Source organism: Melospiza melodia, chromosome 2 (genome assembly GCF_035770615.1).
Source record: "Melospiza melodia melodia isolate bMelMel2 chromosome 2, bMelMel2.pri, whole genome shotgun sequence".
In the NCBI taxonomy this organism is placed as follows: domain Eukaryota; kingdom Metazoa; phylum Chordata; class Aves; order Passeriformes; family Passerellidae; genus Melospiza; species Melospiza melodia.
This window is the reverse complement of record NC_086195.1, coordinates 70,266,397-70,409,409: the sequence shown is the minus strand read 5'-3', so window position 1 is coordinate 70,409,409 and position 143,013 is coordinate 70,266,397. Positions and strand designations below refer to the sequence as shown.

Here is a 143,013-nt window from a genome sequence, read left to right as displayed (position 1 = left end):
AAAAGACAGATTTGTAGTCATCATCTTCGTAAGACCAAGGCTTTGGTTTAAAAACACACAGAGAGGTTAGATTATTTTAAAAAAAAACCCAAAACCTAGAGGATACAGTATAAACATCCAGTCAGATGCCAGTTACAGCGTAACAATGATGCTCTGAATCAACAGGGAGAGCTAAAAATGGAGGCTTGGAGTATACAATCCCATTAATTCTTTCATCCCGTGTTTAGTGGCTTCATAGTGTCCTCCTGACTGCCAGAAAGGCACAATGATTCCACCATTAGTCCTGCAAGGAGCTGAAATATCCAAGAGTCTCTGTGCTGTCTTTAACCTACGTAAAGCTCTTTAGGTCACTCATTATTCCTTAGAGATTCAATTCACAACAGCTAAATACCCCATTTAAGAGCAGAGGTAGAAAAAGAAATCCCTTTATTTAAAGCATAATGACTTTTTTTGCAACATCCTTGGTGGGCAGACAACATGGGCGACAAAACTTCTCACTTTTCCTGTGATTTAGAATCCATGCTCCAGGAGGGAGTTTCCTTTCTATACACTCTTTGGATGATGAAATATTTGATCATCTTCAAAATTAAAATTATTGTAGAAAAAAAATGAGTTGCAGAACTTATTTAGCTCCTTCCCAAGAGTCTGCAGCCTTAGCTCTGCCCTGTTAACTATTTGGTTAAAATCTTCCCTTGCCAGGTCAGGGGAGGTTACAGATCTGTCCTCACAACCTTCCTCAGTATGGACATGTGGGAAGTGTGTGTTTGCCTGGGAAAACTTTCAAAAGGAAAATGGACTTTTCCCATTATAGGTAGCTTGACTGCATTCAGTGTGGTCACCTACAGAGAACAGCCAGCTCATACACCTCATACACCTGCTCCTCAGCACAGCCAAAGCTCTCAAGTGAGAAACTTCCAAAGGAGTGCAGACTCACCATCTGCCATCCTGACTGCCATGTGTGTGACTCCAGGATTCCTGTGACCAGCTCTCCCCCCACTCCTCAACAGACAAGTACAAAACAGACAATGTCACTTTCAGAACTTGGAATCTGCCAAAGGATACAAAATTTATGTCCCTGTAAACAAAGTCCAGTTTCAGAAACTCATTATCTTAATGCATTTTTACTGATACAAACTGCAGGCTCACCAGTAAGATCCATGCTTTGGGGAAAACATTAACTCTTTTTCCATCTGCATTTTTCCAAGTGAGTAGGAAATTTAAAATTTTAAGTCTTAAATCCCAGTAATTTCTGACACAAGCCAAGAACTTACATAAGCCTGAGATGAAGTATGGCCCATCATCATATGCCTGGAAAGATGCATCAACCATTTGTTATGGCCCAACTTGTTCTCACCTGTATGAAACACACAGGAGAGCTAACATTTAGAAAAGGTAGCCAAACCACAAGGCAGTCCCTTGGTAGCATTCAGAGATGTGTACATGGGTTTTAAGATGAGGTCTGAAGATTTGAGATAAATAAGACCTCTTTGAGATGTTTGAGATAAATAAGACATACTCAGCTTGATGGGAAAAAATCAAATCAATTAAAAATACATAAAAACAAGTCACATAATTCATAAACTGGTCCAACCAATAAGAACCTGATCCAAAGTGCACTTGAATCAGTCTCAGAGACAGAAACCATATGGAACATTAAAGACTATTAACATCCTCCCCCAAACAAACAAAAAACACAAAACCCCTCTGAAAAAAAATTTTTTAAGTGTCATTTCACAAAACTTAAAACTGAAAAATTGCATGTTGTCCTAAATGTTGTTGAAGGTAACATTTTGCTTATGAAAGGAGTGAAAAGCAAATGAAAAGCAATGAAATTTTAAATTACTTATGCTGCTTGACACTAAAAAGTGTTTTCCATACAACAAAGCAGCAGCTGTTTCCTGAGACAGTAAGCTCACGAGCAGGGGAGAGAGAGGAGACACAAGCTGACTAACAATATACAGTAGCTGTCAATTTGGGCTGTTCACATCTTTATCCACACAACATGGAAATGCTTATCCCAACATTTTCACTTGGAGTAGCACCCTGAGCAATCAGTGGATTAGTGGGAGCCTAATTAATTAGAGCCTCCCTAATTAGTGGGGAGTGATTGGACCAAGGATCTTGTTTGCTCAAGTAAATAATTTCTGATCCCCAAATTTATACTAAGTCATACAGGTTTCATTTCTTACCCCACAGTGAACCAGGGCATTACCACACACCAATTAATGTGTAAGAAGATACTACAGTATTTCTAAAAACTTTGCTGTAACATAATTGATTAAAAAGCAATACATTTTGTTTCAAAAGAATCAAGGATATGTTGTTCTAAAGTCCATGAGTAAGAGTCTGGAGTATATTTACAGCAAAACTGGAACTACTGGAAAAGGGGAACACCAACAGCTTTCAGGCAACAGGTTTCAGGCAAATCCTCCACAGCTCATCCTTCAGCCCTGGCCTTGTTCTCTGGAGTCTCTAAATTACCTTGCTCAAAAGCACAGGAATGTTCAGACTGCAGAGTCTGAACATAAATGCCATGTTTAACACTAGATGAGGTGAAAGATAATCTATTATCTTAGATAATCTGCTATCTAGGGAGTGTTTGAAAAGATAAAAATTCAGTGTTGGGTTCTCTTTGTTCCCAGAGGACAGGAGGAAACTGGAAACAGAAAAGGCCACCTGGGATCTTAGGAATATACTCCACTGTCAGGCATACCACCAAAGCTGAGAAAACTTTTCAATAGAGATGGAATTTTAAAAGTCTGGGGACATGAAGACTTGCCTGAGTCATTCTAAAACGGAGTTGTCCTTTAAACTGCAAAGAATCCTTTCTGAAGAAGGGCTGCAGTGTGAATGAAGCCAAAGCTGGAAAACAAGGGGACTGCCCCAGCCATTTATTAATGTCAAATATGCTGTCTCATGAATCAGGGCAGTTTGTCTGGTTTGGAAGCCTTACAGAAAGCCAGTGCACCTGGCTTGGTGAGCTCAGCATCAGGCTTTGGGCTGATCCAAGGGAATAGCTGCATTCTGTGTTTTCAATAGTTTGTCCAGCAAACAATTTTTTTAAAAGGCTTTTATTGAAGAGCCATCAGCAAACAGATCATGCAGAATTTGAACAATACACAGAATGGAGGGGAGGGAAGAATCCACACAAGGCACAGCCCCAATTATTTGTCACTTCATAAGATGTAGCCAGCACAAGTGTCCCATTTGCTCTTCAAGAGAATAGCTTCAAAAGCTTCCTGATTTTAAAAAGCTAAGTATTTGAGAGGGATACACACACATACATACACAAAATACACTCATTTTTCTTTGGTAATCATCAGCACAGATAGTGACATATCTCAGAATTAGGACTCATAGCAAAAGAAGTAGTAAAATCGTGGTGCAGATTCTGCATGCTCAGCCAGTTATCAGCAGAGTGAGTCTGGGCCCAGCCCTGACCATTCAGTATGGCACAGAATACAAAAATCCACTGATTAATAAGCTGCTGGAAAACTAGGTAGGAAAAAAGTCGTATATTTATTTCTTTTCCAACACTGATTCCAAAGGGTAAGAGCTGGGTAAGGGTTTAATTTCCTTACAAACAGCACAGCCACTTTCCCCAGGCCTTCCCTACATCTCCACCAAACATCACAGTAAGATGTGATTTCTGTTCCCTCATTATCTCCACCAGCAGAGGATGTCTGAAATTCAATCACACTGGAGGCAGCAAGAGTTTCACTACCAACAGCACTCCCATGTAATCCACTGCTGGATACACCAGCAGTTGGAACAATCACTCAGTGCAGTGAGGAGAAGAGCAACAAGCCTAGAACAGAAACCCACTACTGTGCAGTAAAGCACAGCATTTGAGAAGAGCAGAAGAGGAAAGCAAACCAAAGCAGGCAGCTCAATCCATGCACTTTGACTGGAATTTATCATCTGAGCATGCTCTCCATCCATCTGCTGCCTGCCTCTCTCATGGACACAAGCCACGGTGACCACTGTGCTGCAGGTGAGGAGGGAGATGCTCCAATATCCGTATCACAAGGCCTGGCCCTACTCCCAGCAAAGCCAAGAGAGGGGCAATGGCCACAGATGTTGCAGTAGCACTTCAGTGGCTGTGCCTGGCCTTTTCAATCCACTCCTTCATGAGGCGGATCTCCATGGCTCGAGCTTGCTGCACAGACTTGGGGTCCAAAGGGTGGCGGCTGCGCAGGTCCAGGTGATGGGCTCCATCCGGGATCACAACTGCCACGAGGGAATCGGTGATGTTCTGGGTCACCCCACCTGCAGACCATGGATCCAGGCCACCATTGCTGGAAGGAAAGACCATTTCATTAGGGGACATGTGCACAGCAGTCAGCAGCAAGGCTGCAGCTCACATCAACATTTCTATTAGTTTTGCACGTGCAGCGACAGAAACAGAGCTCAGCCCTGTCTGAATGTCTTGTGCCCACCTCTCTGCTAAGAAACAACTTTTTGACAGAGGTATGGAGCTATCAGCAGCTTAAGCAAGGCTAGACTTCTCATTAATTATATGCTAATTCAGATAATAACGTATAAAAGTTCAAAAACCTGTGAAGAGAAATATGCTGCTACCTGTAATTGTCATTAAAGTCTCAGGTTGCTCTCTACCAAAACATGCCCAAACTCCCAAACCAAAGCACTTTCCTTCTTCACAGTCTGCCATAAACAAATTACCCACTGGACCCTTTAGAGCTCAATTTTTAGGAAGTTCTACCTTTTGCTGTTTCAGATGAGGGCCAACCTGGTTTTGCAAAGAAATGCTTGGATGGTTTGTTAGTGCATTGACTTTAATAACAACCCTATAAAAATGAAGATTATATCCCTCAACAACTGTCTAAACTGACTCTTCCTCTGTAACAGGACAATTTAATAGCATTTACTTCCCCTCCTTCCTCATCCTTGATCAATTTTAACAATTCCTTACACTATAGATCTGGCTCCAAAGAATAGTCCATTGAACAGGCCAATGGCTCAGCTGGGAGAGAGCTTTCCATCTCATTCCTAGCTTTGGACTTGACCCAATAACCCCAACTACATCTCATTTTCCTTTACTGCAATGACCTTCCCACACATGGCCCATCTTTCTGCACAAAGCAAGCAATATCCATATACTTGTAGAACTACACAAACCTAGATCTGTTTCTCACTTTAAACACTGGGCCTGCCCACAAGGAAATGTCAGAGATGGGCTGAGGTATGAGAGGGTAGATTTCTAGAAGAAGCTAAGACATTAAAACATCCTTGACACAGAGATATGCAGCTAGAAAAATACCACAATGGTAGCACCAGAAAATAACAGTAAAATAATGAATTTTTTTAAAAGCCTTTTTAGAAAAAACTAGAAGTAAAAACCTGGAGTCTAAACTAATATTTTACTTGTTTCACCACTGCAAAAAAACCAAAACAACCAAGTATCTTGAGTCTCTGTAGTTCTTTACTTTCAGTGATTCTAAATATGACTTAGGAAAAGAGAAACATTTTGTATCTGCAAAACAAAAAGCATTGAGAGCTGCCCAATAAGCCAAAAGCATTGGATTTAAAAGGTCACCTGAATCAGCAGAGCACCTTGGTAACACAGGGGAATGAGTTGCTGAGAGACCCATGATGCACATGAACTTGGATCTTTTGGTCCCAGACATGTGGAAGCTAAGCATGCCACAGGCTTTTCTGTGAGCTTCTGGCTGCATCCTCTGCAGCTCCTTCCAAAGGATGGCACCAGAGGCACTGACGCAGTTTGGGAAGTGAAACTTGAAGGGAGGGGGGGATGGAGGGATCACCACAAAATCATAAATCTCTACAGTTTTTGCAGATTAAGATAATTCCAACTGGAATCAATCATTTATGTGTTAAAACTAAGCAAGCATGTAAGTACTCAGTTGCCCATCTCACAGGGCAGGAATTTCCCAGTATAAACCAAAGAAGAAAAAGAATAAGTCAGACATTTCTTTCTAGCAGTGGCCAGGCAAGCAGGACTTAGAAAAAAATCAGTGCAAAAATCAGCATGCTAGTCCTGTTTTCAATTCATATACTTCCTTGACAGCATCCACAGGGTTCTGCCTATCCCACACCACACAGTTCCTTTTCCTATTTTCTCTTCAGTCTCCTCAGCCCTCCTGTCCTGCCCAGAAGTTTTACACAATTGTAGCAGCACTGTCTGTGCATCCTTTTTTAACATGACCACCCTCCACAATTGTCATGTTTCCTGTTAACTTTTTTCTCGAACCTTTTCTCTTCAGCAACACATTGTTCTGTCTTCTCTTCTCTGCCTCCATTCCCTTCTTTAGTGCTAACAATTCTCCCTTCTGCACAGAGCACCAGAATCTCTTATCACAGAGCCTTCTCCTTCTGTCTCTCCCGTGCCAGTGCAGGACTGGATATGTGGGTGCCCTGACTCAGAAGCCTACAACTTAGGTGTGATTCACTGAGATTGAAAACCCCCATTTTTAGACTGTGCAGACCAAATTTCATACTGTCTGATATAACCTGGGCTGATTCTGACTACACAGTACACTGATGATGAGACACCACAACTGCTACAAGCTCTCTGCCACCATGTGTATGAACAATGTCAAAATGTCACTTCCCACCACTGTGCAACACTTCCTCAAGAAGTACACAGCATGTTCCCATAAGAAGAGGGGAAATTGCTGGAAGAGAAAGGGGAAACAGTGTTCTGAAACCACCAATTTCCTCAGGCTAGCTTTAATAAAGGTGTACTGCCTAGAACAGGCAACTACCACCTGCCCACAGCCTAAATAACCACTTGCACACTACATTACTCCAGGAAGGTACCAGAATGGCAATGGAATTCCCTGCACTAATCCCGCACAGTACAAACAACAGTGTGACTGTGCAGAGTGATGTACTGCTCACAGAGGGAGAAGCAGCAGCACCAGTTTGAATATCCTGGCCAAATCCCACTGTGTCTGGATAAATCCACCCTACAGTGGTTCTCTTTAGATGGAGTACTTTTCCCTTCCTGCTCTACACTGTTGTGCAAGTTGCCTGTCACTTGAAACACAGTCCTTTTCAGCCCACAGGGAGCCACATCCCCTGGTAAACACTGGGATGTTTTTTGTAAAGCACTCAGCAGTGTTTGAGGATAAAAGGCTCTTATATAAAATGTACAGTGTTGACAATGTATTTGTTTGAAGAGAAACATCCCAGCTTGAGATCCAAAAGCTTTGTGTGTACAGCACTACTTTAACATTCATTTGGTTGCTTTCAGGCTTTTCTCATTTCCAGCTCCTTCAGCTGGCATAAATTCTTAAACACTTATTTAGATTTGTTTGTTTGTCTATCGCTTACAAAGCAGATTTCTACTGTACAGAGCTGTGCAGCCTTGGAAATAAGCAACACTCTGCAGAAACCAACAATGTTTTTTTATTAAAAAGTTTTCCAAAAAAGGGTGGGATTTCTCCCTCCAGAGTAGATATCCTGCTGGGACAGAAACAGCAAGAGGCAAACAAGAGGAAAGCAAAAGGCCTTTGCAGCGAAACAGACCGACACTAACAGCTGTGATCCAGAAAATAATCCCCAATTCAAGTGAGAACTTTCCACTTTTAAAATGCATACCTATCTACCACATCCAAAAGACTAATTCTAACCTTGGTTTGTAAAAGTGGCAAGGTGTTTTATGAAAAGGCCTTGCAAAATTTTAACCAGAGCACAGAGGACTACATATCCAGGAGCTTCCCACAGTGGGCAATGGGTACAGCAAGTCATGACTCCTGAGGTCTCAAATGGGTTTGTGGAACACCTCCCACCCACAGTAAATGGATAGACAATACTCACCTGAATCACCTCACAGCATAAGTAAAACCACATGAACCTCCCTTCAAAGACAGCAGAGTTTAATCTTAAAAGTCAGGGAAGTGAAGGCTGAATAGAGAGCAAGCTGCATGGACTAGTTTTTTGTGCTAGACTGAAACATTTCTTTCACTTTTTGTCCACATACAAATGTGTTTCAGACAAACTTTTGTTGTATTACCAGTATTCCTTACAAAAATAGAAACATCTCTGTAGCTAGATCTTACACAAGTTTGTTGAAACTTGACTAAATGCCACCAAAAGAAAAAGCTGTTGGCAGTAACAGAAAAACTCCCAATGTTACTTCCCTCTCCTTTCTGTATGAAAGGGAAAAAGGAATGCAATGCCAGCCCCTTCACAAGGCTATCGCTCAGAGCAGCAATTGTGGTGACCAAGGTTCTGTGTTACAGTCAGAACTCATTTAGACTTTCCTTTCGTGTGTAAAGCAACAGAGCTTTGGGTTCATAAACGTAGGAATTCACCAGCATGGGAAACCTGGAATTTGGCCACAAGGTAAGAAGGAATCCACATGGAAAGAAGATGTTTGGCAGAATCCCAGCTCAGATGCTTGTTTTAGAGTCACACAGGCAGTAACAGAACAGTTGGCTTCTCTGGCCACTGCAGACTGACCATTTTACTCTCAACAGCAACACAAAGCATGCCCATCATTTATTCAGCTGCAGCGCTGGAGACAGATCCCTTTGCTATCATGCCTTTGCTATTTAGAGCAGATTCTCCACACTGGAAACACAAACAGGTGGAAGACACTACACCATCAGTCCAAACAAGGCTTACCTGAAGATGATGTTGCTGTGTGAACTGATGTTTTTTCCTCCATACATAGAAAGAATCCAAGAGAGGCGAGGCATCACTCCCCACATCCTGTAACACTCTTCTGAAAGTGCATCAAAGTCCCACTTCTGAGGCTCAAACATGTCATGGACACCATCTGTGCACAAGGGCATCACCATCTCAGTGCAAGTCTGAAAGAAAGGGCAGGTCAATAGAGTATATTCTGAGGACAACATCCAATAGCTGTTACTGCAGTATTTAAAAAGGCAGGCTCAAACAGCATTTGATCAGTAATTACTACCTAACTACTACAGAATCATTTAGGTTGGAAAAGACCTTGTAAGACTGAGCTCAACCATAAACCAAAATGTGCCAAGTCCACCTCTAAACCGTGTACCTAAGCGCATAGTATCTTTTAAAAAACTCCAGGATGGTGACTCCACCATTTCCCTATGTAGCCTGTTTCAGTGCTTGACATTTTTCCTAATATTCAATCTACATCTCCCCTGGTACAGCCTGAGTCCATTTCTTCTCTTTCTATTGCTTGTTACTTAAGAGACAGAAACCCACCTCCCTACAATCTCCTTTCACAAAGTTGTAGAGAATATTAAGGTCTTTCTTCAGCATCCTCCTTTTCTCCAGGCTAAACACCTCAGTTCCCTCAGCCACTCCTCATCAGAATTGTGCTCCTGACCCTTCCCCAGCTCCATTTCCCTTCTCTGGACTCTCCAGCCCCTCAATGTCCTTCTTGCAGTGAGGGGCTCTGAGCACAGGATGGAGCTGTGGCCTCACCAGTGCTGAGTGCATGGGGACAATCCCTGCCCTGCTCCTGCTGGCCACACCAGTGCTGATCCAGGCCAGGGTGCCATTGCCCTTCTTGGCCACCTGAGCACTGCTGGCTCAGGTTCAGCTGCTGTCACCAGTACCCCCAGGCCCTTTTACCCTGGGCAGCTTTCCAGACACTCTGCCCTCAGCCCCTAGCCCTGCCTGGGGTTGCTGTGACCCAAGTGCAGGACCCACCACCTGGCCTTGTTAGACCTCCTACAATGACTGCCCTACACAACTTACAACTGTCTGCTGTACATCGTTTTCCAGTCAGTGAACAGCTGAAACTCGGCAAGTAGCTAGATAATGAAGATACAATCTAAACCTCCTGGGAAAGCTGCTTCTCTGCCTTGCCTTCCCCACTATAATCACACTTGGTTTGTGACTATGTTTGTCATCAGTACACATCAATACTTCTGGCACAATATATTGACGGCTAAATGACAATTCTCATCAGGTCTAGATTAAAAAACCACCACTGACTTACAATTTATAAAGATTAGTGAGCATACCTGGTAGTACCAACCCATTTCACCCAGACTCTTCGTTGCAGTCTGTGACACATCTAAGCATGAGGTCTCTCCTGTATAATTGTAATATAAATTTACTGCCTGGAAAACATTCTGCAGCAACAATTTGTCAGAGAGACTGGGATCCTTCAAGAACTTGCAGACTTCCTGCAATGAAGAGATAAGAAGTCAACTCAATCTATAGTAATTAAATATTAATACCTGACACCTGGTAGGATATTCATTTATTTTCCACAATCAGACCACTTCCAGAAAGTGTCTATGAAGTCATATACCCTGATTATCACAAAATGCAGTATCATATATGTGTAGTGCATGCTACTATGAGGAACCTGAAACTTTGCATTTCCTGACTAAAACTTTTTTTAAAAAACCCAACAGTTCCACCTTAATGTTTCATTCACCAAATTTTCAATCCATTTTCCATACTTTAAAATTGATTATATTTAACAAATAATATTTAGTACCTCTGTAATTAAAGACAGCACATACAGATATCTAACATAGAAGCTCCAGGTATCAACTGGGGTTCCCTGCAGTTTGATGTAGGTAGATCACAAGAGAGAACAGATTAAACAACATACATACATACATATATATATATATATATATACACATATATGCATACATATATATGTATAAAAATACAAATCCAGCCACTCATTAACATTGGAAAAGACCTCCAAGATCATCAAGTCCACATTTCCCTCTCCCTTTCTTGCCCTCAGAGTCCTAACAGAGCTACTGTTGCAGAAAATAAAGTATCTTAACAACTTATATAAATCAAATTTCATACATTAGTATTGTCCAATGGGTAGTGGCCTTTTCTGGGTTAGGTTTATAAGCAGAAATAATTTGCAAGGTGTTTATTCTGCTCTTTGAGACAGCCACAGAGGACAGATTCATTTCCCTCCCTCCTCCATCAGGCAGCTCTACACAAGGGAAAGATTTTATTTTATAATTAACTACTGCCTAAAATACTTACATCTGACCTACCTCACACAGTAACCCAAGTCCTGCAGGGAAATTCAGCCAGAGTCTTAAAAGAATAAGAACACTCCAAAGATAAAGAGAACTGCACAAGCAAAGGCTTGCAAGTGTAAAAAGAGGTTCTGCTTTGAGAAGGGACCCTGCAAGGAGTGTGTTTGTGGAGATCCACATTTTCTCTCACTGGTTTTCCCACATCAAAAAGGATATAGGTTCAAAACTTGTTTGTTGCAAGCTCTGTCAGCTGATTCTGACATAAGAAACTCTAATAGTGTTTGCTTTTAGTGCAGCATTTCTGCTACTCAAGAACAGCTCTGCAGGACAGCTGAGGTTTCTCAGTCATCCCTGGCACTTTTTTTCTCCTGGGCTGTTGATATATATGTTGCCCTGTTACACCTACAAGGGGCAGTTAGACAACAAACCAAGATATGCACAAGATATTATCTTGGTTGTCTTTTCTCAGCACATTGCTTCTATGGAGCCAAGAAAACAAAGGAAAAGGTGCAAGCTAGGAGAGGAGGAGAGAATTAATTGAACCAAATAGTCAATTCCACAAAATACTGATTCTAAATTACCTGTATAGGCCAAGCTGGCAGAGGCTGCAAGAAGTCAGCTTTATAGGGATAATCCACCATAGCCAAGTTTACCCATGTCTCACTCAGCCAATTTTTCAAGACAGCAGCATCCTGAGGAGTTTTTAAGGGGCTGCACAAATGAAACATGTTGGAAAGCCACTGCAAACCTGCATCTTTAATAAAAATAAACGAATAAAACAATATTTAGTGTATTGTACTGTTAACACATACATCAGTTGTGCTGCTACTAAAAAAACATTTTCACTTAGCCTAACAAATTTAGTGAAACTATTCCACACACATACAAGCACAGCAGATCAAATTTTAGTCAAAAACCCAATACATACAAAGGTGAAAGTCATAACACACTCCTGATCTTTACTATTCTTTGAAAAAGCACTGGTGAGGTCTTACCTGTTGAGGAAAGGTGGTTAATAGCATTCCAGGAGTTCCGGATGCTCTCTGAGCAGCCCTTGCCACTCTTTTTGAAATCATTGGTCACTATGCTGAAAAATGTGCCACATGGAACCAGATCACCAAACTGCCAGACTGGGGCAGAGGCTGCCAGAGCTCTGCAAAAGGACATAAAAAGATCCTGAGTCCCTGCAAAATGGACTTCCATACCCTCCCAATAGCAACTATCTAGACACCATTTATAATTCAGCTTGGACACTGGGCTCTAGATGAACCAACCATAATGCTGCAAAATTACTCCACAGGTCTGTATGCAAAAGGCTGCTGGAGGATATAAGTCTTGGACACTGGTACAACAATATCAGCAAACAAAAGGTAGGAATTTAGACTTGATTACTTTATTGCTTTTTATTCTCACCTATCAATTAGGTCTTTCTCACTAGGCATTGTGTGAACTCAAATGAAAATATACACTCCAGCTTGTTTCCAAGAGGGTAACTAGGGTATTGAAGAGATTAAAGGCCTGCCTAAAGTCTCTGGAGACCCTAAAAAGTTAGGTACCAAGTCAGTGTTCACGTGTTGTTTTCACAAATCTGACAAAATACACCATCCAGTACCTGCTGACCAACAGTTGCCTTTGTCAGGCAAACAGTGCCTCTTCCCAAAGTAACTTGAATCCTTCTCCCAGTGCTGAAAAATTCACGCCAGCTTGAATTATGGTACTTCTCCCAGAGCAGTAACATTTACAGCACAGCAGTAACAAATGCCTGCTGTGTTTAAGCAGGAGGAGCACACTCACCCAACCACCACATGGGGATACTTCATCCTAAACCAGGCTGCAAGCATTCCTCCATAAGACCCTCCAATAGCTATGACTGGACTGTGCTTGGCTCCTGCAATGGTTGTCTTTAAGTACTCAACAAGTACTGCAAAGTCTGCCAGAGCCTGTTCTGATGTCAGGTAATTGAGGTGCTTGGAATCCTGAGAGAAAGAAGACAGGTTATGGACAGCACAAGTGATTTCCAGCAACAGGCTTTCTATTCCCCACAGCAGCTACAGCTAAAATCAGGTGTACAGCTGAAATCACAAGTCTAAATCTGTGCCTGAGAACAAATGAAATATTCTTTGCAGGTGTCCCTTGAAGCACTAAAAAGAACCTTCTAGTTTGGTTTTATTTTTTTACCCTAGAATTGATAGCTACAGAAGAGTTATATATCACTCAAGTTAACACTCAATGCCCTGGCAAGAATTAAAATATGCAGAATTATGTTTGTAGGAAATACATTTATTAGGAAGACAAAAGATGACACTTACACTGAAAGATTCATTCCCAAAGGGCAAAGATTCTCCATAATATCTATGTTCAGCAAATACCAACATGGCATTAAGTTCTTCAGCCACATCCCACATAAAACCCTGGGTAGAGGAAAACAGACACTAAAAATAATTGACTCAACTTGTTTAAAAGTCTCTAGTTCCAATCTAGTGTATTCCAATTCTTTGATTAGAAAGCTATCACTATCAAAATGCCACTAGAAAGACAGAGTGCAATTTGGTTTTAAGGTATCATTTAAGTAAGGAAACACACAAAACAGGTATCAACCCAGGGCAGCTGATATATACAAAGACAGTATGTATAGTTCAATGCTGCAAAATATTAAATATCCTTGTTTTGTGACTACACATAGGAAATTTAACAGAACTCCTATGACACAAGCTTAACACACAGGAAATAAAACAGGCTACAGGAGAAAACCATGCATTTGACCTAGGACTACATTACAGAAAACACAAAATTTGTTTGGCAATAACCAGTAATCTGGAGCACTGCAATACACTTATTTTCAACTAATAAAAAAGTACAACTTGTCATTACTTGTTGATAAGAGTTTGTTACCACCAGCTATGAGAAGAAGCAGACAGAGATCATCAGCTGGCAGCACAAAGCCTGCAAGCAGTCCTTGGTGGCTTTGAGCTCAGCACATGCCACCTCCTATCATGTTACTTGACTTTGTATTGAAATGTCTGAAAAATACCCACACACTCCATTCTGCATTTGTATCAGTCAGGAAAGTAAAAACTTCCACAGGTACTGTAGAGAACAAGAATTATCTGGCTCTGATTTCTAGTTTCTTCACATTTTTCTTAATACAGAAACAAAAATCCAAACATGAAAACCTTCCATTTTACTTGGGGACTCTAAAGTACTAGGATAAGTTTCATTTGGTCCAAAATTCTGAATTAGCTCAGGGCAACTATGGTGTTTCCTCTGGAAATTTTCTTCACTGCCCCAGGAATTTAACAGAAGTGTATCCCCTTATTTGTTTGGGCTTCAAACAGACCCTGAACCCCCTTAAACTTTTTCTATGCTTTTGTTCAGCTCCTCTTCCTCCTATAACAACCACAGCAATCATTACAAACTTATCCTTCAATGACCTCCTGTGACTGTCTTCTTGCTCCCCCTCCCTTTTTCAGGATGCCATGGCTGGCAGGCAGGATTGCAATCCCACTGTTTCCCACCTACCGTGTTGTTGCAGAACCACTCGATGTCTCCTTCATTGCCTGTATAAAACAGAATTGGTCCATTGTCCTTCTTCCAGTGCTGATCTGCTACCAGGTACCTCTGCTGGAATGTGCCATTTTCATCAAATCCAAAGTGATCAATCTGTAGGAACAAGCGTCAGCAACATGGTCAGAAAGCTAGAACTGATCCTGGAGCCCACTGGGAGTGCTGACCGTTACTTAACAGGTTAAAAAAAATGTCATTAAATTAATTTATATTCCTAATTCATCAAATTATTTCTGCTTTGTGAAAAAAAAATAGTCAAATTACAGGTGCTTATACTGAAGGAAAAATGCTATCTTCAGGCATTAAGAAAAAAAATCCATGCCCCTTTTATAACATCCTACTTAACAGATATTCTAAATATATTTAGGAATTTGGACAAATCTGCTGAGAGGTCACAAAGTACCTCATGCAATAAAACTGTATCAACAAGTAAAAAGAGTCATCACAGGATGTTTTGAGTCTCAGGAAAACCTTACTAGCATAGTTACTAAGAAAAACCCAGCAAACTAAACAAAAAAGAACTGAAACTAAAACCAACAAAAATCCCACCTCTTCTTTCTCTCCTCTTTCTGGCATAAGAATTAAATTTAAACAGATTCTTGTTAGAAAGCAAGTTTTTATTGTTTACCACTGCTCTACAAATATTACCAGCCTATATTCATCATAGCCCTTAACCCAAACCCCACAGTGTTAGATTTATTCTCTCATTAGAAATTCAATTCCTAAAATCATTTTTTTCCAGCTTTTACTCACACTGCTTTGTATTTACTATCCACTTCAACTCTTTCCCTAGAATTCATCCACACTGGAAAGTGGTGCTTTTACAAGTAAATTGCTTTTGCAAGTCACTCCCTGCATAGGCATAATCTTATTCTGGAATACCCACACACGCTTTTACCATGAAATTTAAAAAAAATAAATCAAACCAAACCACAGAGTTACTCCAGAAGATCTATCTTACTTAACTACCATGTATTCACAGTTCTTCACTATTTTTATTCATCAGCTGAAGATGACCTGTAGCTTCCCAATTTTGACTTTTATCAGTGCATCAATCCACCTTTTCCTGTCATAGTTCCTGCTGGTGGTAACAGCCTGACATCTGCTGGCTTGAGGATCTCTGCTCACCCATCCATCTCCTTCACACCCAAACTGCGCCACACCTCCCAGCTGCTACACGAAACAAACTTTCACATTCCCTGTTTTGGGGACATCTGCAAGTTAAAGCTGAAGAGCAGCAGACTGCACCCAAACCCAAGCACTTGCTGATATCACAGTGACATACCTGCTGGGTGGATTCCTTTGGGCAGCTCAAAAAAGCCTAATGCTTGAGCTGCAGGATCCAGCTACTCCACACTAGGTACTTATCTTTGCTTTGGGTCAAAGAGAGCACAGGAACTTATTTCAGATGCACAGTCTGCTGCAAAATGTCTTTTCTGAACTCCCTCAGGGGTTACTCACTCTTGGACTCAGGTGGGAGGGTGTGCGTGCTGCAGCTCACTGCTGCAACAGCAGGAGCACACGGAGGTCTGGGCATGGTGTGGACAGACAAGAGACAAAGTCTTTGCCTTCAGCAAGTAACTCCAGTGACTGCTTCCAGGCCCAAATAAAGCTATTTTATGTACTCTCACAGTTTCCCTCTAGGAGGCCATTTGCTCCTTACTCTTAAGCACATGGTAATACTATATCATGTCATGTTTCAGTGCTCTTTCACTGAGCTTCAGTACTGCCAGCACACACTGGGCTTGTTTCACACTGACAACTCACCTGCACAGCTATTAATTTTAGTTTCACCTATTAAGAGTGATTAAATTCAAAAAGGCAGAACAAGGTCAGCAACTGAAAAAGTCTCTGGTCATAAGACCTTGGGACAATTAAAGAGAACAATCTGTTAAGGCACATCTAAAAAGTCACCGTATAGTTTGATAAACTCCAACACTGTTAGAAAGTACAACTAACACATCTTTTGTCCATGTTTGTTTGCAAATGGGAGAAATTCTTTTTCTATTTCAAATTTCTTGTTAGGCTGCTTGCCAGAGATAGGAAAAACAGCCCCACGTGTCCTGCTTGCCTTTTATGGAATCATCTAAATGAAATAAAATTAAATATTTAGATTTAGAACTTGATTCTGCATCCTTCCTGCCTGAAGCCAGAGTGCCAGCTAGAGGACTACACCCCAAAAAGTATTCAACTTTCCTAACTGCAAAAATATATACCAGTGCAAGCAACCTAATATGCAACAGACAAAAAAGAGTGCAAAGGGAAAACCAAAGCAAACACCAAAAAAAAACCCAAGCAAACAAACAAAAAAAAAAAAAAAACCAAAACAAAAAAAACACACATAGAGAAAATTTTTGATACCAGGCTGAGCTTATCCAATAGGGTATTGTGCAGAACAGATTCTAAAGCCCATCTTACTCTTCCTATTTCACAGGAGCTAGAAAATTAAGAGAGTGATAATCCAATATGCACATCTTTTCCCAAATTATGGCTAGTTTTCTTTAGAGATGTGATTTACTGGAGTTTTCCTCTGATGTGATCTGCAAATCTACTTCCCCAAAACAAACCACAAAATCACAATGCTCTAGTGAGTCTGTCTTCCAAAACCAAGAGGGAGAAAAACACAGGAGTTTAAGTTCTCTTTTGGTGGTTTTAGTAACCATGTTGATCAAAGAGTCACGATCCTCTGTCTTGACTCTGACATGCTGTACACTCCCTCACTGCCATCAGCCATGTTATTCTTTGCTATTCCTCCCTCAATCTGCAGAAATCTGATACTCCCAAAACAGCTAGATTGCCTCTGCTCCTCACACTCACAGCACATCCAACTGTGGATACATGTAAGATCCCAGGCAGAACACACACAAATCCAGACTTCTCCAGAAGAAAAGAAAAAAAATCACAAGTAGCCATTACTTGGCTGAAGAGCAGAAACTCTTTCAATTCTAGATGATGGGGCTTCATACCTTGTACTAGCTTGTCTTTGCAAGGGTAAGACATACAACATAAGTTTAAAGAAAGTCCAAACCATAACAAAACCTAACGTTTCTAAGGCAGCCAGAAACGAAAGTGTCACAAATGCTGGTTATTGCCCAGAAATTTAAAGAAATTCTAAATCCAGAACATCAAAACACGGTGTGGAGGTATTCCAAGGAGTATCTTCTCAAAAGAGTAAAAATTGTGTTAAAACTTTTCCAGCCAGAGGGAAGAAGCGCAAGAATCAATGTAAAATTGTGAGGTGAAGGGTTTGGACACACAGGAACGCTGCAGTTGAGGAGCAGCAGATGGAGCTGTTGTGCAGCCCAAGGGCGCAGCAGGCGCGGGCAGGGCTGGGCACACGGGCTGCTGGGTCTCAAACTATTGCTGCATCTCACCATTCTTTACGGAACGGGCATGCAAACAGGTAATAAACCCCAGCGACTGTAGTGATGCCTGCTGTAGTACTCAAATTAACCAGGTATTTTTATAGCTTTTTTTTTCCTTAAGCAGATGTCATTAAAAAGTTGAACCAGAAAGGTTTTTTCTGCACTCTAACACAAATGAAGTAAGATAAAAGCAATTACTTTCACAACCAGACCACAACAGCAAAAAGGAAAAAAATACCTGTTCAGAACACACTTAAAATACCTTAAGTGCTGGTTAAAACAATGGTTATGGTATTCCAGCAGATATGTGCTTTTTCCAATTAAAATTTTCATAATTACAACCATGTCCAGGATGTCAGCAGTAAGTACAAGGTCCTGAGCAATCCTAAACAATTTTAAAAATTGGCCCTGCTTTGTGTGGGAGGTTTGAAGAGATGATGGCTCAGTTCTAAAGCAAATTGTTTACTTCTAAAAGTAAACAATTCTAGAATTAATGCAAACCAGTTACTCAGCCTAAAATTCTAAGCTTCTGTAAACAGGACTATGTGGCAAGTTTGATAAAAAATAACACCACAATCATCATCAGTGATGCAACAGAAATGTTTTACAGATGAAACTATCATCTACTGACACAAGAACAGTCATTCTGATACTAATAAGAGGAAGGATAAAATTAGAAAAAGCAGCACTGAAACTCATAAGTTATGAATAAGTTTTTAAGAGAAATTCTTGTCAGCTGAGGCAGGCAGGATGGGAGAGTGACCACTTAAATTTTAGTTCCACATACAAAAACCTTTGTGAACACTGCTCAATTAAGAAAGCCTTGTATTTTCCTGCACACCTTCGAGTGCAAAGACTCACAAAGCATTTGGGGAAAATAAAAGCAAACCTACAGCAGATGGCTTGTGAGGCAAGGCAGCTCTGATGGAAGACTGTGGGTGCTACCCAAGGCAGGGCTGCTGGGAACTGCACTCCCTGAGCTGAGGACAAATGTCAGTGGGCAGCACAAGGCACTGAGCCCATGAGGATGATGAGAGCACCTGATTGAAGGCTCAAGTCAGCAGCTTAAATCCTTGAGCTCAGAAAAACTTTCTACAGAGAAGTGCAGCTGACCAGCTCAGGGTGAGGCACCTTCCCCAGACTGGTTTACTGAACAAACTCACACTGGGAGGACTGGCCAAACTCCACCTCGGTGCCCTCTGTTTGAACTACACAGCACCTTTCTGTATCTTTATCTTGTAAGTGCACATGTACCATGTGCTTTTGTTAACCTCTCAAAGATTACTTATCTCAAGGTGGTTTTTGCAATGTGCTTTTTTGCTATTTTAAAAGTCCATTTAAAATAAAACAAGCTACTCTGCCACACATCTCCCCTGGGGAGGAGACAAAAAAGGCTCACCAGATGTTAGTTATTGTACAGATGTTAGTCTGCTTAATGTACTTCTGGAAGTACTCAGGAACTCAGGCAATGAGTAGAGTACAAAGACAAAACAGGACATGTGGGCTAAAACCCACTTCCTTCCCAGCAGCACCTTAAGGTCATCAGTGACTACACAGACAGGGCAGCAAAGCCAAGCCTTTACCAGAAAAGACTATAATTTACAGGGCAGTTTTTAACCAAAGGCACCTAATACCATTTGAGGTGGTAAATCAGCACCTGATGGCTTTATGCTTTTGGGTTTCTGGCAAGATTGTGAGCATTTGAAAGCCTTTCTGTGATGCCTTGAATTTCAATCCCCTATGCGATAGCTTTGTTTCCCCAAACTGGATATTCCATGTGAAATCAAGCCAGTTGTTTTACTGGTGAGAAGCCAGGGGATTTTAAGTTGTGCCTTACTCTCCACATGTACATGGAGCTGTTTCGAGGGCTCATCCTGTCTGAATTATTTCCTGAGGACAGGAAGATACAGGATAGCCTGAGGATATCCTCCTGTGTGAACAGCAGTGTAGACCTTAGCCTCTATGGGATTTCACTGATGTGTTTCTATTCCTGCTTTTACTCCTGATGGGCTGTGGGGGACTCCAGTTCAGTCAGCTGGCCCTATTAGTTTTGTTTCCTCTTACAACCTTTGCTTCCTCTACTCAAATTTGAAGTTCCTGAGGGCAGGGACTTTCTTGTCATGTCTGTATAAAAAGGAGGAAGGGGTGGGGGGCAGATTTTATTGAGCCTGCCAGGACTGAAGTTTCATCCCACCGGTACCTGCTAAGATTCTCTATTTGTCCCTGCTCTGCACAGGAAAGGGAGGGGGGAAAAAAGACAAGAAAATCAAGCTTAGCTTTGTTTCATATTTTTCATTTTAAATGCAAGGAATGGGATGATTCCTAGCTTTCAAGGCTGATAGTTGTGCAAGGAACAGCAGAGATTGAAGATTTGCACCCCTCTGTTGAAATGCATAATCATTTGGTGTTCAGTGGAAGAGCAGGGAGATATAAACTGCACCTTTTTGCATCAGGCTGTGTAACTCGCTAACTGGAAAGTCTTCAATGTAAATAATACCAGAAATTTAAGAGATAGGATCATAGGTTAGAATAACAGAACTGCTTAGGCTGGAACAACACCTTAAGACTGAGTCCAACCGTTAAACCAGCACTGAGAAGCCCAGCCTAAAACCACATCCCCAAGAACCACATCCACACATCTTTTGAACAGGTCTAGAGATGGCAATTCCACCACTTCCCTGGACATCCTGCTGCAGTGCCTGACAAGCCTTTCAGTGAAGATTTCTACTATCCAATCTAAACCTCCCCTGCTGTAACTCGAGGCCATTTCCTCTCATTCTATTGCTTGTTACTTAAGAGACAGAAACCCAGCTCCCTACAGTCTCCTCTCACAAGTTGTATAGAGCATTAAGGTCTCTCCTCAGCCTCCCTCTCGCCAGGCTAAACACCCCCAGCTCCCTCAGCTGTGCCTCACCAGACTTGTGCTCCAGACCCTTCCCCAGCTCCATTTCCCTTCTCTGGACTCTCCTGCCCCTCAATGTCCTTCCTGCAGTGAGGGTCCAGAACTGGACACAGGATTGGAGCTGTGGCCTCACCAGTGCCCAGTACAGGGGACAATCCCTGCCCTGCTCCTGCTGGCCACACCAGTGCTGATCCAGGCCAGGGTGCCATCGGCCTTCTTGGCACCTGGGCACACCCTGGCTCACATTCAGCTGCTGTCAGCCAGCACAGCACCCCCAGGTCCTTTTACCCTGGGCAGCTTTCCAGCCATTCTTCCCCCAGCCGGCAGCACTGCCTGGGGTTGTTGTGACCCAAGGGCAGGACTGAGCACTTGGCCTTGCTGAGCCTCATACAACTGGCTTTGGACAATGGATTCAGCCTGTCCAGATCCCTCTGCTGGGCCTTCCTGCCCTCCAGAAGACCAGCAGCTGGATTTAACCCAATTCACCACCACTCTCTGGGCTTAGCTATCCAGCCAGTTTTCCACCCAGCAAAGAGTATGCTCATCCAAGCCAGGACTGCCTCTGTCATTGTTATTTTCCACAAGATCCATAATTCAGAGGTTTTGCTCACCAGATTTAATTTTAATTGTTAAGCCATCACATTTACCAAACCATATGGATAACAATAGACATGCTTTTTGACTATTTATAGTTTTCAATTTCTATTCAACTATTGCAAAAGCCTAGGGCAACTGTTACCAAGATTTCCTTGACTATAATGAGCTTCCAGCCAGCCATGCCCCCAGAGCAAATGCAGGGTTAGGATCAAATCCTTGTAATAGAAAGAATCTATCGCTGCAACTGTGTCCATGAGAATGAACTGGCCTTTGATAATTCACACGGGTTAGTGATAAACCTGGCAGTGCTACATTACAGATGGACTCGATGATCTTAAAGGTCTCTTCCAGCCTAAATGTGTTTATAATTCTACACTTCATGTATCTTTCTGAAGCTTCTCTTATGATGCAGAAATCGCAGCACCTGCTCTTGATGTTTAAGGAAGTCTGATTTTTAGCATTGATTTATCTCTTCAGTGATTAAAAGACACGAACAAGGAAAACTTCAGACAGGAACCCTACCCCTGCCCTGAGTCACACAGTTTGGACAGGCACTGGAAAAGACCAAAGAAAATTTAAACAGCGACAGGATATGCTGTAGGAAAGCACCAGGGTACTCAGGTCAGCCCTTGTTAGAAACAAACAGTACATGATGAAAGGTTATTTTTATGTCGGAAGCCCAACCAGCTAATGAGAACACAAACAAATTGATTTCAACTTCCCCAAACCATTAATAGGTTTGTGCTGCAACTGAACCTCCAGATTCTGCTTACCATGTAAAAATGAAGTCCATAAACACATTTAGGCTTTAAAATCCTCCAGCAGACAGTGAAGATGCTATTCTCTGTTAAAGCTCCTCCATTTGGAAGGAGAAGTACCACAGGCACTCTCACCATTTCCTGCCCCAGACTTGAGAGCCACAAAACTCCAGCACAAGGGGGAGAATGGGGTGACCAAGGCAGGAATCTCTTCCTTCAGCTGTCACTCCTTAACCAGTCTCCATCCCCCTGCCACCTGGTTCTTTTCAGAGCAATGAATAGGCTTGTGCTGCTCAGACTCCACCAGCTACATAACTCTGCAACGAACCACTATGGCAGTAAACACCCCAAATGTGATGCTTCCATTCAAGGGATTATTTTCCTGGGGAAATTCTTCCACAGGACAAGGGATGGGGCAAGGCATGGGGAACAACCAGCTCAGAGCCCTACTTCACAACGTGTGATTTCTCAAGGCTGAAAAAAGCAGAGTTGCAATACACCAGCAAGAACAAAGTGACCCTTGTGCAAGGCCACTCAAATCCCTAACAGGCAAAGGCCACTAATTTTTCCATGTGCCTTCCAGACTGAATTACAAATCCATCACATTCAGAGGATTAACTTCAGAGGAGAGGAAAAAATTGGATGTGAAATGTCAATATGTCACAGATTAAGCAGCATAAAAGCATTCCAGGTTTTTTAAAGAGTGACCTAAAGCTCTGTGTAGGACTAATTGTTTAAGCAAAATAATTTGCAAAGTTTCATCATTTCTGATGAACATGGTTTTCATTTGAAAGACTTCCTCAATAGTTCTTTTTTTGTGTGTGTAAAGACACAGGGGAAAAAGCATTTCAGATCCAAGATAATATTTTTATTTAGTCAAATATTTAAACCAGATCTACCTCTACCACAAAAAGGTCTAGAACTGTCTAATTTGCTAAACATTTTTAAAAGGTTTAATCCAGGTTACAACTGTTTTATTTCCCAGGTTTTCACAACTATAAACAAATTTGCTTTATCATTCTCCCAGACGTAGTTCAACCGCTATTATTTGTATTTTCTATTGCTAATCCAAGAAACGAGGATCCAAGGAAGTAGAGATCAACAATGACAACAAACAGGAAAACTGTGTTGTCATCTATCCAGATAATCTTCTAATTAGGCAGGGCAGAGACTAAATGACAAGAGCTCAATGCAGGGATGGCAATTTATCAGCACTAAAAGGCTAAGTGTTTTACACGTGCCACTGTGGATCATGCATTCAGTGGCCACCAATTCTGATCAGCACTGAGGTGGGGGGAGAGAAAATTTCACAAAACAAAGCAGGAAAGCAGCAATTACTTCTGCAGCCCTGATGCAATAGCAAAAATACCATGTAGCAACTGCTGCTTGTCAAGCTTGCAACACCAAGGAACAACTTCTGCTTGAAGAGCTGCAAGATGTTGGTAGACAGGATGATGGGGAAACCAGCAGCATTCAGGGAAATATCATCTGTGGCTCCCTGCACCACCGAGCGTGACCATACTGGTAATCAGAGGGAAAGGACATCACACAGTATCATGGCTCCACGGTATCCCATGCAGGCAGGCTTTTCAGTGAGCCATCTCCTCTGCAGGAGAGAGACACATCTCAAATTTCCCTCCACAAGCACCTTTTCCAGCTCATCTTCACATATCCACTTTGGCTTCAAGCCTGACACAAGGGTCAACTTGTACATAAGCTCTGTATCTTGGCGGCAGATGTGAAAAATGGAAAAAGCTGTTACATCAATTTAAAGTTAGAAACAACAGCCCACAAGGATCAGAAGTTTTGTTCTTTGCTCACTGTGTGTGTTTAGAGAACAACAACCACGCACAGCACACCTGACAGCAGCACTATAACAGCACCAAATATCAGAATATACTACATGCATGCTAGAGCTGAACAAAAGCACAAGACAAACTAGAAATTTAAAATAAAAAAAATTATCCCATTACACCACAGGCAAAGGGTATCTACTGACTGTGCTTTAAAGAAATGCAATCCCCATTCTTCTTTGTATGTTTAATTCTCTGAATTGACATACCTGGAAAACAAAGAAATTAACCATTTTGTGAATATTAGTAAGATGGCCCAGTACAACCTGGTTTACCCCCACTAAATTTCTTAAAAACCTCACAGCTTTAGATATAAAATCCAAATATGACAGGATGTATGAAATAAATTAAGGTATTTGATTTTTGAAAGCTTAAAATTAAATAATCAAGTTTGACTTCTGGTCTCTCTCTTGGCAAAATGCTACAAATTAGCTGTGTCATCTACAACAACTTATGCTGATGGCTGGTTTTGATCAAAGTCAGATGAAGAAATAGATACAGAACTCATTAGCATAAAATTTCATTTTGAACTTCATTTTCCTCCTTATCTCCCCACCAAAAAAAAAAAAAAATCGGCTCTAAGACTCTACTTCAACTTGTAGAATCTCATGGTACAAGTCAAATTTAATGGAGGCAACAGGAGTTCTCATGCACATCTGGCTTGGGAACAGCTTGCTACTTCAGCCATAGGCAGTTCTGCTTACTGTTTTGTTCTTTAGACTTTCTTTAATCAAGACAGTCTATCAGAAATCTTTCAGTAGCCTATTACAGCTTTGAACGATTAAAGCTAGTGAGATATGCTCATTTTCAGTGAGGCAGTAGTGATTATTGATGTTTTTTGAGTCACTAGTATTAACTGCTCACTTGAAGGAAGAGGTTGCAAGTTGTAAGGAAATTGTTTCCTGATTAATTTGAGAAGCTGATGTCTGCATTGTGACCCCACAGATAAGTAGTGCATAAAAATAAAATTTCACTGACAAGCTTTAACAAGTACTTCCCCGTTTTCCTGTTCACTGAGTAAGAGCTATTGTTCCTGGTTTATAGCTTACAGTTCCCATTTTAAATCATGCTATGAAATCACAGAGAAAGAGCTGCCAAGAACCCCTGTACTACTTGATGAGTAAAACACATATTCCAAGTAATTCACCTCAGAGACAAACATCAACATCACTTCTTCTCTAAACACCGGCATAACTTTTAATTGGTACCAAGGGGCTCTGTAAAAAGCACTTTGTTTTTTCCTTCACCAGAAGCCAAAAGTGCTATTGTATTATGGTGCCAGGCATGAAAAACAAACCCATCTTAACTATTCCCGACATCTGTTACTATTCCGAGTCACAATAATATGCTAAATAAGATGCTAACCACAATTAAAAATTATAACCTCAACCCATCTCAGTGTCTTCCTAAGCAAGTTTCAGACCTGTGATAGAAAACTACTTCATTAGGTTTAAAAAACATTTAGATCCATTCTAATGTTCACATTTTCAATCAGGGCTTTTATTTTCTATACCTCAGAATTTCAGTCTGTAATAAAAAATAGAGTGTTAAAAACCCCTAATAAAGCCAGAAAGGATCCAATTGCATTACTTTTTAAACTTCATCACTTTGAAGCTCCAACATATCTTCCTTTTATGTACACACAATATGAAGTGTGCATGCATTTCAGAGCACAAAGACTTCATGTGAATTTATTACAAGATACTGACATAGGTCTGAAACCTAGGAAGTTATGAAATGTAATCGGAATCCTTCTTTTGGAAGGGGTGACACAACTGACATGTATTAGTTCAAAAGACAATCTGATTGAAGGACCAGGCTCAGGAAGTTGCTGAACAAAAATTAATTTGTACTTGTTACATTGGTTCTTAGACAAATTCACGGCAATTCACAAACCGTGATTGAGGTGAAGGGCTCCTCAGCACAGAGCCTCACACAGCCATCAATTATCAAACTGAGTGAAGAGACACCAGGTCCACTCTCCTCTCTAAGATGAGTTTATCACTGAGAAGCCTTCAAATATCAGCAATTTTAAGGCATCATGCTCTCAGCAGTGCTGCATATAAAGCACTACAACTCCTCAGGCTGTGGGTTTTGTAACACTGGTATGTCAGTCAAAGACAGACACAAATGTACAAGATAAGGCTCCCCAAAAGCCAGAACTGACTGACTCCAGACCCTCCTCAGTATGCTGTAATGTTATTTCTGCTTGGGTAAAGAGAACTAGATGGATCTTGGATGCCTCACCAAGTCATTCCAATGAATTTGAACTGTGGTCACAGACCCAGCTGCTTACAAAGAAGCCATCCCAGCAGCGGTGATCCTGATACAGCTCTATGCATTCTACACACCATTCTCTCTGTAAAGTTCCATTTTGGATGGATTAATTTAACACACAAATCACAACCAACTGCGTAGCAGGCAAACAAATTACCACAGACTTGCCTACAAAGTCACATTATTACTTCAGAAAAGCTATAAAGGAGATAATCATCCCCTAAACACACAAAATTTGTTAAAGATGTGGCTGAATGGCAGTTTCCCCTTCAAGGACCATCTCCTCTTCTAGGTCTGCATGAGGTACCTTTTTACTGGAGTTAAAACTTTGTATTTCACTCATACATAGGAGGAGGAGAGGGCTGAAAGACATCAGTTACTTTTGAAGGGAGAGGGAAAGAAAAAATAATCACACTTCCAAGACAGAATAATAAAAGTTATTAAATGCATACACAAGTTAGCAAACAAGCTAAGATGCTAGTCACAGTGACACAGGCACTGCTTGATTGATTTCTCAATATTCTAGACTTTAGCCCCATCATCACAGATGTCTGACACTTAAAGTGGTAAACAGGAGGAAGTTTAATGCAATGAGCATTAAGCTTAACTCTGACCCTGTTATTTCCCCATTTTTATGAAAACAGACTCTTTTGTCACTGATTCACAGAAAAAGTTCACATTAGACACTCAAACAATGTTACATGTCTATAGACTGTCATGCCCAGAGGTTCCATAAATTATTCACAGTTACCATGAACTAACTTCTTAGGCAACAAATCATGTAAGGAATCTATTTACCCTTTCAAAGTTTTCTTCTGTAGAAGTATTAAGTATTTGAAGACTCTATTTAAAGGTATGTTTAATATTAATAGGTATAAAAACATTTCCTCTGTGACAGCATAGTATTTTGCCATATTATGAAGTATTTTTTTTATATTGAATGCTTTTAGATAAATTATTTCAACTTGTGATGAAAATCACCAAAGAGAGAAACAAGAATCAAATCAGGAACCTTAGCTAAGAAGAAAGACTTGGCAGGAAGGAACACAAGCAGATAATTCATATCATAAGAAATATAATGTAAGTAATTAAACTTCAACAATCCTGAGAGGTGGCAAAGTATCACCCCACCTTATTTACCGTGTTAATCACAAACATAATTTTATGTTGCACTACAGAACAATAATGCAATTACAAATTTGCAGACAACAGCACTGAGTGCATGCTTTATCAGGGCTGAATGCCATCAGTTCTACACACTGTGCTACTGACAGTGTGTCCTATGCTCTCTGTGTGATTGGACCTCTCATGCTACCCCTGTATCTTTCAAGTGCCATGCAGCAGAATTCAGATCTTTGATGAACAAACCTCTCACACTCTGTTCAACAACATTAGCAAGTCTTTGGACAAGGAAAGCAAGGATTTCCAGGCTGGTGAATGGGCTCCCTCCTTCCTGCAGCAGCCGCTCTCAGCCAACATGGCTGTGCTTGAGGCATGAGAGGAAGAGACAGAAGGGCGAACAAGATGTGGCATCAATATTTACAATAGGTTGTTACTGTGACTCTTCCCTCCCATCTGTCAATACCTATCTATGTCCCAAAATCCACAGGTCTCAACCACATCACAGCTCTGCTGCTTTGCTGGCAGCTGGATGGCAGCTGGGCTGTCAGAGCCAGAGCTGAGCAAACAGCCAGGTGACAGCACGGCCCCGGGAGGAGGTGAGGACACAAGTGTGACAAGGGGTGGCTGAGCTCACAGCACAGAATTAGTATCACTGATACTATGACAGCAATGTGCAACAGCCAGTGTGCCACAACAATGAGGGTTAATTACAGCACTGCTGCAGGAGTGGTGTCCTGGCCAGCGCTGGCCACACACCGCCCAAGTATCTGCACTATGCTCACAATACAAGCCCAGGGCTCTTACAGGAGTTAATGCAGGACACAAACCTCAAATAATTACCTGAGTGGGCATGGCAGAGATGTTGGCAAGACACAGGAATTCTGTGATTTATGCAGGGAGATCCCTGGAACAGGAGCATTCCCAAACCATTAACACTATCTGCAGAAGACTAATCTCAGTGGATGTATTTCTCACTAAAATCATTCCAAATCTATCTTCCACCTCAAATGACAGGGACCTTGACCCTAAAATTATCCATAGGTATTTAGCATAATCTTACAAAGATTATCTGTTTTCTTTACATGTGTTCTCTCTGTGAGTGTAATCTTCCCATTTTGCTCACTCCACCATAACTTCACCTTGTACAAAGCTGAAACAGGAGATATCCAATCCACATATCATCCAAGATGCCCAGCCATAAGTTGCACCAAGAGACATTTAGATAAGATATTAAAAAAAAAATTTACTGACATGGGTATCAAGCAATGGAACAGGCTTCCCAGAGAAGTGGTTGAATCAATAACCCTGGAGATTTTTAAGAGGTGTAGACATGGCACTTGCTTAGTGGTGCATTTGGCAGTACTGGGTTAATAATAGATTATCTGAAAGGTCTTCTCCAACCTAAATAATTATATTCTATACTTCTATTCAACCTAAATTATTCTGTCTTTATTATTCTATCCTAAATTAAACATCTCCTTTGCACCGCTCTCTGCGCAGACCAGGGCATGAAATTCAGACACATGCTCCAAGCCTGATTCTGAACAGAGTCCTAGGACTAGGAAAACATCCACCTCCTCCCTTACTGTGCCTCCCAGCAAAACCCACCATTGCTCCCCCCAGGAAACCCAGGTACAGAACAGGGGACGCTGCAGACACTGCTCCACGCACCCAAGGACCTGCTGACTGTTTTTATGAAAATCTATGAACAAGGTGGATTTAAAGTCTGATTCAATAAAACCACACCAACACTTAAAGACACTGCAGAGCCCTCTCTTCTATCCACATGCCATAGATTTCACCAAGGAATTGCTGGAGGAGACAGGATGACAAAGTCCAAGTTAGCAATAGAAATCTGTTTCATGTTCTGTTTTTGCCTTTTTTTTTCTAATGAAACTCGAGATAATTTTACTAAGGAGGTAACATAAAAGTGGATCTTTATTGAAGGCTTTCAGAGGCAGTTATGAAAACATGTCCACAGAAGCCCAGCCCCACAGGGCTGAGTATATTTTTAGAGGTTTTAGAAATCAGAATAAAAGCAGCAGTTAGGAGGACAAGTGGTGATGCAATTTCTCCCCAGGTCAAGCCCCTTCTCTGGAGTCCCCTCTTTGGCACCAGCTGTACTACTTTGTCCATGAAATGTATCTCCAAGAGCTGTTCTCAACCTTGGCTTCCTGAAAGAGCCAAGATAGGAGAGGGGCCTTGTGCCCCCTGGGGCTGGAGCTCTGGAATTTGCTTTGTCTAGGGAAAGGCCATAGAAAATAACTGGAAAAACCAGCCACTAGTACAACGGGCTACAGAGCTACAGATACATGCGTGAAGAACACAGAGAACGTATAAAAGGAAAAAAAAAAAAAAAAAGGTAAAAACGAAATGGATTTCATCATCCAGGGAAAAGCTATTTTCCTATTGTGTTCATCCAGGGAAAAGCTATTTCTCCCTGCCCATAGCTGGGGGGAAGGTGGAATCAGACGGACCTTTACGGTGCCTCCCAACCCAAACCATTCTGTGATTAAACAAACAAAAATCCCCACGCTGCGCTGTCCGCAGGTACGAAGTGTGTGCAGCCCCTCGCCGTGTGCGCCAATACGGGCACAGAAGAGCGCAGACCGCCGACACTTTCAATACCTGCGCTTAACCGGAACACTCACGGCTTGGAATATTCTACCGAAGAGAAGCGGCACTCAGCACTATTTTAAAAGCCTGCAGCGAGCACTCGTGTCCCGCCCGCGGCTCGAGTGAGGCTGATGACAGAGGAAAGCGCCCCCGCTCCCGAAGGAATCTCCCTCCCCGCAGCCGGCTCCCACCTGCTGCCTCAGGTAGCGCGTCTGGTAGGGCCCGGCGGGCAGCGAGGCGCTCCGGCGGCGGCGGAGCAGCGGGGCGGGCGGGGCGCCGGCCGCGCCGAGGAGCGGCAGGAGCAGGAGGAGCCGCAGCATGGCCGCGGGCGGCAGGAGCGGCAGCAGGAGGAGCGGGAAGGGGAGAAGCGGGAGCGGGCTCGGCGCCGCCGCTTTATCCGCGCCCGGCTCCCCCGCCCGGGGCTGCCCCGCTGGGAGCGCCGGGGCCCTGGGGGCGGGGCCAGCCTACACGTGCAGGGGCGGGCCCGAACCAGCGGCGCCTTCCCATTGGCTGTCGGTCGGCCGTTGGCCGGGGAGGCTTCCATAGGTGTTTCGGCCGCGCGGCTAGCCGCAGGGAGGCAGCGATTGGTTGCCCCGAAGCACGTGACCCACCCGTCTCGCCGCTCCGCGCCGTGCGGGGACGCGTCCGACATTCTCGCTCTGTGATTGGGCGACACGAGCTACTGTCCCCTAGGAGTGCATCGCGATTGGCTGAGCGCCGCCTTGTCCCGCCCCCTGAGCTGCAGCACTTCCGCCCTTCCGCTCTGCCCTCAGCTCCCGGCGCCGCCCGCCGGCCCAGACCCCGCTGCCGGCCCGAACCGGCCCGGGTGAGTCGGAGCGGAGCGGCCGCTCGCTCGCTGTCGGCTTTGGGAAGGCCCAGGGCTGCAAACGGGAGCGGGATGTGTTAGCCACCCCTGCTTTGGTTTTCCTTAGGGAGAGAGCGAGGCAGCGGGATCGCCAGAGGGCAGCAGGGACCGCGCTGAACGGCAGCGAGGGCAGCAGCGCTCTGAGATCCCTCGGCCGGGCACCGAGGTTTGCGTTGTTTGGTTTGTTACAAAAAGTTCAAATAAAACAGATCTGTTCGTGCCGGCCTCTGTCAGTCTGCGTCCAGGTAGTGAGTGCTGTATTTGTGCCGAAGGGAAATAGGGCTGGAGAACTCGAGTCCGTTTGTTATTGGCAGAACTTGTGTGAGCACTTCCACGCTGTGCTTTGTCTCCCCTATTTCAGTTTAGCATTTACACGCTGTGCTTTGTCTCCCCTATTCCAGTTTAATACTTGCAGTGTTCTCTGTTTGTTCTCTGTTTTCTGGGGTGTGCGTTTGTGGTTTTGTTGTGTTTTTTTTTAATGTCTCGAAAAAGTGCACTAACAAAAACTATGTAATAAACTTCGTTTCTGGAGTTCTGAGTTGAACACAGGTGGGGATGAAGCACCTGCTAGTTTCTCCAAGCCCACCTTTTTGGGCAATAAAAAAATCAGACTCGACTTTATTTCTCCTCTTCTACATATTGATGTATTTTCCATGTACTTTTTACTGTTGTCTTGTACTAAAACAGTCTTTGTTACTAAAACAAAATAGTTGCCTTTTGGTAAGAGTTTGAAGGCATTTACCATTCAATATACTGAGTCAAATTAGTTTCTGTTAATATGTATGTTGTGAAGAGATGGATTTTTTTCTTATTTTGTTTGGCTCCCTATTACAGCTTTTCCCTTTTCCTACCTCAATTTTCCAGATGTAAGAAATAAGGGAATACTGGGATTTTATTTTTTTTTTCTGAACTACTCAGAGGCAATGAGTTTAGTCACTCACATTTTTCTAGTACTCAGTGTTACAGAACTTGTTTTGACCAGGATGCTGAGAAAGGTGTTCCAAGCAAAGGAATAGCCCATAAGTTTAACTTTCTAGTGGCAAAACATGACCAAACATCACTATTGATTATAGAATGTGGGATTTTTTTTTTACCTGTAAAAACCATAGTTGAGTCTCTTCCATCTCTTTGGTCTTTTGCCTCTCAAGAGAGTTTTGGAATGAAGATGTGGAATTCCCTTCCTATTCTGCAGTTTATATCAAAGAGAGATTTATCTTTAGCTGTGGCTGTGATAAAAGACCTTTTGCACGTACAGACTTCTAAGGAGGTGTTTGATTCAGCTGTAGAGAACATTTTGGCCGTTTCAGTGGGAACTCTGTGGTTTGAGGTGTTGGGATGAGGCTCCAAGTGGCTTGGTCTAGTGGAAGGTGTCCCTGCCCGTGGCCTTGGGGCTGGAATAGGTGATGTTTAAGGTCCCTTCCAACCCAAACCATTCCAGGATTCTGTGATTGTTGCCTACATTTTCCTGACATTTACTGAGAAAAAAAGTTCTCTGTCGAAAATACTGGAAGTTTCCTAAAACTTGACGTTTTTGGGCAGAGTACTGTAATAAAGCCCAAATAAATCTACAGGAAAGTAATACTGAATAAAAATAAATTCGCTCCTATTTATTTCTTTAGTTTATCATTTATTTGTCAAATCTGTGCAGCCTCTGTTGACCAGGAGCTGCCCTTTTAGCACAAAGAGCATGATATAGGAGCAAATATAGTTTCTGTTGTGAGCCTTTTTCAGGATTTTCTGAGTAACCTCTCCAAGTCATTGGTCTTGAAACATTTGTAGCATTACAAGTGCAGAATCATTTCAGTTTTTAACCCCATGTTGTGACTTCAATCTAAATTAAGAGAAAGAATTAAAAAGCTGTTTCCTGCAGTGCTGTGCCCAAGGATAATTCTGATAAAGATCCCTAAATTCAAGTGTGTGCAGTGGTGTGCAAATGGTGTACAAATGCCATGAACAGTTCCTTCATGTTGCATAACTTTATCCTTTTTTTAATTTTATTTTTTAAGAGGTAATTAATAGAATTTCTGTTTTCGAAGAGAGATCATAATTTCCTGAAGGCTGCTGTTGAAAAATGTTCAAATAACCCAACTGAAAGCAGTTAATGTTGACATCTCATGAGAACTCTTCAAACCATTTCAACTTTCTCGTTTCAGGTGATGCTGTGAGCACATGAATAGTGTGCAGGGACTCTTGGCTGCCTCAGTGATTTCCATCCAGAATTCCTGCTTCATCTATCCTGCCTGTCAAAACTGCTTTTCTAGGCTGATACTGCATGCCAGGAGGTATGCCCTGTTTTGGGGATCACGTGCTGATTTCCATTAACTTACTGATTTCCATTAACTCTGTTAAACAAAGTGATGAAAATCCAGCCCCTCCAGATCAAATCCTGATTTTATTTTTTCATCTCCTTCTACAAGTGCAGTGCACCTGGTAGTCCTGTATGACTCTTCACTGAGTGCATGTCCAGAAAGGGATGAGCTTTCTTTTTTAAGTGAAGCAGTGGGTGAAATGTCTGACATACAGAAGAAGAGTAAATCAATGAATGCCAGCACTAAATAGAAGGAGCTGACTTTGTAAAACGAAGGTATCTGTTGTTTCAAATGCTGAAGTACAAAATAACAGTGCTGTTTCCTGGTTATTTTTTAAACCTAGGTATTTATACTCAAGCTGCAGGAGGAAAAATCCCAAACCAAAATGAAATGTGAGAAAAGTGAGCACAGGAAATTCAAAAATTCAACATTGCACCCCAACAGTCTCTGAAAACCCACTGTCCCTTCAATTTCACAACAGGCTAGCATTTAATAAATCAGTGATAGAAACCAGAGACATTCTGTCAGAATACACACATCTTGCTCTGAGCCTTTGGTAAGATTAATGCTTCACCTCAAGGAGTAAAGAATAAGCAAAAAATCTTACAGTTTTTGATGAATATTTGATACATTACAGTAGTAATATTTACAGCTGCAGATAAATTCTTACCTCAGCAGTGATTAACAGAACTTCATCTATTCAATCTTTTTTATCCTTTTACTGTCTTTTGTCAGGTTCAGCTGTCTAAAATGTGGCTGCACAGGTGAAGCTAAAGATGCAAGCTACAGATATAGATTGTCCCTAAAGGTTGCTGACACCAATGATTTGTTTGACATCACTGTTTTTGGAAGTTGCTTAGATCCATTCTTTGGGGTCACCGCAGAGAATCTGCAGAGGTAAGGAATAGATTGTCTGACCATGTAGCTGCTGCTGTTTGTTCAGCCTAAAATAACTGCAACGAGCCTAGATGGTGGGAACATGAGTGGGAAGTAACTGCTAAAGTGCTCCCTTCCAGCATTTCCTTGGTACCCATCACCTTGAGAAAGTGGGGAAGTTTGTTTCTTCCTGAAATCTTGATGTTTTGAGATGGATTACTTCCAGGTAGTAAAAGAAATCCTCCACTTGTCTATTGAAGGCTGCTTCTCCCTGTTAAGTGAGCCTCACTGCTTGGTTGGTCTGGCTTCTTCCTTGTGTCCTTTCTCCTTTTTTTGAGATGATTGAATTTCCTTTGTTTAAGTAAGTTGGCTCTTACAGATAGAGCCTCTGGCTTTTATCTGGTTTTAAAGGTTTGAATGCACCTTGTGACTAATTGGCAGTATAACCAAATTTTCCTGAAGAAAGAAGGGATTTCTAAGAAAGTCTATTAGTCCTCAGACCCTGACCACCCACATTATAGGCTTCAGATTTTCTGAAATGTGAAACTGCCAGGATGGGATACTCAGATAGATTCCCTGCTTCTTTCTCTAGTCTGTTATTTTCCCAGTGCCTTGGCTCATAGATGAGTTATTTGTAATGGCATATTAGCAGCATTAATAACATGCCCATGACAGGCATTCTGCCCTACACTGCTGTACTGCTGTCAGCTGTGGAAAGCAGTTATTTCCATGTCTTGCATGGATACTGTCATGCTGTAAAGGCTGGGCAGGAGGGATGTGTAAGGAACAGCAGCATCTGACCAGCACTGTACAGTCACTGTGGTGGCAGGAAAATCACAACCACATGGGGAACACCTGAAAATTGTGTGTATATTGACCTCGTTCAGAGTGGTTGTTTTGTTTACTGTATCTCACTAACAAGTTAGGTGAACTAAAGAATTGAATTTATAGCTTCATGGTTTTCCTGTTTTCATTCTGAGTTTAGTTGAAGCTAGCACAAAATCTTTTCCTTAACATGTGTCCTCATTAACACTATAGTACAGCTAAAATGCTGTGTAAGTCTTCTTCCTCTGTTGGTCCAATACCTCTGTGTGTTTTTATTCTAGGTATATTCAAGACTTCAATCAGCTGTCAGGAGAAACAAGCACAGAGTCAACTGCAAGAGCATTAGTTCAAGCAGTGGAAACCTGTTTCGTTGGAAAAAGGTTTATATTTGGAGTGAAGGTAACTTTTAATCCACATTATGGCCTTTTAGTGAGTTTCTGTAGCCAGTTAGGGGTATAGACTGACTTATCAAAGCTTCATGTATAATTTCTTTTTGAGAAAATGTAAGGCTAGGACATGAGAAGGACTCTGCTTCTTTTGCCCAAAACTCCTGTGGTTTGGTTTTTTTTTTTTTTTTTTGAATGAGTCACATCCAAAAATCATCTTGAATGGCAGTAGTCAGCTTAACAGCTTGTCAGGGTGCTTTTTGGAGAGCCTGAGCAATGCCAGCTCCTGTGCATATCAGTAACAGCTTGCAGCCTGTAAAAAAACCATGTACGGTTGCAGCAAGAAACAGACTCTCCTTCCAAGCACTGCCCTACCTTTCCCATGCTGTTTATTCTCCTTTCCAGTCTGAAATGTAAGGAGAAGCACATCCCCTTGTAGCATTTTAATATTTCTGGATTTAAGAGCATTTTCAAAATGTTGTTAAAGTACAGCTGTTCAGCATCTGCATTGGTGGCTCTTTAGTGTGTTTAACACCCTTTGAAATATTAGTTCTTAGCAATATTTCTATAGAAACAGTGTTGAAGGTTCTCTTCGAGTGGTGCTTATGTGAGTCATTCATATTATGAAATCTCTGAACTAAATCCTACCTGGCAGGTGTTTTGCCTCTCCCACAGCTTGTATCTGAACTGAGATTTTTCCTGGTGGACAGCATCTTAAGTAATGGAAGTTGGAGGACTTAATGGATTAACTTTACTTACCTGGAACCCTTGACCTGGTCTCTGGGCCTGATGCCTTGACAAATATAACTAATCCTAGATATCAGCACCTTTGTGGCTGCTCCTGCACACACAAGAGCTGAACACACATTCAAAGACTTTGTTCAGCCCTTGGCTGTAGACATTTCTGTGCAGTTGTGTCAGCTGTGTGTATGTCCCAGATAGTTCTCAGAATCAGCATAACATACTTTTTAAAGACTTACCTAGGAGGGTGTTGTCCTTGGCTAACAGCCTTCAGCCTCAAACTGTGCACAGACTCAGGAAGGAGGAGGGTTGTTGGAGATAACTGTATCTGCTTTTTGGCCTCTCTGGCTTTGCCAGACCTTGAGGGGTAGATGAGAAAGGGTTTATCCACTTCTCGAAATATGAGCTGATTCCCTCTCCGTTTAATGTCATTTTTCACCTGTAATTTCAGTGTAGAGAGAAGCAGGTTTTATACAGGATTGCAGTTGGAGCTCCTTTGAAACGCTGCTCTCTAAAAAACTCTGAGCAGATGAAGGTCGCAGCTTATTTCCCCTTCACGGATGCAGTGCACAGAAAGTACCACGCTGGCTTTGGCAGCTGAGCTGCCAAGTCAAGTGCCTGCTCACCAGAGTGCTTTGTTTCAAGTGCTGCCCAGTGCCTCCTGCATGAAAGCAAAGCACTGGCCTTAGGCTGCCAGCCATTCACTCTGAACTGCACTAGAGGAGGCCCGGAAGCATTCAGTGCCCTAAAGGGAGGAAGAAATTTTCTGTGAAGTCCTTTCTCAGAGTTGTTGGTTGTTTTTCCAGCTCCAAAACTCTGTAATTGCAACAAGCAAAGAACTTCTCACTGCGATGCCCTTTACAGCCCTTGCCAGGGTTTATTTCCCAGGGAGGGCCTTGTGTGACAGACTGTTTTGTATTCTCTCCCCTGCAGATCCTGACAAAAAGGGAGATCTAAATTTATGCCTGACTTAGGAGAACATGTGTTGATATTTTTTTCTCTAAGTTGATTGTTTTTTTGTTTTCTTTCCCCTCGCCCAGGTTTGTGCAAGGGAAGATGGAGGGCATTCTGCTGCCAGCAGCATCTTGCAGAAGTGTTCCAGAATTAATAGAAGTACAAAAAGCCTTGTGGCGTGCCAGATCTTCCCGCCAAGCGCTGCTGTTACTGGCTTCACTGTTATCAGCTGCTTAGATCATCTCCTGCAGTCGGCACAGTTCAGGAGCTGCAGGAACAGCTCAGATTTACCTGATGCGTCATCAGCTCCCATAGATGAACCTCTCAGTGAGCTCAGCAGCTTGTCTAGCCTGAGCAGGAGCTCCTGTTCTGTTCAGTCTAGTGGCAGGGAAAGTTTTTTAGGGTGCTGGCAGCAATCCTTAAGTCTGACTTCATCTGTTGCTTGGGTAACAGCGGAAGACTTTCCCACTCTGGAAGTGGGAAAGCTGGTGAGTGAACAGCATGAACAAGAGGAGAAGCCTGTCTCTGCAGAATTGGGCAGTGTAAGCCTCAACAATCAAACTCTTTGGGACTCAGAGTTTCTGATCTCTTCTGTGAAGGAAGGGGATAAAGAGAAGGATAATGAATCAAGTTCACAGCTTAGTCGGACTGATGGTATCTCTGCAACGGATAAATTGGAGAGAGTTTCCTCTTCAAACACCAAATATTCTCATGGAAACAGTTCCAAATTGTTACAACATCCCTTGGAATATGAGGTAAAAAACAATTACCCAAAAACTAATAGTAGAAATTATTCTTATGCAGAAAAATCCCACAACTCCCTTGTTTGCAAGAGAGATGCCTCAGCTCCTAGTCACGTAAATGTAGCTGGAGTGTCTCAAATGGACTCCACACTTTGGGAAGAGCTCCCATTCTCAGAAAGCCTAAATGAATTGTTGGCCAGAATAGAGGATGGCAGGAGTGTTGTAACATCACCCAGCCTTGATGCAGGCAAACTTGTCCATCTTGAGAGCAGCAAGTTGGGTGTAAATGTTAACAAATCGTATTCCAGGCAAGCTGTAGGTGATTTGCCTGCAGCCAGTGTCTCAGGGAGGCTCTTGCCAGCAGTAGGGAATGATAGTTGGGAGACCACAGTGTTTGCTTGTCTTCAGTCAAATGCAAACCCTCCAAGTGATGTCTCACAATATGAGTGTTCCCCTAGTGATTTATCTTCAACCCTCAAGGAAGGTGGAGCGTCCTCACCAGTTACACCAGAGCCTTCTGTTTCTCAGAGCAGATCTGTGCTCTCCAAAGAAGCAAATAATGACCCTACTAATTCATCTTGGTCTTTTATTAGGCTGCATGGAGAAACCTCCTGTTCAAAAAGGAGCAAGACAGCCACCTGTGTGTGTTCTGCATGTGAAAGCTGTTTAGCTTCTTGTGAAAATAAGGAAAACTATTCTACACAGAGCCAAAAAACAGATCTTACACTCACAGAGGCCCAGGTCTCTGATCCACCAGCTCCCAACAATGCAAAAAGTATATATAAAAGAGAATTAAAACCATTGACAGAACTGTCAGATAATACCTTCAAAAGTGTTAGTAGGAAAGAGCTGCAGTGGAACAGCATCTTCCCTGAAGGCAGCTACAATGCTTCTGCTGATCTCTTTGATGCAAGTGTAAGAGATGTAGCAAAACCTGTGGAATTCTTAAATAAATCATGTAGTTCTTCAATACAGGAAGATACTTTGACAGAGAAGGTCACAGCTGAATCAGTGCTTTCTCCTGGAGGTGTTCCTTGTAACAATTCAAAACTGAGCTCATCCCTGCCCAGGTCCCCTCATGCTTTCAGCAAGCACAGCACACCTGTAACTTACTCCTTCTGGGATTCAGAATGCAGTTCAGTTTGTGCTCAGGACTTCGTTCCTCATTCACAGTCAACTCCTATGACAAAACCTCTGCAGAGACTATGGCCTATTGGGGAAAGAAGCTCTTTCACCACCCTCTTCACCCCTAAAGATCCCACTAAAATCCATTCCAAAGGCAAGCGATCCAGGCCTTCCTTTCAGAACACTCTGCTGCAGCAGCTTAATGGCAAGTTAGTGAAACGTGAGAGACCAAGGAGCAGGAAGGACAAAGAAAGTGGTAGCTCTGCTTCCCAGAAGTTCCTGAACAGCCAACTGCCTGCCAGCTTGGAGGAGTGGATCCCTCCATCTTCAGCCAAAGGGCTGAAACCAACTGCATCTTTAAATTTAAAAGCAGATAGCTGGGCTGCTGATTTGCAATCCACCTGTGGGCACACTGGCAGGAACCCTCTTTCTGAAAGCAGAAAGAGCAGTGAAAATGATGAAAATCTCATCCAAAATGAGAGAATAAGCCCTGGGGAAAGAGCAAGGATTCTAACAACTCCTTTATCTACAAGTGTCACCAAGACCTTGTTTTTAAATGATCCTGTCCTGAAAACTTGTTCCCCTTCAGAAGGTGAGAATCACCTCTCAGGTGGAAATTATTCAGGGGTTGTGCTGGAAAGGCCGACTGTCTGGTCCCCTGAGCTGTTCCTCCAAGCACGGACCCCTTTGTCCAAGAAGTCAAAATACTAGGAGAGATACATTTCTATGTTGTGTTCTTTTTAATTTTTTTTTTAACTTTAGGGAATTATCTGGTGGAAGAAAAGAGCTATTTAAAAGTTAAATTGTTTATACACCTGTCAGCATGTATCTTGCAAAGAGGAATTTGCTTTATTTTCAGACCTTTGTACTACAGAGATGAGGGAAATGAGAATTTGTAGTAACTATATTCTCCTGAAAATTAATGAGGATGTGCAATAAACTCACTTTTGTAAATGTGTGAGTATTGAATAGACCTCACTTCATAAAGTACAAGTAGGTGAAGTGTTTTAATGTTCACTGCTGTCTTTTCATCACAAGAGCAGCACTGGAATCCATGTCCACTCCACATTTTTGCCTGATGACTCTCAGGAGAAGGGCCAAATTTTCATTGAAGATTTGATGGTGCCTTGTATCTCAGCCCATTGAGATCCTGTGACAGCCCTGAGCTGGGTGGAGGGGGCCATCCTGAGAGCTTGGCAGCAGCTCCCAGTTTTCCTACAGGCTTTTTCAAGGTAAAGACTGCTAGTGGCAGATTCCTGACAGTGTATTCCCTCCCCTTGCTTTAAGGTCTTCTGTATCCCAAATCCAAACCAGCTGCATTTGGGATCATTGAACAGAGAAATCTTGGATCTGCTGCTTGTGAGCTTGTAGGTCAGGTTCTGCAGAAGGATGTGGGAATCTGGTGTCACAGGATCTGAGCAGCTGACGCTTTGTTGTGAGTGTTTTAAGGTCCTACTGTGGCCCAAGGGGGTGAAGGGGATGCGCCACACTTGTAGAACCAGAAACAGATCTAAAAGGACTTGCTGTGACTTTTTCTTTTGAGGTATAAAATGAATATGAACCATTTACATTGTGACTGGTGACAGGGAGGGGTTACTTGGTTCCTTCTCAGCTGCAAGGCAGATGTTTTTATCTTCCTATATTTGAGGCCTCATAATTTCTACAGCATCTACTTAAGCCTCCCTCTTTGTTCAGAAGAGTTTTTCAGGAATAAGGGCAGTTACTCTCACTACCTTGTTCCTTATCCATGATTTTTTGCATAGATCACCATCACAGAACATACAGGTAAACATTTTCAGTTTCTCAGTCTCTAGCCTAACTTCTGCACCTTCTAATCAAATGCTTTTCCCTTTGAGAGCTGGGAGGGAGGAGGGCATTTGGAATCAAACAAGCTTCTCCTGTGGCTGAGCAGGGTATAAATGAGGTACAGCCTCTCCTGCCAGGGGTGCAGATGTGCTGAGGCTGCAGGCATTCCTTTGGCTGACCCAAGAAAAAGTCACACATGGTTATGCAGCAGGTCTGCACAGGTAAACTCCTTCTACAAAGAAGCTTTTTCAAGCCAGCATTGGTTGGTTTGGTTTTTTTTTTCCTCCTTATTTATAGTTGAAATTTAGGCATAGGCTCAAAGACTTGCCTGGCATTGAAAGGACAGGGGAGCACAGCTCTGGAAATCACCGAAAGACCTTATCTCTTCTTGCTGTCCCCAGCAAGAATCTCAAGCACCCCACAAAAGTTCTGGTATTTAAGGATCCTGCAACAGCAGATGGCAGTGGAAAGAGGCGCAAGATTTCTTCTGACAGGTCCAAGCCTAGAGCTCTACAGTCCCTGAACCCTAGACATAAACAGAAGAAAAAGGAACATCTTGCTATAGCAAAGAGAGAAACAGAAAAAGAGCAGAATTAGGCATCACAATTTTTAACAATGTTTAATTGATAAACTAATGATGTTTTCTAACAGAGGCGAAATTTAGGTTAAATACACAGAAGAAATTCTTCACCATGAGGGTGGTGAGCACTGGCACATGTTGCCCAGAGAAGCTGTGGATGCCCCATCCCTGAAAGCATTCAAGGCCAGGTTGGATGCAGCTCTGAGCAACCTGGTGTAGTGGAAGGTATCCCTGCCCATGGCAGGGGGATTGGAACAAGGTCTTTGAAGTCCCTTCCAACACAAAACCATTCTGTGGTTCTGTGACCAAGGTAGGTAGTTGCTTGCAAAGTGTGGTGCCAGTGACAGCAGAACATGTTGCAGAACATGGCAGGGCCCTGTTGTAAAGGACACAGCTCCCCACACAAGGCCTCCTGGCACAGACAGGAGAAGAAGGTACAAGGGCTTTGCAAGCCACTGCTGAGTTGTCCAGCTGAGCTTTAGCCCAGCAAATCAGCACACCAAAACCACACCAGGCTGCTTCAGTCAGGGTAGGGCAGGGCTCCAGGATGAGGCCAAGTGAAAAGGCCTGGACTCATGCCTGCATTTACCAAGTGCTGTGCCTAGTGAAAAGATTTTATGTATTGCAAATAAAATCCAACTTGATGAACCCTTGGGGCAAGTGGAAAAGGAGTAAGAAATGTTGCCTGCCTGGAGATTATAAATCTGCGTGTATAGCTTATGTAGAAGAAATGAAGTGAAAGGCAACATTACTCATACTCAAATCACTAAGCACAGGGAAGGCAATACAGAAAAGGTTTTAAGACATCATAACACTTGAAACCAGTTGTTTCTACTACAGCGCATAATAGGGTACTGCAGTTATCTTTGGCTCTTTAGGCACTCCCTTGTGATGAACTGGACTGATACCCACTCTATCACCAGGAGTTAGAGCTGATCCAAGTGAGACACCAGAGACTTGACGCAGCTGGCTATGAAACACTGCTAGAGCTTCTACACCATATACCTGACAGCATCTTGACATGAAATGTTGGGTCCAGCATAAATGATTTTTTTTTCAGCAGCCAATTCATTCACATACCAGGGTAAGTGATAGCTTTGGTGCAGGCTGATGTGATTATAATTATAAGCTTGCACGAAAAGACTAAAGCTCAGCATGTTTAATTCTGAGGGTAATAAAACTCCTGAAAATGCACACTGGGTTTGTGATTGATTCCCTATGCATAGAAATCCATAAATCAAGATTAGATTTTAAATTAGGCAGGGCTGTCTGTGCCATACCACTGAAATTAAAGCAGAGCACTCAGATCTCCTGTGCTTTGTGCAAGAGGACTGCACACAGAGTGAGAGCAAAAAGTATTGTTGTGTGACAGGCCCCTGTCAGCAAGATGGCATCTTCTGGGCAGAGCTCCCCTCATGCTCGGTAGGGAGACTTTTCCATGAGAGGATGGAAGAGAGGCACAAGAAGCTCTCTTGCTTTTGCTCCTGTAGTCAGTCAGCCTTGCATGTGCTCCCCTGGGCAGCTTGTTCCCTTTTTGCAGGGAGCCTTTGTGTGCTCCCATTCCTTTCACCCCAGCAAAGCCTGGCACAGGCTGTTCCCTTGCTGCTACACCTGCTGAACAAGAAGAGCTTGCACATCACACTGGTTACATGCTCCTTGTAAGGAAGAGCTGCCACTCTTCACGTGCCCCTTACCTTTCCCCAGGAAGAGTTTGGTCTGTTTTCTCCAGCAAAACACGTAACACAACTCCCAAAAGCAACACACTCCAGCCCTCCTCTCTTCCAGTAAATATTCACTTCCCAAGAGGTCTGAGCATCTGAAGGATGTTTCCTTCCCTCCCTTTGCCTTGTACCTACCTGGAAGCATACAGGGACTTTTCCCTATCCAAATACCTTTCTGTTCTCTCACAGACTCAAATTGCCAGCTTCCTGGGGAACGAAGAGCAGATGGTCCAGCCCTCATGTCAGACATTTACCAAGGAAGGAGCTTCAAGGTCAGCGGAAGAGGCAATAAAAGACACATGGTGTCTTCAAGCTTCACAGCTCGTTTCCCAGTGTTAAGTGTTAGCAGGAATCATCTTTGATGTGGGGCAGAGCACAGGGAAGGAAACCTGAGCCCCAGAAGTCAGAGCATAAACTGAAATGTATTTACCAAAAGACAAAAGGCTTAAAATGGCAGATCTTGTCCAAAAGGATTTTAGGCCTTGAGGAAGGCAGGTCACTGGGGAACTCCAGGGGAGTTCAGTGAGGATGAAAACAGCAAGTTGAAGGCTGAACAGAAGGAATGGCATTAAAAAACAAAAAAAAAATGACTAGGTCAAAGAATAAAAGACAACCAAAGCATCCAACCATCATCTGGCAGTTAACCTACACAAATCCAGCATCTTGCATGAACAAGAGTTTAACCTGCCATAGGTTTGCAAGGTCAGTGGGTGGACGGTGCCCCTGTCAAAGGCCACCCTCTAGTGCCTGATGCTGGCATTTCTTTGGCATTTCAAATCTCTAGTTTCTCCTACTTTGAGTTTGTTGGTTTGTTTTTTTTCTCTTCTACTGCAAAGGGACCTTGCTCCCATGGGCAGCAGCTCTACATCTGCTCTTCTTGTGAGGTCTCAGTGCTGCAAGAGCCTCGGTATGCTCAGCCCAAGCAGAAAATCCTCAGTAGCGGTTCATTTGCTGGTCTCATGTCAAATCATGTCAATTGAATTCTTTGTATTTAAGGCAACTTTGCTCTGCAGTCCAAATCAAAAACCAAATGAATCCAACACTTTAGACACCAAGTGGAAAGGATTAAACATTTATTTACATACAGATACACATGTAAGCAATTTCTAAGTATAAAAAGGACATTACAAATAAATGTGAAGCATCATACATTCATCATCCTGGTCATCCAAAACACATTCCCTTCTCAAGCCCACTGTACCACATGTGACCACAAGAACATAAAGAAGAGACAAGCCAAATGCTTCTGACAGTGAATGATTCACAGTTTGGTGATTTGCTAACACCTATACCCTCCCCAAAGACAACACTACTCCACCAAGGAGATCAATTGTCTGACCAGCTGTAGTGCATTTTCTCCACTGAAATGGTTGTGCTTGATCAACAAAAACCAAATCCTTTCCTCATCCTTCTGGCCAAATGTTTAGGAATGAGGGTTCTTGCTAAAATTCTGTACATTGTGCTAAATTCACAATTGTTGGGGAAAAGACAGCAGACCTTTGTGGGAAAAACTCCAACACAGAAAATTCCTTTAATGCTGTGACTTTCCTGGCATGGAAATCACAAACAAAATGCTGCTGTTAGTGCTTAAGCAGATTTTTTTAAACTACAATTCAAACTATAGTTGATGGTGTAAAATATACTTTGTTCATACTGTAAAAGAAATTACGTGTTTCAATGTTGATTTGATAGTAATCAAAGCTGAGGGTAATTCAGGTTTTCTCCTGAGGAAATGAAGATGCCTTTGTAGCATCTCTGAAAATTATCATAGCTTTCAGGAAAGAGGAAATGTTTTAGATTCAGAAGTCTAAAGGTAATGCAGAGCATGACAAACTTGTCAGTTAGATAACATTACAAAGGGAAACAAGCCAGTAAACATAAAATTAAAATGCCTACTCAAAGTATTAATGAATTCAAATGAGAACGGGGTGAGTCTTTCTGTATAGATCAAAAGCAGTTTGAAAAAAATCTCATGATCTGCAAATTCACAGAACAGCCAAATATGAGCAGCAGAACAGAGTGAAGTGGAAATAAAAGAGCAGAAAGAGCCTTGTCCCATATTGATAGCTGAGTGACTACAGCTGCTCCAATCTCAGGGTTTTGGGGATTTTTTTCCTTTTGTAAACAGCTGTGGAAAATAAAATGAATGTGACATATCTGCAGTGCATCTTATTATGCTAAAAACTATGGCATATTTTAAACTACTTCCCTAATATCCAGAGATATACTTGTCACTCCCAATCAGCATAGTAACAAGCACTGGGCTTGCTCCACTCTCATTAGAAGGCCTTTTCTTTACTAAAATGTTGGCTTCAGAAGTTAGTTTTTCCCCCTTCAGTGCTGGCTCTGTGTGGGGGTGAGTGTTAACCCTTTCTTCCCCAAAGGTCTGTAAGAGCTGAGGCAATGGCAGTAGCTGAAATCATAGCAGCTCTCCCCACCATAGGCCAAATATTTAATCCCCCCTCTATTAAAATGTGAAACTGGCATTTCCTCTCCTCTGCTTGCCCTTCTGTAAAGACTCAGCAGCTGGGACACTGCGAGACACTGCATTTACTAAAGCTCAGTGGCAATGATGCAATCCCAGCCCTCAGAGACATTCCCAGCACTCCCCCTCCCGAGGGACAGCTCCTCCTCCACACCACCCCAGGTCTCACTGGATGGAGAGCAGCACCCACCTACTCACCAGAGAGCAACTCATTTGCACCAAACTCCCATAAATTCTGAATGTCTGAATCTCCTTTATTGGTCCTGTAAGAAGGGAAGTATTCCTTACAGGGTGTCCTGGCTGGAAGGGGCTTATTGAGTTATTAACTTTATGTCCATAGTAAGAAGCTCGAGGTGGCACAGAAAATGAGTCTCTGCTGCTCCTCTTTCTAAGTAAAGCAGGAGTCAGATCTAGTGTTTCATGCCATCAGACCATCCCTCCACAGTGCTTGAGGCATGAGCAGTAATTAGAGAAGAGCAGATTCATTGATGAGGGGTGCTAGAGGAATCAAGATTTGGGAAGTGCCGAGGTTTGCATTCATGTGACACCAGACACTCCAGAGCCCTTGACTGCTGCCCATGAAAGCATAAGAATATTTTAACATCCCCTCTGCCCCAGGGAACTGTGCACAGCTAAAACCATGACTGGCACAGGTTTTGGCCATGTCATTTTTTGCCTGAGGATCAGGGATTCAGGAAATGCTCACCAGGGACACCACCACTGGGTACTCACGAGTGTGCAACTCCTTGAGAATGTTATCCTAAGATAAGTGGAAAAAGCAAAGGTGCAAATGTAAAACTGGCATCTGTTTTTGAGTAATATTGTAGCACTAACCAGAAGTAAAATTATTTTCTGAGCTTACTGGAAAAAGATAACTTGTTCAAAAACTGTGGTCACATCCACCAAGTCCCAATTGCAAGTTACCAGCATGAAAACAGAGACAAATCTCTGGGTCTTGTAAACCCAGCTCCTGTTCATCCAGACAGAGAAGATGAGCTGTTGATCCTGGCTGTGCTCTTAATACTAGTCTAATTTTTCACTGACAACATTTACAGCCTGAATTACACTCATTGCCACCTCATTTTCTGCTCTGAGTTACCTTTCCCCAGTTATCCCATTAACTGTATTTGAAGGAGCAAGCTCTGGAAATGAGGCTTTTTTCTGAATATGTGGCTCCCACTGAGAAAGAAACACACACCTGTAACTCACATGGCACAGCTTTTACTTGTGGTTTAAGTTACAGCTCGTTCACACGAGGGGAAAGGTTGTGATGGCGTCTGTGAGTGACAACAGCTGGTGATCCATCCCAGCTGGGTATGGTGCAGTACAGCAAAGGCAACTTTGGGTCAGGTGAGTGAGGTGGTGATTAGAAGGGTAAGTCAGAGCAAGGCAGCTGCTGTTTGGGAGCCCTGCATCATGGTCAGCATGACTACCCTTCTGTCTGCTTTCCCAGCCAAGACAAATCCTCAGCTGAGGCAGATGTGAGGTCAGTAACATTTATGGTACATTTAGCTACTGCTCAAGTGGATGATTGCATTTCAAAGACATCACCAGTTCCAGTTGAGGCTGCTCTGCTTAGGATGCACTGCATGCTTATAAGAAATCAAGCTATTGTTTCCCCACCATTCATCATCATAAGACAAGACTGTCCTTCCAAATGATGATCCTTGAACAAGAGCTACAACAATTATTACCCACAACAAGAGGATAGAACTGGTGCAAGGAAAAAGGGTGAGGTCAAACCCAAAATTGGTTAAGATGACAAAATTTATAAAAAGAGGAAGAAAAGATGTTGATTTAACAGGATTTTCACTACTAGAATGGATTAGAACATTTCCTTTGGCTCCAGAGGGTATTCTGGTGAGCCCTTATGTACAGAGATATTTAAAAAAGGATGGAAAGTTTCCATACTTGCTCACTGGGAATTCCCAAAATATCCTCTAGAAACACCTTTTTCTAACTGAATTAACTCAAAAAAAGACTTTGTTGGTAGAGTTGGTAGGAGCCAATCACATAAGGATATTTGGTGCTTTGACACTAGAAGTAGAGCAATGCAGAATTTCAGACTAAGTTTCAAAGGAAACCTTTATGAAAGCCCAGAGCTTTCATTGAATCCATAGATATAATTTTAAAAGAGGATGAGATGGAGAAAGGAGCACATGGAGCCATCTCTTTTACTTGCATTTTCTACTCCAGAGAGTCATCTTTCCATTGCAGAAATGGCTGTAGCATTCATTTCTGCTCCACAGCCAGGAGAGGGTTTCTGTGACACCACATCTGACCCCGATGGCACCCCAGGCTCCCAAAGAGCAGCCTATCCTACACGTTTGCTCAGCCTCTTCCAATAGCTGGAGAACTTTACCTATTTTCCAATTGAATTCAGACTCTGACTGCAGGAATCATGCCAGCTCAACATTTCAGACTGATTTACAGACAGTCCTTCATACTGGAGAGAGAAGACAAGTGGAAAAGCAGCTGAACAAACAGCAGCAGTCCTTAGGGATAACAAACAAGGCAGAACTCAGTGGATTTGGCTCTAACTAATTGCATCCCTTGTCAGCAAAAGCTCTGGAAAGCCTCTTGTCCCTCATGTGTGCACCCACCGTGCTTCTGCATCACTAACTTCAACTTTCCCTCTTTTCAAATCACCGTCTCCCGTGTCAGCCCCAGTCTGCTGCTGGCATTACTGATGCTGCAGGAATTCGATAGCCATTAACTGCTCAGCCTAGACTAGCAGGAGCCAACTGTTACCAACACAGCCATCTCCAAAAAAACACAAACAGCACCAGCAGGCTGACAGATTTTAGGGGCTGTTCCATGTGTTCTACAGCAAAGAACAAATTATCTGGCCTGATAATTGGTCATGTGTGGTTTTCATTAAATAATGATCATAGAGCCATCTAGCATTCAGCACAAACACGGTCTCTGACTGCACACTCTTACCTGGAGGTCAAATCAAGACTTCAGGGTTCGAGGTAGGAAGAGGCACCCAACATGCCCTTTCTTTACAGAGCTCATAATTTCACTTTTCCCGTATTATTTCTTTGACCCGAAGGTGGGTTTTTTTATTTGGGTTTTTTGTCCCCTAGCATTTTCATGGGGGAATGCAAATATGGACAGAAGGGAGTCATGGCTTGTCTCAGCAAACTTTGTGTCAACACCCAATGCAAAACTTCACAGCAAGTACTTCACACCCAGCGATCTGAAGCACTGAAAGTTTGGTGGTTTACTCAAGATCAACCTGACTGAATCAGTGGCTCCCACTGGAAATCAGAGTTTAGGCCATCCAGTTTTCAGAGATGCTTCTGTTAATCTCTGCTAACAGGCCTGCTAGATTAAGCAAACAGCTGTTGATCATCCAGTCTTGGCTCCTGCTTGGACGTAATCATTGTGCTAAAAATGTCACGACAGGGTCTCATTACAGGACTACTACAAAAATTAACATTCAGCCAGAAATAAGGAAGTCCATGGCTGTGAATATATCACCCTCAAAACACATTCAAATCCAGGAACCACACTAAAAGTTTGGCTCCTCCTAGTAGAGAACATTCCCAGTCAAATTTGGCCCCATTATATCACTTCTGCATGGGTTTTGGATACTTTATCCAGCAAGCATCACAAGGCTTTTACTGACAGTTCTCTCAAAAATCTAGCAAGGTGCTTAGTTGGAGAGCTGATTATCACGTAATTGGGATTTTTTTATTTTTCAAGATTCTGCAGTTGATAAAGTTCCTCTTCCAGTTGGGAAGCCTTTAGCAGTGGATCAGACTGCAGAAGAGAAGATAAGCGCTCAGTGCTACAAGGAAGGTTTGGCTGTTTGCACTACAGAGATATTCAGAGGTGTACAGAAGTAACTCCAGGAAAGGAGTTACTACAATAAAACACCACTTCTTCAACAAGAGGCGTTTCTGCAAACAGCAGAGAGAGGGGTGAGTCTCAAACTATAGCTTTGGTTTATGACCGCGTAAAAAGCGTTGCACATACCATCATTGCTTCCTTTCAACTTTTTAAGTCAACACAGAATAAACACTGAAAGGAATCAGTTCAAATTTGACTGGAGAAGTCAGGTCATTCACTTGAACATCAGCCCAACCACAGCATTCCACCCCAGCGCAAAAGCACATCGCTGTCTGGAGCTGGGGTCCTTACACAAAGATTCACTAGCAATAAAAAGAACCAGTGCTTTGAAGTTGCTAGTAGGCAGCTAGTATCCAAAATAGTCACTTACTGATTAGGAAAGCACTGGGAGAAGATTTAGGCTTCTAGAAATCACAAAGTAAATATCCAAGAAAATAAAGTTAGCAGTTTCTGCTATTTGACCAGCTCAGTTTGTTCAGTCATGTTCCAGCTCCAGAAGTGATGCAAGGAGCACTTTAAAATGCATTTACAGTGCTATTCAGCAGGGATGAAGAGTACCTGCCCAGCTTTGATCTTTTTAGATACCAGGCTGAGTTACCCATGGGTGTTTTATTGGGCAGTCTCCTTCCTCCTTGATTAAGCTGATCAAAGAGCCCTGCCCTATTTGTTATCAATTATATGCTGACAGGTCCAGCTTCAGGGACTAAGACCTACTACAAATTAAATGCACATGGTATTGATTTTTAACTTGAGTTTTACCAGCCATGGAACACCATGAGTCCAGCTCTAAAGAACTACCTAAGAGCTGGGCAGAATCAGCTCTCTTGGAGTTGGGTGCTCTTCAGAAGCTCAAATGAAGCTGCATTTGGTGATTTGGGGAATGCTCAAGCAAAAAGATACTGCTCTTCAGCACAGATCACATGGTCCAGTACAGCAGAAGCCACCAAGTCCCACACATTTCCAAATCCTCCGGATTACAACATGAGCAGAGGCTGAAATGGACCAGAGCAGAGCAGCAGATGACGTGTCCCCCAGCATCTCACACTTACAGAAGCTCTTTGCTAAATGTTACCTAAATGACAAACAAGCTTCATACCACAACTTCTACATCTTCCTTTTACCACTAGTCATAAAAATGACCTAAAAATAACAAGAAAATATTAAAAATGGCCCTATGACAAACCAATCCCCCTCTCTCTGACACAGAGTCAGCTTCCTGTTACATATCAAAGGCACAACATGATACAGGCCAAAAAAATCTTCCCAGGAAACAAAAAAAGCATTTCAAAATGCCTCCTTTTTTTCAATTGCTACTTTTTCAATAAGTACTTACTGGCAGCTTTTTACATCAATACAAAAGCTCTGTTATAGTCTTCAGTAAAAGCCAAATAATATTAAATTGATTAACTCTAAATTGCAGCATATCACAGCCATGTAATCATCAGGAGAGATTTATCCAGATTAGCTAAACTGAACTCAAACTCCTAAATATAACTGTTTATGTGCATATTCACTATCTCCCGGCCTTGTTTCCATGCCAAAGTGTCAGACTGCAATGCACTGTATGGCACTAGAGGTGGAGTAACATCACAAACTCCAGGCTGCTTCCCCTTCAGAGCTTCTGCAGGAAGAAGCTGCCCAAACAGTTACACGTACCAGAGTTTGGGATTAAGGGTGCAAAGCATCAGGTAAATAAAATGACTCCACAGCCCTGCCCTAAAAGCTACCCCAGCAGAGAGCCCGGATACCAAGCAGAGACCTCCAAGAGCACCTTGGAGAGCACTGCCACAAGGTGAGAGCTGGATGGAGCAGCATGGAAGGAGCACTTGCAACCCCCTGCTACTTCCACTGACCATCAAACCAACCCTCTGCAAATCTGCACACTGCCTTCCAACGAGAGCTGTATCGCCAGGCTTTGTTTTCCAGCTGCACCATTGCAGAGTGCCAGCTCAGACTGTGCTTCCTTGGAACCCCTGTACGCCATCCATGCACCCACAAGACTCTGGCCATGTCTGGTGCACTTCTGCCAAGTCCACCAAACACCTTTCCCAAGGCTACCAACTTTTTACATCAGGACATGACTAATTAGTGGAGGAATGGTTAATTTATTTATTTATTTTTATTTCTGGAAAGTCTTTTCATCCTTTGTTGGATATCAAAGAAGCACACAGTCCTTTCCCACTATGTTCAGGCCTAGAAAAAGAGGTAATGAGATTTTTTTTTTTATTTTTATGAACAGTGCTTATTAGTGTTTTTTCCTAACCAGTCTAAGTTACACATTCAGAAGACAGTAATGTGGTAAGACTACATTTGGCCTATGGAATATTTGCTGAACTGCTAGCACCAAAGGGAGCGACTGAGCCGTATCCATGTCTTCTTCAGTCTTGAAAATGCTGCTATATGTAACTTTTTTGTTTATTCCACATTCATGAAAGTGCCTGTAGATGAGAGACATAACACTATTTCAAACACCAGAGTCCTCCATGGAGACGCAGGGGCAGACGTTATGTACACATCCTACGGGCTCGCTCGCTGACAGCCCAGGAGATTGCCAGGGTAGTCCAAAGTCAGTGCTCATTGTTGCGTTTCTTCTTATTTTGTTTCACTTTAAAAAGGGTCAAACACATTGTTCTGTGAGAGAGATTTTGATCTCTTTAGTATCTTCAAGAAAGGCTGGTCTACTCTCGCACAGAAGGAAACAAAACAGCTCATGTTCTGCGTTACACAAAGCACTTGTGCAACTCTTCCTTTTCTGATCTGCTCCACAGACTGCAAGAAAAATGAAATTTAAACCCTGTTGTATTCTGCTACATTGCCATGCAGCTGGAACCATCAGCCTGCCATGCTTCCAGGACTGTAACCTGACTCTGAGCAAGCCAGATGGGTCTGATTGGCAGGAACTCCTTCAAGTAGATAAATCCCAGCACAGGAAAAAAAAAAAAATCCACTTGGCCCATGGCAGAAGGGGCAATCACATGCCAGCTCTTTAATTAAAATTACAGCAAGTCAAGTAGCTGATGCTTTTCCCCTCTCCTGGTAAGGGGGATGAGACATTGTTCACAAGGGTGTTCTGTCGTGCCTCGCTGATCAGCCGGCAGGCCAAGTCCAGGAAGAGTTTCTCCACATTATCCGATTCTTTTGCTGACGTTTCCAGATAGTACATGTCCTGTGCTTCTGAAAACTCTGCAGCTCTCTGCTGGGAGACTTCCCTCTTATCAGCTAAATCAATCTTATTACCTGCATTGATAAAATATTTTAGAAAAGGAGTTAATTTCAAAACCAAAAGAAACTGAGGACTATGAAGGATAAATAAGAGTTTGGTTTGATGTACGTATGGACAGTAGCTTGGATATGTAACTCCTAGTGCTTGCTCTCCCCTCCAAATAATGGGTTCCCTGAAACACTCAAGTCCATTTAATATCAGCTCATGTAATGAAATATGCCCTGTAAACATCCAAGCCAGTATGCTTTAATTTAGCACCAGTGCATCTGTTTGCTGCTATCAACCAACATTAAAGGATTTCCATGCTAACATCTATTGAAAATTCTCCTGTGCTAGCTCTGAGGAGCACTTAAAATGTCAATTATAGCATAGGGGACACTAAATGTGATATTCATCATGTTGTTAGAAGCTTTTAAAAAGCCTGGCATGGAAGGAAGGTTCCCCATTTCAGTATTCCAGTCTAGGAATCGGCTGTGGAGGCTGGAAGAGGGATGGGCTGTGGGGCACTTGCAGAGTGAGGTGGGGTGAGAAACCAACGCTTCGGTTCAGAGGGATCTGTCTGGCAGAGAGTTGATTAAAGCCTCAAGCAGCATCTGATATGATTATACACTATTTCTGGCCACTTAACTTCAAACATGATGTTTCTGCCATAAACCAATCTTACAACAATGGCAACAGACCAGGACCTTCGATAGCAGACTGCTCCGTCCACAGACTCACCAGGCTCAGGAGGAAACCTCTCCTGGCCCCACTCCTACCAGCAATTTTGTGAGAGATCAAAGGAGGAAGAGGTGGTGTTTCCACCAGCAAGCCTTCTCTCATAGCCTTCCCCTCCGAGATCTCCTTTCCCAATACATCAGTGTCTTGGACCCACTACGTGCACTGAAGTTACCCTTCTGAAGAGATTATTACTCAACACAAGTGATTTATGGGTGTCACCATCTTCAAAGGGTGTGTTATGACTACAATATGATTTATATGCTGTGCTGTAGATGCTATCAATTAACTTAATGTTCACTGAAAAAAAAAAATTAATGTACATTTGTTAGTAATTTATTAGTTATTTCTGCACCATTTGTATCCAGGCCATACTCATGGAGTATGAGTTTCTTGTATGGAAGCTCTATAAACCCCATAGCTCACTTGAAGTAGCACTGGGGCATGTTAAACTCAAAGATTTTTTCCTCCTTTAAAATACATTTTTAGACACCTCTTACAATGACCTAGATTTTTTCATTTAAATAGCAAACTATTAAAGGTGACACTGTAGCATGAAACTTCTTAGCCTTCCCCAAGTTATTTTTCCACTCTTCTTTATATATTCTTGGACCTTTAAAAGCCAAATCCCAGCTATCAGATGCTGCAAGCAGAGCATGGAAAAGCACTGGTAGGCAAAATAACCTTCCCCTTGCCTGTAGCAGACAGATGGCCTGAGGTCTGTTTTGCCTTGAGTTGAAGCTCTACAGATTAATATAACATTCCATTGTTTATTTTTAGTCTCCCTAAAATCCACGCAAGAACATCCAGTTTTGCAGCAGCGCTGCCCCACCTATGAATGCTGTCACCCACACAACCACCATGTCCTGATGCAGTTCCCAGATCCTGACCACTTGAGACAGGACTGGTTGTCTCACACCAGTGGAGTATAGCATCACTGTTGCATTGCACTAAATAGTTTATTTAGCTGTTGTTTTGCACTGGCCATTTGAAATTTGCACTGAGTATGTTATGTCACGTAGATTGTTATTTCCCTTCTCCCATCACATGGTCTCTCCCTCATCCACCCCTGTGCCTTACACCCCCTGGTGGTCTGGCCCCTGGTTACCCCTCCGCAATGGTATTATACCATTAAGGTATCCTGTATTCAATAGGATACCACTGAGGTCCTCTTCCCCTGCCCCCAACAGGACACCTGCGGTCCTCTTCTCCCGCCCCCATTCCCGTGGGTATACAAGTCCCCTGCAAGCAGGGAACACCCTCTTTTCTATGGGATCTTACACATCACCAGCTCGAGCAGGTCCTCACTTCTTTGTGGAGATCTGGGCTTGGAGCCACAAGGGGGACTGCCCCATCCTTAGCTCAGTGGTAGCTGCACCCACCACCTGCATTTCAGTCGCCATGGTGGGAAGCATCCCTCTCCGCACACAACAGCCTTAGACCCAAACCAGGACCACCCTTGGCGGGGTGGCACCCTGAACACCCCTCGGAGCACCCCATTTGCAGCGGGAACGGTGGAGCACAGGCCGCAGAGGCAGCCTGGGGCAGCAGGGGCTTACCCACGAGCACGGTGATGACCTTGTTGCTGGCGTACTGCTCGATCTCGCGCAGCCACTCGGGCAGGCAGCGGAAGGACTCCTCGCAGGTGATGTCGTAGGTCAGGATCAGCGCGTTGGCGCTGCGGTAGTAGCTCTGCGTGATGGACCGGAACCGCTCCTGGCCCGCCGTGTCCCAGATCTGCAGCTTTGGCCACAGCAAGGAAGGGTGGGGAAAAGGAGAAAAAGAAAAAAAAAAGTTATGTAATTTTTTTTATTTGATAGCAGCACCATTTTGACCTGAAAAATCCCCTTCAGGGCAAAACCAATGCTGGAAAAGCACTTTGCTCCTCTCCCTTCAGCTTCCCCTCCCCCAGCATTGTTTGTTTGTGTTCCTGCACTTGTGGATTGAAATGCAAGGCACAAAGTCAGCTGGCACTGCGGCCAGCAGCCCTGGAAGCTGTGGGTCTGTCGGCTTCCATGCAACTTCCAGCATCTCCCTCTGCAGTGGGCAGAGCTGCCGGCCTGGGGGGCCAGAGGGAGACAGTAACTTCTCCCACCCCTGAAGTTTAACAACAGGAGCTTCCATTCCCAAGAAGGAATAAGAACGCCTCTCCTCTAGCTCATGGAGGTGGTTGCAGTTATACAGAGACAATGCAGTGGTGGGTGAAAAGCCCAGGATTGAACAAGAAGCTCAGCTGAAAGTTTATCTAAAGTTTGGAACACATTTCCTCTATACAGCTTCAGCCATCTCATCCAGCTGCTCACTGTTTGCCTTCCCAACATGCAGAACTGGCTACATCACAGAATCCCAAAATGGTTTGAGTTGGAAGGGACCACCCAGCTCCAACCCCCCTGCCATGGGCAGGGACACCTTCCATCAGACCAGGTTGCTCAAAGCCCTGTTCAGCCTGGCCTTGAACACTTCCATGGTTGGGGCATCCACAGCTTCTCTGGACAGCCTGTTCCTGTGTCTCACCACCAAACAACTCACGAATGTTTGCCAAACCCTCTGAATCCACAAAGTCTACATTTCCCAATAGAAACTACACTTACACTGATTTTATATTTTGACCATCTGATAGTTTTTAGTGGGTCATCAAAACCTCAATTCTTCAAAAAGGAAGTCTAAGAAAAACATCCATGATTAATATAATTTCAAGATAAAAGAATATTTCTCTGCTTCAGCTTTTATTTTTTTAAAGATCTCTCCCTGGAATTAAATATGTGGAGGGATGATTTCCAGCCAAAATCCTGTGTATTTTGGGAAGAAAAAGGTAAAGTATTTGAGATTTTTTCCATATATTCAGCAGCCTGTACAGAGAAAACCTTATTCTTGCCCAGTTCCAAAGCTGAGCTATGCCAGCCACTCATCATAAACATGTTAGTTTGAAATGAGAGCTCCCAGTAACAGCTTTTAGACGTGGGGTATAATTTTGGGAAAAAAAAAACCCAAACCAACACTTTTTTGCAGAGAAAGTAATGGTGGCTGGCTGACAGCTCCTGGGCACCTTTGTGCTTTTATCTCTAGGCATAGTCGTACTTAAATGGCCGAACCTGGTATCTGTAAAGTAACACACAAAACCATAAGTGAAATTACTTGCACATGAAAATCAGATAATGAATGAGTCCTTGTTAAAACAAACCAGCCTCCAAACTCTGGCAGATGGAAAGATACAGGTAATTCTGTTGTTATTCAGCTGTTTCCCAGGAAAAACATTTAATCACTGTCTGCTGGCTAACTCCAGCTTATATATATTCTGCCTTTATTGAGAAGATCTCTAAATTGATAAAAATTTCATGTGAATATGTTCTTCCACTGCTTTAATCTAATGAACACTGAAAGCAGAAGAGATTGTGGGATCTGGGGAGAGCAGACACCAGTCTACCTATGAGCTGGGTGCAGAAGGCAGGGAAGAGCCCCCAGTCTTACAGCCACTCTTCCTGCACCCAAAATGCACGTCTCACGCTTTCCCTCATTGGTCATTTCTGTCAAATAAAATATTTCACAGCAACTATTTTATTTGTACAATTTTTCCCCCCAGAATAACCAAAGGACGATGTCTGACTCAGCCTGCAGAAATCATATATGTTTATTTTCTTGGTGTCAGCTGATGCTTCCTGCACTCCCAACATTAGCACACACATTTAGCTTTCCACCAGCACAGCCCTCTGCTCACAGCACTGAGGATGCTTAGCTTTGACCAGCATGGTAAGTGCTTCAATCTGTGGGCCCTCTTGCTACAAGTGCTGCATGTATTTTTGGAGTCTGTTGGAAGAAGCCAGGCAGATCAAAAACCCCCCCACAACTGCACAGTGCTCTCCCAGCTCACTGGGCGGAGAGCTTTGGTAGCTGCTCACATCTGGAAAAGCTTGCACACAGCTTTCATACTAGTGAGTCCCTCTCCACTGACTTTATAATGCTATTTTGAAAGCTGGAAAGTATTTTTCCCCAGAAATCCATAATTTATTTTCAAGTCTCAAAACTGTTTTGGTAAACAGCTCTGCTCCCTCATTCCGGATCCCAGCAGACGTGCAGGGGAGGCTGCCCAGCACAGAGGCAAGACAGTCATGGCTTGGGCACTGCTAAATGGCTAACAGCCAGAGCAGCTCTGTTCTCTGACTCATTCCTGCTTTCCCCTCTCATTAAATGTTCATTCTCACAAGCACTGCTTACTCAAGAAGTTTCAGATACAATACCACTGAAGGAAATCTGCCTTCCAGACGCCAGAGGGCTCATTCCAATGCCCAAATGTGTCATACTGAGCTCCCACCAAGGCTTGGTCACTGAAACAGCTCCAACAACTCCAACTTACTGCACTGGTGGGGGCAGGACAGAGACCTCAGAACCCAGTATTGGCCATGTGAAATACAGCAGATACCCCAGCTAGCACTGGCTAAGGCCCTGTGACACACAGTCCTGCCCAAGGTGATGCAGTAAGGACACTTGTACATTCATCAGGCATTTACAGGGCAGCAGAGACTTTTCATTTAGCTTGTAGAGCTCCCCTGAACCATCCTTGCCCCTGAGACAGCTCATACTGGCACAACTGCCTCCAATATTCTCTTAAGAACTTTGCACCTTCAGTCCAAATTAGTCTTAAAACAGGATTATGTGACAGGAGCAACACTTCAAACACAGACAAATCCTGAGGGTAAGTTCACCAGTACAAATCCAGAGCTCACATACAAGTGGTGTTCTAAAGCTCCAGCAGAATTCGACAGAGAACCAGGTGCTTGAAAAGGAGAGGTATCTGAAGTGGATGGGATTCATGTCCCCCAGGACTGCTTTTCTCCCTCCAATGACCAGGACAGTCTTGAGGCCACTGATTTAAACTATGTATACAAGACAGATCAAATTCCACCTCCAGTACAGTGATCACACCCTCTAGCAGCTAAGAGCCTCTGAGTTGCTTCACTGGAGCTGCTTTTGGCTGAGAGAAACCTCTCTGCTGTCTGAGAAGCCTGGGACAAGCAGCATTCATGTCCTGCTAATGAGCATCACAAGCAGCCAGATGAGCACCAGCACCACCTGGGCTACACGTGATGCTCTCTGCTTCCCTGCTGCTGCTCTGGCCCTCTTGCAAGCCACATGTTAGTATAAATTTGGTCTTAATCAGGTGAAGGATTTTCCACCCCTTGTCCTTAACCTGCTCAGGTGGGAAGGTCTCCTGGAGAAGCGCTACCACTTCCCATAGGTTTGTAAGATCCTCAGGCAGCAGCTGCAGCTTGTTGGCATGACCACAGCTCTCAAAATACATCCTAAACTTAACAACACAGCACCCCATTTTCTTCTTAAACCCCTCTGTGGTGCTGTGGTACAGGTTAAAAAAAACCCAGGGCTGAAAATCTGCCCCCAAGTCCACTGTTTCCATGCCATCACTTACACAAGCTTAAAAACAGGTCTCAGTGTCACACCCAGCCACTGTCACACTGGTGCCACTCTTGGGTTTGCTCACTATTGCATTTGATGAAGACAGCAAGGGGAAAACTACTGGTTTTCACTTTGATGCCCCTGAATTTCCTGCAGGCAGAGTAAATCCAGGAGCAGTTCAGGGACCATGGACACCTTGACCTTAGAAGCTCAAACAATTACTTTTTCCTCAACTCAAATACCATAGCAGCTCAAGTGAAATCTCTACTAGTGAACAATGTGGTAGCAGCCAACATTTCTGGGCTCTGGAACCCAACCATGGACCCCATTAAAGCATGAGATGGGTCTCCAATCCCATGCTTTGTGTGTTTTGGCCCAGGCAAAGTAGCTCTCTGCCAAGTGATGCTCAGGCTCAGTTTGGGAGTCAGCTCAGGACAAGGACAGTTTCCCAGAAGTGGCTTCCATGCTATTTTAGGAGGTGAAAGAGTTAAAAATATGGAGCACTTTGCCCTTTGCAGTCAACCTGTCTGCTGCAACACAAGTACTGTGATTGGCTCAGCTTCTCCCAAATCCATAACTTGGTAGAAGTGGAAGATGAGCCTTTGATGTGCAGAACCACACAAATGCAGATGTCTGTTCTCCCCAGTGGCCATCTTGGGAGCTCACAGGAGAAGACTTTCCTCAAGCACATCCCAGTGGGAATTTCTGCTTGTCAGAAACCCAGTGAGCAGAGGCTGCACTGAAATGCTTCTTTGGGCTTCCTCAAGCTAGGCATGACCTCACTGTCTCCTAAGCAAGGACAGCAGTTTTGCAAGGTCTCCCTGTTCCATTTCTCCCCTCCAGCAGGTTCACTTTTACAATCCTGACAGTAATGGTGGAGAGGGGCACACAGATTGTTAGACCCTGCATTGCCCAAGCCTTGCCAGACAGCCCTGACCTTCCTTGAGTGTCTTCCAGCAGAGGAAGGGTGGCAGCAAGAAAGAAACCTCAGCTATGGTACAGCCACATGAATTTACATCTTAAATCATCAGGCTCCTACCTTTACTTTTTCACCGTTTATCTCCACAGTTTTAATCATAAAGTCAACCCCAATCGTGGCTCCTTGCCCTGGTGGGAAAAGCCCCTGGAAGAAAACAAGAGTTTGATTAAACTTATTTCTACAACAAGATAAAAGTCTCACTAGGTGCCAATCCTCACCTCACCCTTTTCCATCTTCAAAACCCCCATGACATGCCCATCACATTTAGAGCGTGACATTTCCCCAGCATGAAGGTTACCATACATTCAAACTGTTTTCCCTGCCTTATACATCCTCAATTATGCAGCAAGTCATCAGCTTCAGAAGTAGGAGCACAGGAAAAGAAAAGGAGGAAAAAAGAGAGGAGGAAAGCCCTTCTGTACAGTTGGAAGGAGCAGGGGAAGTGTGAGGACCTTCCACCCTACTTCCCAATGCATTGAAAGATGTGTGAACATCTGTGGGGATGAGATGCATTTGCAACCTCATGCCTTCCCTCTTCTTCCACAGCACCCTGTGGCACCAACAGGCATTTCTGGCAGCTCTCAGCAATGGGGTCACATTTCAGGGGCAAAGCACAGCACTGCCAGCCATCACCAGTGCCACAGCAATGGCAAGGGACAGCACAATACTGGTGGTGTTTGATTGCAGCACCATCAGAAAGCAAGCCAAATGAGAGCTTTTTGATTTCTGGTCTACCAAGTCATGTTGGTTTTGGGGCACATCCATCCCCTACAGCAGCTGTGCTGCCAAAGAACAAGCAGCAGAAGTTGCCAGAGATTTTTGCTGTAAACCTTTTGGGTATGACTAGCTTTATTGCCACTGGCTGCCACATGTTTTTGGACAGCATCTAAAATCACTACAGCTTCAGAACTAAAATTAACAGTGAAGGGTAAAATTGCTGACAATTCCTGGTGGAGAGTCCAAAACCCCACAACTTGTGCTTTATTATGCATCATGCAAAGTCTTCCCTTGCCCTGCATCACAGAGGCTATTCTGCCACAAAAAAGGACACTGGACTGCCAGCTCAGGACCCAGATTATTTCTTCAGTAATGATAAATAACAGGGAGCGCTTTGTACAGCAATGGCTGGGGAGGAGACCAGGAAACGTGTTGGTCTTATAACTGGTCCAGAACACCACCAAAACAGGAGGAGCTGTCCCAGTGGCTTTCAGAGGGGACTTTCCACCTTCAGAGAGGAATGAGGTTTCTCCAGCACAAACTCCAGAGCAGGGCCATGTGCAGCATTAGATACAGATGCACTGCTTGTGCCAGTATGCCACTGCACATGATGCATGCACCAAGGGTATGAGCAACAAAATGCTCTGGAGCTGTGACTCTGGCAGAGCCCTCAGTGCAGAGCCCCAGGCTCCATGCTCCCATGCCAGTGCTGTCCCCATCCCAACATTCCACAGTCCGAGAGGCAGCCAGCCTTACCTGAGTGAAGCGACGGACTAAGCAGGTCTTCCCCACGCCGGCGTTGCCGATTAAAACAATTTTGAAGAGGAAATCATAATCTTCCATACTCATTTACGCAGCTGCAAGAGAGACAGAGAGCACAACACTGAGTGAACCAAGCCAGTGGGGACATGCCCTTTTATCCCAGCTGAACTTTATTACTCCAAATATTCAGAACAAAGGTCTCTTGGCACGCACATGGATCCATGATAAGGGAGAAGAGCACATTTCACTCTGAGCCGAGGCATCCACGTAGTCAGAGTCAGCTGCTGTGAAACCTTGGCCCCATTCTGGTTCTCATATGGTCTCACCTGGCTGCCCACAAGTTAGGGATGCTGGTTTCAGCTTTCCAAGCAGTGCTCCACAAACCTGAGACACTGATTCCTAGATGTTCCCAAATGTTTGTTTTGCTTTTAACTACACCAGCCCCAAAGCCCCAAATCCCCTCACATTGTCTGAGGGGATCATGTAACTGACTCCTGTGAGGGAAATATCCGAAACCCCACCATGAGCAACTCCAGCAGCACACTGGGTGCACACAGAGCAGGGCTTGGGCACACGTGAGGGCAGAACAGGTAGGGGACTTCATTTTAAAACAAGAGCAGCACTGCTTGCCTTAGAAACAGAAAGAGCTCATGTCCTAAAAGTGTAGTGAAAAGTGGGGTAACAATTTAGCTGAAGTACGAGAGGTTTTTAGAAGAAAATAAATTATAGATGCTATTAAGAATATTACTACTCTGATAATTTTCTTTAGTTTTGTGAGCAATCTTCAGATTGCTCAAGTGGGAAGCAACTTGAGCAATTTGAACAGAGAGGAGCTGAGGAATTATCCAGCACACTCCATGCCCCAAATCCAAGCTCCTTGGCAGGATGCAGAGACTATTTCAGCAGTGTCACAGGAGATGGGCAGGGTTGCCTGCATGGGGAAGATCCACATGGCTTCCTACACCACTCACAGCATGAGAAGGACCAAAGGGAGAAATGCAGAGCTGAGCTGCTGACAAATGCATTTGCTGCAGCTGAGCAAGTCATGAGGGATGAGCACCCACACCTCCATCTCCAGGGCTCCCAAGGGTGCTGCCAGCACAGGGCCCAGAAAAGGGGTCTGTAACCTCCCAGGACAGAAACAACAGCCAGAAGTGACTCAGGTGGAGATTTTAGGCAGAGAGAAAACCCCAGAGACAAGAAAGCAAAGGACAGTGTCCAATTCCAGCTATGTCCAGGAGGATCTAGATATTACAGCATCAAAGATCTGCCCTCAAGATATCAGAAAATGGACAGATTTACACACCATCAGTTCAGATACCATGTAAGGCAAAACATCAGTACCTAACCCACCAGTACCTATAGATTAGGTAAAGAATGAGGTGATGGAGTCAAGGATGGTAGGTGTAGCAGGAGTATGGGGCAGATGAGTGGGGAATGGGGGGGGAAATGAATTACAAAAGTGCTATCCTCAGTAAATCCCCAGATTGCTTAGGGGATTTTTACAGAGCTGACAAAGGGAGGAAATGCAGGCTGGGAGAAACCCGCTTCTCATGCTCCATCCAAAGTCAGGGTGCTGTCTCCCATTGCCTCCAAAGGTCCCTCCTTTGGAGGGTTCACTGTGACACACACCAGAAGGCTCCAGCTACAGACTCCAGTGCCACCAAACAGCTGTGAGAGGCTTATAGCCAGACAATCAGAGAGCACAAGGTAAAGCTGAGACAGTCTGTTTCTGCCTGGCAGAGAACATTGAAACAGCTCTCCAACCACCACCAAGGGTCTGCTGGACCTGAGGGCAAAAGAGGTAGAAGACTGACTCAGCTGCTTCACATCTATGTGGCCCTTGGCCTTTCCAACAGCCTAAAAAAAGGGTAACCACACCAATTAGTGACTAATGAGCTGCATCACATCAGCAGATGGTTAGTGGGAACACAGCTGAGTCACTGCGCAGACGTGTCACTTCACCCGGGTCAGGGACACAGTGCAGCACAGTGCCACCAAACAGCAGCAGCTGGAGCTGTCCTGAGGATGCTCTGACTTCACCTTGCTCCAACACACAAGTCCTTGCAGATCCTTCCTCTCTCAGTAGAGTGAAAGAGCAGGACCTTAAAAAACAGCCCAAAAAAATGTGCCCCTTTTTATGTTCTGAGGTTCTTACTTTGTTACAATTGTTCTATATCTTCGTGACTGGCTTTCCCAGAGCGGGACTGGATAACAAAAGCAGTATCAAACACACTTTGACAGTGCTCTTAAATGAGGACTAAATGTTAACATAAGGTTTCAAGGTTTCACAGTACCTTCTGCCATGTAGAAAAACGTGATCATCCACCAAAAGTCTATTTCCAGACTAATGATACTCACATAGCACTGCATAATTATTCCTGGGATCCTTCATACCCCAGAGGGCATGCTCCACCCAGAGAGATTTCAGTTCCATTACTTGCACCCTAAACAATCCAAAATTCAAATTTATCTTCTTAGGAAACTTAAAAATAAACTTTCTCTGCAGATCTTTGAGGTCAGAGATGCTAAATGGCACAGACATACCCTAGAGTTATGTCTGATCCCCTTCATTAGGCTCTAGGACTAATCATATGTGATAATGACCCCAAAAGGAACTGAAAGACAAGCCAAGACCATAAAACAAATCACGCAATGATGAGATTACACGCCAGAACTGAAGAGATACGAGAAGTCAGGGCATGGGAAGGGAGAAAGCAAGGGAGGCAGCAAGGAAGAGTGAGCAGTGCTTTGTGAGGCACAGTGGGCAGGTGGAGCTGCCCATGTGCCCCTGTGACCCAGCTGGTGCTCCTCCCTCTGAGGGCACACGCTGCCAGGGCTGGCCACACAAACACGGCCCTGGCCACGTCTGAGATCCTCCCCTCCTGCTGCACACCCAGCCCTCAGCCAAGTGACCTTTGCTGCCGACTCAGGCTCACACACCCTCCCCTCTCCCCAGAGAAGCCGTGCCTCACCCTCTACCCCACTGACCACAGCTGGGGAATGTGCATCTCAGCAAGACAGCACATTGCATTATATGCTTGAAAAAATCCCAAAACAAACGCAGAGCACAACTTCTCTATTTGTTTTTGTTTTCTTGGATTTTTGGTGTGGGTTTGGGTTTTTTCTTCCCCCCTCTTTTCTTGTGTTTGAAGGTACAAGGCTCTGTCTCACATCCCTGCAGTGGTTTCAAGTGTTCAGGGTGCAGCTGCCTGTCCCACCCTCTGAAGGAGACAGGACCCTGCAGTGAGGGCAGGAGATGGGATGCCAGTCCATGCCTCAGCCACCCCTTGCCACACTCATTTAAATCACAAACACTAGAGCCCAGAGACATGTCCCGTCATGAGACAAAGCAGGAGTAGAGTCCAAGGCTGGCAGCAGGGCAGCAAATTTGGTTTCACAGCTGTTTTTCCCCAAGGCAGTTTATGCAGCTGGCATCCCAACCAGCCTCCATGGGCAGTTCCTGCCAGCCCCACACACAGGATCAGTTTTGTGGGGTTTTATTTCATTAGTGTCACTGCTCTGCTTCACTCCATCATGAGATCCCACACATGGTCCCTCTGGACAGAACAAGAGGTCTGGAAGGATAAATTGAAGCAGGGCTTTGATTCCACCTGGAGAGGGGATGCATCAGTGGGAATGCAGCTGAAGGACAGCAGGACTTGTTTTAGACTGCATTTCCCTAACTGACACATCTCCATGTTTTTCAAACACTTCCAGGGGTGGTGACTCCACCACTTCCCTGGGCAGCCTGTTCCAGCACTTCATCACCCTTTCAGTGAAGAAATTTCTCCTCATCCCAACCTAATTCTCCCCTGATGCAACTTGATGCTTCCTCTCATCCTATTGCTTTTCCCATGAGAGAGGAGACTGACCCCTACTTCACTACAGCCTCTTTTCAGGCAGCTGTAGAACGAAAAGGTCCCCCTGAGTCTCCTTTCCTCCAGGCTAAACACCCCCAGCTCCCTCAGCCTATCCTCATCAGACTTGTGCTCCAGACCCCTCATCAGTTCCATTGCCCTTCCCAGGACATGCTCCAGAACCTCAGTGTTTCTCTCTTTGGGCAAGACACTGCAATAAAAGTTTTCAATATTCTTCAGTTATTAATTCCAATTCAGCCAGAAGACTGGCAGGATCCACTCAAACCCAAAGCACAGAAACCAGGCACTTTCACCCCTTTTTCTCTCACCACCCTTGTACAAACCAGTTCCTGCTCCCAGGGAGACACCTGAAAAGGGAAGTGGGCTGCCTTTCCCATGCTGATGTCCAGCTGCTGTAGACCAGCATCCCCAGGTCCTTTTCCACTGGGCAGCTTCCCAGCCACTCTGCCCCCAGCCTGCAATGCTGCCTGGGCTGCTGTCATCCAGTGCAGGACCCAACTCTGCCTTGCTGAGCCTCATACAGAGGATCAGATCCAGCCTGTCCAGATCCCTCTGCAGAGCCTTCCTGGCATCCAGCAGATGAACATTCCCACTCCACTTGATGCGATCCACGTGACTGAGGGTGCCCTTGATCCCCTCTCCAGATCACTGATAGAGACATTAAACAGGAGTGTCCCCAAAACTGAGCCCCTAGGAACACCACGTGGGACCAGCTGCCAGCTGGATGTAACTGCATTCACCACCTCTCTCTGGGCTCAGCCGTCCAGCCAGTTTTCTACCCAGTAACAAGCTGGATGAAAAACAAATCAGAACAAAAAACCAAACTATCCACAGCTGCAAAGGTTTCGCCCCATTTAAGGATTAAGACCAAAACCATATCAAGCCAGGAATGCTGATAATTTACACCTCAGGTCCATCCCCACCTCAAAACCCCATCAGAGCCTAGTGCTGCAATCGGGCACAGAGAAGGATCTGCAGCCTTTTCACCTGCTGGATCTAAGCAGTAGCCCAGGGCAGGTTTTGATGTATTTACACAGTTCTTTATAAACAAGTATTTTCTGTTCTTCATCACCCAACAGCTATAAACAAAAATAAATTTACCCAAACAACTCAAGTTCAAACAGCAGCAGTTATGCATACAGATATTACACTGATTGCATATGCCATATGAGCAACAAAATTCAAAGCTAAGGCTAATATTTCAAGCAGAAAATTATTCCTTGCAGGCCAGAAAATTGCAGGGAATTCAGGTCTGGACATGCTGCTGCATTACGTAACTCAAGATACAAGATTTTTGTTCCCAAAGCACCTGCCAAGCCAAGCAGGCTCCTGCACCCAGCAAGCATGAGCCCAGCTCGTGCCCTCTGCAAATGAGCAGGCTGCATTTCCCTCTGCCTCCTTGCCCACCTTGCTCACTCCTCATCTCCACAGAGTTTGATTTCATTTCCCTTCACACTAGAAAAATTAAGAAGGACTTAATTCCCAAGAAAGTCTGGATCATGCATGGCTCTGCGCTGAGGGTGGCAAAACCACAAAACCACCACCTGGGATGGTGCAACATTGGCTGATGAGCTGCTGATCATTCAAAAGGCCAGACACATTTTAAAAAGTGCATCTGGGAAAAAACTCCAGATTATAAAAACCTCAGCCCTATCCTAAATGGAGAGATTCATGCTCCTCAATGCTTCACTCAGGGTGTTTCTCCTACACCAACCAAGCAGATTGAGAAGGTACAAGCGGTCATGTATCAGATGTATGTTTTGTGCCACAGATATACTTCTATAAATAAAAGGCAACTGATGCTGAAAGGTTTGAGATCAATGACCATACAGAGCACACAGGCCTTCCCCTTACCCCCGCTTTTGCCATCATGGAAAATTCACAGCTCTCTGAACTACTTTGCTCAGGTCATGGCTCACACATGAGTTGGCCTCCAGGAGCTTGTGCAGGTACTACAGAGGAACCCAGTGACCAGCAATTACAGCTGCTTCCCCACAGAACAAGCAGGTAAATCCAGCACCAATATCATCCCAAAGAGGAGCCTGGAGCCAGAGCTCCGTAGAGCAGGATGCTCTGCTGTGGTGCTCCCACCTAACAGAAGACACCCCAGCCTTACCCCAGCCCATGGCTGGACATCAGAGCCTGCAGGCTGCCCTCTGCCTCTGCGGCTTGGCTGAACTCTGGAGGGGACAGATCTCACACCCAGGAACAATCTCTGGATTTTCACACATTCCAGGCATCTCCTGATGGTGAAAAGGCTTTGTGTCCAGGCTTTCTTTCCACTGAGTGAAGTCTTGTGGGGGGACTTTGCATTAGCACACATCATGAATCCTTTTTGGTTGGATGGTGGAAAGATGTGTTTGGGTTGGACACCTCCTGGAGGATCTCAGTGCCACCAAAGCCCCTTGGTGAGAGATCAGGCAACTCAGAGCTTGCCTGCTGCAGTGTCCTCATGTAGCTTCCTCACCTCCTGGAGAGAAAGTTGTCTCACCCAGAAACACTGGTGTGTGTCAGCACTAGGAATGGCCATGGAAGTGCTAAATACCACATGCAGACAGCAGGCTATACTCCATCACACACATCTGAGGATGGAACTGTTATCTCCTCACACAGATAAACTAATCAGATTTCTGTGTTATGCAGGAATAATGAGGTACATGCAGTAGTTACTAAATGATAAATAGAAAAATAACTTCTTTAGGATTAAACAAAAAACCTGCTGACATGCACAGCCACAATGCCTCAATGGCGCCTGACCAGACCACATACCAGCACCCCCAGGGCACACACCATCTTCAGAAGCATAAGAGCAGCCTGACACTCCATTTCCTGACAGAATCTGGGTTTTCACTGCAAAAAAGTTGGTGCAATATTAGCATTTTCTTTTATAAACATCTTTTAAGACTTGCCTGGGGATGGGGACAATACTGCACGCTCAAAGCAACACTCCCTTGGTCTTGGCTACTTTTTAGCACATCCTGTGACCACCAAGCTGTACACCCTGCAGCAACATGTTTTTGTGTGTTGCAGCATTTAGAGCCAGCACAGCAGACAGGCTGACTTCCAAGTGTGGAAAAAACTCTATTGCCAGAAATCCAGCCCAAAAGTGCTGTTTCATCCACTCAAAAACAACAGCCTCTTCCCAAAGGGGGGTGGGGAAAAACCCAACAAAATTATTTTTTAAACTAGAGCCAAGAGGTACACATCTTGCATGGAAAAGGCAGGAAAGCTTACTGTGTCCAGCTCTCTGGGTGAAATAAAGCCCCCACACCAAGACCTGACCCACTAAAATGGGGAAACCCATCAGCAACTTCTGTGAGATTTTGTGTCTTTAGAAGCCGGTGCGGGATCAGGCTGAACCCCAGGTGTCTCCATGAGGTTTCTGGGGACACTGCAGCTCCCAGCAGTGAAGTGCAGGCTGCCCACCTCACAAGGAGGCAGAGCCAGTGGAGAAACAAATCCTTGGTGTACAATAAAGGCTTGTGCATGTCAAGCACATAAAAAGCAAAGCAGTCTCCTGATGCATTAGTTTGCTGGGCTGGCAGGGGTTTGAGCAGCATCACGATCATACGTGGAAAAGTTCTGAAACTGGGTGACAAGGTTCTGCTAAAAACCTGGAAGATTAGACAGCTTGACACCATCAATTTTGGGAATATACGAGAAAAGCTATAATAACCAAAGAATTTCAAGAAAGCATTTACAGGAACATCATGACTCAAATGAGGTTGCAAGTGCAGAATTAGCACAAGTGTAACTATGCCATTTAGCAGTGACATAATCATAAATGTATTGAGAAATATGAATATGTGCCTTAGACACACTTTCATAACCTAGACTATCCAAGAAAATTTTCTTGAGTTTTAACTGCAGTGACATGTCTTACTGCTGTTCACCATCTTGTTTTCATTGTGTCAGAGTCTCTGGTATGAACAAAAAAAAAATGCAATAAGGTTTTGTTTAGCAAGAATGCTTTCTAATTGAAAAAATAAGCCATTATTTCCATCTCTTCACTTCTGCTTAAGTAAGCTTGTGATTTACTGGGATTTATATCACTTCCCCATCAAACCTATTAGAAGTAATAAGTAATTAAACCTCAGCTAATTGCACTTTCAGGTGTCTGAGGTCTGGGCTGTGCTTGGTACCTCATAGCTTGGGCTCTGGGCTCCATGCAGCCCTGTGCATGATGCTCCTCTGCCATGCCACTGGTGAAAGCCAGGCTGTGCCAAATCAACAGTGTCCTGGAGTAGCAATCAAAAGGCTAAAAAAAAAGAAAGCTTTTGGCTGAGGATAGATATATCATACCTGAAGTCTAAATATAGAATATATAAATATATTCTAAAATACATTTTCTACATATAAAGTAATATGTATTTGAATACATAATATATATATTCTATATATATTGTAAATATGTAATTTAAATATTGCAATAGTAATAAATTAGCAATACCAGCAGCAGAGGAAGAGAAAGAGAAGAAAGATAAAAATCATAGATCCATACAATAGTTTGGGTTCTAAGGGACCTGTGAAAATCATCCCTGGAAGTGTCTGAGGCCAGGTTGCACAAGACTCTCAGCAATCTGATCTAGAGCAAAGCTCCCTGCCCATAACAGGAGAGATGGAACCAGGTGATCTTCCAGGTCCCTTCCAACCCAAGCCACTCTAGGATTCTACAATTAGACTTCACTGAGAGGAGCTCAATCCCTAAGCAGCTCCTCTGGTACATTTTGTTACAGCATCACGTGCAGTGAGCAGCCTCCCCAAGACAATTGCTTAGAGGAACTTTATCCAGGAACAAACACAAACTCATCAGGGCATTAATTTGCAAAGTTCAAGCAACCCATCTTCAGTCTTCGGGTTACAGGGACAGCTTCTTCCTGGTGCCTCAAGAAGGTGGCTGCCACTCCCAGGCAAAACTTTCAGGCATGCCCCCTAATTCAAGAGCAACCTAGTACTCCAGAGGTGGATTGTTGAGATAAAATAGTTCTTTGTTGTGGTTATTTTTCATCTTACATGAGGAAATAAAGAAGTGACCCCGTGTTACAGCTGGAGGCTCCCTCTTCATGAGCACACGTATGACATGGTATGTGAGTCACATGTGAGCTGTGCAACACGCCTGGGCCACCACAATAGGACAGGCAGCACTTTGCCACAGCAGGTTGGCATTTCAGAAGGATTTCTGCCTCTGTTACACCTTGTAAGGAAAGGTTTTTTACCTAAAAGTGGCAGCATTTCTGAACATGAAGCTACAGGACAGGAGGAATAAAATACAGTTGAGTGTTACAGGCTTTTGCCTCCAAAGATGAGCTTGGAATCCCAAACCAGGGGGCTCTCTCTGCCACTAAAGTCAAGTTAGGGGTGATAAGTTCTGACCTATTCCTAGGCTGATTATTGCCCCAGTGGTGCTCAGCTTACCACCTCCTATTTCCAAATGGAGGTGGCACATTTTACCTGGACCAGGCATGCTCATGCACACAATGCTTCAGCTTCCTAATGGAACTACACCACCAGCTCAGGCATTGTACATGCCCTCTAAGAAGTTCTCCCCTCTAAAAATGGTCTCATCTGATGGAAACCCCTCAGCTGGGATCAACCATCTCATCTGGCAAGTGACTGATCTGGCAGGGAATATTCTCTGCATTTCTGCAAAGAAACACTGCAGTACAGCTTTAACTGTGGGTATCTGCCAGAGCAGCAGATGTTTCACAAAAACAAATTGTTCAGAGAGGCAAGAAAGTAGAAACAATAGAGATTTGGGTGTAGCTTCAGGACTGGCTTAAGAGGTTTCCAAAGGGAAGGCTTCCAATCCTGCCTGCTCCAGACAGCTGCAGGAGGGACCCAATCCAGATGGGGAAAAAAAACCCATGAGGGTGGGACAACAGAATTAGACTTTATAGCCTGGGTTAAAGAATTTAATTTAGTAAAGAAGTATGTTTACTATCTTGAGTATCTCAATAACAGCAACATCATATGATGGCTCCCAAGTAAGATTTTTACAAGGATATGACAGGTCTCTTCAGAAGGTAAGGAACCGCATTCATGTTTTGGTTACATTTTAGCTCACACACTAACACACAGCCTATTTTCAGCTCCCCTTATAGTTTCAGGTGGTTACAGTACTTTTTATTTACCCTAAACCACTGCAAATGTACAGTTAGTCTTCAAGGGCAGCTATCTGCTGTTAAAACTTCATCTCAGCTTTGGACCAGCTGCAATTCAAGAAATTGCACAGGGTAAATTTGGCACTAAAACAAATCCTTAAACACAAAAAAGCAGCTCTTTAGCAGAAGATTTCTGCTCCAGGCTTCGGCTACTGCAGGGACATTAGTCAAACACCTCACCTAGAAGTACAAAATCTGAAAACATTATTTTAAAAATTGCATCCCAGGGTCGTTGATATTTACGGTTTAGAGCTGATGCAGCAAGCAGTACCTTGAGGACTAAGCAGGCAGACCCCACAAAACCAAGCATTGCCTGTTCATGCACACACGCATTAAAAGATGGCACTGGCCACAGCAGCTCTCCAGCCCAGATAAATCATGTCTCCACCTCTGCACACCTCTGCACCCAGCTCAGCTACTGCCCATCTCCAGCCACATGGGTTAATAAATTATTGCAGAGATCTGCAGAGAGAGATTTGCATTTGGAGAGAAGGTGAAGGCACAGCCGCAGCTCCTGCGGCACCAATATTCACCCTTCCTGATGCCATCAATGGCCAGCAACTCTGGGGCAGCCCAGGATCTCCCAAGGAATGCTGCTTTTGTTCAAAAATATCTTCCCATCTCTTAGGACTCCTCCAGTACAGACATTGCTGTATGACAGAAATTAGCACACAAAAATGTTTTTTTTTTCCTGTACTACTACTATCTCCTGGCAGCAGCCCTCTGAAGTTTTTAGCTCTTTGGGACTAAGATTAGGAAACAAAGTGACTTACTAAAGCAAGCAGCAGCCAGTCCTTCGTAGACACTGATGCTAACTAACATGAGGTGTGCAGCCTGGGCAGTGCTGCCACTGGGACAGGGACCTGGCACATGCAGCTGCACGGTCATGGGGACACAGCTTGGCACGTCAGCACCCTGTTTGTGACCATCTATTTTTATTCCTTAGCAACAGAGCAGCTTTTGGGGTTGAGCTTTGAGCTTGTGGGGCTTTTTTTCTTGTGTTGAATCTATATTTGGCACCCTGAGGAAATTCCTAAATAGAAGACAGCAATTTTTAAAAGAGGATAAATGCTGGCACTCAGCTTTGCTGACAGCAACACCAGCACCAGGCTCTTGGTTAGTGTGAGGTGCTCAGACCTAGAGCCAAGGGAAGCTCTCACATGGACCAAGCATCATATCCCTCACACTTTCTGTCTTTGCAAAACCTTGCCCGGGCATAGGAACAGCTATTGGCTTGTAAAGTCTCTAAGCCATTTGGACCCTGTGTAAACCAACCTCTCCAAGGCTCAGCCTCATCGCTGCTCAGCAGCACTGATGGGTCCCACAATAGTTTTTGTCCTGTGGGAGACAGTGCTGAGTGGTCCTGTCTCAAAGGGGGAGAGGGGCAGAGGGGAGAAAACTTCAGTACAATACAGCGATTCTGAACTAAGATACCATCCTTACCATAAATCATGGAAATATCAATACCTCCCAGCTCTCCACAGCTCTTAAATAAAAACATGCAGATTAAATCCTGACTAATCTACATGAGAAAAGCAAACAACACCTGATGTTTCCCAACTGTTAGCAACATGGCCTTAAAATTTAAAAAAAAGAAAAAGATTTAATCATAGGAAGGATAAAGATATCACATGGCTTGGCAGTTTCATTGGTTGTCATGGCAAATGAAAATCCCTGACTCTCCAACTTGCCTGTTTTAGAGGAAAGGAAACAACAAGAATGCCCTTTTTTATGACTGGAAAGCAATGTTTTCCTAATAATCACTGGTGAACCCACTGCACACTATATATAAACAGCTGCTCCTTCCCAGGGACAATGTTTGCTGTTTCTTACTGAGCAGCTCTTGGGGATGCAGGCAATTCAGCCCCAGCAGACATCCCGGCGCGGGCAATGGAAATCACATGCTCTTGGATGTGGTGACTTCTTGCCTGCCAAGGGGAGCCTGAACTGGCTGCAAGGGGGGGTCTCAGCTCCACGAGGGCTCAGCCACCAGCACAGCAAGGCCAGGAGAAGCTGGCAGCAGCGTGAGCCCCCTCCTCTGCTCCCACACTCAGCATCCCCGTGCCGTTTCTCGCCACATGTCCAACAACGGGTGTGTTTTCCCCTGTTCTCAAAGCAAGCCAGAACCATGGATGTTTGTGTGAGTTTTGATCTGCCAGACAGGTTAACAGCATCAAAGACACCCCAGTGTTAGCTCCCATCCAAGCAATCCAAAGTACCTTGCCTGCATGACCAGCACCACACATCTTTCATTACAGTAGATTTTCTAAATATAGGGAAATAATTTGTCTGTAACTTCAAAAGCAGGTCCCCAGAGAGCCTGTTCCTTCCAGTCACACTGCCTTTTGTCTTTGGCTGCATGCTAAAAATCTGGGAAGCTGAGGATATCCCCACAGCAGATTTATATCACTCATTTCATTAGCAGGTTTTAGTTCATTGGTTTATCTCCAGCCCTTCCCCTCCTGCAAATTGCTCTTCACTTCTAGATTTCAGTGCAATACTCTTGCCTAGAAGGACAAGAGGACCCTAAGGAATAATGTTTATTGCACAGTGTGGCAAGCAGTGCTCCTCTGTGGGTTAGGTTTTTTCTAACACCCCCATCCACTGTGATTGCTGGGGGGGAGCAGAAGCTGCACCACCACAGATGGGTGGCTGGCTGGAAAGCAGCCCCTTCTCTAAGGAAAGCCACAAGTCTTGCCCTTGTCTTCCTGAAAAAGCAGCTGTGTACCAAAGTGCACCACTGCACTCCAACACTGTCCATGTACACTGAGGGCCACGTCCTCCCAAAATCTCCAGCCTCATTGCACTGCAGAGCCTTCATCGCAACAGCAAACCCATGCTCCTGCACAAACCTCATCCTGCATCAGGACGCCCATGCACATTAGCTAAAGATAATGAGATTACACATGGATAACTAATTTGGATCCTTTATCTTTGGGATATGAGGCAGAAGGAAGGCAAGTCATCGTTCTTCCTTCGCGGCCAGCCTGTGCCCGCAGGACCCCGGGTGAGACACCACCTTCATTTCCAGGTGCCAAGTACCAAATGAGGCCACTTTGTATCAAGTACAAGATAAAGAGATTCCCGCAAAAACTTCAGCTGCAACACTGAATTGTTTTGCAAGGCTCACGCATTAACCCTCACCCACAACAAAGGAATGGAACATTCAGGTTACTGAAGTTACCAGGAATGCAATCACAAGCTGAGGGACAGAACTCGGCTCTTTCACCCGTCCAATAAGCCAACTAGAGAGAAAACGGGATTGTTCCATGGAGGATTCCAGCCAGACTACCCCCATCACACTGGTCCTGGGACATGCCCTCTCTGCAAGGGTTGCTGGCTGGCACCCTCAGCTCAGGGTGCAGTGTGTTTCTGGATTGCTGTGCACGTACATGGCTGTGGAAGGAACGGGCATGGGCCAAAGGGGAATCTGAAGGCATGTTGCAAAAGAAAAAGGGAAACTGAGAAACCCAAAACCAAGCAAGAGTAGCTCTCTGGGCACTACAGAAGAACAGGATGCCAGTTTTGGACAACACACAGTTCTACAGCCTTAGGTTGAAAGGATGTGACAGGGAAATATTTTCCATCCTGACTAGGAGACCCAGTAGTAGTCTCAAGGCTACAGCCAGTTACACTCAGGTGTTCAAGATCTTGACACACAATACAGGAAGAAAAGTGTTTCAGTCACAAAAAAGACTGCATTTTCAGCTTCTCAAATACATATTTACTCAAACATTTTCCTTTAGGATAGAGCTTGACAAGTGAGATGGTATGAGGCAGACAGACTGTGCCTATGGGGGTAAGGCACATTTCACATTTGTTCATCCCTTGCATTTTCCCAATTTTGCACAAAACTATTTAGACTAGCACCATTTGTTCTTTAACAAATGGGCAGTCTACCCAAAAATACTGCTTGTAATTCGAAATTCAACATAAGGCATTTTTTATTTAGGGAAATAAAGAATTCCCTCACATTGTGTTTCAGTTTGCCATTTATCCCCTCAAACACAAGCACAGCCTTGCTGCCCTCCAGCACAGCATGCTCCCACCAAGTATAAAGCAATGTACCAACAACAGCTCCTCCTGCACAGCAAATTGTCATGAGTTCTAAAGAGACTGCATGTCTAACAGAGCATGTGTAAAGCAAAGACAAGACTTCTGTAGGAGCACCATATTTATTTCCTTCTGTATGTATTTCTATACTACACATTATGGAAATTAGATATCCAGAGAACAGAATAGGGTTTTTTTCCTATTCTGGTGCAAATTTATCCTTTTAGCAGGTAAAAGAGGTGAAGACCACAACCACAAGTCAGAATATAAGAAGATATTTGGCTGACTGCTTACAGGACAGGTGCTATTTAGCACTTTAGAAATTTTTCTTTCCAAGGCAGCAGTCATCAGCACTGCCCTGAAATGGCACTGCAAGCCCAAATCCACCCATCCTGCAAAGCTCTGTGCAAGGAACTTGAATGACAGCATTATCTTAAGTCTTAATTTTAAAAGCAGATTTCTAAAAAGTCACCCGTTTCCTCTCTGAAAACAGAGGGATTACAATGACTTGCACAATTTTATTGCAGTCAGCAAACTCCAGCAAGACCATAAGAATTTCAACTTTGAACCACCTTTTCAAATTACCCTCTCCTCCAATCTATTTAGCTTCACTCTAAAGGAAAAAAATATCCCTCTTAACATGTGCTGCTGCTCCCTTGTAGCCTAAGCTCCTCAGTGTCTCTGCAATTGTCATGGGCAGAACAACTGAAATTGAGGCTGCTTGAATTACTGGATACATGTATGACAAAAAGCAAAAGGGAAGCTGATGTGGAGGTGAAGAATCCAGGCAGAGTAACAAGGCCTGTAAAACGGGCCTCATCTGGACTGGGATATTTGCTTAGCTGGCAGTACTCTCAATTGCTACAGATGATGGAGAACGGAAACACATTACAGCTGTAAAATTCTAGGTTTAAAGAAGAAATAAAAAAGTGCTTTTAAAGAAACCATGAGGCAATCTTAGGTTATGATTATGAAAGGAAGAAATAAGATTTATAGGTTGGAAAGACAGGGGAAACAGGAAGAACAGGGGATGAATCTGGGCTAAGGATGCCTAGGCAGATGCTGCTGGAGCACCAAGGCACGAGCCCAGCCAGCCGCACTGCGGAGAGGAGCATCCCTGCCCAGCACAGCAAAAAAGGGCAGGAAAAACGCTGCCCAGAGGGAAAGATGGGAAAAACAATGGCAAAAAACTATCCCTAACTCTGGAATGACACCTGCAGAGATAAAAGCCATGAGGTTATCTCTGCCAAAAGTCAGAACACTCTCTGTTTTTAAAATTGCAAAGGAGGTGCATACGTTGGCAAGACTGCATGTTGGATCTGGGAATCTGAATTCAAGCCCTGAGCATAAATCAGGTTCCAGTGCCAGCCTGAAGAACAGCCACTACAGCCCCAGCTAACACATCCACCTGTACCAGAACATGCCTTTGTAAGTCACAAATAGGCTTTTGGTTCAGTGTCAAAAGCACCAAACAGCCCACGACAATCAGAGAATATTGAGCATTAAAGGTCAGGTGTCCCATTTGTGGTGCAATGCAAGGGGACAGGTTTGAGTATGGTTATGGCACAGCAAAGTAGGTGGGCTTGGGGCAAAGCCAAGTGTTCCACATCCAAAAAAGTCTATGTAGCATTTGGAGTGAAGAACTTCACCTCCAGTGGAGAGATATAAGTTTTCATCGTGGGCTTGCTAACTCCATGCTTTGGTTCACAGCCCTATTGATGGTACTCAGCAGAAGCCTCACATACTGCTCAAAGCTACAGCCAGCAGTTCCTAGCACACCCTGCAACTCCTTTGGGTCTCCTTTCTTGGCAACTGACAACCTCCTCTCTCCCTTCCCACAAAACTGGGCAAGCACCAAGTGAGAGCTCCCAGGTACAATACAAGAGTTGCAAATAATGGGGGTCACACAGAAAGCACTGTGCTTTTGTTTTTTTGTTGTTTTTTTTTTTTTTTTGTTTTGTATATTTATTACACTTAAGCAGTCAGTGAATGCTTTTTAAAAAGTCAATGCATGTTTTTTGGAGCAGGTCTGTGTCCACTCACGTCTGCCCCAAAGCAAGCAAAATAGTGTCTCAGCATGGTTACTAATATCATTCCCTTCACCCTCGACACAAATACACTCATGGACAGATCCAGAGCCTGGTAGTAATAAGCACATAGGAATTAGGAAGCCATAATTAAATACGTAATATAGAAGAAAAGTAAATTATTACTTCATTCCAACAGCCAACACTGAACATGAAACAGAGTCACACATTAGCTGAGTTATGTAGGAGCACCAGAGAAGTGTTGCAGACCTTATAGGGGTGGTGTCTCTGCTTTACAGACCACTGAACTCTTCTTCTGTTATTTTCTCCTTGTTGGTACCTCCATGTGCAGGACAAGAGTTTTCTTTATAACAGATTGTACAGAAGGTTGTATGGGCTCCAACAACATATGAGTTGTGCTTTGAGGGAATATAACTCATTTTTTTGGTCTATCACATTGAAAGTAGCCTGTGGCATTTTAAAAATGTTGCACTAAAGTCAAAAGGTTCACTCAACATTTAACTATTGCAAACACACTTTTCACCTCACACCTATGCCCTTATACATCCTTTAAATTTTAAAGGAGAGTAAGATGGTTGTAAACAGTATGCACATATTCCCCTTTCTTCATCATTAACAGTAACTTCAAGCCTGTATCATGATAAAACTTGAATTTGAGGCTGATGGCCTGACTATACTCTGTGGTATAGAAAAATTACTTACTAAGAACTATTGCCCATCTTTGAGCACTCTGTAAACAGAGGCAAAATGAGGAAAAAAACCAGACCAGGTAACTTGTTCAAAGAGAGAAACTCAGAAATAACCCCATGTAAACCAGACCTATGTCTCATATTATCTTTGTTGAACTATTTTACCTCTCCAGCCTCTTTCACTGCTGATGTCCCAAACTCTGTTTTGCTTTTCTTTACTATCCTTGATGAGTATCTTTTCATTCTGCAGTCCCAATACCCACCTTCCTCTGCCCTGGTATCATGCTCTCTATATGCATTTTCGTCTTTGTCTGTCAAGGAAGTTGTAATAGGGCTGGTGTTTTTCTATGGGAACTATTTTTATACCACATTCATGAAATTTTCCCTTTTAACTAAGTTTTGTATAAAAGCTATAGCTACCACAATAGAGAAGATAATACTTTCTTCGACTTTCTCTTCCCACTGACTCCTAGGTGCTGGAAGACAGGCCATCCATGATGGCCCAGCCTTTCCTGGGGTCTTCACTATTTCCCCAGGCAGACAGGCCACATCCCATTGCTCTGCAGCTGCCCAAATTCTCTCCCAGACACTAATGCCTGTGTCCCCAGACTCAAACAGAAATACTGTCTATCCTGATTTGACATTCTGTGTGCAGCAACTGAACTGGCTGATGCAGGTCTCAAGTAGCAGACACTTACCTAAGAAGATTTCAGATTTCCAGCTTAAAACAGACACCACCCAGCTTCCCTTAAACCCTCTCCTCCCTTTTCTCACAGAACAGCCTTACTCTTCCCAACCAAAGCCTCACCAACCTGCACCTTTGCTGCTCACACAGATCATTGACATGAAGAACTGGTTTACTTCCAGCTGGCAAGAGAGTTATTTCCAGCAGAACTACAGCAGAGAAGCCTTAAAAAAAAAAAAAAAAAAAAAAAAAAGAGAGAGAAGTCCCTTCAGGATTAATCCAACCCAGCATCCTCTCACATCTCAGTTATTGCAATTGCACCTCTCTAGCCTCGACAAATCTCATCTTGGATCACTGGCATCTCCACATACACGAAAAAAAGATCCCGTTAAAGCACAATTTGCCCAATTTGTATCTTCAGAGTTTCCGGTTTTTCTTCTTTCTATGGCTCCAACTCCTTGTTATTACTTTTCACATTCATTTTACAGCCTAGCCTACATCCCACTAATTATCCTTAAAGCAAAAGCAGTCCTGTCAACTGTGCTCTCCCTCTCAGCTTGTCAGGTCTCCTAGAAAACACTCACTGAGCTTTCCCCTGCACAAAAATACTGCTGTTATCTGGCCTTTCCCTTCCTCCTACTGATCACAACCTGCAGTCACCCACCAGAAAGCACTGAGCTCTGACAGGTGGAAACTGCATTTTGCTACTGACAGCTACTGTGGATGCAATGATGGACCACGGGATGCTGCAGCAAGATACAGTGGCAGGAGGCAGGAGGAATCTCACTTGAGTGGTCACTCTTAATTTAAAGCAGCAGGTCTTCCCTCTTGAGGCTCATCCAACTGTCTCTAAATGGAAATGTTAAGCTGTTATGCCCATGTTACTCATTTTCCTCCAGGTCTCACCTACAGCAAATGGCAATTTCTCTTGGATCCATCAGGCTGAGAGGTGATGGAGAGAGGAAAGCATGCAGCTTGGGTTTCTCGCAAACAGCAGGAGAGCAGGGAATTATGAAGGATTTGAAATGTGACACAAGATGCATTTTTGATATTTACAGGGATTTCTGTGCCTTCAGAGGGAGCCCTTCCCACACAAAAGCACGAGTGTGATGGAGAGTCTACTTTCCCAGGAACAACCAAAATAGCCTTCATGAGCCTGTTCTTTGCAAGAGGACAAACAACCTCAATCCCACACTGAGGCACTGGGACCCACTTCAGGCTTAGGATAAAAATCACAGATGTTCCTTTTTAAAACTACAAGTTGGAGAGTAAAATGTCAGAGCCTTGGACAAAGCCCTCAAATGCCAAACAAGCTTCACATCTCACACATGAGAAAGCCAGTGAGTTTCAGCACACAGCTTTTCCCAACATATCTCTATGTATCACAACACATATTAAGATTCAATCAATGCAGTCTCCCTTTCAAAAGGGCACACAAGTTATAAGCACTTTCCTCTTTCCTAAGAAGAGACAGATGCTGATTACAGGAAGGAGTTCTCTGTAACAATTCTCTTTCTAAACCATCCCAATTGTCTTGCCCATTTGAAAGATGCATTTGCTGTATCAGAAGAAAAAAGACCCTTATTATTAACAATGTCTGAACCACTAACCATCAAAATTGTTTGCTTACTGGGCACATTACTTTTTCTGCATAGCACTGCTTGAATCCCTGTAGCACCTTCCCAGACAAAGTGCCATTAACATGCAAATGAAAAGTTCACACTCCTCCTTGAGATGGTACACAATTATAGTCATAAGCTAAGGTAATGAAAGGCTCAAAACAAGACAGGTTGGTTACACATGTCACAGCACTGCTTGCAAATCATTCTCTCCTCTAATTACCACAGCATTTCCAGGAGGAATCGATTACACCAATAAGGATGAATGGGATCCTAAAACTGAAAAATGAACTGAATTAAACATTAATGCACTCATTGACTGTTATATTATATACATATATTTAATGGTATGGCCTAGAAAAATACAGAACTAAACATCTAAAAAGACCAGAATCCTGGACACTGAGGCTTTAAAATAGTCCCAGCAACAGAATATACCAAAAATATAAATTCATCCACCAGGTTATAATTACACTTTGTGTTTTGTTTTTGCTGCAAAGATGGCTGTAAGCCTATAGCCAGGCACAAAGCCAAGCCACAAACTCTGCTCTATTGACTGCTGAGGTCTCCATTAGGTGCTCCAAAAGAAATACTTGTTTACCCACAGCAAGCCTAAACATGATACAGTGCAACCTCTACTCCATGCCAGTCAATCTTCAGATAAGCACTGCCAAGCAAGCATCTGAATTCAACAAGTTCCCTGCTCCTCAAAGTATTATACACACTTTAGCCCTGTTTTCTAAGAAAAACAAGCTTTTACAATCATCTAGCCTGGCCAACAGGCTCAAAATTTACTGAAGGAAGACTGTTTGGCAAAATTATAAAGAACAATATCGTTGCTACAATTCTTTTGATTCCCAGGTGGCTGGGATGAGCCCAAAATCAGCATCCACACTGTCACTGTTGGGCTGACCTCTGCTCTTGCCATTTTTTGTCTGGCTACAGCTGGCTGGTTGTTCAGGACACTGAACAAGAGCAGACTTAGCAGCCATGCATTTCTTCTCCAACTGTTCCAACCACAGCTTCCAGCTCTAGCTACTCATTTGTGCTATCTGGTTTCTGGACCTCCATCTAATGCTTCTGAGCTCTTGAAGCTGCAGCACTCAGCTACCAGAGTTAAAAGTGCTCAAAACCTTTCTAAAAGAGATGTTCCTGCATGGGGCAGAAAAGCTGGACCACTCCTTATTAATAAAGTGATCTGACACCTGGAGCCCCGTGCCCAGTTCCATTACAACACTAACAGGTCTGGCAGATCATGTCATACATGGTGGCACTGCTTTATCTCACCCACCTTCAAGGAACTAACCAGAATGACCCACTTCTGACTCTGCTATCTCTCTCCAATCATGGTGTCTGGGACCCAAAATAACAATGTTATTCAGACAATGCAAGTTGGGCACCTATGATTCAGGGGGGAAAGCCAAGGGTACGCCATTCAGTGAACAAACCCAAATGAATGCAATAAATTCTAAGCCAACATCTTTGCAAAGTTATTTACACTTCCTGAAAGGATTTAGAGTTAATGGGACATCAGCTTAATAGTAAAGACGGTATGTGTTCAAGTCTTTTGGATCTTATACAAGGCAAACTCTGTGCCTTTTGCCTCTGCAAGAGGAGGACATCCCAGAGCCAACCACACCAGCCCAAGGAACCACTGCAAACACATTGCTGCACCCCAGTATTTGAATTAAGACATCCAGCAACACACATGCTCTGCATGAAAAGAAAACCCTGGTTGCTCGGAGGGCTTGTTCTGCTCGACTTCAACTGAACCAGGACCACAGCATCACGAGGCTGTGACAAAAATGTCACCTTTCATGTGAGAGTCACTTGATCCAGAAGAATCAATCATGTCAAAGATAAAAATCAGAATTCAGGTAGTAGCTGCTTGTTTTCTTACTTCTCTCCTTGCATCACCTCCAACACTTGCAGAACTCCTTTTTTTCCTTTCTATCCCCTCACATCCAGCTGCACTGCAATATCCATCACACAGCACCTCCCTGATAGCTGGTGGCTGCTAAGGCAATATTTGCACTATGGCTTACATTGCAGTTTATAAAATTCTTTGGAGCTCTTCCAAAGGGAAAGCCCCACATAAATCAAAGTTATTAGTGTCATCTACAGGCTAAGTCCAGTCAAGAATTTGCTAGAGCTCACTGTGGAGACTGCAGATCTTTGAAATACCAATAAATGTGCAGCAGAGGGGCTGAGTAATAAACTTCATTAGCATTGCTGGTAACACTTTTCTTCAGTGGCATACAATAAATCACTGATGAATATTCAGGGCAGCCCTCTGAGGTTATCTCAATTTTATGCATGGAGGCAACCAAGAAACAAAGTTAAACAGGATCTTGCCTATAAACACAAGAGAGCTGCAGAATTCAATTGTCTTGCCTTCAAAGTACAAAAGATGTAATTTCTAGAGGAAACCGTGAATTATACAAATTCATTTGCAATGAAAGCAAGGAGACTGTTTCCCCAAAACTACTAATGACTATTCCCACCCAAGTCACAGCACTGGTTACTCACATTGCAGTAACACCTACAGACTGTAGAAAACTGGACATTTTTCACTGTAGAAAGTGGGAACTGACAGACAGAAGTCCTATCCCAAAGACCCTATAATGGATAATAAAACTCAATCTATACACAAAATACAGGAACAGCCATGAAGAGATTAATGACTCAAAAACTGCATCAGAGGAAGAACAAGAAATGGATCAACCCTCCGGAGTATCAGGCAGACATCAATAAATTCATTAGCTCAGCATCACCCAGCATTGCCCAGGAGATATTTTTAAAACCTTCCTCTGTATCTCCAAGAACTGATGTCATCAAGCAAAACGAGAAATATTGTGAGAGAAGTGCTAAGAAGACGGAAAGAATTTTTCTGTAGTTTCACACATTTTCCAGCAAGAAGCCTGACATTTAAGCAGGATGACCTGGTTACTAATGGCTACTCCACAAACTGCTGCACCACGCTCTCACCCACAATGACTGACAGCTGCAGTAAACAAACAACCATTCACACCAGGTTCTTTCTCCCTGTGGCGACAGTTTTTTGCAAAACTGCAGAACTTAATGAGATACTTTATTTAATATTTATTCCAAAATCAGCCTCGCTTATTCCAACAGAATTAGCTTCAGCCCATAGTGAATGTTCTCCTTGGTTATTTCATTGTGCAAATCAATACTCAATTTATTTTGAATTTCTTCAGTTGCAAATTCTTAACTAGGGGGGATTTGTTTTAAACATGCCTTTATTTATTATTATTATTAAACACCAGCTAACCATCCACATGGCTGCAAAATGAATCAGCCTGAGGATGCTATCCCAAAAAGTTAACCTAGCAAAAGAGATTAATTTTAAGACAGACTTATCCAAGCAGTTTCCCAATCCAGAGACACAATAAATCAGAGACAACATTGATATAAATGTGATGGCCCCTGACAAAAGGCTGCATACTCACAATGAGCAAGGTGAAGTTGCTCGTGATGGAAGCACGCATGAAGGCCAGGCAGCAGCTTGAGAAGGAGCTTTACAAATTCCCCATACCACATCCACATCTGCAGTAGAAAATTCAGGAATGGTCCACAATAACCACATATAATGGCACAGGACAGGGCAATCTCCAGCATCTCCAGCACAGGGATGTGACCCAGCAGACACTTCTCACAAGCCATGCTTTTGAAGACATTTTTGTCAGTGCTTCCTAGTGACACACAGGGATCAGTGACCTGCACAGCTAAGTGCAAGTGCACCAGTACACATCTTTCCTGCAGAACTGTGACAACAGAATTGCTACTTAAAAGAAAAGAAAAAAAATATTTCCTAGTAGAGGGAAACACTCTACAGTAGCAAAAGTCATTTACAAACATAATGGAAATACTGAGAAGTACCTCAGAATCACAGTATGGATCTATTTAAATTTATTCTCCAATTTCAGGTGATAGGCAAAGGGACAGAATTTGGAGTTAACAACTGCTAAAAGACACTGATTGTTTCTGCACTGAGTATACACTACATGCCTGCACAAGGTGTTCAGGGCATGCCCACCACAGGTCACAACACAAGATGGGACTTCATTCCTACAGATCCCACAAAGCAGTTTCCATCCGAGCCCTATGCTCATGCTTCCTTCTCCTAAATAGGTCGAGCAGAAATCCTCCAGCCTGGAGTCAAGAGCTCAACTTCAGACTCCTGTTTGCCTGCTGAAACTAAAGAGTTAACAGAAACCTGTGTTTATCTGGGGGTTTTCTAGGTGTGCACACACACATCAATACAAGCAAAATGCTATTACCACATTTTAGAAATGTTAATACTGCTGACTTGAAGGGAATGGGCACATTTCCCTTTTTAGAAGGAACAAATTGTTCAGAACACGGACAAATGCAATAGAGAAATCAGGCACTGACTCTGCTTCTACAGTTTCAAGCTGCTGGTACATGTAACTCTGACATAGTCTTCACACGTTTGGTTTTTTCAATAGACCCAACATTGTTCAAAAATCCCCTCATAAGTACTTAACACTCTCAAGAGTAAATATTTACAGTAAGGATTCTTATATGTGAGAAATTAGAGGATACCACAATCTTCTGTTGGCTATAGACAGAAGACAGCTACTGCCAACAAGGCTGGAGTAATTGCAATGATGCAGATACTCACTGCACTTGAGTGTATTTTAGACAGAATATATGGAATTAGCTGCAAATTGTGTCAAAACATCCCCTTTAGATAAAAGCACTTTCTGTAATTATGCCACAGAAAAAGGGATTACAGAGAAGAACAGCAGAGCCCAAAGCCACCGTCACACAGGTTGAACTTGCTGCTACATCTCCACTGAACCAGATGCTGACTGTTCTGATGTCCTCAGCAGCCCACAGAAACACAGAAATCCCAAACCTGCCCTTACCTTTTTGTGACAGCTAGAGATTTCACCAGTCTTTGCTGGGGTTTAAATAAACTCATTACCACAGGTTTATCTGAATTTAGACCTTTTCTCCACAGGACATGTTGCACCATGAACTTCAGGGGGGGATGCAAGAATAAAAAGGCTAATGTTATTTCTCTTAATCTTCTTCTCAATATGCAAAAATGAACTGACACTCCCACAGCAATTTCAGGCTACCTGATTCTCACCTCTAAAGATTACTCGTCTCAGGATGGAATAATCTGATGTTTCCAGAAGAGACTGGGATACCAAATGAGCCAGGAAAGCTTTTTCAAGCCTACATTTACTTTTCAGGTGTTTGTGTTAAAAGCTGTAAGGCAAGAACAACAGAAAAATAATTAAAATAATTATTTTTTTCAAGGGGCAGTTGTCCTCTCTCTCAGTTAATCAAGTTCTATAGGTATTATAATAAAGTCTCAACCTCCAGTGTTGGAGAAGAAGGAATTTGCAACTCCCTACTACCATCAGAAAGCAACAGGACAACAAGACCACACAGTATGGAGATGCTGTAGTGGATTTCTTGATGTCAATTCAGGTTACACAAGGTTGTTTTACCATGTTTTTAAGTAAGGATGTTATTTTCAGTAAATATTCCCATGCGGCCCCCAACTGTCATGAAAACACCACTCTTTAGGCCCTAGAAACACCATGAAGAAATTCTCACTAATTAGACACAAAACTGGCTTTCTTTAAAAACTTGTTAGATGAAAAGCCTTGACTGATCTGTTTTCCATTTCTCCAAGTTCAGGCAATGAAATTTAAATCACAGAGAAGTGCTAATGATTATTTTTCAAGTCCGCTTTTCATTACTGAACGCGTTCTTTGCGACACAGCAAGCCCAAAATCTCTTTTCTAATCCTGGCAGTCCTTTAAGTTTCCTTTGATTGGTTGTAAATCTGAATGCTGGCATTCACATCTCAACTAATGGCCTACATCCCAAGCATGGATCTGGGACTTTTCTGGAGCACAGATTTTTCTGGATCTCTCGTCATGCTCATATTTAGGGATAAAAGACTATCTGGAGCGAAAGAATGACCACTGAAAAGGCAGGAAGGTTTGACAAGTTCCTGTGCCTTAAGTTTCATGTCTCATGTAGGGTGATCTACTAACCAGATACAAATTCTTCTATTCAGCACCTCGAATAATCTGTTTCCTACAGGCATCCCATCTTCTTCAGTTACAGTCTCCATTTATACCTACTCCTCAGATCTATTTGTAGTCTGGGGGTACCCAAGCTGCTGAAGGTGCAGCTGGAGTAGCTGCACTGGAGCAAGAGGCTCGGGCAGATGGAAGACAAGGGAGAAAGCAGATGGGAACAAGGGCATTAGCAACTCCCCTGGAGCTGGTGCTGTCTCTTCAGCAGCACCCCACTAAGCAGTGAAACACCCTGGACAACCCCACACAGCTTTGTCAGGGCTGGAAGAGCACTGTGGAGAGCACTGAAGGCTTTGGGCTTCTCTGGTTTGGAGAAAGAGGTGACCTCACTGCTCCCTGGAGCTCCCTGAGGAATGGAGGTGGAGAGAGAGGGGCTGATCTCTCTTCCCCCTCGTATCCAGTGATAGGATGCATAGAAATGGTTCAAAACTGCACCAAAGAAAGTTCAGACTGGGCACAAGGAAGTGTTTCTTTACCAAGAGCATGGCGAAACAGTGCAACAGGCTTCCTAGAGACACAGTTGATGCCCCAGCCTGTCAGTGTTCAAGAGACATTTGGACAATGCCCTTAACATGTTTATGGTCAGCCCTGAACTGTTCAGGCAGCTGGACTAGATGATCCTTGTAGGCTCCTTCCAACTGAAAATACTCTATTCTAACTGCTTGATTACTCTGGAGAGGGGTCCCATCCTTCCAGAGCCAGGTAATGGGGTTATCCCTCCTACCAAAGCAATAAAAGCTCTTTTTTTTTTTTTTTTTTTGGGGGGGTGGGGTGCAAGAATTTTGGTTCAACACACTCAGGAAAGCACATGGAGATGATTGTTCCTGTGGGGGATGCGAGACTCTCACACGCAGTCAGATTCATTTTCTGCACTGTTCCAAAATTATTGGCACCAGGGCTCAGCACCAGCCCACAGGATGGTAGTTCCATGACAATTCTCTTTTACAAACAACAGCCTGGATTTATATCAAGAAATACACCCACTTTAAATGCACACATGCTGCCCTTTGAGAAACTGAGATTTTGCTTAATCAAAAAAAGCAGAGTTGAGGTTTTGGAGCCTTCACTGCAGAGGAGAAGCAGCACAGTGCAGCAGAGGGCTGGGCTGCTGGGGCCCTGCATGAAGTCCCTCTCTCTGTGGAGGGCAGCTTTAGCAGGACACAGTAACCCAAGCACTGCTTGACTTCTGTACTTTGGCATCTCTAACACCTCTTTTTTTTCCTCCCCTTTTAAATTCAGCCTGCAGGATACAGTCTTTTAAGAAACCATGCACAAGCTCATCTTTTTTCATGCCAGCAGAGCCTTTCCTCCCTTTCCTCTTCTCTCTTTCCTTTTCTCATTACTCTTTTCAAGGTCTAAAAGAAAACACTATTCAGATACTTAAAGGTTACAGTTAACTTTTTAGTTCAGCAGTACTCAAAAGACAGTATTTCTGCTAAAAGGAAAGAAAATAAACAGGGTATCCTGTGATGTTTAAAAGGACAGCAGCAGATTTCTGTGAGACCTACTGCTGAAGGTTTTCTCCTCTGTTTGTACAAGTATTCCCAAATTATCTCAGCAAACTAATAGCTAGGTTAAATAGGTTTTAAATAGGTTTAAATTTTGCCTTAAGTCTATTAGGGAACAGTGCACCTCTGCAGTGTAGTGAAAGCAGTAACTCCAGGAGAGGCAAGATGACAAATAGCAAGTGAATCTCAGGCTGTTCACAACCTAAATATCTCTCCTCAGCTCAAAGCAACAAAGCTCTCTAATTATTTTTATCTATTCAAGGTGAAATCAAATGACATTACAACACAAATCTCACTAATACCTTATGCAGGGCCAGTGTTTAATAGCACAGATTAGTTATGAAACTACTGCAACAGCAACAGACCTCAGTGTGGTCCTGACTGTTTAAAAGCTGACAATGATTTCAAGGGACAAGTTTTAGCCTTGTTCTGCCCTAATTATTTCAACATATTAGCACCTGAGGAATACTTGACTCAACCCCTTCCCTCTCCCCACTTTAAATTCATGATTTATGCACAGGCCAACCAGGATTATATGACAAACATGACAGACCACTTCTTTCCCACTGTAAGAGAGCCATTAAAAATAAAATGAGAATTTAGTTAGTTATTGACAGAAGCACTGGGAGGGAGCACGAAGCTAAATGACTTGCTGCAAAATGAAATTGTGGAAACTAGGAAGTCAATCAAAGCACTGCCTCAGGTCATCTCATCTGCCCTCCAGCCAAAGCAGAGCTGCTGCTGAGCATCTCTGCCCCAAGACCTTCCCAACTGCCCCAACACCTCTCCAACTGGCCTGATGTTTTTGGTGTCAGAAACCCATCTGTAATATAGGAAGTTATTTACTGTCTCCTAAATCTCCTGTTCCAAACTTTGCAACATCCACACGAGCATCAGTATCTAAAGAGCTTCATCACTGCAAGGTATGGGTATGCTCATCTTGCGCTACTTTCTGCACTCCTGCCATGCCAGCCACACAGTAGCAACAAATCTCTCTAATTTTCTCAATGCCTGGGTGGTTATTTGACAAATATGTGCCTATTTGTATATGCACAAACTAGCACCTAGCACATTCCCCACTCCTTCTGTACTCACAGAAAGCAAGGCTTGCACTCAAACTGCTGGTCCTGTCCTTACAAAAAGGCAATAAGCCTTAAAATAAGAAATGGAATCTATCTAGATCCCAGCTATTATTATTCCTTGTTTGGCTACATTTTATGTAAAAATAAGAAAATGCCAACAAACCTGTGCCTCTCACAAAAAGCCCAGCTGCAAATACACCTCTCTGGGACACACCACAAAACTCAGAGCAAGTGTCTCAATTTGCCAGCTGATGGATGCCAGCTTGGCTCTCCCAGCAAGGACCAAACCAGGGCAGCTCCAGAGCTGGAACCATGCGCTCTCCAGGGCTTGCATCAGAGAGCCCCCACACCCAGCTCAGGCTCTGAGCAGCACCCACCACCTGCAGCTGGGTCTGGCAAGATGGGGAGCACACAGCCCAGGGCAGCCAACAGAGAAAAGCTCTTTCACAGCAGGGTGACAAATGGCAGGGTTTGCCTGCAGACACCTTTCTGCCCGTGACTGGGAAGCAACTCCGCAGTTCCTCCCCGAAGAGCCACCTCCAGCCATCCACCTCTGGCTCAGGAACTTCAGCTGTCTCACCAGCTTCCAGCTCCAGGCTGCAGAAATCCCTGTCCTCTCACAGCTCATCTCTGGAGCAAAGTTAAGCTGAAGAGTCAGCAAGGCTGGCCCAGCTCTGGCTCCTCCAGTTCCCCTCACTCACCAGTCTTTGGGTATCCCTGTTCACGAGTTTGGGTGACAACCAAGCATCCCAGGGCAGCAACACTTCTGGGACAGGCAAAGTCCAGGGCACACAGGTGATGCTCATAAAACCCATTTGCAAGGATGATTTCTGGCTTCATCACACTCAATTTCCTGAGGAACAGGACTAAAATACAAGAAAACTCTGGAGAGTATGACCATGAGACCACCTAATCCTAAATTTCCCTTCAGAAACTTGACCTGAGTAAGAAATGGGGAGAGGGTAAAGTAAAAGACCTGAGGAAATGTTTAGTGCTGCCCTCCCGAGTTATTTTCTTTGCTTCCAGCAACTGGCAATTTGGAGAATTCTTGATTCAGTGTAAACATATACACTGCATTTAGGTCTTTGTGGGACAATAGGAAGGGTCCCCTAGCTCTGGGGTTTTTTCATAGCAATCAATTGATTTTCAGCTTTTTGTCCCTTTTCATGTGTCTGTATTTCAGTTTCTGAAAGGCAAAATGTAAGCTGATTGATACAATAATGTATATTTCTGAGGTATATTTTTAATCCACCTCCTGATATAGTATAATATAGCTTGAAAATGCTAACACATACCTTGTCACAAATCTTTCTAAATCCTAAAAATTAAATATATTTTGAAAAGCATACAAATATGTATTGCTATTTATGCTTGTTTTGTTCAAGATATATACATGTAGAAATTTGAAAATAGAAATTAAAAATATGCGCATCACAAGAGTTGTATTATTTAAATGCAAAATCCCTGGTCATGGATTCTCTGCTTGTTCTCACCAACTTCTATATCAGTATTTCCCAGAACAATTCCCAGGCTACACTTTCAAATTATCACTTCATATCCAGTGCCTTCTATCCCAAGCTAACAAAATCACTGCTATAAAACTTCTCCTTCTACAGCCAAGATGGGAAACACTCTATTAGATTGTCTGCTCCCTCCCTTGTAGAATAGAGGAAAACGCCATTCCAGGAAACAAAAATGTTAAAAAAAGACCAAGCAAAGGCAACGCCTGCATGCACTGTTGTTCTTCCCCTTTGAGTCAGTAGCAAAGAGGAAGGAAGGAAAAAACCCAGTTAAAATAAAGGCAGGGAGGTGTGGATGCAGCCTGTTTATCCCACTGGAAGAGGGGCAGCTGCGGAGCACCATCCCTTGCACAGGGACACCCCAACACTGCCTGGGTGTTTACAAACACTTTGAGCAAACCAAACAGGGAGTTTCATTGTCCCCACAGCACTCATGTCACCCTCTCCCCAGCACTGCAATTCCAGGGAGAGCCCTGCCAGAGGACACACAGTGCCAGTTACACAAGAGAAGCGCAGAAGCAAATATGCAGCAGAGGGGAGGAAAAAAATTAAAAATATCAGCTCAGCTGCACACTCTCCTGCTGCTCTCAGAACAGCCTCCGAGTGGGGCTTTGGTGAAGATCAACTTTCAAAGGCACTGAAAGAGACTGACAGACTTGAAGGGAGCAGGATCCCTCTGTGTGCACACATTTCATTGCACCAGCACAAAATGAGGCGTTTGGGGTACACTAGCAATTGCAGAAGCAATTTAGTTACAGAAGGGGATAAAACCTTCTGATGTCACATAATAACAAACAAACAAACAAAAAAAATCTTACATTGTACTGATATCTTGGCACTATTCAAGCAAGGATCCAAATTGCATCTCACAAACAGCAAGGAACAGGGAAACAAAAAGGCACACTAAAATGAAACTCTGCTGAAGTTTTTACAAAGTTTAAAATAGAGGCACTACTTGTATTTACGACAAAACTGAAAAAGATCAGAAGAGTAGTATGGAAGTTGAAATAAAACATCAGACTGTCCAGCCGAGAATTTTTAAGATACTAACTCATTATGGGACTTGGAAAAGAAACCCGGACCAACTGCACACAGCCAGGACCGAAAGCCAGCTGGATTCAAATCCCCCATTTCCCTGAAAGAGGGGAGGAATAGCGGTGTCAAAGCCAGGAAGCCGCACGACAGCACACCAACGCCCCCAAAACCACCCTAGAGCACACCTCGGATTTACCCTGTCCTCAGGAGCCCGGCTCTCAGGCTCCGCAGCGCTTAACGACACCAATCCCAAATCCATCTGATTCTCCACTCTCACCCAGCGAGGGAGACAGACGGGCCAGGGCTCCCCGCGGGCAGGGACCGCGCAGCGCCCGGAGCATCCCGGAGTTGCGGGACTTTCCCGGGGGCTGCGGGACGCGCAGCCCGGGCCACAAGAGCAGCGACAGGGCTCATCTCCGCGGGATGACACCATGTAGCGGGTTTTTTCCCCCCCTTCCCCGTCCCTCCGCCCCTCCTTTTTCAGCAGGACCAGGGAACGACGGCGCGGTCCCGCCCGGCAGCGCTGCTCCCGCTGAGGAGCACACGGCGCGGGGAAGGGCATCGGGAGACGGGGGCCTGGGAAGGAGGACGTAGCAGGACAAGGAAAAGCACGCCAAAAGAGAAGAGCAGCGCAGAACTCACCTGGTTTGGGATTTGTCCTCCCTCTCCACGACCATAAAACGAGGCGGGAGCCAGGAGCCGGCCGGCGGCGCTGGGAAGGAGCGGCAGCCCCGGGCCGCCGCCGCACGCCGGGCACAGCGGGGCTGGGCGCTGCAGCCCCCGCACGCCGGCCGAGCTGCGCGCCCCGGAGACGAGCGGGAGGCAGCCCACTTCCAACCGGGATGGGTGCTGGCCACCCTCCCGGCGCAGGGCAGCTCCCCGGGATGGGTGCAGCGGGCTGGGCGCAAGAGGCAATCCCGCTCGGGGATGCGTGTTCGGTCCCCACAGCGCAGCGCAGCGCAGCGCAGCCCTCCGGAACGCTGCCGAGCTACCCTGCGGCCAGGACACCCGGGACAGGAGCCGCAGGGCTGGGCGCAGGGCAGCGGTGTGCGGGATGCGAGCGGGGCCGCCCGCCGCAGGCAGCGCAGCAGCAGCGGGAGCGCGGCCCCCCCGCCGGCCCCGGACGCGGACGCGGCACCGGCCGAGCACAATGAGCGGCAGCGCGCGGCGCGCCCCCGCGGCCCCCGCTGGGCAATGACATCACCCCTCTCGCCCGCCGGGGCGGGGCCACTGCCCGCGCCGCCGCCTGGCCATTGGCTGGCTCCCCTCGGCACCGGGGACTTCTGGGGTTTGTAGTTTTTTACGGCCCTCACAGCGCGGCAGCGTGCTGGGAGTGGACTCCCTTTCCCGGCAGATCCTGCGCCGCGCGGCCGCGTTAGGGAGCGGGGTAGGGAAGGAGGCGGTGGCCGCCGCCATGTTGATGGCGTGGGACGCTTAGCTGTGGAGGAGCGGTCGGGGAGCCGGGTTAAGATGTCGGAAAAAGGGGAAGGGTGGGAGTCCTGTCTTGCTCTAAGGGGCAAGGAAGAGCTCGTGCGAGCGGCTGACAAAGAAGGGGGAGGCTGAGGAATAGCCGGCGGGGCGCGGCGGGGTGGGCAGGGCCGATTGTCACTCGGTGACTGCGGGCTCTGGCTGAGGCAGCGCCTCTCTGTGCTGGGAGCGGGGCCGTGGGGCCGGAGTCTGTGCCGGGGCTCGGAGGGGCTGTGGCAGGAGCGGCGGCGTGGCGGTGGGTGCGTGGCGGTCACGGCTGCCGGGGCGTGCGGGCGCGGACGGGGAGGCCGCGCTGTGGCGCAGGAGCCGCGGCGGGCACGGTGCCGCTTGGGGCTGTGCCCCCGCCGTGCGGGGAGAGGGCCCGGGCGGGGCTGTGCCGGCGCGGTGCTTGGCCTTGGACCGAGCACGGACTGTGGGTTAAAGAGCAGGGCTGGCATTGGTGGGGCGGCTGTCCGCAGGGAGCGGATTAGAACGTGCCCTTGTCGCACGGCAGGTGACAGCCTGCGCTTCCCTGGTTTGAGGGGGTTTGTTAAGGGTTCTGGCTCTGCCCGATGCCTGATAATTGCATTAATGGTGTCTGGTTGTCAGAGACGTACGGCTTGGTGTGACCAGCAGGAGGAGCTTTGCTTCCTTTTAAAGTCCTTAGTAGGTCTGGAAGTGGGTAGATTGAGATAAGATATGCGGGGAAAATTCTTTACTGTGGGGGTGGGGAGGCACCATCACAGGGTGCCCGGAGAAGCTGTGATACCCTGTCCCTTGAAGTGCTCAAGGCCAGGCTGGATGGGGCACTGGGCAGCCTGATCTACTGGAAGGTGTCCCTGCCCATGGCAGGAGAGGGTTGCTACCAGATGGTCTTTGAGGTCACTTCCAACCCAAATGTATAATCCAATATCCATAGAACATAAATCAAGTTTAAAAAAGCTGAGAGGGCAGATGAGATGGTGTAAGACATCTCAGCATGGTATGGGAGCATCCAAGCTGACTTGCTAGTTCATTGTTTGCCTGTGCTTGCTGTCTCACATTGGCATGCCTTTGCCAGCTGACTAGGTGCTGTCTTAGTTTCAGCCCTCTGGCTGGCATGCAGGAGGTAGGCTGGAATTTTGAGCAGTGCTTTTTGACTTTCTTGTAGTGAACATTGTCCCTGCTTGTGCTACTCTTTTGTGCTGGGGAATGGGAAACACGTGTTCACCAAATAAGAGAGTAATCAAAGCTCTGTGAGCCTTAAGGGGACTGGAGTTCTCTGAAACCCTGTGTGGAAGACCTATGCTCAAAACTGGAAGGGAAAATGGTCAAAGTGTTGCATGGCTTGTGAAATAATACCATTTCTAGTTACAGCTGATTCCTGTGAAATAAAGCACTTCATTATTCCAAGAGGATACTTAATTGGAAAGAGTCCTGAAGAGTCCTGCAAGCTTGCTTGAAGTCTTGGCTAAAGTCCAGTGGTGGTGAAGCTCAGGTGAAATGGAGTCACAAGGATTTATTTCATCCTTTGGCCCCTCCTGGAGGCAAGTACAAGGCATTTGCTCAGGGCATTGCTGCCAAGTAACTACACAGGTGGTGTGTTTGCCACAGGGTACACGAGTGCTGGAGGAAGGATGTTGTGAGATGTTCTGTGGTGCAGATACTTCACCTGAACATTGCAGCCTTTCAAGATTTGCTGGTACTACAGCAATGTATGCTATGCTTTTATCACTTCAGGTGCAGCTCCCTCGAGTTCAGGAAGCTGAACCAGTTGCATGCCATTGTGCAAAAAGTCCAGTGTTCCAAGAGTGCTTCTCCTCACAGGCAGGTTCTCCAGTTTTATCATACTCCTCACTGAAGAAAAGGAGTGGTGGGAGTGTAATGCTCTTTTAATAAAATCTGTAGCATCACTAGTTCCACATATGTGGAGAATTCTGAATTACAAGTACAGCCCTTTGTATTTCTTTCCTTATTCTGTTTCTCCTCTATGCAGATACCTTTCGATTAGGTGAGCTGTGGGTGAAATAAAGGGCACTGGCACTTTGATGACTTCTGTCACAGCTGTTGCCCACTGTAGACTTTAGGCCTGTGATTTTATCTCTGCATAAAGATACCTGGTAAGGATGGTAAATATTGCAGTGGAGTGGTTGGGTCAAGCTTGGTTATCTTTTCTATAACTGTCAGAAAAAGTGCATGTGAAATCCTCATCCAGGATGGTCTGCTGGCTGAATTACAGTATGTTTTGTTAAACTGGTTTAGAAACTGTTGGTTTTACCTGCAGTGGTTCCCTTCACTCCCTCCCCATCCGCCTGCAGTCAGTGCTGCTGCTCTGAGGAGGATGCTGTGCACCCCACTTCACGGATAATTGTATTTTGTTATTTATTTCTTATTTCTTTATCTGTAGATGCAGGTGCCACTGATGTCTCAGCTAAGGTAGGAAAAAGGAAATTACTTCAGAAACTACCCAAATGAACAGCTGATGCAAGAGAGAAGTAAAACAAGTTTTCTCTGTGTGTGTTGTTCACTTTGATCTGTTTTGGAGGATTTGATACTTGCCAGTGCATGGATATTACTTGTTGGTCACAGCTTTGTCAGAGATGTTAATGATGGAACCTGTGTTACATGTCTCAGACTTGGATAATGTGTTCACCTGAAAGTGCCAATGTCCAGATCTGTCCTGACCCATCAGGCCTCAATTGCAATGTCTTTAAGAAGCTTGCAGTCCTGTTGCAGAACTAGGTGCTGTGGCTGCATCCCATAGGAAAAGGTAGAAGGTGACAGCAGAACTGAAAACCCGCCTGTGGCATTTCCTAAACATCAGTATGCTCTGCTTTAATGCTGTTAATGAGCACCTGCTGCAGTGTCTGTGTGCTCCTCAGCCTGTGCAGCTGAGAGGTTTATGTGTGCTTTACTGTGCTGACATCCTGCACTGCAGTACCGATGGGTTGTCCTTGTTACTGAAGTGACTGTGGGCACTGTGAACTCTGGTAAGCAACTGCCCTGTTTCCTGACCTGGGGAATCAGTTGGGAGATCCTGAAGGAGAGATGAGGAAGTTAAGTAGAAATGTGCGATGACTTTGCTCAAAGAAGAAAATGCTCAGTCTAAGTCTAATCCACGTTCATACATAGAAACCTGTCTTTGTGTCTCAGTGCTCCTTCTGTCAAGCGTGCTCTTCAAGAAACCAAGCATTTGGATGCTTAAATTGGGTATTTACTGGGTAGTATACAAAGCCAGGCTGCATAAGAAACACAGATTTCAAGATTGAGTGTATTAAATACATCATATCATAATTTTTTTAGGTGTGTGGTGGTCTAGGTCTACTGTCACTGTCACATCCATGTCAGTACAGCACAGAGAACTGTTAGGGTTCATGGAAATGATGGTCAGGCATAATGTCATTCCTGGTATAGAAATTAACTGGACAAAAAGATTTACATGTGCACTGAAACAAAGTGGAATATGGTTTCTAAAAGTGATACCATCTATGCTCATCTTGGCACATAAATTTTGTTTTAAGATCCTCTTTTCTTAATTATCTTGGCTGTAAGTCCCTTTGGGGGAAGGAGTGGAAGTGTTACTGACCAGCTGCTTATTTCAAAGCCTGTGGGAGAAGAGTGTAAACTCTTGCAAATTAAAGTTACTGTTCAGATGATAGTGGATGAAGAAGCTGTGATGAAGGTTGGTTTATTTTAATTGTTTCCTATGGAGCTGTTTGCCAAAAAGTTTCTGGAGCTGCAAGGGGAAAGGTGAGAGGATGAGTTCAGCTGGGAAGAATAGGTAAGTACTTCTATATCGTGTTACTGTTTCCAAGTATCTTAAATGATAATGCCAAGAATACATTGTGAGCTTGGAAAATAGAAAAAGAGTGGAAGGCTTCTGTGCCTTTTTAAAGTGTTCTAAATGAAATTGTGGGGAGGCATCTGTTAAACCAGTATCTGGAAGAACCTAGTGTTTGTGCATAGCCAAATGAGTGTAAAGCAACTCTGGAAATTATTCTAATGACTAATATAAAGTGTTTTCCTTTTTTTTTTTTTTTTTTTTTGTCTTTCAGCACAAAGAAGAGTGCTCTAAGAGCAGTCAAGAGCCAAAATAGGATGGACATGTTCTTCAGCTGAAACATGGCAGCAGTTCAATAGCAGTTACACAATAGGAAAGGGTGTGCAGGCTGCTGCAAGTCCCTGTGTTCTTTAGATCTGGTATCTGCAAGAACTCAGTAGAGGGAAAAAGGTGGTTGCTTACACAGCTTCAAACTCACTCAGTTCACTCAAGCAAACTCATTTGAAAAGAGAGCTCCTCTAATACTGAAACAGGAAATTGATTTTATTTTAGATACTGGGAAAGATAATCACAATATGCAGAATTTAAAAATGCTAGTCAGGACACTGAAAAACTGCAAGTAGCGAAGGACAGGAGGCTCCAAGACTCCAGCTGGGGGAAGCTCCCTTTTGGAAGGCACACTAGCAGTGGGGAGAACTTGCTAAACACAAGGAGACCCAAAAGTTCTGCAGCTGTTAGCTACACATGGATATGTCTCTTAAGGTGGGATGGCCTGACATGACCACTAAAGAGCCTAAGGCTGTCAGCAGACTGCATTTCTCTTAAAAGGATATATGCCACTACCCAGTTCAGAACCACCCGAAGAGCTTCAGTTTTTGTCAGATACTGTTAGTTCCTGGAACAATAGCTTTTCTTGGCCCCCTAACTCCTGCAGAGCCAGCTGGCTGATTGTAGCTGTGCACTGAAGATAAGCCTTCCTCACCCCTGGATTGCTGGATAATGGCTCAGGTGGACTCAGGGCTGAGCATGAATCCTTTGGCTGCCACTGTTCTGCCTTTAATATGTACAATGGATGCCCTGAGCACTTCCATGTGGAACAAGAAACACTTGGAGTGCAGGTTTATATGTACTTTCTGTAAGCACTGCCCTCTTCAGCACAAAGTTTGATAAAATCCTGTATTGCATAAAGCAGGTAGAGGTATCCCAGAGGTTATGGTTGGTGTGGGCCTGACTCAGTTGCCACTAGGAAGGTCTATTTTTGATGTGGTGTGGTAAACCTGAGTTGGTAACTGATTCTGTTTAGCTGATGGGCTTGTCTGTGCTAGGAGAGCAGTCCATGAGCTGACAAACATTCAAGCATGGTACTAGCTTTTACATCTTTCAACATTAAAAAAAAAAAAATAGGTGGGAGGGGAGAGAGCAGAGGATTTTTAAAGGCCAGATAAATTCTACTGAAATGAAAAGCTCACTAAGAATATCTTCATTGAAAGAATGCATTTTGGGAAATTACCTCCTTTGTCAAGGACAATATGAGCCTTTGGTTATGGCAGGTGTCCAGCACTGTTCCTTGGCCCTTTCTTTCATGCGGTTATAGGGGAAGAGTGTTGGATGAAGGAAAAGTGAAAGCCATAACCAGAGGTTAACATTTAATTTTAGCAACTATGTTTATGTGAAGTGATGCACCATTATTAATTTTCAAAGCAAGTCCCGCACCTAAACTGATAGAATCCCTGATCGTGCGTGCAAGTGTCTTTGGGTTCTTCAGCTGTGTGAGTGCAATGGTGCAAAATTACATGTTGCATTCCTGTATGATTCAGCTTAAAATACAAGCTTGGGCAGTGAGTACCTGAACAACAGTGTTGTAGTCAGAGCATTCCTTAATGCACAGAAACATTTCCTTTTGGGTAAGTAATGCTGCACTGTGAAAAAGCATGCAGCTCCTAGGACAGCACCATTTGATTGAGTTCCCTGTGCTAAAATTCCCTGGATTTGCTCTCTTCCTTGCCCTGGACTCTACCCAAACTTCCAGTATTTCTGTATGTTACCACTGGTTTACTCTTCCATTTTTGGGTGGGGTTTTTTTGCTGTTTATTTGCAAATATCTCTTCCTGGAAAACTGGCAGCGACGGTAAGTATCTCAGGTTCCTGGCCAAGTTTCCACTCACATGGTTTCACTTGCTCCATTCTGTCAAGTTATTTACATGTGGTGTCCTAAGGACGTAATTTAGTGGATTACTAGTGAGGAGCTAACCTACATGTATTGGCTGCAGTCCACATAAGTTACACAAACCTGCTTCCTCATGAATTCAATGGCTACTCTGGAAGCCCTTGGTTTCCTGATGCACAACTTTATGAAAAAGATGTTACACTGCTCTTGCAGAGATTTAAAGTTGGTCATATTGGCGTTGCTCGCTTTACCTGCTGAGTTGCAGGACCCAGAATGATTTCTGAACCTTGTTCTGCATGCACAGCACCTAGGGCTCACAAGGTGAGAAGGATATCAGGTCTGGTGTGCCACAATACAGGAAAGATAGCTTAGAGATGTGTAGTTGATCACTTAAGCAACCTTGCTCTAGGTAACCCTTAACCCTCATGTTCTGGTTTCATGTGTATCAGCATTGTTTTGTTTCTAGTAGAGCATCTTTGGGCATGCATTCCCAGGTAGTGTAATTACTTGAATTACCTGCTTTTGAGTTCTTGAAAAATGCAGTTGCATGAAGCAGAGGCAGCAGTGACATTGGTAGTTTGAGGAATTTGGTGTTACCTTCTGCCCTTGCCTTCCCATGGTGCAGTACACCATTCCCTTTCATGCCAATGCAACTACCTGGAGCAGCTTACAGAGCTACCAGTGTCTTAATCAGGGTGGTAACACACACTCCCTGCTCTGGGTATGTTTTTCTGTGGGTCACTGCTGATGTCTGGAGGAAGAGGTTAGTAGTTCTGTGGCTTTCTAGAACTTGAATTAGATTTGTGAACTGGTTTAGAGCGTTTTCACCATGGCACAAAAAACAGGTGATTGGGTGCATGCCAGAAGTCCAAAATTGTTGTCTTGTTGCTGAAGTCTCTGACTCATTAAATTATGCATCTAAGGATGCTGCTAATTTTGTGGGGGAGGAGCAGTAGTGTCCCTTGTGCACATGGCTGCTTTTTTAACCATGTTTTTCTGTGTTAGGTCTCATGACACAGCCTTGTGGTTTTGCTGTGTGTAGCCTTCTGACCAGGCAGCTCAAGTGATCCTGATGTCTGTAAGCAGCACTAGAAATTGTTCAATGTACTCCAGACAAATCCTTGTGCAAACAGAGCTGGAGTAAGATATGGAACACTTTTCTCCTGAGTTTGGGGTTTTTTAAGTCACTGAGACTACCAATATATTTTCCTTTGATTGAACTAATTCTTACATGTAGGGAGTTGTATATTACCCCTGTACACATAGCCGAATACAATTATATATTCAATGGCAGAGTAGATCAGCAAAAGAGAATTGGGTACTAAAATGTTGCACATATGATAGGTAAAAAGCTAATCCCTATTGTCATTTTTGCAATGCTCCTGCTTCCAGTGAAAGCTGCTCTGCTGTGACCTCTTGCTATGCAATTATGATTTCCTTTCCCCGTTCTGATAATGGTGAATGTTGCCCTCTGATGAGGACAATGAGGTGACAGTTGTTTCAGAGAGACCTGCAGTGGCTTCACTGTACATGCTCTGCCTCAGTAGATGTCAGCTAAGAGTAATTGCATCCCCCAAGAGTTAGCCTTGCTGCTGTTGACCTTTCTGGAGAAACAAACATGAAGTAGAGGCACGTGCAATCCTCACATGAGCTGGCAGCCAGGTGGGTGCTGTGTGTCACCAGGGAAGACAGGCAGTCACACTTTACTAACAGCAGTGAGGTGCATTTGGTATCTTGAAAATTCTTGCCCACTGAAAGCTCTCATCTCCAGGTAGATTGTGACTGGAGGAACTGCTGTCCCATGCTACCTCCTGGAAACAAGGGGGTGATGAAATGGAATTTATTTTAGCAGGTCCAAAGATAATAAATTAATGTTATTCATTATAAATATTCATACAATAATTCATAAGTATTTTTATAGTGTAAATTGTTCCTAAGTACATATCTGGAAATCTAGGCATATATGTATATAAAATGTATGTATTTAAATACATTGGTATACATTGTTTTATAATTCATAATCTAACACTTATTAAAATACAAATTAGTAAGCTGGGAGAATCATGGAAAAGGAGAGGAGCTTTGTGTTGACAAACTCGTGGGATGGAGAAGCTATTCCTTCTTGAGAACAAATAGAACACAAATGTCTGGTCCACAGCATGAATGATCCACAGTTGGTGTGAAATATTTTGTTAAAACTGCTCACTGGTTAAACTCTTAACCTTGGGAGGGTGGATTAACCTTGTCATGAGCACTGAGGCATGTGACATGCTTGGCCATGAAAGCAAGGATGTGAGGGGTCTCACAAGTTTCTGTCAACACTTCAGTGATGATGTGGCTCCCTGGGATGGGTGGCATTGCTGCCATTCATTCTGAGTGACACTGCAGCCTCATCCACATGGGTTTGATTGTACCTCAAATATCCCAGCCTTTTGCTATATTCGGTTCTCTGTTACCTGAAGTTAAATTTAGGTACAGATCACATCAGCCAAGATCTTGCTTTTGGAATATGTCTGCCTCACTGGTATGAGTGACTCTGCTTCTTGGGTAGTATTGATTTACCATCTTATTTCTCCCAAAGGAAACATGCGCTCTGAACTTTCCTTGTGCTCTGGCAGTGCTTTATGTGTGCAACCTCCAGGTAATGTTCACCTCCATGGATGTAAGGGAACAGCTATCCCAGTCTTTCCTGAATTTACTGCTCAGCACTCAGTGACATTGTGGGAAAAACAAGGCATTATTTTGCTCATGTCCACCATCCACAAATGGCATTTTGTTTTCATCACCATTTTGTTTCTAGCTAATGTGTCTGCCAACACAGATTTTCAAACTCCCTTTTCTTTTTTTTTCCTTTTTCTACTATTTCCTTGTCACCCATAAGTAGTACATTGCACTCAGTGTTTAGTGTGTGAGAAACCCTAGGATGATTCCCTGTAGTAATAAATTTTAGCTGTGGGGAGACGGTGATTCTGGTGGCTGCAGAATTCCACCTACAGCATCCCATCATTATAAAGAAAAAAGTAAGTTTGGAGGAAAGAGCCCTCTTTGAATCTGGGTAGGGAAAGAGATGTATTAACACTTAAAAAGTGGACAAAATTTGCTCTTCGTGTGCCAAGTTTTGCATCTTAACCTTTGCATTTTAAAATTTTAAAGTTGTGCATTCTGTTTCCTAAACTGATGACACTTCAGGAAAACCAGATCTCTGTAGCCAGTTGCTTCAAATACGTCCAACACAGAAGTGGTGTTTTGCAGATGCCCGGGGAAGATGCAGACCCACAGCATTGCTGGGAACCAGCCTGTCACAGCTAAAATACAGTAGTGCAAAAACCTGTCAGCAGGCTGAGCAAACCCAGCCCTTCATACACGTTATGTCTGCAGTGTTCTGTGTGAAAGCTATTATCCCTTGGAGAAGTTGCTGACACATTTTAACAAGGAGAATTAAAGACTTAGAAGTACCTCTGTAGGGTTCCCCTAATTTGTACTGCATTCATAATCATAGTCAACTACTGCCCTCTCTTTAGTAAAGATTATATTGGAAGCCATCCATAGATAAATAACTTCTTGATACAGTTTTAACTATTCATCCTTTTGCATATGGCCTGGTTTTGACATCAGCAGGTATGTTCACATTTCTGAGTCCAAAATGCAAGGTTGCTTTATGTTATTTCTTTAGAAACAGTAGAAGTCATAAAAGAAGGCCTAATTTTCAAAACAGAAACATTACATTTGTATTTTATTTAAAATAAAATCACGCAGGTGGTGGTGCAAGTCAGTACAGGGTTTGTTCAGGCAGGGTTTGTGGTTTCCTAGCCCACCTGTTTTGCCTGCAGAGCAGCAGAGAGAGCACGGTTTGTGCAATCATAAATCCTGTTCATACCTTCTCTCCTGGCAAACTCCTAGGGACATGGCTGTAAGGTGAAACCTGGGCTGGATGCAGCTGCAAGGGGAGGAAGGGAATAGCAACTTCCCTTTGCAGGACCCAGGGCACCCTGAAACGCAAAAGGACACGGAGAGGGGCCTACCTCGCTCCCTCCCAGCTGCCCTCGGGTCACACTGCTCACGTCTTTGGGGTAGCTGAATGCCACGTGGTGCTGCAAAATGCGCGTCAGGGGCGTTGATCTCTGCTGGCTCTGGAACTGGAGAGGCTGCTGGAGCTGCCTGAGCTGCTGGCCCCCTGTACCGGTGGGTGTTCACCAGCAGAGGGTGGCTCTAAGACCGTTCATGTATTCCTGTAATGTTTAAACACACTACAGCGTTAAAACTGAGCGTGATGGCCTCAGTGCTTCCTTTAGTGCCTAATACTTAATCTTTAGTTAGTAATTACAAGAGAGAAGTATCTGGCAAAAGTTTTTGTTTCAGCTTCCCCTCGCTGATTTGTTTTTGTTGTTTTCTCCTCTGGCATTATTCTTCCAGGTAAGAATAACCAAATATAGTTAAGGATCAAGGAATTTGAGATAAATAATTGCATAAGTCGTCAGTGCTCTAGCATTTATTAGGGATTGAAACATGAGACTCTAATATTGAAGGGAAGTAATTTCGCTGAACTTCAGACACCTAACAGATGCCCAGTGTGTGCTTGGGCTTTCCTTGCACTCTGTGGAGAGCACTGCACACATCCCAAGATTGATTTCAGCTCCTCTTACCCTAATTCAAGATCTCAGTCTAGAGAACACAAGCTAGCAGGAGCCTGAGCCCAACCAGCACTTGTGTGTGTATAATTATTCTCACGTGGAGCCCCACTATGTGCGACAGTTAATGACTAGATGGTTATTTATGTGAGTAGTTTATGTAGGAATGGGTTCAATTCTTGTGTCTCTGTTGCAGGGAGACTAATTTGTGTCTTGAGATGTTTGTTCATTGACCACAGAGGAAGCAGAGGTTAGCCTAGCTCAAAGTGAGCTGACCTCCACATCTAGCTGAGATACAGCTCAGCCGCTGTGCCTGCAGGCTGCTGCTGCTGCTAACATTGGTCATACTCTGCTTCATCTTTGAAGGCCTGCACACACTTGGTAGGTTTTATAGATCTGATTTCACATCGAAGGGACTAAAGTGTAACAGTTCATGTAATCAGTAGACGGTCATTAACTTCTCTGAAATCAGTGCAATTCCACATGGGACCATGTGTGCATGAATATGTAGTTCAGGCTGTTGCTGACTGGAGACCTGTTGAGAAGCTCTACAGAATAAAAGGTAGTAGTAAATGATGATGGAAAATTTTTCATGTTCTAATATATAGTGATTTATATTCTTAATTAGATACTCTGTTCAGAATTATCCTACATATATTTAAGTAGTTTTAAAAGGTCTGAACTAAAATTCAGACATTCCTGTTCTTGATTTCAGTTTATTTACTGCTCAGAAATTATTTTCAAAATGGAATTCCTATCTAAAGTTCTTCAATTAAAAAACCCAAACACCTGAGTACCAGCAGTTTTGAACTATTGCAGAAGTATAGCACAGATGCAGCCTCAGTATTTACTAGAGTAGATAAAATTCCTCTCTGTTTGCAGAAATAGAGCAACTTAGGGACCAACTCAAGCAAGAAATTGAAGAGGCATCTTCATAAAGACTACAAACAGCAGATGACCTCTGGCTTTCTCTTCCACAGAAGACAGGCAATACCAAATGTGAAGAGGATTCACTTCCTCCTTCCTGCCTGATTGGCAGGTATCAAGCCTTTTGAGCCTGTTTCCAAAACCATATCCATAATGCAAGAAGTGTTTGATGTATGTAAACATAGAGACATGCCACAACAATGATTAAGGGATTAGAGGAAAAGGATCAGGAGGACAAGAGAAGATTATTGCAGACATAAGGGTGTATCAATGACACCAGCATACACTGTGGTTCTTCTGGAAGTTTCCAGTCCACACCAGACTAAGCAGAGCTTTCTGCAGGATGTAAGCGTGCCCAGCACTTGTGCACTGCTTGAGGTTAAGATAGAAAATCCTGTGTGTGATTCCCTGCTCTAATGACCTGTTTGTATACAGATGGGCTTTCCAGTTATGGAAATGACCCATGACTTATGAAATAGCCTCTTCCTGTTTGCAATGATGCAGTGAAATATTGAGTCATCTCTAACCCTTGAGCCTTCCCTGCACAAGCTCTTTGTTGTTTGCAGCCTGTCCCCTGAGATTTGGATTGATGATACTGGACAACTGTTTTCACTTGAACTGGTCCCAGTTTTACCAGTTTTGGATTAATTACTGCTCTTTCCTAGGGGAAAAGGTTTGATCCACATCAAACTGCTGATTTGAATTATAATAACTTACTGGAAAATTACCTGTGTATAGTTTGGTTTATATTAATGAATTCTTGATTTAGGGGATTAATTACTTGTATTTACTGTATGTACCTAACTCTCCTCCCACAGCGTAATGAGTCCAGGGGTCCACAAAGTTCTGGATTCAGATGGAAAGTACATACTGTAATGCTCCACAAGATTATATTTCACTGCCTTTTGGAGAGAGGCCCTAATGCCAGTGAAATCTCAGCAATATGACATCTGACCCTTCAAGGGATGAAATAGATTAGGTGCCTGACAACATAACAAAAAATCTTTTGTGAGGTATTTAGTTGAGTATTTTTATCCTTTCTCTACAGAATATAGCAAAGGCTTAGGTAGAGCAGGTTGGATGGCCCTAACTTAGAGCGGTTAAGTTTAGTTTAACTTTGAATTAACGTCTTGGCTGAAGAGCTGCATTTCCAGTGGCTGTGCAGACTGCTGGGTGTGCTGCCAAATAGCTGGAGATTGCAGAGTGATGTTGTTGTTAATTTGTTTCTGCCAGAGAGACATTCCTCTTCATCTCTGGGACAGTGTCGTAAGTCACTGTCTTGGTTTGAAAAGACAGGTGCTGCTAAGGAAGGCAGGAGCCTCCCTTGAAATGGAAAATGTAAACCCCCTCTCTCTGGATTATTATAATTTTGAAATTAAGGGGCTCTCAGGCAAAGATATGGGAATAGGAATAACAGTTCTTTACTAGGAAAATTAAAATAAAAATGCAGTAGTACAAAAAAGAAAAAAAGTACTGACAGAGTCAGAATATAACCTGACACCCTGTGGGTCAGGGTGTTGGTAGCAGTCTGATTGAGTGGTGGCTGCAGTCCTCCTGGGGTGACAAATGTGGTTTGTTGAAGCAGTGATCCTGCAGAAGGGTACAGTTCTCCTCTGAAGGTCCAGAAGGGCTGCAGACAGGTCTGGTCTTCCTCTGGGAATCCAGTGGGAAAAGGTTAAACCAACTGGTTTTAACAGCTGGCCCATTAACAGAAAATAACTGCCCCAGCTGCTCTAAACAGCTGGTAACAGAATAAATACTTGCAGTTACATCTCGCATTGCAACCTAACACAGTCACTTACTGATCCTGCCCATCCCTGGACCCGGTGGGAACTCAAGCATAATGTATGTGCCAGTTAAAAGCCACTGTGCCTTCCTAGAAGCAGCTCATTTTAGCAGTTATCCTACAAAGAAGGAGGAAAGAAGGTGGAACAAACCAAGTTACTTTGGTGAGGTAAAAGAGCCAGCAGTTTTCCAGGTTTGAAATGCAATGCCATTAGACACTGACAACTGAGTTGCTTCATCAAGGCACAGAATTTTGCAAAGCCTTTGACAAATTAAATGCAGATGCAACATAAGGCATTTTCTTGTGGAACATTTCAATGGCTATTCTTGGTTTTCCCAGTGGGATCTTACTTTCTTATAGCAGAGATTTGTCACCAGTTAATTAATTTATGTGAACTCTCTGCCAAAATCAACAAGGAAGGAATTGACATGACAGACTCTGGAAACAGGGGAGTTGTGACATGTTTGAAGAGAATGCATGCTCAGAGGAGGGTCTGCTGCTCTTTCAAAAAGCAGTTTCCTATCAGCAAAACAAGCTCCACTCTTTCCTGCTTGTATCTTGTCCCTGCCTTGCAGCAGTGCTACAGGGGTGCTTCATCTTGTGGGAAGCCAAGGGAAAGAGATTTACTAAAGAACAACCTTACACATGCTATTGCAACTCCAGCCATACTATTGAGTGGAGCTAAGGCAAGCATTAAAGAAAGCTGTAACTCCAAGGATTAGAAGTCTTCACAGTAATTACGGGGTCTGTTTTTCTACTGACATGCTGCAGCTTCCATGACAAATGAAAGAAGTACATATTGGTACAACAGTACAGAAAAATATCACCCTGCTGCCTGGTCATGGGTGATGTGGGGCAGACATGTCAATTCCTGAGAGAAAACAACAGTGCAAAATTTAGGTGGCTGCAAACTGCCATTTTTTAATACTGAAAGATCAAACTCCAAGCAGCGGAAAATGTGAGGCAGTGCCCAGAGCAGTTCTATCTTTAAGAAATGTAAGTAAACACAAGTAGCCAGGAGTTCAAGAACTAACTTAAAACAGAAATTATGCTACTTCTCTCTCCATTCTTCTCACCCTTCCCTGAAACACTGCAACCAAAACCAACAGCATACCATGTCATCCCAAGCCTCAATATTTATTCACATATGCAAAGCTTTTTAAAATCCCCTGACAACTTGTACAAGAAAACTATTTAGCTATGAGTGGAATGTCCTCTTACAAAATGCCAAACAGCCTTGTGCTTTTTAGGCCAAAAGCTAACAAGTTGAACTGTGAGCTCTTATTACTTGTTCTGTTCCTCCACAGTAAGAATCTGGAGTGCTTTAAAAATGCTGAGAGCGTGACAGTGATTGACAAGAAAAGAAGGAATGTAAGGACATACTGTACTTTTAAAAATTTTGATTATTTTTGTAAAACAAAATTGATAGTGATAGAGGTCTTGCATTTGCAGTTTGAACCAGGAGCCAGGGCTGTTTTCTCAACCATGCTCCTTACACACTGCCTTGCACCCTTATGTAGGAACACCAAATTTGGTATAATCCCAGAGTAACTTCAAGGAGAGAGATCCTAAGAAATTAAACAGTAGCTTGAACCATTCATGTTTTAACTTTTTCTCAGTGAAAGCGTGTCTTAATTTTAGTGTGTGCAGTGCATGTGTGAGGCTCTTTCCATAATTTTTACTGGATGTGTGCAGTGATGGATCTCCAAGGTTTGGTTCCAGTTCGGTGTGGGCACATGACCACGTTGTCATTGAATTAAGTATGTCTGGTATGGAGTTGATATGAGTTTTTAACAGTTGGTAGCTGATATCTAATCTGACATGAAGTGACAATGGCACAGAGAGAGCGGTAGTTTTAATCACATTAAGTGTGTCAGTAAGAAATCAGCAAAATTTGAGAGCAATTTTAACTGACAGTGTGAGTGAAAGCTGGATCTGCACTTTGGGTAGCAGGTTATGGTATATCTGGTCTGATGCCAAGAGCCCTAATGTTGGATTTATTGTGTCATTAAGCCATGGCCGGAGAGGAGGAGGCTGAACTGTGTCTCTTACAGTTGCTGAAAAAGGAAAACACTGCCACTGGTGTGTTCTTCTCAGTGAAAAAGCCAGTGCTATGGGAAAACTGCTGTTGGAGATGATTCAACCATCATCTGTCTGCATGTTAAATCTTCAAAATACTCTGTAACTGCATAGAGATGGTAAAAACAATTTGAAAGTGCTAACATGCAAAAGCAGGGAGATTTAAGGATGTGTTGCAAGCATTTGTATAACTACACTTCTTGAACTGAGCTCAGGTATAGTTCTTGTCTGCTTGGATCATTTAACTGGCCAAAGACCAAAATATACCCTTAATATTCCACAGACACCTATGCCCAGTAATGACAGGGTCCTCCAGTGACATGTTAACTGTGTCAATAAAACGTTAGCTAAATAGTAGCTGGGTTTTTCTGGTTAAAAGAAAACTTGACCTTCATTATATTCCAAGATAAGCTTTTAAAAACTTACTTTTTCATTATGGGGTTTATTTATTTCATTTGGTTAGCCTCTGTGGTAACTTGGTGACTGGCAAATTTGGATCTGCTAATTTATTGACTTGACTGAAAACACAGCCTAAATCATCTAAAATATAGATCATTGCTTTGTTTGTCATCAGTCTGCTGGAATTTTAAGTAAACTAGGTAAATGTGCTATGTCAGATTCATGCATACATGTAGATGTGAGATGTATTTACTCCATCAGTTCACAAGCTGGGTCACAGTCTGAGGGCATTCAGCTCTGGGGTGAAATCACCAGCCTCTTGCACCCATCTCCACAGTGACTACCTGCATGCCTTCCATTACACAGGCTCTACATCCCCAATAAAGTGACCACAAGAGATTGCTATGTTGCACTACTGACAATGTAGCTGTTTATATAGAGTGTAAACATGCATGTGCACTGTGCATGCACTAACATGCCTTCATTTAGCCACATAAGTCAACACAAGGCACAGAATTGTCAGATGTCTTTGCCTCTAATGAGCACCTACCCAGACACGCAGCTGGTTTGGAACAGGACAAAGCAGGCAGTTCCAGGGCATCTAACCCAACTGCTGCAGGGCAAGGCAGCCACAGCCTGGGGCCTCCTGCAGCTTGCAGGGGGAGTTCCTGCTCTCTGCATGTTCACTGGCTATTGTGTGCCCTGGAACACGGTGTGTAACAAAACATACAGACTGATGTTTTGGCACCAGGGAAGATGCTGCCTCGGTCTTGGATGCTGCGGCTGTGGTTGGAACCCTGGAAAAGGGGCAAGATGCTTTTCTTTGGTGCTGTTAAGTATGATCTGTTGAGTGAACCACTTTAGGACGGGATGGACAGAGAAAAGTGTTTGCAAGAAAGAACCTAAACTAACAAGGGTTTAATTTAGAAACTTTCTGTTCTGCCTAACTTGAAGAGTTCTCTGTTGTTGTTGGGGTTTTGTAAAAATATTCCTTTACGTTTAACAAAATCTGTTTTCTGAACTCAAGAGCTTTGTGTTTTGGGATGTATCTTTCAAGGGAAAACTGGAGGTCAGTCCACCTCAAAGATGTGCTGACTCCACCAGAGTGCTCATATAATTATAAATGTTTATTACCTCCAGAATAAGGAGGTGCCTGCTTTAAGGTGTCTTGCAGGATTATAATGTGAATTCCTTAGTTCACTGTCCCTCTGCCCCATGCTTAGTGGATTTGCACTTAGTAGATTTGTGCACGTGTACATGACAAGAGCCAATTGCCAAACATAAAGATTTGAATGTAAACTCATTGCTAAACTTTGGCCTGGAAGCATCAAGTTGTTCTTCTGAGCATTTGCACGTACAAAAGGTGAGTACAGAGGTAAAGAGCAATAAAAGGGCAAGGCAAAAGAGGAGGACTCATAAAGCACCTCGGCAGAGCTACCCTGTTGGCCTGTATCAGAGTCTGAGTTTTGCCCTTTTAAATGCTTGTGCCTTTGCACACTTTGCACCATGGGGTCCTTTATAACACATGCAGAACCTGAACAAAGCACATTTGCAGCTCCTCTACCTATTTAGGAGCTGCTGTGTACACTTTGCAATGTTTCATGTAGTGTGAGTAAAACAAATAGGTACCTTTATTCTTCCTTATTCCTGATGGAAGCAGCAAGGGGGAAAGGGCAAAAGGAGAAGCCAGAATTTCTGCTATCAGGAGGAAAATTGAGATAGAGAAAACCTAAGATTTTATTTGGGCAACCTAGAAATGTGTCTGCTTGCTAATGAGTTCTGCTGTAAATCACTAGCTCATTATTATGTATATATTCTGCTTATTTGCTGTATTTACTTAATGACTCGATAATTCAAATCTGCAAATTTATTGATTTAACTGAAATTGCAGCCTAAATCTTATAAAATGTGGGGTAAATACATGTATGGATTATTGTGGGATGGTTTTGTTACGGGGCTAGAGTGTCCCCAAACAGAAGCACATAACTTTTACCTTTGTTTACATATGTTTAAAAATATACCCAAGATACCCAAGCACAGTACTGTCACATATAAACACAGCTCAAAGCAATAACTGGCTGTGACAAGGCCAGAAACCCATCCCAGTTCTATCTCACGTGGCACATCTCCAAATGCTGATTCTCGTGGTATATCCCAATATACCAACTGCTCCCAGCACAAAGGCAACAGTTTTAGTTCATTATGGATTGTTTATGATTGACAATATTTACTGTATGTACATTTTGAACAAACACAGTGCTGTAAACAAATAGGGATATTAGGCAGCTGTATGTTCCTATACCATGCAAATAAACTGTAGCTGGAGCTTTTAACCGGCTAGCAACTCAGGCAAACAGATTGTAAAAGCAGTTGGGAATTAGCCCAGGACTTTTAGGATGGTTGTGAAGAAGTACATTGTAAGTACTTCTGTAATTATTCCATCTAGGTCAGCCAGTGAATTGTTTTACTGTACAGTCCTCAAAATGGCTGCACTTAGTCTGGCATTTCTGAGGGACAGGCAAGGGCTTTAGGCCTTGTATGGCCAGTATGGCAAGAAATCATCGTGCTCATATCACTTTTGTCTTGCAGTCCTGGGGAATGGGCTGGCGGGCACAGCTCTGCTGCAGGGTTCCTCCTTCAAGACCAAAATTTCTGTCCTCTCCCTGTCCCCCACACCAATGTGCCACCATTGCACTGATGCGATTGATGAGCAGGGTCTACTCACACCTTTGATGAGGGAAGTGCTGATTCATGTGGGCCTTGTGTGGGACCCCCTGGGCAGGGTCTGCAGGGATGCTGTGACTTCAGCCCCATCCCACCCACTGCCAACCACTTTGCACCTCCTCAAAACCTGTGCAGCACAGGCAAGGGAGCTTTCCTTTTCAGCATACTGAAGTGATTACTCTGCTCACTCAGGATGGTTTTTCCAAGAACTGTGGCTGCTGACATCTGTATGCAACTACAAAGCTCCGGGGATCCTCTGGAGATGGATGCAGGCAGGGTATTCCAGCTTAGAAGTCCTCAAGAGCAGCATAAAATATGTATAATCATTATGTCCTTCTGTTTATTCTGACCCTGTACAAGATGAAGCTATGTGTCATATGCTTAATATTAAATGGACTGAACAGGTTTCTCTTTAATTCTTTTAATCTTCTTACAAGATACAAAATAGGCTTAAGTCAAAAACTGTTCCTTAGTGTAAAGGGTTGAGGGGGCTGGCTGCTCCTTGGCTGTATTGTGATGATGACAGCCAGAACGATTGGGTTTGTCGAGCACTGAGACTGCTCTCCCGAGCAGGTTTATGCCTCCTTGCATAAAGGTTTCCGCAAAGATTTCTGGGAGACAATTGCAGGCCTAGCAAAGGAAGAGTCAGAATGTAGTAAAACCTCCCAGCCCACACGCAGTAACAGGAAAATCCTGTTTGAAGAATCAGAGAAGAGCCTTTTCTGGATAACAAGAGATAATGTGCTGATAACGCTGCATCTCCCCACCCTCTATGTGGTTATCCCGCTAGCGGAGTCCAGCCCCCTGTGGCTTGGTATTTTTCAGGGTCTGTCCAGGGTGGGAGAAGGAGAGAAGAGGTTCTAGGAAGTGTTTCTGCAGTTGAGCTAGCAACAATTGTATTTTAATGAACACACGAGGCTTGGGGGCACTGCAAGGATGATTTGTTTTCTGATCCATGCATGGGGCTTTTTTGTCCAGGCTGAAAATTAGAGAGGGAAGAGATGTGTTAATAGGGAGATGCGTTACAAGCCGTCCAGCATTGGGAGCGGGAAAAGAGAGGGAGGGTGCCGGCTTTGTCTCCTACTCAGTGGGTGTTAATGTTCCTGGAACATTGCACCCTGCTCCTGGCTGTTAACGTGTCCTACTCCCACTCGTGGGAATTAATGTTGCTGGGACCACAGCTGAGTTAAGTAAGAGTTAAAGCACCATCCCAAGACCACATTTGCTCTTCTCAAGAGAAATGCTGGAAACTTTCTGCAACACACAAAAAGATTTCTCACCGCTATACAAAGCTATCGTTGGGCTAGTAGCGTAAGCAGAACCCCAAAAATGGACACCTTCAGGCAAATGGGAGGTTTTGAGCCTAGAATCACAACAGTTCTTCCCAGAAGAATGGCCCGGGGAGCAGTATAAAATTCAATTCAATTAGAAGGTGCTTCCTTCTAATCTAAAAAGAAAGACACCACCTACCTTATCTATTGATTTTGAGAAAACTATTTTGCACCTCGCTGCAAAACTGAGCATCTTTCTGATGGACAGGGTTCTTTTGTTGAAAGAGAAATGGGAGCTTTGCTTTTATTTAGAAAACACCAACCAAACAAAAACCCCACAAATATACATTTTTAAAAATGCCTTGCAAATCTTTGCCAATATTTCAATTTCTTTTTTTTTTTTTTTTTACAATAGATAACAATGACATTAGTCATTGACAACATCGATTTAGATGAAAAAATATTTTCAAACCAATAGTAAACCTTGCATGGGTAAACATATTCCTGGAAAGGAAAAAAAGCACTGAAAATGTCTACTTGAGCAGGGCTTTTGCCTCACATAACAGTCCCATAAGCAAAGCAGCTACAACTTCTAAGGGGGTGCAAAACTGGTTGTGTAACTGTTCTGAGAACATATTTATCAGTGATTCACTGTCAGAGCAGAGTGATGTGCACCTGCAGGCATTCATCTCAGGTCTGCTTCCATAAAGACACAAGAGAATAGCTCTTTCTCTTCAGAGCTTGATGTTTACACTGTCTTTTTTATTCCCAATTGATTTTCACAGTGTTAGTGCAAAGATCAGGTGCTACTCTGTTAGTCAAGTCCTCACTCACTGTGAGCACACAGAGGTGCAGGCTGTAAATTCATTATATAAATCAATTCCAGCATTTCTAGTGGGTTACTGTAAGGTGTGCAACTTCAATGCCATCAATAAGAAGTAGGATCTGATGGCTTTGGTCTTTGAAACTAGCAAATTAAGGCCAGCCACTTTCAGTTCCTTCAATTTAGTGTAGATAAACAGTTACTTGTAAGAATTTGGAAAATAACTAGGAAAGGAGTAGCAGCTACCATGGATTCATCAGGTATAAATGATATCTAGTAGATATTGCAATCAAATTTCTTTCTATGATAGATTAGCAAGACTCATAAATAAGCAATAAGTTGTAGATATCATCAGATACATGAGATTTTTGTCATTGTGCGTGTTCATAAACAAACTGAAACCCATCCAGGCCCAGTACAAATTTGGTTTCATGCATTTTCAGCACAGAAATGTGGCTACATGGCTCTAGCCAAGTTGTTTCAATGTTTCACTAACAATGCAGATGATGGAATAAAAAATACATGTCTGAAGTTTACCAGTAGTGCAAAACTAAGAAGGCCATAATTATAATGAAGGATGGGATTCAATTTCAAAACAAACCTGACAACCAGAGCAACTTTTTCATGACTGCAAGTTAATGGGGACCAGGACACTAAGGCATGAACAATCAGACACACACGCTGAGTAGGAGCTGGTGAGCAGCTGGTTTTCCCAACAGAATCTGTGAAGTAAAAAGGAACACAACACAGCTTCTATCACCTGCCATACTTTGCAACTGGCAGAAATATCAGTTGCATGAATAGGACGGGATTAGGTCTTTTCTCTTAGGTCTTTTTCTCTTTTCTCTTGTGGATCTGTGTGCTGTCGCTCTTTGGAGTTAAAATCACAACCAGAAGTCTCTAGCTTTCCAGTCTCCTTATTCCTCAGAGTTGGAAGACTAGGAATATTTCTAAAAAGGGACCTAGGAAAATCAAATGCATTCTCCCATATCAACTTCAAATATTTATTAAGCTGGTGCAATGCCCAGAAGCCTCAAAACACCCCCAGAATATCCCACAGCCAGAAGCAGCTGTGGTGAGAAGAACAGGGGAGGCAGGAGGGGCTGTAATTCATGTGGCAGCTCCCAGCACAATGATCTGGCACCTACAGCCTCCAGCAGATGCAGGTGACCACCAAAGACACGTGATGTTGTTGTGGTTTGACCTCAGATGGCAACTAAGCCCTGTGCAGCCCCTCGCTCACGCTCCTGCACCAGTGGGAAGGGGGAGAGAATCACAAGTGAGAGATCTTTTGGGTGGGGATACAGACAGTTTAATGGGTGAAGTAAAAGCTGCACACACAGGCAAAGCAAAACTAGTAATTCATTCCCCCCTCCCCAAGAGCAGGCAGGTGTTCAGCCATCCCCAGGACAGCAGGGCTCCATCACAGGTAACGGTGACTTGGGAAGACAAATGTCATCACTGCAAACATCCGCCCTTCCTTCCTTGTTCTCCCAGCCCCATATGCTGAGCGTGACACCTTATGGCCTGGAGTGTCCCTTGGGTCAGCTGTCCTGACTGTGTCCCATCCCCATGCACTCCCAGCCCCCTCGCTGGCGGGGCAGGGTGAGGAGCAGGAAAGGCCTTGGCTCTGTGTAACCACCACTAAGGGATAACAAAACCAACCCTGTGTTACTAGCACTGTTTCCAGCACAAATCCAAACACAGCCCCATACCAGCCACTGTGAGAAAAATCAACTCTACTCCTACCAAAACCAGCACACACTTATGTGTTAAAGGATTCTATTTTATACCAGACCACACTGTAACACAAAAAAGAAAAAAAGATAGTTCATGTCTCAAGCAGAGGCTGGGCTAGCTGCTGCCACATGAAACACTAAAAAAACCCAGATACTGCTTAACTAGGTGGAATTTACTCACAAAATTCTTGGGTGAATCTTCTTGCTAAAGATGGACAAGACTTTGGCCCATCCAAACACTGCTGTAGATTACATCTATCCAAAATTCAGTGATATTTATCCCATACTCCTTAACATCTACGCTGTATTTGTTTACATTCATCCCACATTCATTGAAAATAGTTGTAAAAGGGGATGTTATTGTAGAAGGAGGAAGAGTTGAACTCTCAGAACTGAACAGCAGAAGTGTGGCCAAGAAGGGGATGGATTAAATACTGGACAGATAGTCTGCATAGATGGAAGAAGTCGGAGTGACAAGGGTTTACAACTTGTACAGAGGGAGCTCTCTTGAATTTGTGTGTAGAAACAGCATTTCAGTTCTCCAGCATAATGCCAAGTTTTAATGAGCACTTGCAGTGCCCTGTGTGAACACACCCTTAGCACCGTGAGTCCCTCACTGCTGTGGGTACCCAGAGCTGTCTGTGCCAATGGCTGCTCGTGGGCAGAGAGAGCCAGGCAGGTTTGAAACACCAGGGAATCCTTTGCATGTCCATTCCATGGTGTTACGCTGCTCTATCCATGAGAAAGCCAGCTGCCTCCTTGGCAGGGGAGGGATAGAGGGGGGGAGTGTGATCCCATGTGATAGGAGCAGGTTTAGTTAAACCAGCTCATTATCTTTCCAAAAAACAGTTGACAAAGAGGCCTGCTGGAGTTGCCCTTCTCAAAAACAAAAAAAAATTAGTCTAAAGCAAAATGTTTCCAAAATACAGTCTACTTTAGTAAACATGCCTTTAAATCTCTAGATATTAGTTCCAGCTAATTGCAGCTGCTTTCCTTTCCTTGGAGCTCCCAGCCTGTTTGTATGGAAGGCATGGAGAGCTGGCCAGCAAAAATGTGAATTATTTATGTTCTTGCTGAAAGCATGAGTCTTGTCACTAGAGCCTTGCTTGATTGAATGGATCTGCAGAGACAGTTTCTGTAGCAACCCAGAACCTTGCCCAGCAAAATGTCACCCAGCTAACACAGAACGGTAATAAATCTCTCTCTGGGTAGCTGAAGATGACACAGATGTGCCAGAGTAAAATATATCTGGGTTTTGAGTCCTCCAATCTCCCAAGACCCTTGAAGATGTCATTTCAGAAGGTGAGCTGGTGGCATGTCAACTTGGGTACCAGTAAGAATCTAGCTGTGACAGCGCAGGGTTTCCAAAGATTACAGAAATCTTCCTGGGGAAGCAGCAAGTCTTTAGCCCCAGGAACACAAGGAAAAAAGGTGCTGTGGTCAGGCTTTAAGTGGCAGCCCACAGAGTTAAAGTCAGTGTAAATAAAGATGTGCTTCACAAGACTTACTGTCACATCTTTGGGTGCTATGTCCACATACCAAATACTGAGTTTGATAATACTGTCCAAAATATTTCAGAGATCTTTTCATTGCCATGGTATTTAGTATAGATTGACAAAGACAGGAATACGCAGATTCAAAAGTTTCTTTTCTATCTCTCTTTAGTCTTTGATCTTGGCTCGTTGCTGTTTGAGGTCTGTCTGCCTTCCTGTAAAGATGAACCCATCACATTGAAAATCTTACAGAGATTACAAGCTGCCAGGACTATCTTGCAGACCTTTGAAAGGCAATTCAGGGTGGTACATTTGTCTAGACATACTAAACATATTTTTCACTATGTCTGTATTTGAATTTTTGCTAATTATCAGCCCAGCAAATGATCTTTTACTAAATGTAAACTTCCTGAGGCTAACATATTAGAAAAGTTACGATACCCAGAATTTTGAAAGTAAAGAAAGGTGGTTCCTTCACCATGCATTTCCAACTCAGCTGTACTCACCAGAAAAGTAAACTGCAACTTTTTGTGCTTCCACAGATGTGTCATTCCAGCATTTCCTACATTTTGACCTTATGAACAAAACTAGGTTCTCTGCATTCAGAACAACCCAGGTGCTTAGCTTTAAACAGGAGATAATCCAGTTAGAAACAGCTTGTGGTTATTCAGACAGAGGTCATCAAGGTACAACTCTAAAGGTGAATAAAAGTGAGGGAGGCTGCCTGACACCTATGTAACCTGGACAAGGGGAATCTGGCTGGCAGATGACAGGGATTTGGTTTATATTTAAAAGTTTTGCTGATTTAGCAATAGCAGGATGTAACAACGCTCACCAATCAATACAGCTTGGCCAGCAAAAACCCACAGGTGTGGTTTCAACAGCAAAACACCCTTTGCAGCTCTGGTATAAGCAAGAGCTAATTATCAAAGCAATTTAAATTGGATCCTGTCCCTAGGGTTTACCAGGTCTTCTACTGCAGCTACACCGGCAAACTTTCTAGTCAAGGCTGTTGCAGGAATCAGCTGCAGGAGAGTGAGGGGCTGATGACAGCAGAGCTGCTCTGAGGAGAGTGTAAAGCTTTGCACCGGCAGGCTCTGGAATCCCACCGAGAAACACGAGAGACACGGCCTGCTTCCTTAAGAGAATCTCGGCTGGAGAACAAAGGACTTCAGCTCACACACCGAGGGGTAATTTGCATCTTATTAAACCAATATTTTAAAATCGACACTGTTTGTTCCTCTAGTGTCTGTTTTCCTCTTCCAGACATGTCAAAAAGAATGCATTTTCAATTAGTTGGTTTTTATTTTCACTTTTCCAGAATGAAAAGCAGCAAGAACATTTCTGGATGCCTAGAGATCCTTCCCCCCCCCCAATCCTTGCATAGCTATAAAACACTTGAAAGGAATTTTGTAAAACTTCCTAAGAAAATTTATCTCATAACCAAAACACATAAACACAAGCATTACTATTCTCAACTATTAATGTTTTGGAATGTAATAAATTCTTAGAAGGTGTTTTACCTTGATTTTTTTTTAATGTATTACAATAATTTCACGGCTATCCAGCAAAACTTCCTTAGTCACCAACTGCTGGTGATTCTCAAGTCATGCGTGCTACATGTGGGTCTAGTTTAGAGGCTTTTTAGCAGGTTTTATGCCAGCAAAATCCATAGCTGCATCTATAAAAAAACCTCAAATGACCCAAATATCCAAACTTTATCTGACAGCTATGTCAACTGTGATAAGAAGCAGTGGAATACAGCTGCACCAGAGGCATTTCTAGGTGATGCTTTCAGCAAAGCTCTGCTTTTGATAGGAGGTTCAAGAACACATGTATGAAGGTGCTTTTGTAGGCACAAAGAAACCCACACTCTGCACACACACTGCTGGTACAACACAATTCCTGTAATTAGCAGCACCAATAACACAAATAATAAACAATTCCATAATAATGATCAACTTTTTTTTTAATTAAAGAGCCCGGGGATAGACTCAATGGGTATTCCTGTGCCACCCTTAATGAACTGTTTCAGAAATTGCTTAGAGCACGGAGTGTTCCCACGATTCCTCGGCACACGGGGGCCTCACGGGCTCCTCTCACCACCGACCTGGGGAGAAGTGGCTTCACGTGGAGACCGGGAAAGGCAACCTTTGCAATTACAAAAGGCAAACCAATGTTACACTAAAGCACGAGATCTGCTCAGGCACGTTGGGTGTGCTCGCTCTCGGGAAGGCTCTGAGTTCTGGAGGCAGCGAACTGCTCCGCCTCGCATCAGGCTCGGTCCTTTCCTCATCAGTGAGCAGCAAACCTGGTTTTCAGGGTGGCCTTGGACCACACGGTATCCTCATCAAGGCTGCTTTGTTTCTACTATTGGTTTGCTCCGGTAATTAACAGGAGCGAGCATTCTAACTCACAAACACGGGCTTTGGAGGAGGAGCTAGATTTCCCCACCCCCACACTTTTCCCCGAACAGTAGAACAGCGTGTTCTGGTTTTGCCAAATAAACTGGGTATACATTATGGCTTGATTCCTGGTACATAATCAATATTCTTCATGGACAAGTGTGTCTTCAAACAGCTGGCTAATATTTACTCTGAGAAAAAGGTCTTGTGATCCCCGCTTTGGTCAGCCAGGGACGGAAACTTCAGTTTTATTCTCTTATCTTGTGGTGACACACTGTAAAGGCAAAGTGGCGTGTTCAAAGTACAGCGTTTTGGGGCTTCCAGGAACAAACATGAACATGCAATTCAACAGGCAAATAGAAGATGCCGTTGCATTTCCCGTTCCCGCCTTCTCTGGTTTTCATAAAGGGCATACAAACATCATGAACACACGAACTGAATTTTTTAGCCATATAAAACAACAAGCAGCAGTTCTTGTCAGAAATGTAGCAGGCTTATGTTTTTACTATCTTTCTACTATATTTGCAGAATATATTTATGTTTGTATGTATAAACATATACACAATTTGCACTTTAAACACGATCTCGCATGATGTGTTTTATGCAGTGTATTTTAATGAATCATTCACCCCTTGCCTGGTTTCACACGCTGACAGCTCTCCAGTTACCAAGGAATAGGAAGTGTGGGGGGAAGGAATGGCTACACCTGAAAATGCTTGGCAAGCAACTTCACTTCCAAGAGGTAGCTTTGGGCAAATCTAATGACCAAGGAAAGGCAGGTTTTGTTACTCTTCTCTCGCTCCCCTTATTCCCAGCTCTCTCCTGCGGCTCCCGGCTCTGTGCAGACCTGGGAACACTGGTGCCAGCGGTGACTGCTTAAAGGGATGGCATCGAGAAACACGGCGGGCAGGGCCCTTGCCGAGGCGAACGAGCCACAGAACCACGGGATTTCCAGGGCTGGAAGGGAGCTCTGGAGATCGCCTATTCCAATCCCCGCACCCAGGCTGGGCCATTGGGAGCAGGTGACACAGGAACGCGTCCAGGTGGGTTTGGAATGTCTCCAGAGAAGGAGATTCCACAAAACTCCCAGGGCAGCCTGCCACCCTCAACGTAAAAAAAGTTCTTCCTCGTGCTGAGGTGGACCTTCTTGTGGTTTTATCTACGGCCACTGCTCCGCGCCCAGGCGCTTCCCATGCGGCGGGGCGAACCCAGCGCCCTGGGAGCGGCCGCTGCCGTGTGGGGGCTGAGCCAGCGGCGGGAGGGGCGGGCCGCGGGAGGGAGGCGGGGCTGCGCCCGGCACCAATCAGCGCTCGGGGCAGCGCGGGAAGGCGGGAGGAAGCGGCGGGGCGGGGCGGGACGGGGCGGGACGGGAGACGTGGCCAATGGCGAGTCGGGACGCGCGTGCGAGAGCGGGACTCGGGCGCAGGAGCCTGTCAGCGGTGAGGAAGGGCGGTGCCAGCCAATCGGGAGCCGCTGTGGTGACGGGGGAGCCAATGGCGAGCCGCGCAGGCGGGGCGCCAGCCAATCAGGGCGCGTCCGGCGGACAAAAGGGCCTCTCCAAGGCGCCGGCCCCTCTCCTGAGCACAATTTCACATGACGCAACGGCTGCGGGAAGCGGTTCGCGAGCCGTGCCCGCCGCCGCCATTTTGTGAGCGCGGAGACTGAGCCGGCGGCGGCCCGAGGAGCGGCGGCACCGGCAGCGCAGCCAGCGGGAGCCTCGGCGTGGAGGATGCGGTAGAGGAGCCCAGCGGCAGCGGCGGGGGGGCGGCATCGGCATCGCTCGGCGGCGGCGGCGGGGGATCGCGGGGAGGGGGCTGTCGGTCGGTGGGTCGGGTCCTGGTCGGAGCAGCATGTCGGCCCCGGAGAGCAGCGCTGGCAGCAGCGAGGCCCGGGAGGACGCGTGCCGCGACTACCAGTCGTCGCTGGAGGACCTGACGTTCAACAGCAAGCCGCACATCAACATGCTGACCATCCTGGCCGAGGAGAACGTGCCCTTCGCCAAGGACATCGTCTCCCTGATCGAGGCGCAAATCGCCAAGGTTTTTATATTCCACCGACTACTACTCCTACCTATACTGCTGGGGGGACCGGCCGGGGCAGCGGGGTAGGGCGGCCTGGGGGCCCGCAGGACAGGCGCGGGGGGAGCCGAGCGGCCGAGGCGGTTCAGGGGGACACGGCAGGGCCGGGGGACGAGAGGGCCCGAGGGTCGGGAGATGGGGCCCGAGAGAGGGGGAGAGGCTCGGGCGGGTGGGCATGGCTGGGCTGGGGCGGCGGGGGGCCTAGGAAGTAGTGCCGGGCGCTGGGGGGGGTGTTGGTAGTGAGGGGGCGAACAGAGAGAGCAGGGTTTGGACGGAGCTGGGGGAGGACGGGCGTGTAGGAGGCCGGGGGTCGCCGTGCGGGAAACAGGCGGAGGAGGGAAGCGTGTCTCAGCTGGGATCAGGGAGCAAGGCGAGGCGGCGGCCGGGGGCTCCTCCTTCCATCGCGAAGCTTAAGGGTGCTGCTGCTGCTTCTTTACTCCCCCGTGGCATAGGGAGCAGGGGACTCGAGGGAGGAGAGCAGCCCCCACGCCAGCCTGTTGGGAGTAGGGAAGGCTTTGGGACTGGCCCCAGGAAGCGCTGAGGGAGGAGGGCAGCGTGGCTGGCGCTGGGAGCCCCGCGTAAATAGCAGGCACAACATGGCGGCCCGGCAGTGACTGGGCAGCTGCACTTCTCGCCCTTGGAGCGGGGCTTTCCCCGACACGCAGGCAGGATTCGGTGTCCGAATCTGGTGACTAAACCTTGGCGTTTTAGGGATTTTTACAGTAGGTGGATACTGCAATCATTAGAGAGGACATGAATGGGGAGATCTCGTGGAGAGTTGGGTTTTTCTTGGGGGGGTGGTCTAAAAGGAATATAAGGTTAAGTTTCTAGAGCGCAAATTGTCCGCCACTGAAGGGCTAAGTATAGTGACCTTTAAGTATAAGCTAAAGCTATTTCCCCAGTGAGGTCCCTGTGCGAGATTAGTTGAGGGGGTGGAGGCTCCCTTATATCGTAAAAAAGTTTTTGGGTGAGAGGTGAACATCTCTTTCGGTTAGAGAAGAGTGTGTGGTGGTGATCGGGGTTGTTTTGCTCTGCCTCGGTAGAGAAAATTCTGTGGGCTTGGGATAATATGTTCGGATTTCAGGTGATCTGTGCCCCGAGTAGCACTAGCGTTGTGTGCGTATTTAATTTATTTTGGCCAGAGAAGTTTATTTGTTGAGGATGTGATAGAAGAAATTCTCCCTGACTGTAGAAACTGCAGCAGCCTGTAGGATCCTAACATGGCGTCTGAAAGGCACATGATATAAAAAGGGAAAGAGGAGGCTCCCTCTGAGCCCAGCCCAGGCAGTTGCTGACATCAGTCAGCCACTGTACATGCATGGGGGTTTGCAGCACCTTTTTAGCGAGCATTTTACAAGAAAAGGGTTCTTCTTTCAATCCCCCACCCCCGTATTCGTGCCAGCCACCCCTCCCCCGTTGTTTCCCTTACTCCCTCTGATCTCAGGTGTTAAAAGGCTTTTTTCTTTGGCTTTAATCGTGGTTTATAATGGTGAGAATTGTACTGTTTAATCATGGGGGTGGGGAACATCTTTTAAGATACTTAATCTTATCTTTCTATCAATGCAGGTTGTCTTTTTTAGTGTGCCACAGACCTTCCAGTCTAGTTTTAAATGCTGCCAGTGGCTGAGCTTTGCCATTCCTTGGGGAGGTGACCTCATAATCTAATAGCTCTCACCATTATATCTCCTAAAGGGCAGTGGATGTATATAAAATGATTTGTGATGAAATAACAATGCTGTCAATTTTTTTTTTCATTTCTGGGTAATTTAGAACCTGCCCTGAAGTGTGGGGGTTTTTTAAAGGATGTCTTAAAACCTGTATCAATGGTTAGTTTTGCCTAGTTACTGTTTATGACTGTAGTTTATTCAAGGCAAGTTTTTAGTTGTTTCTGGGAAAGTGATCTCCTTTACTAAGCCACTTTTAAAAAGTGTTGCCTGGAGACAGTTTGTTTAGTGTAAAACTTGAGTGGTCTGCTTTACTATTTAATAAATGGTTCTGAAATGTGTGACTGGTATTATAAAGTTTGTAAATAAAAAGTGTGAAATATGTATTTGTCTTTTTATTTACCATTGTATAGTGCAGAGTTTGTTTCCAAGACCCATTTTGTATACAAAGTTGATTTTTTTCTTTTTTTTAACAAATTTTTTTACAAGTTTGTGACTTGGGGTTGAATTGCCAGATATTACTTTAAACTTGAAATCTTTTAGGAAACTAATAAAAAAAAGCCACACATTTCCAACAATAGCTTTCCTACGTTATTTGAAGGAACAGTGGGAGTTTTGTAAAGAAGTCTTTAATAACATGCTGAGCTCAGAGTTAGTGTTCTTCTGCGTTCTGGTGGTTATGCGGCGCCTCCCTGCCTTTGGTTAGAGTCGTGCGGGCATCTTTCTTGCTTGGGGGTGCTGCAGAGACCTCCTGGAAACAAAATGCATTCCGGTGTGGGATTCCCTCTTGTGGTTACTGAAATACCTGCTAGATCCCTTGACATAATAAACACTTCCAGAAGAGAAGACTTAAATATTCCAGCCGTATTTAAGTCCCGTTTGTCAAACTGCGACACCTGAATAGCTTATGTTTGGAGCAGGGTATGCTGCTGGGCCGCTAACTGTGCTCCGTAGGTGGAAGTTGGCTTCCTTACCTAGGTGGTGGTGGTTCTGTGTGATTGCTGTCTGATGCATGAGGACAGGGACAGTCACACTTCTTTCAGTGCTTTTGCTACTAATGCTTCCCCAGCATCTCAAACTTCCGGCTTAGCTGAGTGTAGTGAGCTGCTTTCCTGCACTGGTGAAATGGAAGAATTCAACTTGGGGAGTAGCTCTTGGGCATAGGTACTTCTGGGAGAGCTTTGTGTGTCTGACACACTGACTAAAAGTCAGAAGTGGTGCACTGTCGTTTTGTTATAAAAGAGGGCACTCAGAGCTGGAGTGTTTTTAATGTGCCATTGTGCAGACTGCTTCAAAGAAGAAGCCAGTGTTCCACAGACATTTTAAATAGCTGCAGATCCATAATCTACTATATCTGAGACTTAAGTGATGCTTTTTTCTAACACTTGCACATTAGGTTGTTTACAGTTCAGTATTACGTCACAGCGTGAAATTGGCTTCTAATGTGCTGCAATTAGTTTTAGCTAATGTAGCTGGGTTTTTGTCTTTTTCTGCACAAAATGCATCACCTGCCTGTTTCTACTTTTTTCCAATATGTTTGAAGGCAGTGACACTCCCCCCTACCCTGCCACCCCAACTAACAAGGAGTTCTGCCCTCTTCAATAATAAGTTTCAGGTCATGGTAAATTAGTACACTTGGAAGGGTGAGGAAGCCCGATTGCCCATGTAAAAATTACTATTGAGTGAGTGCCCTTCTGTGAACCACCTCAAAGGGGAAGGAATTGCATTTAAAATGGTGAAGCAGTAGCACTTCACACACGTGTCTGGATAATGGGCCTGCCTGCCAAGTAAGGTGTCGTTAATTAATCTAGTAGCCTATTCTGTTTAAAATGAGCAGTGGGTGAAGTTGTTCTGCTTTTATCCAGACCTTACCAGATGGTTAAGGGAACTTAAAGTATTACAAGTGGATGCTCTTCCCAGGGGTTCATGGTCAACACACACTGCTTGTGTTGTCTTCCGTGTCCTCTTCAACAAGTCTGTGTACTTGCTGATGTTTTTTGGAACTTTGCTGTGCCTTCTACTTTGTGAAAGCCACTGGCAAGCATTAAAACCACTTTTATTGATCCAGTACCGCTTTTTGTAAATTGGAAGTTGCTGTAGTGGTCCAGGGTCACCACACTTACCGCACAAACTTGGTATGAGTTTTGAAAAAGAATTTTGAAACCCCCAACCAAAACCAAACTAAAAAGCCCCCAAGCCTCCTGTAGCAAAGCTGTGTCCAGAGTTTGAAGACAACCTTCTATGAAAATGGTGGTTGCAGTTCCTGAGCTTGTCTGTGCGTTTACTCAGTCGACCAGATGACTGAGTTTTGACTGAATTTTGAACTCTGTCCTGACTGTTTTTGCATGCATTTTGGAAATCAGAACCATCGCCATCTGCAAGTGCCAAGAGAGAATGGGACTCTCTGCTATGTCCAGTTGGATTACAGTGAAATAATTGCAACCTTTTCTGCGTGTAATTTACGAAAAACTGTGATAATCAACATATAATTTACTGCTGCAGAAGTTCACTGACTTGGGCTATTTGCCAGAAGTCTAATTTGTGTTGTGTGAAATCCAGAAAAATCCATCCAGGAGGTTTGAATTATAAGCAATATTTAGAAGTTCCTTGAAGTGCTGACGATGTTTTCCTGCTAAGTTGCTTCCTCAAGGGAAAGGTTACACTCGGTACACTAGTGGCAATTCTGTCTCATGGGCTTCTTTTTTCCTCCTTTTTTCCCCCCCTTTTTCCAAAGCTTTCATACACAAACAAATTAACCTAAGGTGTTCCTTTTTCTTTTTTTTTTTTTTTAATTTTTTTGGTGAAAGACCCACTGCATTATACTTTGAACTGAGTATCCATTTTTCAGATTAAGTTTTTGTATAAACAAAAATCCCAAACAAAATCCCTTGGTATTTATAGTGGCAACCAAAAAGAGAGGTCTGTATTTCTGGGATTGGTAATCCCTTTATTTGAAAAAGTTAAAGTATATTTTTGTTGTACTAAACTTCTCAGTTTCTTCTTATTACTCCAGGCTCCTGCATCAGAGAAGCTACCCGTTATGTACCTAATGGATTCCATTGTCAAGAATGTGGGAAGAGAGTATCTCACAGCATTTACTAAAAACCTAGTTGCAACATTTATTTGTGTATTTGAAAAGGTATATACACTTTCAGAAAAGTACTGTATTCTAAGCAAAATTTGTTCCTGGTAAAATAAGTACATTATTTCAGGTTTGGGTTTGTTTTGTATGGTGAACTATACAGATTGATTAGTTTTTATAAATCTCAGTATATCTATACTGTAAAAAATGATTCCTTCTGCTATCAAGCATGTTAGCTGAAAGATGTAAAGTATTACTTAATTTGGTGTGTAAACATCAGTAGCTTTCCTGTCCAGGCAAGATTGTACTAACAGGATTTTGACTGTTGATGGCTTAGCTGTATGGACTTTTTGTAACTTATAGACCAATTAATTACAAATCTTTGGTTTATTTTTAAGATAGTTAATAGTTCTTATGCCAAGAATAGACTGAAAATTGACTTTTTGTGGATTGCTCAAAGCTTCACTCTCCTGTAGTTAGATTTGTTTGATTTACACAATTCACATTGTGCAGAATGAGTGCTTAAACTCAAGAGGGAGTAGCACTGGCACCTGGTTCTCTCTTGGTGGTCTGTCAGCTGAAAAAAGTGCTGCGACTGTGTGAGAGAAGGACCTTAAAATGTGTGACTGTATTATAAATAAGTTTTCATTTCATTCAACCTTGAAAGCTGCTGCCATATCTTTTAATTCTGGCTCTTAATTTTGAAGCCTAGTGAAGTAATTGTGCATACTCCTCTGTGAGAAGAGCATATCAAAGTCCCAGGTTTTGAAAGGCTGGACTTGAATGGGTTTTAAGTTGGATCAGAAATGAAGGGTTAACTTCTGTGGTTTCTTGTATGTTAGAAGAAAGTGATGTTCCATAAGGATGAGATGAATGAAGCTTTTGCATATTTATCATTACCTATCAGAGGATCTGAAATCCCAATATGCTTTATATATGGTTTTCAGATGTAAAGTGTGTGATGGAGTGAGGAATAGATTGTGATCGTGATTGTAGAAGATTTAAGCTCCTGTGTGTAGAGCAGATATAGATTTACCTGATTTTTGGTGTTAAATTGTGAATGCTCTTCTACTGAGTTGTGTTTAAAGTTGCAGCTGATTGAAGCTCTGGATAACAACTCATCTTCAGAGTTTTATGTGTTAATTTGCTAGTAAGTTAAATAGAACTATTTATGTGTACTAGTTAGATGTGTAAAGTGGCAATCATTTCTAATAGCTTAGTTGGTTAAAAGATGTGAGTAGAATTCCAGCACAGGCATTGTTACAGATTTGGGTTTTATCAGTAAATGGTCACTAAGGTATCTTTAGACACTTGAAGTCAAACTGTTTGCTTGGTCATTCCTGCACATTTTTGCAGTGAGCTTCAGTGAAGCCTCTCATCGAAAATTCTATAGAGGCATCATCCGCCAATTACTAAGTACGAATTACTTTTATTGAAGCTCCTGTTCTTACCCAAAAAGTACCTTCCAACTTTCCAGAATATTCTGTGTCTAGGTGTAACATCTGAAAATGGCAGCAAAAATCATCTACATGGGCAATGCTTAATGATTGAATTGGGATTTTGAAATTTGACAGCTGCATGTATTTTGTCCTTTAATGTTTTTTATTTACTGTTCAATTGAGCCACTTAAGTTACAAGATGAACTAAATTTTGCTTTATTGTAAATTTCTAATTTAGCTGCCATGAGATAATCCAGTTGTGTGTAAAGAGATAAAATGGGCCTCTGGTCCTACAAGTACATTTGATCTGTGACTCATACATAGATGGGTCTAATTCTGCAGCTGAACTGAAATAGTAATTGACTTCGTTTTAGCTAATACTCATTTTATTGCATTTGTTAGAAAAAAATCCTTCAGTGACTAAACAGCTGAGCAAAACACCTTTTTTTCCATTCAGTTTGTTTTTTCTTGATCTGTTTGTCATTGTTATACTCCAGCACAAACACTTGAATGATGTATTGTCTCAGAGGCGGTTGCCTTTCAATACCTTTGTTACTGTATTTTTTTCCACAGAAGTTGGGCCAGTAAAATGAGAATTTTGCTAATGGAAAAGTTGAAAGAAAATTCTCAGAGCATGGTAATACCAAATAAAATCTTCAAATGGCCTTGAAACAGCAATTGCACATTTGAGCTTCTGTCACTGATTCCATTGATAGAGATGTGTTGTCTGCACTGCTTATAAATTTTGTGTAGGAAGTTCAGTATGTTGAAATGACAAGATAGAAATAGGAAATGAATGAAGTCTTAAGTTCTACAGAAAAATTTAAGAAATTGTTTTATATTAACTTAACAAGCCATAGAATTGTTTTATTGTTTTAGGTGGATGAAAATACTAGGAAAAGTTTATTTAAATTACGCTCCACATGGGATGATATTTTTCCTTTGAAGAAACTATATGCACTTGATGTCAGAGTCAACTCATTAGATCCTGCCTGGCCAATTAAACCTCTGCCCCCAAATGTGAATACTTCTAGCATCCATGTGAATCCTAAGTTTTTAAATAAATCGGTAAGTTTTTCTGCCTTCTGGAAGAACAGATGGTAATAAATGTAGTTTTCATTGTTTGTGTGCTGCTTTTTGACAATTTAGAATATTAAGAATGAATTATCTGACCTTTGTAAACAGGTAAGAGAAATTTATAAATTCAGAGTATTTGAAGGGTTTGGTTTTTTAATTTATTAACTGAGTTATAGGCTTTGGAACATGGAGGAATTGATATTAAATTCCCTACACCTGTCAAAGTAGGCAAATCATAGTGGGGCAAAAAAATATGCAGTTTACAGCTGCTGTGTGAACTAAGTCCCAGTACTGGATCATGAAAACACTGAAAGGAGATGGATTTAGTTGATTTTACTAGGATTTTAAAAGTAACTTTTCTTTATTTTGTTTTTAGCCAGAGGAATCTAATGCACCTACCTCTGCTGTCACTTCTGGTGCCTCTACTCCTCCAGCTGTTCCTGAAATACAAAAGAATTTGACACAGGAGCAACTGATAAGGCAGCAATTGCTTGCAAAGCAAAAACAGTTGTTAGAACTTCAGCAAAAAAAACTAGAGCTGGAGCTGGAACAGACTAAAGCACAGTTGGTGAGTAGGATAGTTGATAAAACTTGGGTAGTTGGGGTCTCTCTTTTGGAGAGTACTTGACTGTACTGGTAAGTACAGTACATTGGTTTTCGCTCATGTTAGGCAAGTGTAGCTGTTCTAGGACTACCACAGCAATGCAAGGTGAGCTGGGGTTCCTGAACAGTTTTTATTATCTTGAAATCTTAAGTATTAAACTGAAATGTTAAAAAAAAAAAGTGGATTTCTTGTGGTTTGGTTTTAATCTCTCTTCAGAATGATACCTGACTGTGATCTTCCACCCTTCACCTCTTGCAACTGACAGTGAGCTGGGCTATTTCAAATATGTTTGTTCCCAAAGAACAGGGGAGCCTGATCGTTTGTAAGCAAAGTTGGTTCCTTGCTTGGCAGTAGTTGGAAGTCTTGCTGTGTTGATAGTTGACAACACAAAATAAAGCATCTTGGAACTGAAGTGTGAAAATAGGATACTTGGCAGCTGAGTTGCCTAGAGCATGTGGAAAATATAGGAAAGCTAGCACTGTAACTGGAACTTGTGCCAAATTTACATCTTTTGCAGTATTTACATTAATATATTGATCTTGCACTGTGTTTGAATTTGATTTGTAATGGTACTGCATTATTTTAGTGCTTATAATTAGCAATTAGTGAGTCAATTTCTGTTAAATGGCTGAAGCTCATACCTCTCAAGACATGGCTATTACAGTTTTGGTTTTGAGACAGAATATTAGCACCTCTGGGTAGGAGTTGTGGCATACAGATTAATGCTGGATTTTTTTCCAATTTCAGGCTGTATCTCTTAGTGTTCAGCAGGGATCATCTAGTATAGCTTCAGTTCCAGCACCTTCTAAGCAACACATGTCTCCCACACCTCATATGACAGTTAAACCACCTCATCAAACTGCTGTGCAATCTGAAAAAAACAAACCATCCCCAAGTCCTCCACTTCATGACATCAAAATAGTGAACAGGGATCCTCGGCTTAATAGAATGGGTCAACATTCTTCTCATACTAAAGATCAATCTCACAGGAAAGAATTTTCACCGAGTGTGACCAGTCAGTCTGAGACAAAGGGAAACAAAACAGCACAGGCTGAAAAACAGAACTCAACGAAGTCAGAAAAATCAAAAGCAAGTGAAAAAACACAGAAGAAAGAACTTGAACAGTCCAAAGCAAAATCTAAATCGCCATCCCCTTTGAAAAATAAGCTGCCCGATACTAAAGACAGTAAAAACCAGGAATGTGAAAGCACTAAGGTTTCTGACATCAGTAAGCGGGATCCAAGACTGAAAAGACATCTTCAGGATAAGTCAGAAGGGAAGGAAGAGGAGGTCAAAGAAAAGAGGAGAAGTACAGAAAAGAAGGAAAAAGAGGAGCATAAGACTTGCGAACATAGACCAGTAGGGAGCAGAAATAAAGTGATTAATGGTGCTGTTCAGAAACAAGACGCAACTACAGAGGAGTCAGAAAAACAGGGTGGGAAACAAGGAAGATCAAGTAGTAGAAAACGGTCACGATCACGCTCTCCTAAGGCAAGATCACCATCTACACACTCTCCAAAAAGACGAGAGAGGAGATCACCTAAAAGAAGACTTCGGAGTTTATCTCCTACTTCATCGACTCCTAAAATTGGAAAGATACGTCAGATAGGCCCTAAGCAGTCTCATGTTGAAGAAGGCACACAAGCAGCAAGAGATGAAAGAAACTCTAATAAGAGAAATGTTAAACAAGAGGTGCGTGATCCAAGGAGATTGAAAAAAGCCCAAGAAGAAAGACCCCAAGAGACAGCCACCCAGCATTCTGCAAAAGCTTCTCCAGATCCAAAGGAAAATGCAGAAAACTGGCAGGGATCCAAATCAGGCAAGAGGTGGAAATCTGGTTGGGAAGAAAGTAAAAAGTAAGTTACTATCTCTTAAACAACTTGTGTGTGAAGTCAGTGAAAATTCTCCTGTTGACTTCAGTATAGTTGACTTTGAGAGGCAGTGTTGGGATTGTTAAAGTTGATAGGTTTCATTTGTTTCTACTAGTGAAATACAGAGGTGATGCATACTTAGATTCTAAGGTGATAGCAATGTTTTGCCATGATCAGTTCTAGTACGAACCATTGCATCCTGAATAATGAATAATCTATATTTTACATATATTCTTGTTTTCAGCTCACAGCAGAATGATGAACACCAAGCACTTGTTAAATCCCCTCACCAAAGACATCGGGAGAACTGGCCGGCTGGTAAAGGAATTCTATCACCCCGAGCACCGAAGCAGCAGCACCGGTTAAGTGTGGATGCCAATTTACAGATTCCCAAAGAATTGACATCTGCAAGTAAAAGAGAATTACTTAAGAAGGTAATACTAATAAATCTGTCTTAGAAATGTCCTAGATGGGGGGTTTTTTTCTTGTCTTTTTGGACGTCTAAATTTTAACTTTATCTTACAGGCTAATGACCGCTTAACATCTGGTGAAATAACACAAGATGAGTTTCTCATGGTTGCTCATCAGATCCGACAGCTGTTCCAGTATCAGGAAGGAAAGCACAGATGTAATGTCTGGGATAGCCCTACAGAGGAAAAATGTAGTTTGAAAAAGAAACCTCTTCTATCGGATGCAGAATTAACATATTATGAACATAAAGCTAAACTAAAAAGGACACAAGTTCAGCATTCGTTGTCAAGGCTTGATTTGTTGGATCCTGATGATATTTTGGATTATCATATACCTGATGCACTGCTTTCTGGAATAGAATGTGAGCAGGCAAAAGCCAAGCGGGGAGCACAGTTTGACAGAAAAGAGCCATTTGCAGAAAGGTCAAGGAGGCACTCGCCTGTAAGTGGCACTACAAGACCATTTGCTGAAAACCTGTCGCCGCTTGAGAGTCGACGAAGACTTGAAGACCAGCGTGCTACTAAAGGAGCAAGAGGTTCTGATCCTTATGACAGCTGGGGAGAATCGGATGAATTTAGAGATGCTCTCAGACAACAGGGGAAAAGTACAGCAGAGTTCCAGAAAACAGATGGAGATGCACTTTGTAGGTTTGATAATCGTGAAGAAAGACAGCTTCTTGGGCAAGCAGGTATGTGATTTTACTTTATTTTGTATCTGTTAAGTAATTGACAGTGTATTAGCAAGTGGTTATGTGATTTGTTCTGGTTTTTTTAGGTGTTCGAGAGGAACCAAGGTCACCGTTCACTGAACGTTTCAAAAGAGCTAGGTATGAAGATCCAGAGAAAGCACCATTTCCAGAAAGTCCAGGATCGAGATTTGGAGGTATTGAAGCAAAGCAGAGGATAAGTGCGCTGATGGAAGACAGACCTCTGTTTGATGGCTCACCTAGACCAACTGCTGCAAGGGTTGCGGTAGATGGACAAGGCAGTCCTTTTGTTGATGGTCCTGCTGCTGGTTCAAGTTCCAGAATTGATGGGCCAGCTGGACAGGCTGCTATGAGATTTGAGGGGCCTTTGGTGGGCACAGGTGCATCTCAGTTTGATGGACCACTGGCAGGAGCAGGGGGAGCTGGAGCCTTAAGATTTGATGGGCCACCAGGGCAGCTGGCAGGGTCCCTGAGATTTGAAGGACCCTCAGGCCAGGTTGGTGGAGGAGGTCCGCTGCGGTTTGAGGGACCTCTTGGGCCTTTGCGGTTTGAGGGGCCTGCTGGGCAGCCTGTAGGTGGGGCTAGATTTGAAGGTCCTGGAGTTGGGCTCAGGTTTGAGGGTCCTCATGGTCAGCCTTCAGGTGGTCTCAGGTTTGAGGGACCTCATGGTCAACCTATGGGGCCTCGGGGTCAACCAGGCGGTGGTCTCAGGTTTGAGGGACCCCATGGTCAGCCCTTGGGGCCTCATGGTCAACCAGGGGGTAGCCTCAGGTTTGAGGGGCCACATTTACAGCCATTGGGGCCCCATGGACAACTTGGAGGTGGCCTCAGATTTGAGGGGCCACATGGTCAGCCCATGGGGCCACATGGACCATCAGGTGGTGGGCTCAGGTTCGAGGGACCACATGGACCATCAGGTGGTGGGCTGAGACTGGACGGACCACGTGGTCAGCCGGGTCTAGGTCCTAGGTTGATTGATGGACCAGTACATCAGGGAGCTGGTGGTCTTAGATTTGATGGTCCTCTTGGTCGGGCTGGTCCAAGATTTGATGGCTGTCATGGAGCTGGATTTGATGGTCAGCCTGGACAGCTGTCTCTCCTGCAAAGATTTGATGGAATTCATGGACAGCCTGGTCCAAGGTTGGCATCTGGCCAACAGGCACAAGCAAGATTTGAAACAGCCATACCTCAAAGATTTGATGGACCTCACCAGCCAGCCTCTAGGTTCGACTTGCCCCTTGGCCTTCAGGGTGCACGTTTTGAAAATGTAGCTAACCATCCTGCCTCAAGACTAGAAATGTCACCATATGGACAAGGTGGTCCGTTTGTTGACCATCCTGGCCAGGGCTACAATGGACCAGCTCATGGAATGCAGTTCCAGAGACCTGATATATTTGATGGTTCGCCCGGACCAAATTTCAATGGGCCAGCTGGCCCAGGAGCACAGAACTTCCCACTGAGAGCAGCTGGACATTATTTCGAAGAAAAAGGTCTCCAGGGTCCTCAGTATGGAAATTTCAGTAATATGCCAATGGGAGGTAATCAGGTAAGAGCTGATTGCATTAAATACTTTGTTTGCAGAAATGTTTCCCTTAGAGAATTAGCCCGATTTCTTCCTCTAAAAATGAAATATTTTTCTAAAGCATTGACAGGCTGAGAGTCACTTTCTAACTAAAAAAGTCACTAGATAATTTAAGGACGTACATTGCTGTGTTTCAAGAATCTTGTTTTAAATATTAGAGAAAATACTGGATCTTCACAATCACTTCATAGTTCAGAATATGTCTTTGAAATCATTACTTTCAGCATTAGAACAGAACGAGGTAATTGGAAGCCTTTGGTATTCTCATTAAATTTCAACAAAAGTGAACTCTATATAAGTGTAAAAGCTAATGTAAGTGATTACATTATACTTGATTCGTTTTTCTAAGAGGTGTGAAGTTAGACAGGACTAAAATAATAATTGTCTTTTTGCAGCTGTTAGTACTGGTTACAAGCCAGTTTTAGGGAGATATCCATAACTTGGGGGAATTGACGTAGATAGGGCCATTGTTGAACTTTCTTTCTCAACTGCACTGTTGTCTTTTAAAATTCTCTTGGCACCATCTTGCTTTGTCAGTTCAGTTGTCTTTGCTGTTGCCTCTTTGAAATGCTCTCTTCAGAAGGAGTAAATGGTACTATACAGAGGTGAAATTGATGTAATTTCTTGCAGAGTTTAGAGATTTCCAAAAGCATTTTTAATTTTGGGGGTTAAAAAGTGAATGTGAAGAGTTTACTGATTGTACAAAAGCAGGTAATGTGTCCTACAGACCTCTAATGGGATAAAATCTTAAACAGTGTGTAAATCCAGAAAACAGCCAGTTAGGAAAAAAACCTCCAAACATTTTTATTACAAATGTGTTATAAAGACTTGTGTTTCTACCTACAGCTTACTGTAGCTGATGTGCTGAAAAGTCTTGTTTTCAAGATGTGTGTCTGTACTAAATGCTGGTTCACTTCCTCATAAAAATTATTTGTGGCATTTATTAATAGACATTTACGAGTTCTTGAATTTCTTGAGGAGTTCTATTTTGGTGAACATGAGCAATTTAAAAGGAAGTAATGTGTTTGGGAAATGTGATTGTTAGGTAGAAGGAAAGGTGTTGAAGGTGTTGTGGTAGGGTTTTGTTTGTTTATTTTAATATTAGACAATACAAGGATGTGGTCTGAATTTTCCTAGTGGGAAATTAAAATTAGGGAAAGATCATATAGTTATATGTGGTCTTCTTCAATACCAAACTGACAATGGTTCATTCCTGGAAGGAGTTCAATATATGTGAAATGATTGAGAAACATGTAGAAGTTAATAAGTTTTTAGTCACATTATTATACAAAGATTACATAAATGTTTACTTTCACAGGTTTCTCTCATGTCTGCTCAAACAGGACCTTATGGCCAGGGTCAGCAGTATTTGCCAAATCCTGGAAGTTTTGTCCAGAACCCTGCAGGTGTGTAACAATGGAATTCCTTTTATATCTTTTGGATTGTTCGTTTGGTGGTGGCCACAAAAATGACATTTTTTAATGTCCTGATTTACTGGGTCTGTGTGGATTAAGGGAAGCCTCCTCAGTGAGGTGGCTTTAGATATGGTATCTGTAGCACCTTCATCTCTTAAGGAGATTTTCTTAAACACCGCAGGCTTTTGTTAGTTTTCATTAACCATGTGATTTGGGTATCAAGTTGTGCTGAAAAAACAAAAAAAAAATGGTTTTGATCTGTTTTTCTGGAAGGCATCAGTCTGTAGGTCTAGCTTGCTGTGCTGGGGTGGGCAAATATTTCCAGTGTTTGAGTGGTTAGTAGTGAAAAACTTCAATAACATCATAAAAGGTTAAACTAGGTGATGAAGTATTGAGTATGGGGAAATATCGAAGTATGAATCCTGGAGAATACTGCATTTCAAGAACCACCGTCCAGTAGAGATCAGTGTATGGGCAACCAGCTTAGATAGCTCTCCAGAATACATTATGAAGGAAGGGAAAATCTTGTTACAAAGATTCCCTGTTTCAAGGGAAAAAATTAGCCAAACACTAGATAAAGCAGAGAGTTGGTAAATAATTTGTAACAAAAAGTGAAATAAATGGGAGGCAACAGGAAAATTGTGTTGTGAAGTATATAGATAAAAGTGAAGTCAGTTTCTGATGCTAACCTTTTGCCACCTTGAATGTCTATGTTCTTCCCCAGGAGGCCTTTCACATTCATATCCTGATAACCACCTTGGACAGGTTGATGTGAATGAGTTGTTTGCTAAACTGCTGAAAACAGGGATCCTCAAATTGTCTAAAACTGATTCCACTTCAGCACGTATGTAGATTTATTATGTTCTAGCTATGGAATTTATCCACAGCTCAGGTGTAAATCTGAGTATACACACTTCTGTGAACTCCTGTATAGTTTTTTTTTTAAATGGAACTCTATTTTTGGGAAGGAATTTAGTGTATGTGATTGAGTAAATTCTTAGTATCTTGTTTAATTTACATTTCATCTATCTAGAGCAGTCAGTTTTGTCTTTGCTGCTGTGCTTTTGTAACTTGTTCTTGATTATAATCAAGAACAAGGTCTTTTTATCTTCTGAAATATTTCTGTATCTGTGAAGACTGAATTTTAATGCCAGACACTGAGGTGACATATTGTTTTCCTCAATTGAAACTCTGGCTTATTTTCTTTTATGCTTTTTTAAAATGGTGTTAGAAGATAACTGATAATCTGAATAACTGAAGATAACCATAGTCAGATTGTGTTATTAATATTTGAAAAAAAACCACCCACTTTTAGGAGCACATAATTTCTTTCTGATGATGTACTGAAACTTTGATAATATCTTCATGGTTTCTAGAAGCGAATGAAACATCAGCCCAGCCAAATGCTGAAGAAGAAGATGATGATCAGAATGAAGATCAGAATGTTCCAGACCTCACTAACTTCATAGTCGAAGAACTTAGACAGTGAGTATAGCTGAATGGGCTTGCAGTAGGAATAACAGTGTGGCAGGAGCTAGATAGTTCATCCAAGACAGTTAAAAGCTCTTAAAAGGTTATCTATCACTTTGTGCTTTTGAGGAGGTTAAACCTGCATTGTTTGATGTCAGCCTTGTTGAAGCTGAGAAAGGAAAAAGTCAGAAGTTGAAGATGGGAAAGCTTAGCTTTACACAAAGGTGTGCCTTGTTACTTCAGCACTAAGGCTGTGATAGGCAGTGAAGCCAGGCCTGGGCTGCATCAGAAGCTGTGTGACAGGGAGGTCAAGGGAGGTGAGACCCCACCTGCAGTGCTGCTCTGGGGCCCCAACACGAGGGGGACATGTTGGGAGTGACTCCAGAGGAGGCCATAAGGGTGATGAGGGGGCTGGAGCACCTCTGCTGTGAGATAGGCGGAGAGTTGGAGTGGTTCAGTCTGCAGAGCAAACGGCTCCAGGGAGGCCTTACTGTAGCATTCCAGTACCTGCAGGGGACTACAAGGAAAGCTGAAGAGGGGCTTTTCACAAGGCCAGGACAAGGACAAATGATCTCAGATGAAGAACAGATTTGCTTGTAGATAGTAGGAAGAAATTCTTTACTTGAGAGGATGATGAGGCACTGGAATAGATTGCCCAGAGGAGCTGTGGATGTCCCAGCCCTGGAAGTGTTCAAGGCCAGATTGGATGGGGCCCTGAGCAACCTGATGGAAGGTGTCCCTACTCATGGCAGGAAGGTTGGAACTCTAGATGGTCTTCTAAGGTCCATTCCAACCCAAATAATTCTATGATTTTAATTATACCATTTGGTGGTAGCTTGTAAAGCTGGGCCAAATGAAGGCATTGCTATTTGTGCATTATTAGGTGAGAAAATCTAGTAGGAATGAGACACGACATTAGCATGTTTCTCATGAATTGTTAATAAGAGCCAATTGTTGTTTGAATGTTTAAGTTGATCATGCTATGAAAATCAAGGTGAAATATTATATTGTGTACTTCTAACTTGGAGCAGATCCATGCTTTTTCCCTAGTACTGTAGGCAAGTGGAGCAATTTACTGAGAAGTTTCTTACTGTCTTTTTTTAAAGAAGTGCTGAGATTTTTCTCTCTTTTTGTAGGCGTTATGATAGTGTTATAAATCGGCTGTACACTGGAATTCAGTGTTACTCCTGTGGAATGAGATTCACCACTTCACAGACAGATGTTTATGCAGATCACTTGGATTGGCATTATCGCCAGAACCGGACGGAAAAAGATGTTAGCAGAAAAATTACACACAGGAGATGGTACTACAGTTTAACAGTAAGTAATGCAGTATTTGTCTGGATAAATTACAGGCTGGATTCTGTGCTTTATTCCTGCATGTGCTGTAGGATTGCAGCTGAAATTTGCATCATCACAGGAGTTGGTTGTGATAAACAAGATACTTCAAGTAGTCCGCAGATGCCTGTCAGAATACAAAAGGCAATTGTGTGATGAACAGTAAACAGTTTAAAGCTGCTTGCTGCACTGTTTTCATTCCACTGCGAATGGAATTTGAAGGATAGTGATTTTTTTGGTAAAAGAGTTTTTGAAGCATTGCATTGTGAGAAAGAGTACACTGTGCTAATGCTGCATGTGGGAGATATTTCAGTTTTAACAAAGTAGCATTTATGAAATATGATACTTTGGGATGTCTGAGTGAGAATGAACATTTTCCTTAGGACTGGATTGAATTTGAAGAAATAGCAGATCTAGAGGAGCGTGCTAAAAGCCAGTTCTTTGAAAAAGCTCATGAAGAGGTTGTGTTGAAGACTCAGGAAGCTGCCAAAGAGAAGGAGTTTCAGAGTGTCCCAGCTGGACCAGCTGGAGCAGTGGAGGTAAGTTTCAGCTTGCCAGACAGCAAGAATCTAGTCTTTCAAAGTACTGTGTTACTAAATGTAGACTTTGTACTTGGGCCTTTGTGTAGCCCCTCCATAGGTTGTGTTTGTGTATGTAATGGTTGCTTCCCAGGGGCAGGAGTAGTAGAAACCTGTAGTTAAAAAAAAATCAGCAGCCATTGGCATTGTGTAGTTTTAGCAAAATTGAAATGGGCATGCTGTGTTAATTTGCTAAATGTTTATGTAGAGAAAATAGTGTAAGTGATTTGTCATTTGATGGTCGTTTGTCATTCATTTGTCACTCAAATAGCTACAGGATTTACTGGGGTTTTGGTACTTTTAAACACAAAAATTTCTTTTTTGGTAGCAGATAGGTGTTAGAAGAAAGAAATACCACAACTTGGCAGTAACCAGTAGAGCTGTATTTTGGTAGATGAATTGGTGTTGTAATCAAATACAAATGTTAGAATTACAATTTAGTTTTACATGCCAAGTCTCTAAGGAACTAGCTATGAAACCAGAAAGGCCTTTTTTTTTAATTTTAAAGAGCTTTTTTCATGCTTTATTCTCTGGGTTGATAATTTTTCACAAAAGTACTAAAAACTTCCGCCTTGTTTGACTTGAAATTGCAGGTTAAGGGGGAAGAATTAAGATATTGCCAGAAATAAAACTAGTTAAATCGCTTTAATGGATTGTCTTACATGACAGTAAGACACCATGACACTGTTACAAAATGCTTTGCAGACTAACTAGCTAGATGAGGGTAAAGCTTACTTTTCTCAAGTGACAAAGAGTATTCAGGGCCAGAGGGTGATCCTTTCTCTGTCTGCAAACCATACTCAGTTTTTAATTAAGTTTTACTAAAGTGATTTTTAAAGTGTGGAGGAAAGATTGTGTTCTAGGCTTAATATACTTAATTTAAAAGAACCTTATTTGACTCCTCCTAGGTTCTTGAATTTCATGTGTTCAGCAAATTGCAGTAACATGATTTATCTCTGTTTTTCCAATAATTTTCAGAGCTGTGAAATTTGCCAAGAACAATTTGAACAGTATTGGGATGAGGAAGAGGAAGAGTGGCACTTGAAGAATGCTATCAGGGTAGATGAAAAGGTAATCTGATCTTATTTATATGTGATGCTAATTTATAATAAAACCCCTGAAGAATTACAGGGGAAAAAACCCCAGGAGTAGGCAGCAAGTGCTCTTTTTCTCTTGAAGGATTCCTGTTGTAGTTTTTCTGGCTTCCAAATACATAAATATCTCTGCCTTTGGAAGTGCCTGAAACCCTGGTGTCATTGGTATGGGCTCATTAGCTCTCCCTTACACTGCAGTGCTCAAAGAAAAATGGATGTCTCTGTGTATGGCTGTGGGCTCAGTTCTTCCTGCATGCAGCTGTGCACAGATAATTCCCAGCCCTCACCAGGTTCTGTATGATTACATTTCCTAAATAAACATCACAAAATCCTGTCTCAGGTATAGCTGACACCATACTTAGCCTGCTCAGACCATAGTTTCTCTAGATGAATTATGTGATAATGTGTAATAGATACTGTTCAGTTCATGATCAGTGAGCCTGCTATAATTTATTTTTACATATTTAAATGTATAACAATTTTTTTTTTCAGATTTACCATCCATCTTGTTATGAAGATTACCAGAATGTAAGTGAATCCTTCATATTTTTGGAAGCGTTTTGCTTTCAGTTTGCTTCATCTCTTTGCTTTGCAGGGAGCAGATGTGTTCAGAATGTGCTGCCCATTTCTCTTGCCTAAGACTTGGAGGCCTTGGGCATGGCAAGTTTATAACACAGAATTAGCTGAGATGTGTTTCTGTTTGTGAGTACCATGACAGCTTGTGTGCCATAAAGCAAAGCCATGCTTTGATGGATTTATTGTGGAGTAATGTGTAATCTTAGGAATTTCTAACAATGGAGTAGGTGGGTATTGGTGTGACATTTTTAATACTTTGGAAGTTACATCAGTCCATGGTAATGTGTTAAGCATTTCATCTCTGCTTGGTGATACTTTTCAAAGGAATTGGAAAAAAAAGTAATGCTATTAAAAAAATGAATTTGTTTTCTTAAAAGTTTGACAAAGTAGAAGTTTGGATTTTGAGTGCCTGACCATCAACATATTTGCATTTTGAAAAAAGGCAAAAAGAATGAGAGGCTAAAAATGGTTATTTTAGTGTGCTAATGCTACACTGACTTTCACTTTGTAGACATCATCATTTGATTGCACACCATCTCCCAGCAAGACTCCTTCAGAAAATCCACTAAATATAATGTTGGACATTGTTAAACAAGAAACAGAAGAGTCCTGTGACTCACCTAAAATCAAAGAAGAACCTGAAGACACCCCTCCTCCTGCCTGTGCAGAAGACAGCACACCTGCATCTACAGAAATCAAAACAGAACCTGAGGATTCTGTTTAAATAAACTGCGGTATGATTTCTTTTTTTTTTTTTTTTTGTTTTTTACAGAGGAGCTGCTGTGTTAGTTCTGGAAGATGAATACTTTTTATATGAATAAAATGTCCAATTGAGGCAGGGCCTCAACTACTGTTTGGTTAATAAATACATTTTTGTATTTGAAATTTCTTATTGCCTGCACAGTTTCAGGTGTCATTGTGTGAAAGTTCTGTAGATGCGTGAAAATTTAATGGTATATGTAAAAATGTAAAATTTTCACTTGTTGAAATGTAAATTATAAATAAAAGATATTTTTGCTATGTATGGAGTGTAATGTTTATGCACACCATCAAATAAATACAGTGTTTCTGTACTTTTTTTCAGTTTAAAATTAATTAAAACGAATTTTTGCTTAATAAGATTCAGAAAAATGAAAGCAAGACTCTTCTGTCAGTAATCCCATAGGTGGGTTATCAAGGGAAGGAGCTTTTCAGACAGGCCTAGATTCCTTGTCTTTTTAAAAGTTATTTGAACAAGCTTACATATCCAGATGTTTCAAAAAACAATTAAAACAACAAAATAATAAAAAATCCACAGAAAAACTCACAAAAAGACAGTTCTGGGTAGAAGGGGAAAATTTAACAAACAAACCGGAGTGCTTGATTGTGGTGAACACAAGTGCCAACAAAAAAAATTAACAAACCAGGATGCCTGGTAGTTAAGGTGTTTTTAATGATTTTTTTTTTCCATTAGTCAAACACAAATTTAATAAAGCTGAATTTTCTTTACGTTACAGGGGGGAATGAATGTAAGAATGCTCATTTGAAACATAGTTAACATTTTCTTTTTTGTTGCTTATGACTGGACTTAGATGGTAAACCAGATATCCTGAGATGTTAATATTTCTTAAATGTTATAAATAAAACTAAGCATATATTTGAGTGTGAGTCTCTTCCTTTCAGTGATGGGTCTGTGTGGCTGGTACGTTTGTGGGAATTGAAATAAAGTTGTGTGTTTCAGTATGCATTTGATGTTTTATTCACTCTGCTAGTTGCAGTGTGTATTTTTAACTTGCTGGGAGCAAGACAGAAGCACTGAAACTCAGAAAGCAATGTCGTAGTCCTAGCAGGTTATACTGGGAGTCAGAATTCCCCCTTAGTGTGCAAGTGGAAATAATCAGCAGTGCAGGAGATGTTGGCTGCAAAATCTTCTTTCCATGTTGACACCCCAGCTTCACGCAGTTTTTAAGGTGCGAGTAATGCTTTGATTCTTCTATTAAGGTTGGAGCTGTAGTTGTAGATAGTTGTTCTATAGTAGTTCTAGTGAGCTTGCCCTGTTCTAGCTATCAGACTTTAAAATGCTGTTTAATTATAGACAGTCCAGAGGCACAAAAATACAATGGATCAGGGTGGTGTCAGTGCATGCAGTGGTGTGTGTGACTGCTGGCTGTGTTGTACGGGGTACTCCTTTATTATTGCAACCTCTTCCTGGAGCAGGGATGTAGCCTGGCCCAAATATGATGCTTTGTGTCCTGGAATACCTTGAACTGCTAAATGGCACCAACTGAAGTTCAGAGGAGACTGAGCAGAGACATGGTGTCTTTAAATATGCAGAAGGCTGTTCAGAAAAGGGAACAAATTACTCTGTCTACTAGAGATAGAACAAAAATGAGACCTGTAAGTCGCAGAAATGGGCTTTATGACAGCTCTTTAATGACAAGGATAATTAAACCCTAAATGGTTCATTAAGCTCACTTGGTCCATGTAGTTATCACTGCACACCTGTAAATCTGACTGGGAAGGGTTCATTCTGCCTGGAAGCGGGATTCTGGAAATACAGCGTCCTTTTTTCATCCCCCCATCAAAGAAACCCGGCTTACCCCCAGGGTACCAGCTGGTTTTGACTAAGGGAACTGGGGAGCAGGATCGCGTCGCTGCAGAAAGCAATGAGGGTTAAAGGTTCCCACAACGTGACCGGAGTCCGATCATCTAGAGCACAAGCTGGTTCAGTGCTTCTTGCTCAGAGCATCACCGGCGGGGTTCCGAGATGAGAATTGGTTCTAGTTACATTTCTCGTGGGGATCAATCACCGTGCCGGCCGCAGCCCAGGGCCGCCGGGAGGTGCAGAGCGC

At 43.5% G+C, this 143,013-nt stretch overlaps 4 protein-coding genes and 1 long non-coding RNA gene across 9 annotated transcripts; 3 read left to right on the top strand and 2 right to left on the bottom strand.

Moving 5' to 3' along the window:
- Positions 1 to 3,044: 3,044 nt before the first annotated feature.
- Positions 3,045 to 30,297, bottom strand: PRCP (prolylcarboxypeptidase). The gene is made up of 9 exons (XM_063148816.1): positions 30,192 to 30,297; positions 14,466 to 14,606; positions 13,256 to 13,357; positions 12,741 to 12,922; positions 11,942 to 12,099; positions 11,528 to 11,700; positions 9,948 to 10,112; positions 8,614 to 8,801; positions 3,045 to 4,298 (listed from the first exon to the last, which is right to left on the bottom strand). Exons 3-9 carry the CDS (start codon positions 13,349 to 13,351, stop codon positions 4,094 to 4,096), a joined length of 1,167 nt encoding a protein of 388 aa, XP_063004886.1. The 5' UTR covers positions 13,352 to 13,357; positions 14,466 to 14,606; positions 30,192 to 30,297; the 3' UTR covers positions 3,045 to 4,093.
- Positions 30,298 to 30,823: 526 nt separating this feature from the next.
- Positions 30,824 to 39,781, top strand: DDIAS (DNA damage induced apoptosis suppressor). Of its 2 annotated transcripts, XM_063148815.1 has the most exons (6): positions 30,824 to 31,031; positions 33,019 to 33,147; positions 33,910 to 34,071; positions 35,157 to 35,274; positions 37,043 to 37,711; positions 38,293 to 38,492. In XM_063148815.1, exons 2-6 carry the CDS (start codon positions 33,035 to 33,037, stop codon positions 38,356 to 38,358), a joined length of 1,128 nt encoding a protein of 375 aa, XP_063004885.1. In that variant the 5' UTR covers positions 30,824 to 31,031; positions 33,019 to 33,034; the 3' UTR covers positions 38,359 to 38,492. The 2 variants fall into 2 exon arrangements, with proteins under 2 accessions (XP_063004885.1, XP_063004884.1); XM_063148814.1 differs by having other exon boundaries at positions 37,043 to 39,781.
- A 4,206-nt stretch (positions 39,782 to 43,987) lies between these two features.
- On the bottom strand, positions 43,988 to 92,227 carry RAB30 (RAB30, member RAS oncogene family). 2 transcript variants are annotated; one of them, XM_063148812.1, is made up of 6 exons: positions 92,112 to 92,144; positions 85,358 to 85,479; positions 61,076 to 61,176; positions 59,663 to 59,746; positions 54,774 to 54,957; positions 43,988 to 52,511 (listed from the first exon to the last, which is right to left on the bottom strand). In XM_063148812.1, the coding sequence occupies exons 3-6, from the start codon at positions 61,166 to 61,168 to the stop codon at positions 52,261 to 52,263; spliced, it is 612 nt and encodes a 203-aa protein (XP_063004882.1). In that variant the 5' UTR covers positions 61,169 to 61,176; positions 85,358 to 85,479; positions 92,112 to 92,144; the 3' UTR covers positions 43,988 to 52,260. The 2 variants fall into 2 exon arrangements, with proteins under 2 accessions (XP_063004882.1, XP_063004881.1); XM_063148811.1 differs by lacking the exon at positions 85,358 to 85,479 and having other exon boundaries at positions 92,112 to 92,227.
- Positions 92,228 to 93,288: 1,061 nt separating this feature from the next.
- LOC134414342 (uncharacterized) lies at positions 93,289 to 111,822 on the top strand. Its single transcript, XR_010026705.1, has 2 exons — positions 93,289 to 96,696; positions 96,971 to 111,822. It is a non-coding gene; the product is annotated as an uncharacterized LOC134414342 (long non-coding RNA).
- A 9,134-nt stretch (positions 111,823 to 120,956) lies between these two features.
- On the top strand, positions 120,957 to 141,818 carry PCF11 (PCF11 cleavage and polyadenylation factor subunit). 3 transcript variants are annotated; one of them, XM_063148810.1, is made up of 17 exons: positions 120,957 to 121,176; positions 125,893 to 126,018; positions 128,280 to 128,468; positions 128,854 to 129,045; positions 129,829 to 130,937; positions 131,197 to 131,386; positions 131,478 to 132,111; positions 132,198 to 132,803; positions 132,885 to 133,675; positions 135,030 to 135,117; positions 135,851 to 135,970; positions 136,503 to 136,611; positions 137,733 to 137,916; positions 138,318 to 138,473; positions 139,491 to 139,583; positions 140,099 to 140,134; positions 140,694 to 141,818. In XM_063148810.1, exons 1-17 carry the CDS (start codon positions 120,988 to 120,990, stop codon positions 140,904 to 140,906), a joined length of 5,025 nt encoding a protein of 1,674 aa, XP_063004880.1. In that variant the 5' UTR covers positions 120,957 to 120,987; the 3' UTR covers positions 140,907 to 141,818. The 3 variants fall into 3 exon arrangements, with proteins under 3 accessions (XP_063004880.1, XP_063004879.1, XP_063004878.1); XM_063148809.1 differs by having other exon boundaries at positions 132,198 to 133,675; positions 136,506 to 136,611; XM_063148808.1 differs by having other exon boundaries at positions 132,198 to 133,675.
- The last annotated feature ends 1,195 nt before the right edge of the window (positions 141,819 to 143,013 follow it).

What these genes read in the sequence shown, in the direction of transcription:
- PRCP (XM_063148816.1), bottom strand. Translation starts at nt 13,351, where the DNA reads ATGTGGGATGTGGCTGAAGAACTTAATGCCATGTTGGTATTTGCTGAA. An exon ending in TTGGGAATGAATCTTTCAGT is followed by an intron (nt 12,923 to 13,255) that starts GTAAGTGTCATC and finishes TCTTTCTCTCAG; the next exon opens with GATTCCAAGCACCTCAATTA. An exon ending in TAACCACCTTTCCTCAACAG is followed by an intron (nt 11,701 to 11,941) that starts GTAAGACCTCAC and finishes TTTTTATTAAAG; the next exon opens with ATGCAGGTTTGCAGTGGCTT.
- DDIAS (XM_063148814.1), top strand. Translation starts at nt 33,035, where the DNA reads ATGAATAGTGTGCAGGGACTCTTGGCTGCCTCAGTGATTTCCATCCAG. An exon ending in CTGATACTGCATGCCAGGAG is followed by an intron (nt 33,148 to 33,909) that starts GTATGCCCTGTT and finishes GTCTTTTGTCAG; the next exon opens with GTTCAGCTGTCTAAAATGTG. An exon ending in ACCGCAGAGAATCTGCAGAG is followed by an intron (nt 34,072 to 35,156) that starts GTAAGGAATAGA and finishes TTTTTATTCTAG; the next exon opens with GTATATTCAAGACTTCAATC.
- RAB30 (XM_063148811.1), bottom strand. Translation starts at nt 61,168, where the DNA reads ATGAGTATGGAAGATTATGATTTCCTCTTCAAAATTGTTTTAATCGGC. An exon ending in TAGTCCGTCGCTTCACTCAG is followed by an intron (nt 59,747 to 61,075) that starts GTAAGGCTGGCT and finishes GTTTTCTTCCAG; the next exon opens with GGGCTTTTCCCACCAGGGCA. An exon ending in GGTCATCACCGTGCTCGTGG is followed by an intron (nt 52,512 to 54,773) that starts GTAAGCCCCTGC and finishes TTATCAATGCAG; the next exon opens with GTAATAAGATTGATTTAGCT.
- PCF11 (XM_063148808.1), top strand. Translation starts at nt 120,988, where the DNA reads ATGTCGGCCCCGGAGAGCAGCGCTGGCAGCAGCGAGGCCCGGGAGGAC. An exon ending in TTATTTGTGTATTTGAAAAG is followed by an intron (nt 126,019 to 128,279) that starts GTATATACACTT and finishes TTATTGTTTTAG; the next exon opens with GTGGATGAAAATACTAGGAA. An exon ending in ATAGTCGAAGAACTTAGACA is followed by an intron (nt 136,612 to 137,732) that starts GTGAGTATAGCT and finishes CTCTTTTTGTAG; the next exon opens with GCGTTATGATAGTGTTATAA.